Below are 144179 nucleotides of genomic sequence, written 5' to 3'. Positions count from 1 at the left end.
TGTTGTCTCCTCCATTCAACTGTAAGCTCATTTATAGCAGGCCTCTGCCTCTCTTTGTATCCCCAGCACTTAGCACATTAGCATAGCTCATTTTACAGATGAAGAACTGAGGCAAACAGGGTTAAGCGACCTTAGGGTCACACAGCTAGTGTCTAAGGCCAGATTTGAACTCAGTAAGATGAGTCTTCCTGATTCCAAGCCCAGTGCTCCACCCACTGCACCACCTAGCTGCCCTTGAAGGAAATTAGGGATTCTAAGAGACAATGGTAAGAAAGAGATATTCCAGGAATGGAGAAAAACATGTTCTAAAGGCAAAGACAGAGGAGATGACACAAGTTGAGAAACTAAAAGAAATCCATTTTGGCTAAAATGAATAAGTGAAAGGGAATAAATAACGTGTGTAAGTAGGCTAGAATGGTCAAATTGGAGCCAGCTTGTAAAAGGCTTTAAATGACAAACTTAAGGGTTTATATTTGACCCTAGAGATAACAGAGTCACTGGAGTACACTGAACAGGGGAATGATATTGATGGATTAGAGAGGGTAGAGACTTGAAGTGTGCAGGCCACTTAAACTGATATTTTAGCAGTCCAGGTGAGAGACACCAAGGACCTGAACTAGGGTACTGGTCATATGAGCTGAAAGAAGGGGACCATGCTGCAAAGGCAAAAGCCTTAAGATTTTTTCCCCGGTTTGTTCTTTTCCACTAAGTGCAGGGAGTATAGACTCTTCAATCTCATGAGTGTGACAAGTCCAGGAGTCATGGCACCCTAGCATTTTCAGATCTAGGTTACAAGTCAGACATGGTAACATCAATATCCTGAAGAGCAGAGAAATCTTTTGGTCCCAGGCCAGCAAATATGATCCTGCCTTTGGATATGAATATGGTAGAACTGATGCTACGTAAGAACTGAGCTAAATTTTAAGCCTACTCCCCTAAAGACCAAGTGGCGTAAGAAAGATCTTGGAGAGAAAAATTTGTACATTTATTCTTGCTGTATCTTTGAAGTAGATATCCATTTTTTAAAAAACTAAATATAGGTGTCTGACCCCCAGAAGCATTTCTGGCTAGCCCTCTAGCATAAATACCTAACCCCTCATATCATCTCAGCTCTTGCTGCCTCAAACCAGATGGTAAGTTATATGGTACTAACCAATCAGCAGGCCAGGATCCCAGAAGCCTATCTGAATTTCTTAAATTTCTATTCAGCTAAGCTGTGTCAACTAAAATTGACTGCATTATTTATCAACTATAAGCATACTGCTTCACATTTACAAAAAAAAAAAAAACACAACATACTGACACCTCTGACAAAAAGGCATGTCTTTGTAATTTAAATACCTATTATGGCAAAAACACTGCCTCCTAAAGCACAAGCTGTTCACTGGAACTTTATATATAATAATGGTAGGTACATATTCTCTATATCACAGCTCCCAATGACTTAAAGTAGTTATGTAAAATAATGAGAAGTGAAAAATCTGTTTTTCCTCTTTCAAATCATAATAGGAATGTCAATTTAATTCTAACTGTTCAATATAAGAACAGCTAGTTCTTAGATTTGGACCACCAAGATTTCCAGAGACTTTGCCATGGGGAAATTAATTCACAAGGCTTTGTATCTAGCACCTGAGGGCAGAACTGTCCTTATTGGTGAATAAATGAGCTCACATAGTCAATAACAGCTAGCCAACTCCAGACCAGGCCATTTGATCCAGTCATCCACTAAACTCCATGTTCGCTAGACAATCACCCTGTTGCAACTATACCATACCCCTCCAATTCCTGCTCTAAGAATAATAATCACATCAGTACTATTATTTCTACAAAAGATATGTCAACTGACTGCTCAATGATTCTACTCATCATTCCCAAAACATCTTTCTATGGTCACCACTCCCCTCTATGTATTGTTTCATCTTATTATAAGGTAAGCTTTTTGAGGGTAGAGTCTGACTCACTACTTAGCAAAGTACCTGGCACATGTTAAACTCTTAAAAACGTTTTTCTTGGGGCAGCTAGGTTGCACAGTAGATAGAGCACTGGCGCTGAAGTCAGGAGGACCTGAGTTCAAATCCGACCTCAGACACGTAACACTCACTAGCTGTATGACTCTGGGCAAGTCACTTGATGCCAATTGCCTCACATGAAAAAAAAAAATTTTATGCATTTCATTAGTTGTAAGTATCTAGCTTACTTTTTCCCTCTAAATCGAAGATAATACAGCTTTTTTTTAATTTCTTGTAGTACAATTACAAAGTATAATATATTATTGTAGAAGAAAACACTGAGAAACAGCAAAGACTCCAATTATTTTAATAATATCAATTATGTTTAAAGAAACAATAAAAAATGAAATGTTACTCATATTAAAAAGCAATTTAAGATTCAATCATCTTCTGTTACAAATGATGAATACTAGTATAGTATTAAAGCATTTTTCCTTTAGAAAAAGGTATTAAATTTATTCTAGTGACAAATTTACAAATTAATGATAACCAAATCAAGAATTTTTGCCAAGAATTTCAATTTAGCCTAAAGAACAAAATTTTGTTATTCAAAAAGATTGCCTGATAAAGTCAGAAATCCATAATAATTCTTTCCAAAATATTGTTCTAAAAAATTATGCTTTGTTATTACTTGTATAGTTTTGCTGAGTTTTTAAATCTCCAAAGATTTAAAAGAAATCTTAATGGAAAAGAAGAAAAAGAAATAGAAAAAAAAGAATGAGAGAATATGGTAGAAAATATGTGAATTCAATGCCATTAAAAGCAGACATATACAATCCCATGTATCTTGAGCCATTTGTAAAAAGGTTGTTTTATTATCAGTGTAACTAATCACAATGAAGCCATCTCTTACAACCAAAGACATTATAATGAATTTTCTTTACAGCTACAGAGAAATGGGATTTGCTGTTCCATATCAAACTAGAACAGGCTATATAAATTCTTCTTCATATTTATTGTTAAATGTAATTTTATCTATAAAATCATACATGAAATATTAAAAACTGAAACAACAGAATTTATATCCTTTACTTAATTTAGTTTAAACGGTCTATTCACTAAAAAAAAAAAAAAGAAGAAGGTAGTAAGGTTACATATGACACAGCCTTGCTTTTCTCCTTTAAGCATTTCCATTAGAAATCTTTAAAGAATTTATGACAAAGCCATTTAAAAAATCATCCAATGATGGAAGTTAGTATACTTTTCTTAAATTTCTTTTAATTTACTTGGAAGGCAACAGAAAGGGGAGGTATAAAAAGCACATTAATGAAGGAGGATGAAGAAAGAGACCATTAAAAAAGAATCAAACAGAAAAATGTTTTCAAATATTTATACAGAAAAAGCAAATCAAATATCTCCTCTACTTAGCTATATATTACTACTGGTATCCAAAGTAATTATGTATACTAATAAAGGGCATTTTGTAATTCTAAGATATTTCAGTGCAACAGGAAAGTTCATTATTTTGTAATAAAGTTATTATTCAATTTAACAGAAAGAACTGACACTAAAATTAAAAAAGTAACAAAATCTCATAAAATAAACCTCAGTGACAGTAAATCCACCATATTTGGACCCAACATCTTGGTTCTTGAGGTGTTACATGACAAAGTAGAAATGGCAACCAAGAATTGATTGTAATGAAAGCTGGATAAGATGGAGATTAGGTTAAAAAAAAAGTGACATATTATAAGCCACTAAAATATGTATTTCCAAGACAACTGAAAGAAAGCAAGATATTAAACCACCACAAAAAAAATCTTTTAATAACAAGATCGAGAGGAGCTGAGTAACTACATATGCCTTATTTCTCAAAGAATGTACTACACTAAGTATTAAGGCACAGCTTCATGAAATAAAGAAATTGGCAGGCTTTAGCAAACAATATTCTACAGTAAGACACAGGGAATACAAGACCAACTGTGTTTATTTTTTGTAATTATTTAAATTAATGAAATGTGTAAAAACATTTGACTCGAGTAAGCAAAATGGAGTCCTCAACAGATATTTTCCAACAAGGTATATCCCATGTAAATGTTAAGATATGACAAGACTCCTTAATAAATGAAACAAGACAATTTTGTTTGGAAATCCTTTTACTATTAATATCAAGGAAAGCATAAAATGAAAACATATAAGCTCAACAAAGGTATTTGTTAATGTCACATAAGATACACAGACTATAGCTCAAACGAAAGCAAGTTTGCCTGTAAAAGGCAAGATCCTTCAGATGTTCCTTTTTTAACAGATGATACATTGACTATATTAAGTCTTGGACTGAAATATATCATCCTAAATGATATCTAATTATCATCATCATCATCATCATTATCACCACCACCATCATCTTTTTCATCTCCATCAAAACTAGTATTTCTTTGTGCTGGGCACTGTGCTAAGCACTTTACAATATTATTACATTTTATACTTAAGAACCTTGTGCAGCAGGTTCTATTATTATCCCCATTTTACAGGGAGGAAACTGAGGCAAATAGAGGTTAACTAACTTGCCCAAGATCACATAGTAAATAAGTGTCTAAAGCCAGATTTTAACTCAGGTCTTCATGACTCCAGGCCTAGAACTCTATCCACTGCCCCACCTTGCTGCCTCCAGATCTATAATCACTCACTCAGAATCTGGTCCAACTATCCACACAAGAAAGAAGTGTATAAAGAATGACAACTATCTGAAGAACTGCTTTTTTCTGCATGTTTCCTTTTTATTCCTTATTCTAAGGCCTGGATAACAAAGTAAGGAAGAGAAGAGGGATATATTTAGAAATTAGAGAGATACAAAAACAAAAGATGCCAATACAAAATTAAAGATTGCCTATCCTCCCACTGGAGGACAGAAGGCTAGATTACTTTCAGTTCACTGAAAGGCACTTTACTGACCACCCCCAAGGCTTCCCATAACAACTAAGGTCTATCATCTCAATATAAACATTGGGGTTTTTTTGGAATGGCTGCATGGAAGCAAGATGGAACACTACTTCTTTTGAAGAACTAAAGATAATCATCACACAGAAATCAATCAAAAGCTTCAAGGTGGATGTGAGCAGGATACAACAACATATAACCAACGAAGAACCCTGAAAAACTGGAGTACAAGATGTTTTTTTTCCCAAAATTGTTATTTTCTTTGTGTCCTATTTGTATTGTTTTTTTGTTCCCATTATTTGTTTCTGAAACCCCATCTGACTTTTCTTCTGTAACTTCTTACATACAGAAAAATGTATTTTTTCCACCTGTTCTGTTTGTTGATATTGTTCCTTTCTGCAAAAATACAAATCAAGATCTCTCTATAATTTAACAAATTTTGTTTGAAAGTTACAGTAGCTGAAAAATTTATAACCCTGCAGTCAACCTGGTGATAGCCTTTCTAAATTTGACTAGGTGGGTCATTATATAATAACAAGAGTCTATCATTGGGCCTAAACCCTCCGTAATTGGATCAAAGCCATTATTCTATTTTCTTCTAGCTTTCTTGGTGTCCTTTAAAAAAAAAAGTTTGGATTTTTTATCCAATTGGACTTTATTAAGGTTTATGGTTTTCAGTAATAAATAGCAGAAATAGCAGAGTTCGTTGTTTCATTCCCTTTACTTCACAACAACTCATTCTCCTTCTTTGTTCTACAGAAGAAAGTAAAACCCAAAAGGATTTAATGATATGGCCAGTCTCAAAGAACTGCCCAAATGTCCACTACCTCTAGGTCTAGGACACTAAATGCAAGCAATTTTAGCTAGATCTTCTAGGAAGAATTTACAGAAAGACACAGAGAAGTCAAGGAGGAGGACAGGTGGGTGGTAGGTGAGTGGTAATCTGTTCTAATTAAGTACTAACACCAATGAGATAATGGACATAATGAAGTACAAGAATTACGTGAGATTAGGGACAAAATATGGTTGTGGTTTCTGTCATATTGCTACCCAGATTAACTAACACTCTTCCAATTTTTCTTTTCCATGCTTACTTTTCATACTCGTTGCTATTCTGTATGATTTTTGTATTTTTTCATCTAATACCAGAAAGTTTTAGTGATAGGACTAGAGGTAGAGAGAGAATCTGAACCTGTGATTTCATGGGTATCATGAAAACTCCCAAATGAGGAAACTCTCTCTAACTGATGTATCACTTTCTCTGCAACTTACAATGTTAGAAAGCTGTTTAAAGAACTAATATAGCAGGTGACTTGCCCTGGGTCATACAGTCAGCATGCATGAGAAATAGGGACTTGAACCCAGGTTTTCCTGACTGCAAGGCCAACTATGTATCTATTACACCATGCTTGCTGCCTTTGGTGGTTTTCTTTAACGTTAGCTATTTTGTAATATTCTTTAAAAACAGTGTCCAACACACACACGAAAAAGTATCTTCCCTAAAACATATCAGACCAAACTATAAGACTTTGCTTGAACTCCTCCAGTGAAGGAAACCCAACTACTTTCAAAGGCAGACTATTTCATATTTGGATAGCTCTAATCGTGAGGAAGTTTCTCCTTACACCAAGCCCCATTTTGCAACTTCTCCCCATTGCTCCTAGTTAGACTCTCTGGTATCAATCAGAAAATATTAATCCATCCTTCATCATCATCATGACCACCACAACAGTTACTGACATAGTGCTTTAAGTTTTACATATTTATAATATTATCTCATTTTATCCTCAAAACAACCCTGGGAGGCACTGCTATTTTATCACCATTTTATAGATGAGGAAATTGAGGCAAACTGAATAATGGCTTATTCAAGGTCATAGAGCTAGTAAGGGTCTGAGACTAGATTTGAACTCAGTGTCAGGTACATAATTCTATCTGATATACCACCTAGCTATTTCTTCATAACAGCACTTCAAATATTTCAGGACACGTTATCATATTTCCTATGAATATCGGGGGGAAAAAGCCTACTTTCTTCAGTCAGTCTTCATGTGAAACAAACTTAAGGTCCTTCTCCATAATAGTTGCCCTACTAGAGATATGCTCTAATTTACAGATGTCCTTCTTCAAATGTGGCACCCAAAACTAAACAGTAGTTTAAACATGTTTCAACAAAAAAAGAGTACAATGGGATTGTTGTGATTGTTTACTTGTTTCAGTTGTTTTTCTCAAGAAAAAAGCACTCAAAAGCCTTAAAAAATAAGCATATGTGTATTTCTCACTCATAATTCTATACCACTGTTGTTGTTTGGTCATTTTTCAGTCATGTCCAAGCCATCATGACCACATTTGGGGTTTTCTTGGCAAAGATATAAGACTGGTTTCCCATTTCCTTCACCAGCTCCTTTTACAGATGAGGAAACAGGGTGAAGTGGACAATGGAACTATCACCTGCCTATTCTTGGATGCTATTCTTCTCTTAAAGTAGCATAAAACCACATTAGCTTTCTCAAATGCCATAGTACGCTAATGACTCATATTAAGCTTTCCAGAACTTTTTTATCCAAATAACTATCTCTCCATGCCTTTCCCATTTTTGAAACCAAGTGTTAAGACTTTATGTTTAACCCTAATACTGCATGTCATCCTCAACTCCTCACTCTCAATCCCCATATCCAATCTATTGCCAAGTTCTGTTGCTTCTATATTTGTAATATCTCTCATTTCCACCACTCTGGTACAGGCCCTCCTTACTTTATGCCTGAACTACTGCAACAACCTGCAGTCACCTTGCCTCAAGTCTCTCTCAGGTCCATCCTCTACTCAGCTGTCAAACTGATCATCCTAAAGCACAGGTTTGACCTCCCATTCAATAAACTCCAGTGGCTCCCTGTCACCTGTATGATCAAATACAAAATCTTGTTTGGCTATCAAAGTCCTTCATAATCTGTCCTCTTCCTACTTTTCCAGTTTTACTCCTCAGCCCTCTACTCTCACATGCTCTATGATCATGGGACACTGGCCTCCTTGCTGTTCCTCACATAAAGACGCTCACATCCCTGGCTGTCCCCCATTTCTGGAACGCTCTCTCTACTCATCTCCTCCTCTTCCTGGCTTCCCACACTTCCTTCAGTTCTCAGCTAGAATCTCACCTTCTATGAAAAGCCTTTCCCCAATCCTCCCCACTACATGCAAGTGCCTTCCCTCTGCTGATTGTCTCCAATAGATCCTGTAAGTATCTTGTTTGTATAGTTGTTTGCAGGTTGTCTGCCCCATTAGACTGTGAGATCTTTGAGGGGAGACACTGCCTTTTGCTTTTCTTTGTTATCTTCAGCACTTGCACAGTGCCTAGTACATAGTAAATAACTACTTAATAAATGCTTATGGATGACTCTGGAGTGTATCTCATATCTTTAAAGTTACTGTTAAGGGTTATTTTCTCAACTTATAGATATCATTTATGAGTCTGTAGATGTTTCATGAGTTAGAAATTTCCCTAACGGTTCACATACCTTTATAATTCTCATTTTGTCTTTGTTGCTCTCTCTCTCATTCTCACTTCTCACCCACACCCAGACACAAAATCCTTAGGCAGAAGAGTATAGCATCTACAGAGAAGCTGGCAATCTCATGCTGTAGCCAAAGTGTAGTACTATGAAATAAAAGCTAGACAGGTAAGATGGAGAAAAATGGTAAAAGGCCATGAACGTGGGGCAATAGGCAAAAGAACCACTAAGATTTTGAGCACATTAGCAAAGTGACCAGATCTGTGAGTTAGGATGATTACTTAGGCAGTAGTAAAGATGGTTTAGCACTTGATTTCAATTTTAAATTCTCACCACAGAAGGCAACAACCTTTCAGAGGTGATAGGCTATTTATTCATTCTCATTTATTCTCTCTGGGTATTAATCTTAGAGGATAGCAGTCATCTAGAGGCAGTACATAAAGTGACTGTGGCTTCAATAGAAGCTCAAAAAACTGATGGTTAGGAGTAGGGTAGCATGAAACTCAGAGAAGTATGAAAGGCAGAGCTAGGCTGAACTGACAAGGTCATCTAATCCAACATATACCCAATCAATGAACACTTGTCTATTAAGTGCTTACCACATACCAAGTACCATGCTAGGAATGGGGGCACAAAAGCAAAAATCAAATAGTTACTGCTCTCAAGAAACTAATATGCTACCAGGGGTGACAACATCTAAACATATCAGTAGAAGTAATATTCTGGGTGTCCCAAAAGTCTTAGTGGCATCTTAAAGCTTACAATGTGTTTAAACTATTAAAACTGCACTAAGACATTTGGGAAATCCTGTTTGCAAAATGAATACAAAGTAGTTTTTGGAGGGAGGCACTAACAGCTGAGATAAGGAAAGGCCTCTTCTCCTGTCGGAAGTAGCATTTGGGTTGAACTTCAAAGGAAACTGGGCATTCTAAAAGGTAGAGATAGGTATGCATTCCAGGTCAAGATGGAACATTGTATTTGAGGAACAGCAAGGTCAGTTCATTGGGGATGCATGAAAGGGAGGAATGCATAATAATCAAGCTGCAAAGCTAGGTTATTAGATCCAGGTTCTACTGGGCTGTAAATGACAACAGAGAAATTGGTTTCCTCTCTTACATCCCAAATCATTCAGCCATTCAAGGTCACTTGAAGACTTACAGTAATAGTGAACTCAATCTTTGCAAGGACAGTCCATTCCATTTTAGAACATTTCTAATCATTAGAAAGTTTTCCTCAAGCTGAAATGAATCATTAGAAAGTTTTCCTCAAGCTGAACTGAAACCTACCTCCATGTAACTTTTGCCTGAGAGGAAGCAAAGTTAAGTTTAACCTCTCACAAACCAAACCTTCAAATCTGAAGACAGCTATAATGGCTCACCTAATCTTCTGTTTTCCAAGCTAAAATCCCTAGCTTCTTCAACCAACTATCCTATAACATGCTTTAAAGTCCACTCACCATCCCAGTCATTCTCCTCTGGCCAAATGCTCTACCTTAACAATAGTCATCTAGAATATAGTCACAAGAACCAGGCACCATACTCTCTGTGGTAGCTGAGCCAGGAAAGGACAAAAATATGATATAATGGAATGAGTCTTGGATTTGGAGTTGGAAGACCTGGTTTCAAATGAGGTTCTGCTATTTACTTACCATATGACACTAAGGCAATTCAGTTAACTTCTCTGGGCCTCAGTACCTCACCACTAAAATGAGGCTTCTAAGGTCTATTCTAACTCTAAATCTACAAGCCTACTATCTTGTAGTCACTGAATTTCTATGGGATTCAGCTTCCTCATCCATAAAATGTGGATAACATACTTAAAATACCTACCTCAGAGGCTTGTTTTGAAGTAAGCGCTTTGCAAACCTTAGAGTGTTATATAAATGTGAGTTGGACTAACTCATTTCTTTATCTTTAAATGAGCACATTGGATCATGATTATGTAGCTGTGCAGCTCTTAAAGAAATTACTAGTCAGCCATTTAGTAGTAATTAGTTCATATCCACATATGAGCAAGAGTCGGACACATAAGTGAAGGTAAGAACAAGAAGGAGAAAAGGGATACTGTTAAGGAAGACAGGAAGTTGCCAAAAATAAACTACCTATTTCACAATTTTTTCTAGGGCCTGCCTTGGGCAAGACATTGAAAATCATTTGGGCCCAAGTATCATGGATTGCAAACCCATGCCCTTCTGGGTTACAATAATAAAATTGGAGAACAAGTAGAAAGCATTTTATAATTAGAATTGTCACACTCACGATGCAACTGATTTGGGGTTCTAATCAAATGCATTTGATATTTCAGTGGGGAAAGACTAAAATGCCTACTATTTTTCTTTGATGATCTAATTTTCTAAGCTTTTTTTGAGAACACATTTACTTATGATAGTTTTCATTTTAATGGCCTTATAATTATTTTTTAAATTAATATGCACTCTTATAACAACTCCTCATTCTGTAATAACTGATACAATAATTATAGATCAAATTCTGATGCATGATTCACCATCAGCAGAAATCACACAACTGATACATACACTTTGAAAGAAATGGTTTATTGTTCTACATATAAAATGCAAAGTTTCCATTATATTTAATAATTGAAAGGCATGCTGTGTTATGGTTGCATTTGGTGACTGGATTAGTAGTACCCCAACTGTGTTAAACAATGCCTTTTCTTTATCAGGGTTCTGATTACCATATCAACTATTTGTTTAAGAAACAGAAGGAAAAAAACACAGCAAGGAAGAAAGAATAAAAGACATATAAGAACATCAAACACATTCAAAAACATAAAGATCCAGCACTTAGGTGATTTGGAATCAGCAAAATATAAGCCACTACAGATGAAACAGCATAGGAGAAGTATTCAAATTTTAAGTTTCGTATCTCAACAAAAATGGTACATCATATTGGCCAATGAGGAATCACTCGTAGTCGCTGCAAATCTGGGAAATATAACAAACACTCCGCACCCTCCGAGGCCATCCATTTCTTAATTGAAATATCATTTTGCTAGGAATATAAAATTATATAATTACTGATGCTGAGGAATCCTGGTGTTTGAATCATCTCAACACTTAGAATATTTAAAAGAAAAATGTCATTATTCTCTTATTCCACAGCAAATATTATCTGTTGTATGTTTTTCTAAATCTGTATTTTAATTTTTACTTGTTATTTCAGAATTTATAATACTGTGATTAAAAAAAGGACTTGTAATAAAATAAGAAAAAGCACACTTTTTCTCAAGAATAAAGCACCCAAAGGCCTTAGAAAATAAGCATATATGTATTTGTCACTCATAATTCTATATCACTGTTGTTATTTGGTCATTTTTCAGTCGTGTCTGACTCTTCATGACCCCATTTGGGGTTTTCTTGACAAAGATACTAGAGTGGTTTGCCATTTCCTTCTCCAGCTCATTTTACAGATGAGGAACTAAAGCAAACAGGATTAACTGACTTGCCCAGGGTCACATAGCTAGTAAGTATCTGAGGCCAGATTTGAAATCAGAAAGACGAGTCTTCCTGACTCCATGCCCAGAGCTCTATCCACTGAGACACCTAGCTGCACTGAGGCCACCTTGCTGTATCATTACATATGCCTCTTTGTTGCCTAATCATTTACCTAAATTACAATGTCATGTCTAATATCCCACCATATTACTGGATAATACTACTTACAGGTGAACCAATCCCTTCAAGGGATTTCCAATCAACCCTTGGTATTCAAGAGCTAGCAAGCAAACTGGATGGCTATCATGGCAAAGCAGTGACCCTGACCTCTCAAAGGCTATATGCATCAACAGGACATCTTGTCAGATCCTACAAAGCTGGAAAGACTTAAAGTATGGGTCAGGTGCCTGATGCTCTGTCATCCAAGGATCAGCCTCTTTAAATTGAAAGGATTCACCACCAGACTGGCTACAGAATGATGAATTACTTGACCATAGTCACAGACCACTACTAAATCATAAAGGGATTGTGATGGAATATATCCCAGGAGAGGGTGTATATATCTTAATGTATCTATGCTCTCATCAACATGGATGCCTCCTCTAATGGAACAGATCCCTAGCCATCCATGGGATCTCACATATCCTTTTGATTAATTATAGGACTACAAAAATGTCATCTGGCATAGGATATCATTCACCAAAATCATTCTTTCTTCATGTCTTCAACAATTAGGCCCTTCATACATGTGCAGAGTATTTTCATGAAGATTCTATACAGATGCAAAAGTAAGCAGATGGGGCAGTAGTTATTGATATTTTCTGTCACGTTTTTGGTTAAGAAGATATTCATTTTCCCCTCATGTATTTGGTATCCTCCTCTCCCTTACAGATATCTTGAGAAGTCATTCCTCCAGCACAAGCCTGCACAATTTATACTTGGTGTAACATAGCTGTTCTTCTCGTTTTTGGTATTTTGTTTTTCTATGAAGTTTTTGGTGACATTTCTATTTCCATCACGAACTGTAATGTTATAGTCCCAATGTGGTAATTCACTGAAGGAGAAAATTGTTGCAGAAATCTGACAAATCTCCAGTTTCATCCTTAAAAGCTCAGGTTTTGCTGGCTTAACTAGATCTCTCATGAATCTTTCAATAAACTTATTTTCATTCCATTGCTTCCTCTTTTTTCATAAGGCAATACTACTCATAATCTTTCACCACCCTCCACAAGATTTTAAAAATAAGCTAATATTATACACTGATGTGTCCTGGGCTACTATATACGTCCATTTGGCAAAGAGCTTTGCTTTGGAGGTTTCTAAGCTCTTATGGTCTCCTCATAAGAGTAAGGGCGAATCTGCACTGATATCTGCTTTTGCATGCATTTTTTATTTTCCAGCATCAAGTTTGTTTAAATAGGTCAGGTTGTAGTTGCCACAATTGAATTGCCATATCATCTTATATTTATTCTTTCTTATAATTTATATTTTAAGTTCTTCTCCAACAAGTTGATGGTTTGACTATAGCCATGTCAATAACCAGTTACTAGGTTTTCACTAGAGTATAATCAATTTAATTTTGGATTATATTACTTGGGACTTGCCATGCCAAGGGTCTCCTGACCGTCTTCTTGAAGAAAGTGTCCTTGACAAATAGGCATGAGGTTTTTGTAGAAACTTTTATCATCTCTCGATATGAATGAGGACCAAAGAAATCACAGTTCCCTGGAGTACTGAAGCATTTCTCCTCTCAGTCTTCCTCATCCTTCTCCTACTTTGTTTTTTTAATTTCCTGCTTGCTCTTCTCATCTCCAACTGTCACTCAGGCATACTTCTCTTAATCCCTAAAAGATTAAGTTGTTTCCTTCATCTGTCCCACTCTGATAATCTACTTCTGAGAAGTATCATTCAGGAGTAAGCTAGGGAATAAGACGACATGTGCTCCTCCACAAAGGACCACCAACACCACTGCTCCTCTGTCAAAACAAAACAAAAACAAACAAAAAAAAAAACACCTGTTTCAGGTAGACCAATTGTTCTCAATATGCACATATCTCGGGAGAGGAAACAGGCTTAAAATAAAATAGAAAAGATTTTGTCAAGACATAAGGTAGAATTTTCTGCCTGTTAGGATAACACACATTGGAACAGACTACTGTGAAAGGCTTCATCCTTGGTGATCCTAAATTTTAAAAACAGACCACCCTCTGGAAAGAATGCCAAATTTGAGTCAGATAACCAAGATTGAAATTCTGGCTCTGCCATTCGCTACGTGTTTGAACCTGTTGAAGTCATTAATTATACCCTCTGTTCCTAAATGTCCACATCTACAAAATGAGTGCATTAGACTAGATGACATTCAAGATCCCTTTGAGCTCTAAAATCTATAATACTCTCCAATCTGACTAAGAAAGACATCAGAGAAACAAAGGCAATGCTTAAACAGTATCAAATATCAGCGGAATGGTTTTGGATGTTACAAACTCTAGGCTAAGGGTTTCTAATCCAGGGTCTATGGACAGATTTTAAGGTATTTTTTGTAAGGTGTCTATGAACTTGGAAGGTGAAAAAATACATCTTTATTTCAATATAATTGTTTTCCTTTATAATCCTGTTTATTTTTATTTTATACATTTACAAACATTATCCTGAGAAGGGGGTCCATAAACTTTACCAAACTGCGAAGATGGTCCCTGCACAAAATAAATTTAAGAAAACAAAATCTGTAGATATAAAAATAGGGGCTGGGCCTGCGATTTCATTGGTATAGAGAACTCCCAAGCGAGGAAACTCCTTCTACCAATGCAATTCTGCATCTTCTCCACAACTTACGGTCTCAGAGAGTAGCCTAGAGCACTAAGAGATTAAGTGACTTGCCAAAAGTCACACAGCCATTGTATCAGAGGCAGGACGTAAAACAATATGTCTTTATGAGAAAAGCTCTCCCTCTACCACACAACTGCTTCTCTGTCTCTCTCTCTCTCTCTCTCTCTCTCTCTCTCTCTCTCTCACACACACACACACACACACACACACACACACACACACACACACACACACCCCAATGTGTATAAAAGGGCTGCACTTCTTTGGAATTTTCCTCTTTTTATTGCAACTTTTGTACATCTTGTGTGCTTTAACTGAAATGGTAAAGACTGTAATTTCCACTAAAGGGAATTAGAAGGCAATTGGGCCTGTAATTCTAAACAAAAACAAATGGGAAAGAAAAACATGTAAAAATAATTAAAATGTTAATTTAATGCATATGCTTATGTATTTGATAGAATTACTTTTTTTAAAAATAGCCTCTTAACAGCTAGTTAACTTACTTTCTTCATTTGACCAGTGAAGAAACTAAGGTCCAGACTCCTGAGACCAGACTCCTGGCCTAGTACACTTAATACTACATCATGCTCCAAAGACCATGTCCCAGAAAGCGTTTCTTCTTTTTAAAATAGCTCTTTTTAAAGGAAAATATTCAGAATACTTCAATTTTTTTTTAATTCTAAAATGGAGGCCTCTTATTTTGGGTCAAGCTATTTGTTCCCCACCCCAAACACAAAGTATATCTAAATATTCTTCAAAGGCCTAATGACTCAATAAAAATTGTTCCCAACCACCACCCCATTTCAGGTTTCAGAAACCTATTTCAGTCAGCTTTGACAGCAAAATAAGTAAATCATTATTAATTTTTTTCTCATGTTTTTACAAAATTCACCTAAAAATATAACACTCCTTTAAACAGTAAGTGAGGAAGAGTCATGATGGCAGAGTAGCAGAAAGAAAGGCAATGAATTCCCTCCATCCTCCACTCCTCCAAAGGGATGAAGAAGACACAGCCAAATTAAGCCTAATAGGGAATTCCAAGAAAAAAATAACAGTGAGTCATTTTCCCAGCCCAGTTTAGTATAGGGAGACAGAAAAAAAGGTCTATGGATACTAAAGACTGGGTGTAGCCGGAGTATGGTGCTCCACAGAGCACTCCAGCATGACTCAGGAAAGGCTATGTACTACGGCAGAAAGAGGTCCCAGAATTATACTGTGGCACTGTGAAGAGAGCAGGTACAATCCAGCATCATTGTTACCCTCTACCTAATTCTGGGTCACAGATGCAGGGTGGACCTGAGACCAGGAATGGTATTCCTGGTTAAGGTATCATCCCAAGCCCTAGTGCTATCTACTCAAAAAGGAACAAATTCAGAAGCAAATACAAGCTGAGAATAAAATTTTTTTCCAGCTTCTAGCCCAGTCTAAAGCCTACATAGAAATAACCAGGGGAGGACTTCCAGGCCAAAGGGGAGTCTGTAGTTCTGTCAGTCTGAATAAGCTGAGCTTCTCAAATGATTGATAATGGTTGAACCAGTAGTCTACCTTTGCTTAAATTCAAACTTAGGTCAGAAACATGCAGAGTTCAGACCATGGATTGGGGTAGAAGCAATGATTAGACTTTGCCCTGGATCAGATTACTTTAAGAGCACTAAAAGCTAGCAGGTGACTAGCCTAAGTCACCTCTCAGATCCTGTTATAACATGACATTCAACACCTCAAGAACACAGAAACAAGACCAGCCCAGATATTCCCTCCAGAAGCTTGCAGAGCCTAACCCAAACATTAAGTTCAAAGTTGGGAAGTAGGCTGGAAGAATGAGCAAATGAAAAAAGAATTCTAGCATTAAAAAAGCTCTTATGGAGAGAAGGGTGCTAAAGACACAAACCCAGAAAAGAATTACCCCAAAATATCTATAAGCAAAGCCTCAATAACAACAATAAAAACACAGTTTGAGCACAAATTCAACTGGAATTCCTGGTAGAGATGAAGAATTTTTTTCTAAAAAGAGTTTAAAATTATTTTATCTATGAAATGAGAATGCTAGAAAATGAGAGCTATGGAATAACGATTGGAAAGGGAAAAAACAGCTTGGCAAAGCAGGTACAAAACCCATGCCCAAGCAACAAACTCCCACATTCAAATAGACCAAATAGAAGTCAATGATTCTATGAGACAAGAAATATCAAAACAAAGTCTGAAGTCTGAAAAAATTAAAGAAAATATAACATAGCTCATTGCAAAAGCAACTAACCTTGAAAACAGATCAAGGAGAAAAAAAATTTTTAAATCACTATACTGCTTGAACACCAGAACCAAAAAAGATCCTAAACATCACATTTCAAGAAATCTTAAAAGAAAACTTCCCAGAGCTCTTAGAACCAGAGGGCAAAGCAGAAACAAAGAATCCCACTGGTCATCTCCTGAAAGAAACCCCAAAATGAAAACTCCCTGTATCATAATAACTGAAATCCAGAACTTACAAATAAAAGTCATGTACACACACACACACACACACACACACACACACACACACATGCTACAAGCAGTGAGAAAGAAAGAATTCAAATACTGAGAAGCCATAGCTAGGATCACATACAATTTTACAACTCTTCCTATAAGACAGCAGAGAGCTTGGAATACTTTATTCCAGAAAGCCATGGATATGGGCTTACAGCCAGTAATTTCTTACCCAAGAAAGTATAATCCTAGAGAGGAAAAAATAGACCATTAATGAAATAAAGGACTTCCAAGCATTCCTGATGGAAAGACCAGAGCTCTGTAGAAACTTTGACTAAATAAGGATATACTTCTTATAATTTAATATGGGGAGATATGTGTCCCCTCTGAAATCTATCACCAGGGGTCATTGAGGAAGTCTAATTCAAGAAGTCCTTAGAGTAGTTCTGTGAGAAAAACTGGAGAGGGGAAGAAAAATGTACTAGGGAGAGGGAAAGGAAAGCTACAGAAAATTATCTCACATAATCAGGATGTAAAAATAGACATCTATACAAACAAGGAGGCAGTAGGAAAGAACTCTTAACATTTGAACTCTCGGGGCAGGTAGGTGGCATAGTGGATAGAACACCAACCCTGGATTCAGGAGAACCTGAGTTCAAATCCGGCCTCAGACACATAACACACACTAGCTGTGTGACCCTGGGCAAGTCACTTAACCCCACTGCCTAACCAAAAAAAAACACACACACACATTTGAACTCTCATCTGAACTGGTCAAAGGAGGGAAAAATACACATATATGTACACACATCATTGGGTAGAGAGGGAAGAAGAGAGAATTAAAAGGACTACAGACTATAAGAAAGGGATTAGTCCCAAAAGGCAAAACAAACTCCAAGAATATACAACAATTTTTATAACTCTTTTTGAGGTAGCAAAGGATGGCAATCTGAAGGGATGTCCATAAATTGGAAAACAGCTAAACAAGTTAATAGTATATGAATATAATGGAAAACTATTATACTGCAAGAAGTAATAAGGTGATGGTTTCAGAGAAACCTGTGATGACTTGTATGAACTGATGGAGAATGAGGTAAGCAGAACCAGAACAATTTATACAATAACAACAACTGGTAAAGAAAAACAACTGTGAAAGAATTAGGAATCCTAATAAGTATAATTAACAACCACAATTTCAGAGGATTAATTATGAAACATTCTATCTATCTTTTGACAGAGAGGTGAAAGATTCATAGTGCAAAATAGAACAAATACATTTTGAAAACGTGGTTTGCTTGGCTATAAATGTTTATGACATAAGTTTTGTTTTTCTTTCATTTTCATCTGGGAGGAGGGGGGGTGGAAGGGAAAGAGTTTATTGAAGAGGGGAGAGATATGGTCAGATATGTGCTTCAAGAAAACCAATTTGATAAGAGAAGGGGGGGAGAGGTAGAAGGGAGGGCAGATTAGGAAGTGTATTCAGAATGCATGCCATCTTGGGGTTGGGGGAGGGATGGGATGGATGGAGAAAAAATCGGGAACTCAAAATCTTGTGGAAGTGAATGTTGAAAACTAAAAATAAACAAATTATTTTTTTAAAAAGATCATCTGACAACTGAGGTAGAGTGGAGAGACCTGAGGTAAGGAGATCAATCAGCAAGCTACTGCAATAGTCCAGCTACGAAGAGATGAAAGCCTGCATCAGGGTGATGAGTGTCAGAGCAAAGAAGATGAGATATGCTAGAGACATATAAAGGTAGAATCAAGAGGACTTGTCAACACATTGGACGTGGGGGGCGAGAATGGGGAATTGAGTATAACAACAGTTTGTGATCCTGAGTGACTATCTCCCCATAAGTTCAGAACTGTAATTCTAACTTCTTACTGTTGGCCTAATAACATCTTATCCCTTCCCCCAAAAAAGAGGAAGTACAAAGTATCATGAAGATGATGTACATAAAACATGTGATGTTCATCTTAGAATGAGGTATCATATTAGCACTGGATTCAAAACAAAACTAGCTAAGTCTTATAAAAATCAAGATTTTCTTAACTGCAGTTTTATAATTATGCCAGAACTCAAAGAATTCAAGGCATTTTATTTAATAGATTTCCAGTTCTACCACTTACCAGTTCTCTTATCCTACACAAACCAAGAAGCTTCTCTGGATCTCAGTTTCCCTAGCTATGAAATAAGGACACTGGGAGCAGGTAACCACTAAGTCCCTTCGAGCTCTAAAACTTCTTGGTGGGACTATTACTTCAAATAAACAAGAAAGGCTTAGCTTTTCCACAATTTTTCCATTATTTCTGTTCCTTGGATACCTTAGAATCCAAGGATGTAAGAGCTAGAAGCTACTTCAGAGGTCGTTATTATCCTTTCATCTTTCCTATATGAAACTGTATGAATCTAGAACACAGATTCAACACTGGATACTGGTTGAATGACTGAACCAAAGAGCAGTCATTAATGAGTCACTGTCAACTTGGAAACAAATCTCTATTAGAATGCCCCACACATATATCCAAGATGCTGTGGTGTCCAACATTTTATCAATAACCTGTACTGAATACACATCAAATCTTGAGATGACAAGAAGCTAGGAGGCACAGCTACCATGTTGAATGAAAGAGTTGTGATCTAAACACACCAACAAACTAGAACTGCATTGAATAAGATAAAATTTAAAGATAAATGTAAAGTTTTACACCTGCTTTAAAACAATGAACTCCACGAGTATAGGAGATATGGCTAAGCTACAGTTCCTTTGAAAAAGATGTGAAGATTTTTGTGTACTCTAGAGTCAGTGTGATGTGACAGCCAAGGAGCTCACACTATAGTAGGCTTCATGAAGAGTGACCAAGGCAAGGGAAAGAATAGCTCTCATTACATCTGCTATGGTCAGAGCATACCTTGATTAGTACTGAGTTCAGTTCTGGGCACATTTTAGGAAAAACACAGATAAGCTAGTGAGCACCCAGGAAAGGATGACAAGAATGGTGAGAAAAATAGAGAACATGTCTCAGTTCAAGGAACTGAAGATATTTGTTCTAGAGGAAAGATAACTAAAGGGAATCATAATAGTAGTCTTACACATTTTAGGGAAAAGAACATTGACTCCAGGATCAGAGGACTTGAGTTCAGATGCCTGATACTTATCTGTGTATCCTCAGGCAAGTAATTTAACTTCCAAGGTTCTCATTTTCTTTATTCAAAATACAAGGTTGAATTAGATGTCTTCTGAGGTCTCTTCTAGATGTAGATCTATGATCTCATTGGTAAGGCTATCACACAGAAGGATAACACCTGGTCTACTAGGCCCCATAGGGTCATGTTGTCGGCCCATCGGAAGGATGTTGCAGAAGCAAATTCAGCCTTCATATATGGAAAAATTTCCTAACAAACAACTGTTCCAAAATGGAATATGCTACATTGGGAGGGAGTGGGTCCTACCTCACTGGAGATCTTCAAATAGAAACTGGATGACCACTTGTTTGGAATGTTATCAAAGAGATTCCTTAGATTCAGGTTCATATTGGACAAGATAGCTTCTTAAGTCTCATCTTCCTCTAAGAATCCACTACAAATTTCTATTTTAAAATCAATAATCCAACTCTCTAACTTTCGCCTACATCCAAATTTTTCAGGGTTGCCAATGCTTACCTAAAGTGCGAAATAATTGCCAAGACACTGACTATTGAAAGATTAGAATCTTCAGTATCACATGAAGGAAGAAGAATGAATTTGGGAAATCTAAAGGTAGTTTCCAGATTATTTTATAGTTTAGAAGAATGAACATAATACATGATCTCATAGCCTATACTAGTTTTCAAGAAAGATTCTAAGCTAATAGGGTGTTCATTTTTTTTTATTTCATAATTAATTTATCTTTTTTGTTTTCAACATTCACTTCCATAAGATTTTAAGTTTTAAATTTTCTCCTCTTCCCTCTCCTCAAGACAGCATGCAATCTGATACAGGCTCTACTTATATATTCATATTAAGCATATTTTCACTTTAGTCATGATGTAAAGAAGAATTAGAACCAATGGGAGTAACCACAAGAAAGAAGAAATAAAAAAAACAACAAAAGAAAAGCACAGCAAATAGTATGTTTTCATCTGCATTCACACTCCACAGTTCTTTCTCTGGATGTGGATAGCACTTTCTATCATGAATCTTTTGGAGTTGTCTTAAAATTCTTGCATTGCTGAGAACAGATAAGTCTATCAAAGTCAGTCATCACACAATGTGGCTGTTACTGTGTACAATGATCTCCTGGTTCACACATCAGTTCATATAAATCTTTCCAGGTTTTTCTGAAGTCTGCCTGCTCATCATTTTTTATAGTACAATAGTATTCCATCATATTCATACGCCACAACATGTTTCAGCCATTCCACAATTGATGAGCATCCCCTCAGTTTCCAATTCTTTGCCACCACAAAAAGAACTGCTCCAAATATTTTTGTACACGTGGGTCCTTTTCCTATTTTTATGCTCTCTTTGGGATACAGACCTAGAAGTGGCATTGTGGGTCAAAGGGTATGCACATTTTTATAGCCCTTTGGGCACAGTTCCAAACTGCTCTCCAGAATGGTTGGATCAGTTCTAAGGGGTTCATTTTCAATCAACTGTTGAAAAATCTCTCAGATGAAAGTGGATTTTTAACCCATTTGTCAAAAAATATAAAAATGCAACACTTTCCAACAGGGAAGACGGAAATTTACTAGCTAAATTTCAATCAAAAATAACTAGTGGATGGAACTGAAAAATGAGTACCATGATTTAGGTAGACATAGCCAAAGTATTTCATTTGGTATCTTTCCAGCATATTTAGCTGTGATAGCCATTAAAATCAAGTGTCAAAAAAAAACAAACCCCAGCTTAAAACTAGATCTTCAAATTGTTGCCTCACAAAGAATTAACACAAGTTTATCAAAAATATTGATACATATTCAATTATATTGCTTTCACTAAAAATATCTTTATTAATAATATTCTGAAGAGAGTAAAGACTTTTTTATCATTAATAAAATGTTACTATAAAAATATTTCATCTTTATACAGTACCACCTGTATATAACTTAAATAAGTATGTATCTGTTGTAAGTAAATACATATATATTTGCATGCTCAAATTTTTTTTACTCATTGTTCAGGCCTGTAATCAAAAAAGTTTGAAGACTGCCAAAAGCAGCTTAAGTGGAGGGAAAAATAGCAATTGAGATACTCAAAAAACAAAATCCAAGAACAGAATCAGCAGAAAAACCCATGACTTCAAAGTCTAAATAAAAAAAGCATAAAGTTCAGCAACAAGCAAGATGAAGTACATACCCTAATACAAGCAATCAAGTTGGCACTTCATGTACCCTGAGAGTTGGTAAACTACAACATGCATGACTGGATTGAAGCTCTGGGTAGGTATAGTTTATTCAAGAGAAACAAGATATGTAAAGGACATTAGAGAGAATGGGGCATTGCACTATACACTGAGAAGTTTTAAAACTGTTAGGAAATCCAGAAACCAAAGGTAGGTCACATGGCAGAAAGCCCTTAGATGATGATGATGACGAATAGAAAGAAAAAAAAACTTTTAATTGGAGTATATGCAGATATATAGTTTACCTAGATTTAATCTAAGCATTTTACAAAGTAACTCATGCCATTTTTGTGGAAAACAGATGTGGACAAAACAATAACACAATCAGATGGATTCAGAATTGGTTGAAAGACCAGATTCAATGTTTTGATATCAGCGTGGAAGAAGGTGACCAAGGGAATGTCGCAGAGATTTGTTCAAGTCTTTTAGCAATTTACCATTGTTACAAATCACTTGAATAGAAGCATGGATGGGATGCTTATCAAATATTCAGATCAATCAATAGACAAGTATGTGTCTATTACTATTTACCAGGTATTAGGGATGCAAGTACAAAGAATGAAATGATCCCTACTCCCAATGGGCTCACATTCTAATGGAGGAGAAAAGGATATATGAAAACATAAGTAGGACAAATACAAAGTAATATACAAAGCAGTTAAATGCAAGAAAGTCTAGAAGGGAGGGCACCAGCAATTGGGGGCAATCAGGAAAGATTTCATTCAAAAAGTGATGCCTTAGTTATATCTCAAAGGAAGAAAGAAAGACTCTATGAGGCAGAAAAGTAGAGAGAATGCATTCCAGACATGAGGCATGGCTATCCAAAGTCATGGAGATGGGAGATAGCGTGTCACATGAGAGTAACTGTAATTCAGCCAAACTGGCCTTCTCTCTGAGTGCAGGAGGGAAAATAACGTCCAATGAAGTTGGAAAGATATGTTGGAATCAGATTGTACAGGGCTTTAAAAGCTACACAAAAGAATTCAATAAGAAGGCAATAAGAAGCCAGTTAGGTCGATTGAGTGGTAGAATTACACGGTCAGATCTGCCCTTTGGAAAAATTATTTTGGCAAAAGCATGAAAGATAGAATGGTATGGTGAGAGACTTGAGGCAGGGAGACCAATTAAGAGGCTGTTCCTGTAATCTAAGTAAGAGATGCTGTAGGCTAAACTAAAGTCATGGCTATGGGAGTGGAAAGCAGAGATCAAAATGCAGAAATGACAAGACTTAACAACTGATTAGATATGTGGGTTGAGAAAGAGTGAGGAGTCTAGGAAAATTTTTTTATTAATTTTGAATCTTGAAGGCTCCATTGGATCTTTCTGCATTTCCACCATTCTAATAACTCTTTGCTTACCTCCAGAATTGAAATCTACTCCTTGCTGAGATGGTGTGTACCGGATATACTGAGCTGGAGCTAGTTTATCTGCAGCTCGAACCGGCATAGCAGCAGCAGTGTTCTGAGACACAGATTTCTCTAAGGCTACCTGTATCTTTTCTGTAATCTCTTTAATGGCTTCCTCATCAGGTCTTTGCAGGTCTGGGTCATCTGCATTCATAACTTCTTTGGGAACCAGGTCAGCTTACTTGCTATAAATGACCTCGTCTTTTGATTGTCCCTATCGAGCAGTTGCATCATATTTATGTGGGTTGAGAAAGAGTGAGGAGTCTAGATTACAAACCAAGGACACTACAAGGATAGTAGTGCCTTTAACAGAAATAGAGCCATTTAGAGAGGGGTAAGCCTAAGGGGAAAGAAAATGAATTCAATTTTAGGCATGTTGTGTTTAATATATCTCTGGCACATCCTGTTTGAAATGTCCAATAAATATTTGGTACTCTGGGACTGAAGCTCAGGAGAGAGAGAAAGGCTATTTGTATTGATCTGAGCATCATCTGCATAGAAGTAATAAACTCATGAGAGCAGATAAGTTACCAAGAGCGCAAATGTAGAAGAGAAAGGGACCTAGGAATAGAACCTTGGGGATGACCAACAGATAAGGGGAACACTATGCATGATGAGCCAGGAAAGGAGATTAAGCAGACAGGCAGGAGATGAACCAGAAGAGAGCTGTGTTATGAAAAACCACAAAGGAGTATCCAGGAGGAGAGAGTATTCATTCAAGAGCATCCAAAATAGCAGATAGGTAAGGATTAGGACTGAGCCAAAAAAGCACTTTTAGTTGAGTAATGAGATCAGACACCAGATTCCAAAAGACTGAGGAATGGGTAAAAGGAGAAAGATACAGTTTAGACATCTTTTTCAAGCAGTTTAGCTCAGAAAGGGAGGAGGTATATAAGGCAATAGCTTGGGGAGATGATAGAGTCTAACGAAGTTTTACCAAGGATGGAGGAGACAAGCATATTTGAGGCAGTAAAAAAGAAATTCATTGCTAGGGAAAAGCTGAAGATTCAGGAAGACAGGGAGTGATCAGTTGTAATCAAATGAAAAGATGGCAGGGGATGGGATTAAATACACATTACAAAGGGGCTGACCTTGGCTGAGGTAGAGCCACCTGTCCTGGGTCAGAGACCAGCAGAAAGAGTTAGGAGAAGATGATATCCAGGTTTTTGAAATAAAGAGTACGGGAGAAAATAGTAGTCAAGTCATATAGCCTCAATTTTTTTGGTAACATAAGAGGTAAGCTAGGAAAAACAGCTCACACAATAGGTAGAAGAATTAGGATCCAAATGTCTCTCAACAGGCTAGAAGTTAAGCTTAAAAATAACATGAAATTTAAATAGGAGCCAACAAAATCTTGAACTTCGGTTCAAAAAACTGGACTCACAAGTACAAGATTGGTGACAAAAGTTTAAGACAGCAATTTCTCTGAAAAAATAATCTGAGAATTTTAGTAGATGGCAAATTCAAGCTAATTGTGCTCTTAGGTCTCATAGCTTCCAAAAGCGAAATAAAATTCTTGTACTTTGCCCTGGTCAGTTCAGATCTGGAATACCACGTTTGGTTTTGGGCTCCACAATTTAAGACTATTGATAAGCTAAAAAGCATCCAGAGGAGGGCAACCAGTTCAGTGAAAAAGTCTCATGTCAGAGGAGAATTATTAGAAATAATTGGCACTAATGCCTTGTTAGTGCAGTTGTGAAATGATCCAACCCTTTTGGAGAGCAATTTGGCACTATGCCCAAAGGACTACAAAAGTGTACATACCCTTTGACCAAGCAATAGCATTTCTAGGGCTATACACCAAAGAGATCATAAAAATGGGAAAAGGACCCACGTGTACAAAAATATTTGGAGCAGTTCTTTTTGTGGTGGCAAAGAATTAGAAATTGAGGGGATGCCCATCAATTGGGGAATGGCTGAATATGTTGTGGTATATGAATGTAATGATATATTATTGTGCTATAAGAAATGATGAGCAGGCAGACTTCAGAAAAACCTGGAAAAGACTTGCATGGACTGATGCTGACTGAAGTGAGCAGAACCAGGAGAATGCTGTACACAGTAACAGCCACATTGTGCGATGACTGACTTTGATAGACTTAGCCCTTCTCAGCAATGCAAAAAGCATTTAAGACATCTCCAAAAGTCTCATGATGGAAAATGCCATCCCCATCCAAAGAAAGAACTATGGAGTCTGAATGCAGATCAAAGCATACTATTTGCTCTTTTTTTCCTTCTGTTTTGTTTTGTTTCCTCTTTCTTGTGGTTCCTTCTATTACTTCTAATTCTTCCTTACAACATGACTAATGTAAAAATATGTTTAATAGGAATATATATGTATAGCCTATATCAGATTGCATGCCATCATGGGAAGCGAGGTGGGGAGGGAGGGGGGAAAAATTTAAAACTCAAAAGTTTATGGAAATGATTACTGATAAAGCAAAATAAATTAATAAAAAAAGAAAAAAATAACTGGGGATATCTAAATATAATCTAAAGAAAAGACAAGGAGGATGAGATGGTTGTCTTCAAATATTTAAAGGGCTGTTATATGGAAAAGACTTTAGACTTGTTCTATCTAGGAATGAACTGAAATTACAAACAAAATTAGACATGATGTCTCGAAAAAGAATTATAAAAATTATAAAAACTGTCCCTAAGAAGAAAGATGGTTAGTTCCACCTCACTGGAAGTTTTAAAGTAGAGGCTAGACTTTACAAGTGTATTGTAGAGGGAATTCTTTATAGGTTGGAATAAATGGCCATTAATAAACAAACTATAAAATTCTATAATTAAGCAATTTAATATTCTTTAGCAACTGTGTGGAATACTGAATGAGGAAAAAGCCTAGAAGGCCTACTGCAATAGTCCAAGTGAGAACTGATGACTGGAAAAGGTAAAGGATAGTGGAAATGATATGATGCTAGAATCAACAATACCTGGCAACAGATTGGCTATGGAGGATAAAAAAGAGGATGAAAGAAAGCTCAGATTATAAAAGTAGATGACCAGAAGGATGGTTATACCTACATAGAAATCATTAGAGAAGACAACCCTAACTGATGAATACACTGAAATACATGAATACTCATTCCATTATTTGACAATCACAACAGGAAGTGTTTCCTAATGTCTAATCTAAGTTAATTCTGGCTATTTTTTCATGGAGATAGCTTTTCCTTCTACGTTCTCAGGTCAACTGACCTGTAAGATCAGCTGAATTTTGACTGATTTGAATATACTTAAAACCTTTGGAGTTAGAAAGTAAAGCTCTAGCATTTATTCGTACTGTTGTAAATATGGAACAAGAGTGTGCAGAAAATAATCTTAGAGAAATATAGCTCAAAATATCTGCCTTTCTCCTACTCCACTGCCTTCTTTCCTTCTCTAATTGGTGATGGAGTAGTATACTAGAATCTGAAGTTAACCTTGGGGAAATAACCTTTATAATTCTACACATCTTATCTAGGAATTGATCAGCCAAGCCTAGTGACATGTTGGCACTAAGTTTTCCACATTTTTAGAAGCATCCATATTTTCAATGTACCCAAGTCCTTGTTGGATAACCCTGTTAGAAGACTCACAGGATTGGTTCTTGCCTGGAAAGAACACAATGAAAAAAAAAATACAATGACAATCAACATTAATAATTACTGGGGTTAAACAAGTAGGGAAGGATTTGATGGTATCCTAAGCATATGATGAGGTAAATTAAATTGCTCTGATTTTTTCAATAAGTGGTTTCATTTTCTAGTACCTTCACAGCTAATCAAGGTGAAGATATGTTAAGCATGAAATTCAAATTCTCTTAATGTATTCTGAGCCCTTACGTGATTTTTTAAAATTGTGTGCTTATGTTGCTATATCCTATTTAGCAATGAAATTACTGTATATTCTTGCATATTTGCACATGTCTCAACATTACCTCCTTCCCCCAGCAACTGACCATTGGCTCCATTAGAACAAGGACCATTCAATTCAACTCAAAGATTTATTAAATGTTTACTGTGTACAAGGCACTGGAGAAACAAAGACAAAAAAATTAGTCCCTGACGACAAAAAAAATAGTCCCTGCCCTCTAGGAGCTTACATTCTAGTGGGAATGTGAGGATAGGATACAGCATGTATGCACATTAAGTAAATACAAAGTAATGTGAGAGAGATCATTAAACAACTGAGAGTATCAGAAGAAGACTTCACAGAGGAGGTGGTTACCCAAATTCAGAGAAAGTATGGTTAGGATAATATGAACTAGTTGAAGAAGACAAAAAAAAACTTGAATAAAAAGATGGCTTCTGAGAGTCAGAGATGAATAGAAGGAATACATTTTGGACACAAGGAACAGCTTGTATAGATGCACAAAGGTAAGAAATGGAATGTTGAGTTCAGGGAAGCACTAAAACTCTAATTTGGCTGAAAGAGTACATGGGGGGAAAGTAATCTAAAGAATGGAAAACTAGGTTGGAGAAAGACTGAAGGGTCTTAAAAAACAAGCTCAGTTTACATCTTGTCCTTTATTTCTCAGATGTATGTGTGAATTTTGGTCTTCTATTAGTGATATACTAGCTTACTCAGCATTACTAAAATTATAATTTGTTACAGGTTTTTACTTAACATAACAAATTCCTATCTTTAACAATACAAAGGCAGATGTGAGGGGAGTCAAAATGCCTGGCTCTAGACCTGCCTCCTGCTACTAAAACTAGTTGTATGAAATTGGGTAAATAATTTACTCTGATCCTCAATATGCACATCTGCAACATGGGGATTCTTATACTCTGAAGATCAAATGAGGCACAGAAGCAATTTTTAAACTGTAAAATGTTATATTTATTATTATGGCTAAAAAAAGGATTTTATAGTTAAACATGCTAATTGTTTCTCAGTGTTTATAGACATTAACCTGTTTGAGTTTTTAACCACAGACAGTATATTCTATCATCCAAAAAATATTGTCATCCATCATGCTGGGGGAATGAGTTGCTGTGGTTAATAAAATATTCCATGTAAAGACTGCTTACCATATGTATACCACATTGGAACATTATTTCTCAAAGAATTAAGACTTCAGCATAATGCATAGGAAAACTGTTGAACATGAGTTAATCCATGATAATTCAGTTGGGATTTAAAGATCCTGCAGTGCCTCAGAATAATTATGATAACAAAGATTCATTTTATTCATCAGGTGTGGGAAGCCCTGGTTAACAAAGCTTTTTTAGAATGCCTAACAAAGGTGTAACTATATATAATGTCCAAACTGCTTTTATCTATCAAGACTGTCACAAACCAGAAGAAAAAAAATCACATTTACAGTCTTATTTGAAATCCAAGTTATCTCCTGCCACTGATGTCAAGACCAAATAGTAACAAAGGCAAGTTAACCTACATATTTGTCTTCTGAATACTAACACAAGATTTGCATGAATAATTCTATCACAAAACCTCATAAGATCATAGCCTTGAAAGCTATAAGGGGCCTTAACAGTCATCTGGTATGACTCTTCTTTTCTTTAATGAATTATGACCCAAAAAGGTTGCTTAAGGTCATACAATAAGGTGGCAGAGCTCAGAAATTTAGGTTTTGGTCACCTAATTCCCAATACTGTACTCTTTCCAGTGTTCCATGCTGATACATTTGCACCCAGGAATTTGAAGAATATACACTTACTTATGTCACACACGAACTAAAAGTATCCTCTACGTTTCAACTTTCATCCAGTTTCTAAATTCAGAGGAAGCAGAGTACAGTAGAAAGATTGCTTCAGAAGACCTGGGTTAGGAGTACTGGAGGATGACTAGGTGGTATAATGGATAAGAGTGCCAGACCTGGAGTCAGGAATATTCATCTCCAGTTCAAAGCTGGCCTCAGACGCTAAATAGCTGTGTGACCCTAGGAAAGTCACATAACGCTTGTTTGCCTCAGTTTCCTCATATGTAAAATGAGCTGGAGAAGGAAATGGCAAGCCACTCCAGTATCTTTGCAAAGAAAACCCCAAATGAGATCATGAAGAGTCTGAAAATGGCAAACTAACAGGAGTCCTGGCTCACTACATGGCCCACTTTCTGAAACTGAGTCTACTCAATCTAATTTAACCTTTTCTTGAAAACTCAATCATCGTTAATTATAATCATCCAAAATCAGGTTAGGCTATGAAAATGTAGTATCTTTTCTGTATGTTCTCCTGTTTTTGCTGTTAGCAATCACGTGTGATGTCAATGTACCAGACGTGACCTTCTAACGCAACCTCTAGGTCAGGCCTGCACACCTTCAGTCCCACACAGCCCTCGGATCACTTTTAGCATGGCCAAAGGATCTCTTCTACACACAAAAGATGTTTTCCTCTACATTTTTCACATTTTTCACTGACCACCCAAAATCCTTTAGTACGCAGCAAGCCGCCAAACAGCCATAAGCAAAGTTGTGCAGGCCTACTCTTGGTGATGCAACTTCCCTGATGTACTTAACTTTGAACACCTCCAGATACAGAATCTGCAACACCCCAAAGTAATCCATTTCATTTTTAAACAACTGTTAGGAAGTGTTTCCTTACATTGAGTAAAAATCTGTCACTTTTGCTCTGCTATATATTGTCTAAGAACTCAGATCACCATAGCTATTATAACTATGTAAATTAAAAATTATAAACTCTGAACGAAGGCCTGAGAATCTCTCCTACAAAGTAAAAGCACAAGCTTGAGTGCATAGAACCTTCAAAAACTATTTCCACAATCCAGGGACCTTACTTACTTATTCCTAAAGTCTCAATTTTGTTCAAGATTGAGATTACTGGAAATCTCGTCACCAGATAATTGGGCTGCTATTTTAATCTCAAAACACTAAATTCCACTCAGTAACTACACTTGGAGAATTCCAGAGGTAAAAGGGAAAGGGCGTGGGGGGTGGGGTAAGAGAAGGAGGAAGGGGAAAAGATTGGGAGGGAAAGAATATAATGAGAAAATTTTTATTTCTACAATGTTGTAACCTGTGACAGCCTCATGTACTAGAATCAGGAGGAGCTGCAGGCCAGTGTCTTCTCCAACTACCAAAACTGCTGAGAATGAAGCTAAAAACAGAATTGTTCTTTCATTTCTATTTTTTTATCTTCCCCCCACCCCTTCCCCAGCTAGCACCCTAAAGGTCCTGCACTAAGTCAAAATGAAAATGTATTATTTCTATCCATGAGATTTTGCAATCTTTGAGGGACGATTTTCATGCTTCTTTGCCACCTCAGCACTCAGTCCAGGACCTGGCACATAAGTAGCACTTAATAAAATTTCTGTTCACTCAACATTACCTTTTTTCCACTAAGGTCCTCAAATGATAGCATCATAGAATCACAGATTAGGGGTAAGAAGATAGTTCAGAGATCATCTACACATTTTTTGATGAAGAAACTGAGGCCCAGAAAGTTTACATGATTTACCTAAACTCACACAGGCAAAAAGACACAGAACAAAAAGCAGGATTCAAATCCAGTTCTGACTTCAAACCCAGGGCCCCTTTATCCGCATTACTCTTAATCATAAAAAAAAAGTGGAGAGGGACTTCAAAGGTCATCTGAAGCAAGTCATGCGTTCTACTTTCCATATTCTTGTCAAGTAGTCACCTAGCCTCCACTTATAACACTTCCAGTAAATTCACTGTTCCTTGAGACATGCCATTCCATTCCATTTCTGGACAGCTGCAAATAAGATGATTATCTTGAATTCAAAAAAGAAAATCTTCCATACTTATGGCAGGATGACACTGAAAATAAGAGTACTGGACTTGATATCATGTACACTAGCACATGAGGCTGTCACAGGTTCCAACATTGTAGAAATAAAATTTTTCTCATTATTTGACCTTGAGTTCAAATCTCAACCTTGATATGTATGTGAGGCAAAGTGGCATAGGAGAATAGAGCAGTGGACAATTTATTAGAGGTAGTTAGGAAGTACAGTGGACAGAGTACTGGACCTGAAGTCAGGACGATCTTAGTTCAAACCCAGCCTCAGACACTTACTAGCTGTGTGATGCTGGACAAGTTGCTTAACCTTCACTAGTTTCCTCACCTATAAAATGGGGATGATAATAGCTCCTAACTCTTAGGGTTACTGTGAGAATAAAATGAGATAATGTTCATAAAGTGATTTGCAAACCTTAAAGTGCTATATAAAGACCAGCTGCTATTATTATTATTATAATTATTATATGTCTTTTATTGGAGGCAGTATGATGTGCTAGAAAGGTCATTGGCCTTGGCGGTCAGAAGAATTAGGTTTAAGTTTGGGTCTGCCATTTACTAACTGTGTGATCTTTGGAAGATCATTTCCCTTTTCCTAGGCATCATTTTCCATATGTCAAAAACTGTGTGTGTGTGTGTGTATGTGTGTGTGTGTGTGTGTGTGTGTGTGTGTGTGTTAGGGAGTAGATGGCATATCGTTCTGTTAGAGGACCTTTGAGGTCCCAACCAGCTTCAAAAACCTCTTCATATTATTTGAAGGGACCATTTCATTCTTTTGTATTAAGTATTACCCTATTCTTCAGTCTCTTTTAAATATATGAGGATTCTTTCCTGAGATGGATACATACATGATATCTTTAATGTATTAGTGTGAATAAACTCATTCAGGCTGTTTTTCTAACATAACGGTCAACATGAGAGCACTGCAGGAAAACTGAGTAGCATCAAACACAAATAGGGGTGGGTGTGTGTGTGTGTGTGTGTGTGTGTGTGTGTGTGTGTGTAAAATTATTCTATACATGTAAAATTATTCCACATATATTTCTATAAAATGAATTTTTTAAAATTGGGGAGGAGATGCTTTGGTGGTAGTGGTGGTGATGCTGTGTGTGTGTGTGTGTGTGTGTGTGTGTGTGTGTGTGTGTGTGTGTGTGTGTGTGTGTGTGTGTGTGTGACGGGAAGAGGAAGATCAGGAAGACAAAACAGAGGATACCAAATGTAAACATGACTAATTTCACAATGTTATAGTACCAGCTTTGGTGTTAGCAGGATTAAGGTTCATTTATTCCTTCTGGATTGGTGGTGTTGGTATATATTCAGAAAGAGGGAAGAATTGCAAAGATTTTTGTCCTGGGAGTGATAGTGACTACAAGGATAAATCATGGAATAATAGAATTGCAGTTTTAGAAGGGACTTTGGGGATCATCTAGTCCAACCTATGTCCAAAGCATGAATTATTTTTATACTATCCTGATAAGTAATCATCTAGCCTCTGTTTGAAGACTTCTAGTAATGGGGAACTTGCTACCTTTTGAAGTCACAAAGCATTTATTAAACACTATGTGTCAGGTCCTGTGCTAAGCCCTGGAAATACATATAAGGGCAACAGGATCCCATTCTACTTCTTAGACAGTTCTAATTCGTAGGAAGATGGTTTTTCTTTTACTGAGTCAAAACTGAACCTCCTAAGTCACCCAGTCACCTAGTTCTGAACCCAAATAACTGAAGTATCATCCAGCCTACCTACAAGTACATTATGAGATTCTGTAAAATACTTTTCTAAAATAAAGGTATACCTATGAATGAGGGAAGAGTTCATGACCAAAGAAAAGATAGAGAGGTTCACTAGAAGTAAAATGTGTAATTTTAATTTCATAAAATTAAAATGTTTTTACACAAACAAAACCAATGCAGCCAAAATGAGAAGAAAAGCAGGAAACTCAGGGGGAAATGTTATAGCAAGTTTCTCTAACAAAGGTTTCATTTCTCAAATACATAGAGAACTAAGCTAAATTTATAAAAATAGAAGTGATTCCCCAATTGATAAATAGTCAAAGGATATGAACAGGAAATTTTCAGAGGAAGATCAAAGCTATCAATAATCATATGAAAAAATGTCCTAAATCGTAAGTAATTAGAGAAATACAAAACAACTTTGAGGTTACCACCTCACACCTATTAGACTGGCTAAGATGAGAAAAAAAATTATAAAAACTGGAGGGGATGTGAGAAAATAGGTATATTAGTGCACTATCAGTAGAGCTGTGAACTAGTCTGGCCATTCTCAAGTACAATCTGAAACTAGACCCAAAGAACTATAAAACTGTGCATACCCTTTGACCCAGAAATACCCCTACTAAGTCTATGTCCAAAGGTAATCAAATAATAAGGACCTGGATGTACAAAAATATAGCAGCTCTTTTTGTGGTGGCAAAGAATTGGAAACTGTGCAAAGGTCCATCAATGGGGAATGGTGAATGGGATAGAATGCTGTGCTGTAAAAAATGATGAAGAAAAGGATGGTTTTAGAAAAATCGGGGAAAACTTAGATGAACTAATGAAAAGTAAAATGAGCAGGACCAGAACAATCTACACATTAACAGCAATATTGTAAAGATAATCAAGTATAAAAGATGCAATAACTGATCAAAATAATGATCTACCTAACTCCAAAGGACTCATTATATAAAATGCTACACACCTCCAGAGAGATATATAGAGAACTGATGAACTCAAAGAGCAGACCAAAACATTTTTTTCTTTTCTTTTTCTTGGTTGTTTTTTTTTCCCAGACCATGGCTAAGTGCAAATGTTTTGCATGACTTCACACGTATAGTATATTATATTTCTTGCTTTCTCAATGAGCAGGGGGAGGGAGTGGAGAAAGGAACTAAAAATAAACATTAAGATAGAGGAATATGCTGCCCATGATATTCCACTGATCTGTCAGAGGATAGTAAGTTTGTCAAAAAAGAAAATAGGGTCAATCTACCACAACTTGTTCTTCACGACTCCATGCTTGTAAATTCCCTCATTTAACAGTAAAGAACTCTAAAACACACACACACACACACACACACACACACACACACACACACACACACAAATAAAAACAGTTGAGGAAACTAAAGCCCTGTAAAGCAGTAACCTGTCTGAGGTCTCAAAGCTAGTCAGGGCCAAATCTTGAAAGAGATTATATCTTCTGACATCCAATCCAGCAAGCTTCCATCATAGGTCTCACCACACACTCTCCCGTTAAAGAAGCTTTGTGCCTCCTTATTACCTCTAGGAAAAAAATACAAACTCCTGTTTGGCATTTAAAGGCCTTCAAAACCTGGTACCAACTTATCTTTTCCACATACACAACACTGTATTTCCTGTCTTCCTGCCTTTACATACATAAACTGCCCTACCATATCTGAGATCTTTACATCTTGTACTCCCTTTAAAGTACAGCCTAAGGGTCCCCTCCAAGAGGGCCTTTCTGATTCCACAACTGTTACTGCTCTTCCTCACCCTTCAATATTACTTTGTACATATATTTTTATTCACTTCTGTGCATATTATACCCCCCACCTCAGTCAAATGTAAGCTCCTTGAAGGCTTTTTTGCTACCACAGTACTAGAAACTTAACATTTGTTGAAATGAACTGAGTAATTCCATCTCTATTCCTTTATTGGGAGGTGGGGGTTTTCTTTTCCCTCTCCAATTCAGAGTGGCATAAGAGGGATGTTAGGTTTTGAAAGCTGTGCTCTAAGAATTCATACTGGGACAGATCCTCTCAGCCAGAAAGGCTTCATGTATAGGTCAAAAGAAGGCCACAAAAATCATGAAGGTCTTTATGAAGTCATACAGAAATTCTGCTCTGGATTAATGGAGAAACTACTCATGATAATGAAATCATGGATCATTAAGAAAAGTATTTTATTATATTTGACATTGAGTATGGGAAGACTTGTTTATGCATTTGTTTTTGGTCACTTTTGACTTTAGGTTAATTTATTTTCCATGGAGAAAACAACCGTACCCTAACAGTTGAAAGAAGCTGAAACCCACCTCACTTATATTCCCTTGAAAAGATAAACTACTTCCTTCCCTCCCAAAAGCAGTACAAACTTATGAGGCTGGGAACATGTTTTGTTTTGGTTTAACATCCTATAAACAACATTTCTATCAATGTCAGCAGAGGCTCATCAGTCCTGCATGAGGGAAGTAGGCTTGAAGAGCAAAAGAATTCCCATCAACTGCCAACAGGTATCTTTCTCCACTGACAGCATGTTCTAAGACAGAGGTGTCAAACTCAAAGCCCACAAAACATTCCAAGTGCTGCGAGCAAAATTAAAATATAATTAGACTTATACCAACACTTCTTGTGACAGCTGAAAATTGGAAACAAAGTAGATGCACAGCAATTGGGAAATGACTAGACAAGTTGTGTGTAATGGAATATTACTGTGCTGTAAGAAGTGATGTATGTGTGCAATGAATACAGAGAAATATGGAAAGGTCTGTATGAAGTAATGCAGAGTAAGAAAGTAGAGTCAAGAAAATAGACACAGTAACTACAATGACGTAAATGGAAAGAATGACACATCAAAAAATCAAAAGTAAATGTAACAAAATTATAAAGACCAAGCAGGATTTGAATGAAGACATATTCAAGGACACCCCCCAACCCATCCCATCATGGAGGTTGGAGGTCCACGGGTATTTCACATTGCATATGTTTTTAGACGTTTTCAACATATTCATCAATTATGCTGATTTTTTTTTCTCTCAAAAAAACAGTATTTGTCATCTGAGATGGCTCTCTGGAAGGCAGAGAGAAGGGATACTTGGGATAATTATGGTGATGTGAGAAACAGAAAATATTAATAAAAACTTATTTTTTAAAAAATTGAGAAATGTGTAACAAAAAATACAATAGAAAAATGTTAATTTGTACGTGGCCTGTAGTTTGACATTATTGTTCTAAGAGACTTCACTTCAATTTGGCACTAATTTCCATAGTTCTTTGACCTAAGCAAAGAAAATTGGTTGTTGCTACCAGGTCTGATCCACTCATGTTTCCCCTCCCCCAACATGTGGTGGGAATCTCAGTGAAAGACCCTTGGCTTCACTTCATTATCTTTTCCCCAAAAACCCAATCCTTCTCCAAACTTCCTTACTGTTGTTGTTGTTGATCATTCTTGAAGAAGACCAATGACCTAGATTCACAACTTCAATATTATCCTTTACTCTTCCCTTTCCTCATTGCATATATACCCAGTTTCCAAACCCTCACCTTTCCATCTCCACAAAATCTCACCTCTCAAATACATTCCCCTCTTCTCCACTCACACAGCCACCACCTACTTCAGGCCCTTTTCCCTGGACTACTTACTAAAAAGCCTCCTAATTGGTCTCCCTACTTCACGTCCTTCCCCTCTCCAATCATCTTCCACATAGCTACCAAAGTGATTTTCCTCATTCGCAGATCTAAATACATCACCCCCACCTTCCCCCAATAAATAACGCTCCTTATCACTCCTAGGATCAAATATAAATTTCTTTGTTTGGTATTTAAACTCTTTGCAAATTGGTCCCTTCCTATCTTTCCAATATTCTGATACATTACTCCCTATCACACATTCTGTAAAGAAGCCATTTTGGCTTACTTGCTGTTCCTCAGAATGAGGCATTTAATCTCTTCTTCCATTTCCTTTGCATTGGCTGTCCTTCCTCCCCAGAATGCTCTTCTTCCTAACTCTTAACTCCTAGAACCCTTGGCTTCCTTCAAGACTCAAATCAAGCACCACTGCCTACCAATCTTTCCAAGTCCTTGGCCTCCCACCACCCCCACCTGCTACTGTCTTCTTTTTTAAGGTTACCTTGTATCTTCTTTGTATGCCCCTTTTATATACATACATATGTATACTTGTTGTTTAGTCATTTTTCAGCCACGTCTAATGCTTTGTGACCCCTTTGGAGGTTCGCTTAGCAAAGATACTGGAGTGCTTTGCCATTTCCTTCTCTAGCTCATTTTACAGATGAAGAAGAAACTGAGACAAACAGGGTTAAGTGACTCATCTAGGGTCACAGAGCTAGAGTTTGAGGCCAGATTTGAACTCAGGTTTTCCTGACTCCAGACCCAGCACTCTATCCTCTGTGCCACGTAGTGTGTGTGCGTGCGCGCGCGTGCACACACACACACACACACACCCTACTTATGTAATGTATATGTGTATATGTCTACGCATATATGCACATGTACACAGACATATATATGCACGCATATTCGTATGCATATATATGTGTGTAAACACACATACACACACACACAAATACATGTCCCCCCATTAGACTGTAAGCTCCTTTCGGACAGAGATTGTTTCCACCTTTTCAATGTATCCCCAGATTTTAGGAAAGGCTTGTTAATTGATTGTATTATCTGACAAATCCCTTCAGCCATTGTGGAGCACAAAAAGTTCCCTTTCCCCTCCCTAAGTATTTGTACTATAGCAACTGAGAAAATCTCTACATAAACCATTTATAAACTTGTCAAGAAAAATACTATTTAGTGGATACACTACTCTCCCTTTAACTTCTCTTCTGCACCCAACCCAACACTCATCAGCCGATTCCAGCTCCAGTCAGCCTAATGGCTATAGCAGATCCAGAAAGGGAACTAAGGAGTTAAGTCAAGGGACTAAGGAGAGGGAGGAAGAAAAGAGCAATTCCAGACCAGACCATTACAGACCAGAATCTGATGAAGGTGGAACCTCAACCTGTCAAATCAATCTCAACCCAAGTCTGATCATCCTAACTCAAAAAGACCTACAAAGATGTAGACTGAAAGACCAACTCCAACCAATCCAAGTTTAACTCTGATAGATCAACGACAACTCAAACAAACCATCCTCTACTGAGACAAACAGACTAACCTTAACCCAATTTGACTCCACAACTCTGACCAGACCCATGAATAGACCCTAACCTTGACAGTAAACAAATGAGAACCAATTCTCATAATAAATGATTAAGTAACTCAAACATAATAATATGGGCAGAGAAGAGAGACAATATGGTATAATAGATATAGAAATGGATATGACATACTGCCAAAAGAGCTGGATTCAAATCCCATATCTGATACTTAATAGCTCGAGAATAAATCTAACATATATTAATCACCTACATTCCTGGCACATACTAGGCAGTGGAGATACAAAAACAAAACTAAAAAAAAAATAGGCTGTGCCCTCAAGGAGTTTACATTCTATTACAGAAATTAAATAGCCTAGGCTAGAATATATTTTTATGTGTATAACTTTAGGCAAGTCACTTAACTCCTCTGTACTTAAGTTGTCTCCTCTACAAAAATAAGGAATAACGATGCTCATAAAACACCCCCACTCCCCCCCAGCTGTGACAGAAAAGCCTTATAAACTGAAAGACATTTTTTTAAAGTATACTTTTAAGGCATATTTTTCTCAGCAAAGAAAAAAAGAGAAGGCTGTGTAGTAGGAAGCAACTAACTTATTCTGAAATTGTGCCATCTCCTCCAACCTCCCAAAAGTAACCAGAATAAAAATGAGAAAACCTTGGGTGAAAATTGAGTTTTCTCAGTGGCTGGTAGAAGGCCCCACCTTCTAGAGCACTGACCTCTCCCCTTAAAGTCTGTTACCATCAGAACAACTATATCTACCACTAAGTTCTGCTTGTAAGGACCCTTTCCTCAGGACTCAATTCCTGTGGCAGCCAGAGACTATATTACCCATGAGAGCCCTAAGAGATTCACCACCATCAGGCATCCACCTATTGCTTCCCATCAACAATGCTAATCACATCATCAGTTAAAAGACAGAAGTTATTGTCAGCACCACTTCTGATAGCAGCAGATGCTGACATGGGTAGTAGTGTAGTAAAAAATTCTACAGATCCTGAAGGTTTAGGTCTCATTTGTTAGGAGCCTAATCAGAGAACACAAATTAGCAGTCAACACAGGACAGGTATCAACAATTGCTAGGAGAGGCTAAGCGAGGTAAATTAATAGACATTTCTAGGTTGGGAAGGAGGCACCCAAATATGCAGAGGGAATTCTCCCCCTTATTGTCTTCTCTTCCCTCTTGCTACTTTCTCTATGATGCCCTGATACTTCTTCCAGACCAAAACTTATCAGTTCACCTATGATCCCCTAATGTTAGCTAGGGTATGCTACCAAAAGAAACAAAAGGAAGCTATTTAGCCAGTGCACCTAGATGGAACCCAAAAATCAGCCATGTGTTAAGTTTAAAGAACAAAGTACAGGCTACCTACCACTCCTGGCAACACTAGGATGGCCAAGCCTCTAGCCACCCTAACCCTTTCTAGAATTACTCAACCTCCACTTCCTCCTAACCCTCTCAATTTATATCACTTCTACTTAAAATAAATTGATTCAGAGGAAAACATTTGAACAGAGATATTGGTGCCAACTTTATGAAGGATCCAAAAAATTTTCCCTAAGGCACATCTCATATGTGCACATGCAGCACTATGGAGCAATAAGAAGTGGATCAAAGGGACATGTGCCACTTTGACTTAAGAGATAGCTAAGGTAACTACAAAGTTAGCAAAAAAAATTACATCGTGCCTACATGTGAGTACAAAATTCAGCCACTGTAAAATCATACATTACATTAAATCAGTACTTCTTATTGTCTATTGGCTTATTACTTGATCATAGGGCTAATTAACAGTTCTGCCCACCAAAACTCCACTATCTTGAAACTGACTGAGCCTAGAAGCTAACAAGCTAATCTTTTGCACTGATTCATCTCAGATAGTGTAACTTTACCTCCAGGAAAATGGGCAGTGACAATCCAGAAACTGACTAGAGGCCCAATACTCCAAAGTGTATATCATGATAAAAGGATGGCAAAACAGAAGTTTAAAAAGTCTGAAAGTGGAAATCAGCACAGAAAACAGCAACTGGTAGAAATTCTGAGGTAGCCACCAGATCTCCCAGTTGCCTTAATGAGATATGTAAGCATGTTCACCATGCAGCTATAACAGTTCCTGTGGTGATGTTCCTAGTTCTCAGTTCTGCCGCAGTAAGTAAAATAACCAACCATTCACCAACATCTGTTTCACCTACACAAAAAGACCCAGGTGGTAGTGCTGACAGAGGACGGTGTGTGCTGCTGCCTAATAAAAAAAAAACAGTAGCTGAAGACCTTTGTTTTAATTTTTAATCTCCAGGCTTACACAGAATTCTTTATTCAGAGGGGAATAGGGGGTAATAATCAGACTTCATATTCTGAGGTGCAGAATCGGGTGAGTACCTGTGGATGGAAGAAGGAATGGTGTCCCACACTAGGATCCCCCCCCCCCCAAAAAATTGTGTGCTGACAGACACGGCAACCCAGGAACCTGCGCCTGCACAGAAAAAACGTGTAGGTGGTTAGGGTTAGAAGGGAGGGAGAGGTAATAATCCCCATCAGACTCGACTGTGATGGGTAGTGGGAGAGAAGGGTGAAAGAAGGCTCAGGAGAATGGATAATACCTAGAAAAAAAGGCGGAGGATAGAGAGAGAAAGGGTGAGGAAGACCGAAGGAGTAAAGAGAAAAGCGAGACAAGCCACGGGGGGAGGAACAGAGAAGAGAAGAAAAAGGAAGAGAGGGAGAGATGGAAAGGAGGAGGGAGAGATGGAGAGGAGGAGGGAGAGATGGAGAGAAAAGAGAGGGAGGGGGGAGGGGGAGGGATGAAGAGGGAGAGGGAGGGGGGAAGGAAGAGGGAGCGAAAGGCCCCAGCGGAGATCCTGGCGGCGAGCTGCCCCTGCCCGCGATCCCCACGCCGCCGCTGGGGCTCAGCCCAGACGCCGGACGGTCCCCGCCCCCAACCCCCCGCCCTAGCCAGATAATAACTTACCTGTTTGCTGGCTGAATCGCTCCTGTTCTCCCCTCTGACTGACTCCTCCGGCTCACCGTCTTCCCTTCGGGGAGGAGGCGGGACTTCTTGTCCCGCAGTTGAACGACTTCCGGCGGGAGCTGGACTACCCGATCCGGGAAGGATGACCGGATACCCAGGCCAAAAAAGTAAAACCTGGTGCTGACCCGGCGAAGCCGACGTCACTGAGAGAATACCGGGTTCCACCTTCTTGTCCCAAGCGGCCGGCGGCTCAGAACACTGTCCACGATCAGGTCTTCTAGTTCCCGCCGGAAGCCACACAACTTCGGGACCGGAAGTCCCGCCCCTAAGCTGAGAAGACGGCGAGTCAAAGGAATCAATCAGAGGGGGAAGCGAGGAGCTAGAGAAAAACGTGAGGCCGCAAATTAAGGTTTTATCTGGCCGGGTCACGGGAGCTCTGAAGGCGGGACTGAGAATGCCCGCTTCAGGCCACTTAGGAAGATCGCGGGACCGGGGCCGCTGGGCATCCGGGTCCCGGCCAGGGGCGGTTTCCCTCCCGCTTTTTCCCCCACTCCACACCCCCCCCCGCCTCGGCTTCCCCCCCTCCCACTCTCTGCTCCCCGTATCCACCTCCAGCCCTGAAAACCCCCTTCCCTGCTGCCCTCGCTGCCCCTTCAGCGTGACCCCTACGGGCGGCCCGTGGACGGTGCCTGAAAAACAATCAAGTCCATGGTCAGCTTCGCAGGAACGGCCCCGGTCACGGGCCGGCCCCGGCGCGCTCTCCCTCCGCTCGCTCGCTCGCTTGTTCTCTCGGGTGGGCGCGGCGGGCGCTCTCTCAGTGCTCGGGGCGGGGTGGCGGCCAAGGACGGGTGACCCGGATGTGTTTGTCCGATGCGCCCGTGAGATCGCGGCCCGCCGCCGGTTTCCCTTCCAGGCCCGCTCCTCCGGCCCCGGAGCTGCCGCAGTCGCCGTCTGCCCCTTCCCCGACCCCGCTCCTCCGGGTCCAGGTTTGAACCGGGATTCGGTCCTTGGTCCAAGGACGCCCCTTTCGGGCTGACCCCGGGAGGGGCCTCTCTTGGGAAGCTCCTGGGGGCTCGATCAGTGACCGTTGCATCTCCTTGGGTGGAAAATGAGCCATTGAAGTGACAGCAAGTGCTGTCAGATATTTAAACTTTGCCAAGTCACGAGCTGTATTAATTTAAACAACTGCACTGTCCATTAGCATGCCCCAGTTTCTCATTTAGTGACCCAGGGCATGGAAAGTTTCCACAAGTGATGTTTATGCTCTGAGAGAATCCGGGAAGTGCTGGTGCTGGGGAAGTTGGCATTTTTAACCCCTCTTAATTCCAGTTATTTTCCCTCTTTTAATTTTTTCCTATCCATGTTGTATGTAGTTTGCTATGTATATATTTGTTTGCATGTCATTTCCCCATTCGATTGTAAGCTCCTTGAGGTCAAGGACTGTGTTATCTCCTTTTGTAGCCCCAGCTCTTAGCACAGGGCCTAGCGAAAATTACTTGGGTGGTTCCCAGCCTTGGCTCAGCTATTTAATGCCTGGGTGACCTTGGGCAGGCAGCTTAAATTAACTTCGCTGGGCCTGTTCCCTCATTTGTGAAAACGAGGGGGTAGACTCCTAAGGTCCCTTCTACCTCCAAATGAGATCCTACCACCTCAAATGTTCCTAGTCGGAGGATTAGTCCAGAGGCTAGACTCTAGCCAGATGCAAAGAGATCAATCTCTAATAACTGGTACGTAGCACTTGGAAATACAATGCTGTACAACCCCACCATGAGTTAGGCAGGCAGCTGTTGTTTTAAAAATGGGGAAAACAGGACTCAAGTTATGTCACTTCCTTATGGTTACACATTTAATCAGTCAAATTGTGTTTGAACTTGACTCCAAGTCCAGCACTTTTCCCCAAGCCACACATAACTAGGTAATGAATTATTTATTTAGTCTCCAGCACATTTGAAGAGAAAGTAGAGGGAAGGGAATAAGTATTTGTTAAATACCTCCTATTTTTCAGTTACAAATAATTTCATCTCATCCTCACAACTCTAGGAGGTAGGTGCTAATTTTTACAGTTGAGGAAACTGAGGCAAAAAGTTGACAGTTAAATGACTTGCCAGGTGTCTGAGGCCTAGATTTGAACTGGTTTTTTCAGACTCCAGGGACAAGGCTCTGTCCACTGCTGGAGCTAACTGGTTTTGCTTTTTTGTTTTTCAGTTATGTCCAACTCTTAGTGACCCCATTTGGGATTTTCTTGGCAGATATTCTTGGAGTGATTTGCCATTTCCTTCTCTAGCTCATTTTACAGAGGAGGAACTGAAGCAAACAGGAATAAATGACTTGTTCAAAGTCAGACAGCTAGTGAGTGTCTGAGGCTGTATTTGAACTTGAGAAGGTGATTCTTCCTGTTTCCACGCTTGGTACTCTATCCACTTCACCACCTATATACCACTACTAAAGTATTTCATTGCTTGTGGAGCCAATGAAATCATGAATCTTTAAACTATTCCAATTAACCTTTCAGCTCTACCACAGAACAATTGTTGCCAGAAAATGCAGCATTAGAGAAAACATTGAGTATATATTAACTTGATATCCAAGTCACTTGACCTTTTTGGTCCTCTTTCCTCATAACAACACTTTATTTGCTTGAAAATAGGGTGGAGTATCAAACTTCTCCCAAGGCCTTCTTTTTATAGAAAACAGGAACTGGACTCTAACCTCTCTCTATTTTTCATCTGCTACCCTGCCTGATTTCTGCTCCTTGGAATGAGATAACCCAAGATGAGCTCATCATTTCTTATCTCATCCAGGTTATCAGTTCTGGCCTTGATGGACACCACCTTCCTCAGCTTTCTCTCCCCTGATTGCAGGGTGGAGTACCAAACTCCTCCTTCATGCCTTCCTTTAAAGAGGGCAGCAAAAGGACTCTATTATTCAACCATTTTCAGTTGTGTCCAACACTTCCTGACCCCATTTGAAGTTTTCTTGGCAAAGATACTGGAGTGGTTTACCACTTCATTCTCCAGCTCACTTTACAGATAAGGAAACTGAGGCAAACAGGGTTAAATGACTTGCTCATGGTTATACAGCTTATTAGCAGTTTCAGGCCAAATTTGAACTCATTTCCTAACTCCAGGCCTAACACTCTGTCCACTTCACCACTTAGCTGCCTTACCTGGACTCCAAGTTTACTCCATTTTGTATTTGCTCCTTTTTCTAGTTTCAGTTCCACAAAACAAGATAATCCTGGGTTCATTTTCCTCCCCTCTCTACTTCCTGCCTATTTGTCTCCCCCACCCACCAGTAGACTGTAAACTCCTTGAGGGCAGAGATCCCCTTTGTTTAACTTTGTCTGTGGAACTAGTAAGCGATTAAGTAAATGTTTACTGAAATGAATTGACCTGGTGCTGAGCCAACTGGCCTTTCTAGGATCCTTCAAACCCAAGCTCTAAGAAAGAACCAGACTAAGAAAGAATCATCTTTGCTTTGTACAGCTTTGCATTGTAACACTGTAAAAAAGGTCTAATGGAGTATGTTTAAAAAAAAAAAAAGGAAGAATTGATTATCCTGGACAGCAGTGATAGGTTTTTCACTGTCTTCAATTATACAATTTGACACCTAATTATATTCTAGTTTATTGTTTTCTATTTCGTGCCATAGTATTCTATACCCAACTAGGTTATAAACTTTTCAAGAGCAGGCGCTGTCACATCACATTTGTATCCTCTCCCTCCAACCTCACTTCCAGTACCTAGGACTACACTGGGCATATAGTATTCATAAAGTCCTTAAGGTTTGATGTTGACTTTTTAATCCACTATGGAGATTAATTTCATATTTCCTCTTCCGCTTTTCAACAAGGGAATCAAATCTGAGTTCATTTTCTAGTTTTGCTATACATTAGGAATATTGTCGGTTTGTTGGGATTTGTTTTTTTGTTTTTAATTTTTAGCATGATCCTGCTCAAGTGGAAAAATCCCCTAGAATTTAGAATTGGAAAAGGACCTTAGAGATCTTCTTGTCCAAGCCCTTCATTTTAAAGATGAGAAAACTCTTATTAACGTGGGTAGCAGGAGCCAAACAGAGCAGGATAGAGACAGGAGAGTCAGGGCACAAACGTGTAATTTTAAAGTGAGGAAATGGTTGCAAGCAGAAGTCCTCCTAAGGAGGAGGGCTTCACATGCTGGGCAAAGGCAGTCCTTTATATACATAAGTGGGCTGGACACGGCAGTCATTTTTAGCCATTTCCATAGCAGAACAATGTAGGCATTCCTGATCAGTTTGCATGGGGGGGAACAGGAGTGCAATACCTGTGTTGAGGTTTAAGGGTGTAGGGGTGCCAGGACCCCAAAATATCGACAAGCAGGTCCTGCGTGAATGAATTTTCACCCCAAAGATAAGGTTTTTTTAAAATTCACCGTGTTGGCCAGACTCTTAAGAAATCTAAACACTTGTGATGTTCCTATTGACTAGCAGGCTAGAGTGAATCTCAGCCATTGGCTAGATTTGAAGAATCTGAGCTCTTTAATGGAGACAAGATGGACCTTATATACAGAAAGACTGTAGGAGGGATGTAGGAGTGGCCAGATAGTTTGGAGTGACTGGGAGGTAGAATGGAATCTAGATAGGATCAAGGGTGGGGGCGGGGCATTCTGAAGTAACCAAAGATGAAGGACTGGGCTGGATTAAGGATAACAGAACTGGAAGATTGGGCATAGGCACAATGAAAGGCCACTTGAGAGGATTGCTGGGATGATGGCCAAAAACTTGACAGGTGAGAGAAAACTCAAGGAGAGTTGGGGGGGGGGAGGCCTTCCCAGGGCCCGTACCCCAGCACCTGGTTTGGTTCACTTAGCTGTTACAAGAAACAGGAATTGTGAGCATGTCAAAAGGTATGATATACAACGACTCTGGGAAATAGGGGGCAGTGAACACCTGTTGCTGATCAAAACAATACATCCACAAAAGATGGTAAGATCGTCAAGAGCCTAAAGGATTGTTATGCCAAGCTCAGGCGGGACACAAACTTTTTGCTGGGCCTTAGCTCTGGTACACAGGATATCTCCAAATATCTTGACATTTCACCAGAAAGTTAAGTTACCTGTCAAAGGTCACACAGATAGTAATCCTAGGGCAGGAATTACAATGAGGTCCAGCTAATCCCGAATCCAGTGATGTTTCACTATACCACATTGACTCCCTATACGTAACCTCTAGGAACTTAGATCTTCTAATCAGTAAACTGAGAAAATTTAGATGGTCTCTGAGATAACAGCTATAAAATTCTCATGATTTTAATGGAAATAAGTCCCCAAATCATTTTAATGGTTCCAGAATATTTCTATCATTGAAGGATTTTCTTCCATTAGAGAATATATAGGACAGGAAGGAAAGCATCCTATAACCTATATAGAATTGCTTTTAGTCCATATATGTGTTTTTTTGTTAAATTTAAGAATTGTTGAGGAAGGGGGTAACTACAGGTTTTTATACTCCTAGAGATTCATTTATAACCCTGTGGTTCAGAGTCATTCTTGGAGAACAGTGTATAAATTTTCCATATATAATGTTGAAATTCTTTTTCAGTTTTCTGAAAATCACATAGCTCACAACAAATTTAAAATATTCACATTTCCGTTTATATTTTTCTCATCACTTTCATTAGGGAACATACCAAATTTTTCCTAAACAAAAATAGAAATGAGCCATGGTACTATAAGTCACTGGTTTTTATAGAAATATTTGTGGTTTTCAAGTTTATTTTCTATTACTCTAATATTCATTATTGTTATAATTACTTGTTATTTCAGTCCTTCATTGTCATACAAAAGTTAAGTGGGCTGTAGTAACTAAATATCACATTGGTCATATATAAATATAGATATACATAAACATCTTTAGTCAGATATTGCTAAATTCAAATCATAGAAAAGAATGTGCAGGCGGTCTGCAGCTTACAATTGATGCATACTTTTAAATGGTTGCGCCTACCTCAGAATCCATATTACCAACTGCCATAAAATTTCACATTTAATAAGTGTTGGAACTTAGAGGATGCGGAAGTTTAGGTAACTATGAAAAAGTACTCAGAGAAGCTGATTTCAGGAACAATCTGCCTGGTAGAATCAGCCAAACTTCTGGTTAACAACCCCGAAAAAATCCTTTCCGATAAGACCTTGGGTATTTTACTTTGACATGTTATACCACCCTGTTTCCCACTTTGTTTTATTCAAAATCACCCCCTTTTTAAAAATGAAAATATCTGTAGAAAGAATTGAGAAAAATAGAAATATTGAGAGACATGAAGATCATATTTGACTCACTGACACAATTTTAATTTGGTGCTGAACCTATTCCAGTAAAGGAATAAAAGCACTTTTGTTCCTTTTCCTTCTTCCAAACTTTATTTGTCCCTTCGTCCTCCAAATTCCCACAACTCAGACTAGTTAGTGTTATTAGTTCTATAATTCAATTATATTACAAAATAAAAAGTTATGTATTTATGTGCTAGTCCAAAAACCTGATCACCATTTATAACATTTCTTTTGTGAAGATGAACCAATTCGGAAACCCGTTTGGAAAACAATACTAGCATTTATATAACACTCTAAAATTTACAAAGTAGTTTATATAAAACTCAGTTTATTCTCACAGCTTCTACTATTCTTCCCATTTTACTGATGGGGAATTTGAGGCAAACAGGTTAAGTGACTTGCCCAAGGTCACACAGCTAGTAAGTATCTGAGACTGGACTAAAAGTCAAGTCTTCCTGATTCCAGATCACTGCCCCATGCACTTCACCAATGAGCTGCGTCCAACTTCATAAAATTTTGAAAAGTGTCTTTTGTGCCATAAATAATTACATATTTTAAATTAGCCAAGACTTTTCCTTGAGTACTGACAAATGTGAAATAAATTACCTTGGAATTTAGTATGTTCTTCATTTTTCTAAGATAAATACATATATATTTTATTAATATATTTAAATGCATAAAATAATATTTATGTGGTATTTAAGATTTGCATTGTACTTTACAAATATTTTATCATCACAACAACCCTATGAGGAAAATGAGACAGACCCATTAAGTGACTTTCTCAGCATCACACAGCTAGTGTTTGAAAAACAGATTTGAACTGAGGTAATTCTGACTTTAGGCCCCACACTCCATCCACTGTGCTATCAGCTAGAAGTACATCTTTGAAAGTTATGTGTTGAATATGTTATATGTATTATTTATCACATAAACATACACTTTAAAGGAAGAGCAAGCTATATATGTGAATATATAACACATAAATTACATTTGGGTTGAAATTATTTTTCTACCTCAAAACTGCTATGTTGTACTAAAGTCATATTACACTGAGACATATATTATATCATACCGAGACATTTGGAGGCAGCTGGTGACATGGCAGAGTGCTGAGCCTGGAATCAGGAAGATTGGAATTCAAATCCAGCCTCAAACACTTGCCAGATGATCCAGGAGCCCACACTTACAAGTTAGGCAGCTGTGGGAATGGGTAGAAAGACCTGGTAGGGGCCCTTAGAAGACATATGGGTTAACAATTGAGAGAAAACTCCTTATATTGATCCTTAAATCTGAGTTTCTGGTCAGCATGACATAGGTGCTTGGTTAAAGGCACATAGAGTTGGTCCAGTTTACCAGCGAGGCAGGGCTAGTTTCAAACAATGCAACAAAGTTTTTCTTTCAGTTCCCACAATTGCATGATACCATTAAATTAGGTAAAGATCAAACTACTTAGAGGACTCACGATGGACTAGTTTTGAGAAGGGAGATTTACATGTCACCAAGGTAACCAAGAAAACTTAAATATAAACTATGCAAAGCAATACAGTCATTATCACCAATGGTTATTAACGTCAAGACTCCTTCTATCCCAATAACCCATTCTCAATGTCCATTTAATTAGCATTTTTTTAGTTCCAGATGTCTCGTAGTCATTTGGTCCCTAGATATCTTTTCTTGGACAATAGGCTTTATTTTCAGGACAGCTCTAAAGGGGGTTCTACTTCTCTGGTTCCAATCTAAAGGTTCTAGATAATTCTGACTTAGTATAATTTAGTACAATCACTTAAATTTGGTTCTCTAATTTTGAAACTTCAGAGAATTTCAATTTACATACTATTTGCTGTTTCTATTCCTTACCTAAATCTTGTATGTGATATAATAATCTTTAAAAGTTTGAAGGTCCAACCATAAAATAAGCTCTTCTACATTTTAAAATTGTCAGATACTTTAATAATGGGAAAATAATTTCACTTTCTTTACTATTATCCATATAATTTATGTGTAAAATTCATTTTTGAGAACTTATTGCCAAAACATATTCAAAGCCTGAATTTCCATGATAAGCTTTGGAAGCTGGTCATATACATCTGTATATAGTTCTTAGAGAAAACAGTCTAATTCTGTTTTTTTTCTCAAAATTTGCTATTTCATTTAATTAAAAAAACACTTATCACATTACATATTAGTCTTATTTGTCTAATCATTTCCCCCTTAGGAGGATATCATCCCTACATTATTATTTGACTATAAATGTAGATTAAAATTATAAGATATTCATACTTGCATCCTATTATAATAACTCAAAGATGTTCCGATATCAATCTGTTATTTAATAGATTTAGTATAGTATTTACAAAACTTCTTGATTATAAAACTTTGCTATAAAAGGAAAAGGAGGGATATAGTTATTATGATGTCATACAACAGAGAGGGAAAACTTCCTTAGCTCTGTTTGATTCCAGGCATGAGTCACATTTGAGAGTCAATCATGTAGTCACAAGATGTTAAAAGCCAGGCTCAGGATTAACCAGGTGGGGATTTTACTTTTCAGAAAGGAAATAGAGTCAGGAGGATCCTACCTAAGCCAAGCAATAGTCATCCCCAAAACTTTTCCCAGGTACAGACATCTACCTTTAGCAGTTCCCTGACTACTGTTGGCTTCATGACAATTCAGACAACTATCCCTGTAATCAAAGCTGAAAGTAAATTATTGTCCCAAGAACTTTTACCTTAAATAGCAAAATTTCACTAACCACAATTAAAGGCTTGAATATCTTTCCTGATGTTTCTGTGACAGTTAACATTTCATTTATCCTTTACTTATAAATTAAAACTACCCATATTCTGAGGCTTCAGTCATAGGGCAAATTCCTGATTGTTGACTCATCATTAATATGTTTGAAGCTACATCTTTAAACCACTCTATATGCTTTCATAACAGCCAAGATTTTCAAATGAAAATTTACTGTTATAGTAAATAGTAGTAGTAGTAGTAGTAGTAGTAGTAGTAGTAATAGTAGTGTTACTTATTTGTAATTAAATATGCCTCATTAAATATTTAAAGGTTTTCAAATACGTAATAATAATTTTTATCACATCCTTTTAAAGGCCCAATTCATGTGTAACAAAATCCAGATTAAAAATTGCTTTGTCATATAATGGAATACTGTTGTGTTATAAGAAATGATGAGGGGGCGGCAAGGTGGCGCAGTAGATAGAGCACCAGCCCTGGATTCAGGAGGACCTGATTTCAGATCTGGCCTCAGATATATAATACTTGCTCTGTGACCCTGGGCAAGTCACTTAACCCAATTGCCTAAAAAAAAAAAGAAAAGAAAGGAATATGTATGTATAGCCTATATTAGATTGTGTATAGGCTGGGGGGGGGAGAAAAATTTAAAGCTCAAAAGCTTATGGAAGTGATTGTTGATAAATTAATAAGCAAAAAAAGAAAAAAATTGCATTGTCTAACACCACTTCTGTTTTACAATGGTCTCTCAAATTTACAATATAAGACAGTTTAGAAATACAATACAATTAAGAAATACAATAATAACACAAACAATAAACTTCAGATGACCCCAATTGCAGTTCCAAATTATCACACATATAAATCATTGATCTTATTACCTTTGGCATTTTAAAACCACTTAAAATTATCAGGAATAGAACAATTACAGTAAATTAGAGAAATAGTAATAATGTAATGCTTAGCATATGCCAGTCACTATGTTTAGCACTTTATAATCATTATATCATTTTGATCTCACAATAACCATTATTATTTTTCTTTTTACAAATCAGGAAACTGGGGCAAATAGATATAATAATTTGCCATAAATTACATAGCTAATATATTCCTGCAACTGGAGCAGAGAGGGGTGGGTTCACCAAGGGCAGTGGCTGGCTGGCTTCCCCATCATACTGCCAGGCTAGGCACTGCCCAGGCAGCCGCAGGGCGGGACCTGCTGAAGGCTAGCCCTGCTCTGGAGACACTGACTGACTAGGCTTTGGGGTGGCAAGGGTGTGGGGGGGGGGTATAGCAGAGGTCACTGCCTAGGATCTGGGGGAGCTGGTAGTAGGACCTTCCCATTGATGGTGAGGTTCTTGGTGGCAGGGCAAGGTGAATGCTGGTAATGGGGCCTGACCTGCTTCTGCCCACCACCCCAACTGCAGGTGCTGCTGGGTCTAGGGCCACTTGCAGCTGCTGGGGCATGATGGGAAGAATGTGCTGCACCTGGGTGATACCCCCAGGCTTGCCTAGAGGGGTGGGCTGCAGAATGCCCAGGGGTATAGGGCTATTGGGGCCACTGCCAGTGGGGTTGTGCTGTGGCTATTGTTCCCCCTCTCTCCACCAGGTGGAGAAGGGTGATTCAAGTTTCCTTACAATTCTCCAGCATTCTCCTTTTTAAATCTGATCTGAGATAAGAGGGGTAAACAGAGACATGGGCTCTTAGCAAGCTCCATAACTGAGAAATGCTCATGACCCCAAGGAAAGTGAATGAGGAAGGCAAAGGAATTATCCAAAGTCTCAGGAGTTCTTTCTTGCAATCTTAAAATAATTAATTTCCATATTCCTTAATGATTAATTTCCAAACCTCCAGAATCTACCAAGATGTTTTTAGTGGTTCTATGGCTTTGATTATCTAACTTTATTTCTATAGTTCCAACTTGGCCAGTGTTGGGGCCACCAAAAAAAAAAAAGTCTTACCAGCTTTTCCTCTTGTTTTATAACCTAATCTGCCACAGAAAGCCTAAAATGGGAGTTAGTAAAGTTGATGAATCTTTCCCAGTGTTCTCTAACTATAGCCTTTTGAAGTTTTTCTGGCTGGCCGCATTTTAAATCTTTCAAGATAACAGAATCTAGCTCACAATACAAAGACACAGACTGAGACAAATACACACAAATCTAATTTTAGAATGACAGGAAGAGGGGAAATTCAAAAAGCCTGGTGGGACTTGTTATAAGCTCCCACCACCAATAGGCTACCATTATTCTGAGGAACTGGAGTGGGGGGAGAGTTAAAGGAATTTGTAAGATTCCAAGACTGACAGGGTGGCCCTGCATTACCATGGACACCTCTCCTATTGAGAGAGGGGCAAAGAGGGACAGATGGGGACTAGATCCTGAAAACTTTCCTCAGAGTACCCCGAAGGTTGTGGGGGAGGGCCTTGGCACTCTTGGTATCCTTTATTCTATATAATCCTGAGGCACATCCTACGTTCCAATTTAAAGGGGTAGGTCCAAATGGGGTTGAGTTCCCTCCTCAGGGCTCAAGTCTTCAAAAGGAGGGGTGAGGATAGGGGATGATGAGTAGGGTGGAGGGGCAACAGGAGGGGAGAGGCCACTGGGCAAGAGGGAAGGGGGAGGATGAGCAAAAGGAAGTAGATGGGCCGAAGGGGATGAAGGTACCGAAGGGCAGTGCTGGGGCTAAGGTGGCTTCAACAGTTTTAAGGGAAGAACTTCTGCCTTAAGTTCTCACTCTACCATTTTAGCAAATCAGTGATGGAGACACTCGCACTCTGGTCTAGATGTCTTGCTGGCTTTTTAGGCTTAGTTTGTTTTTAAGATAAATCAATTTAGACTAGTCAGAGAGCCCCAAAGGGGTCAACATAATTCAAGGTTATCTTTAGTTAACTGACCCATGACACCAGTGCTGGCAGTATTTGTTATTGTCAGAATGGTTCACCCTAGTTTAAGATTCTGACTAATCCATGACTGAATTACAAAGGATATCCCTACTTTAGAAGAGATGTGCCCAATGTGGAGGTGACTTAAAAAGAAATATGGAGTGCACTAAACAGGCAGGAGTCTGAGGATAGGAGTAGGTGATTGAGAAGGGACTTATCCCACACCCCACCCCCTCAGGGCCAGAAATAATCCTGTGTAGGGCCAAGCATGGCAATGCCCTGAGTTGTGGCACCAAAATGTCAACCTTCAGAGCTGTTCAATCTAAAAAAAAAATTTTTTAAAAAGAATTAGGTTGTATGTGTGTTTATTTCTCTCAAAACAGCTGGCATCCATATGAATGCATGGGAGCTACGGTCGTAATTGAGTTCCCTTTGGAGTTAGGTTGCACAGTTTATATACCCTTCCAGCAGGGACTGATGTCACTACATTATAATTTCACCCCTGGACAGAGAAAATATCTCTATACCAGACCACTCCCAGCCTTGGGCTATCAATCAGAGGTCCCCAAAGTGGGTGATACCGTCCCTTGGGGGGCACTGAAACAATTCAGGGGAGTGGTGGTAGCCTCGGATGCAATTGGGAGGCATTGAATAAAAACAAGGGGGTGATGGAAACCTAAGGAAAGAAAAGAAGAGAAGAAAATTTTGAAAAACCATTTGTTCATGTTTCATCTGTTGTGTAACAGGGTTAAAGTCATAGTGATTACATTATTTTCCAAATAAACACACAAAATGCAAGTTATAATCAGTCAATGGTCAGGTCCACCAATAGGTGTTAACAAGCAAGTGTTAGCAGGTGAGCGGATCTGGCATTGCCAGGAAGGGCAGCATGCATTGGCAGGAATATGTGTGAGTAATGACTTGTTTACAGTATGATACTACAATGGTTACATGACACAATGTTGCATCATCAACATTTCAGTTCAGGAAAAACCCCACAAATTTGCAATAAATTATTAAATTTAAGATGTCATTTTAAAAATATTATGTATTTTTTTGAAGTGATACAGTTTTGTTTTTTAAACCATTAAAGGGTTAAAGAAAATTGATTTCCAGGGGATTGCTGAGTAATTTTTTTTTAAAGGGGGCAGTAGGCCAAGTAAGTCTGAGAATCTCTGTCTAACTAGACAAAAGAATTTGTCCCTACCCAAGCTTGAGTAGAACACAATGGGCTTCCCCTCTTTAGAATTAAATTTAGGTTAATTAATTAATTTAGATTGATTAATTTAATTAATTGATTTAGATTAAATTCCTGGCAAGCTTGGGTGGGGTCTGACCTGGATAAGGAGAGTCAATGCAATTTCATTATCAGTAATGTCCTTCAGAAGAAAAACTGCTCTTGAAGTCAGAACTTCGGAAGGGAGCGGGGGAGGCTCTGAACCTCATCAAGATATTGGTTATTAATAATCATTTTTCACACCAACAAACTGAATTCTGAAATTCAAATAAAACTGCTGAACCCAAAGTTACAGTATCCTTTGGCCTCTTTTGAACCTCATATTTCTTGACCTCTCTAGCATCTGGAAACTCTCCCCTCCCCTCTTCATAATGCTGTTCTTCTGGTTCTCAATCTGACCACTCTTCAGCTTCCATTAATGATTCATCATCTAGGTTACCATCATGTCATACTCACTGTAAGCATACTAATTTCTATCTTGGGCCCTCTTATGCTTTCTTTCTCTACTCTCTTGGTAATCCTTTCAGCTTTCATAGGTTCAATTGCCATCTTTTCATATGGCTTTCAGATTTATATGTTCTTCCCTAGGCTCTCCTGAGCTCCAGTCCCACATAGATCAATCAAGTATTAATTAAATACATATTTCTAAGTACTATGTAAGGCAGTGGGATACAAATACAATGAATGATACAATACATTCTTACAAGGAGCTTATATTCTTAACAGGGAAACAATCACTTTTCTTTCAGCCATCTAGGGTTGCAACCAGTTACCCTTGATTTTTTCACTCTCACTTGTGAGAGAAAAAAAATGTGTTCATGTAGGCTATGACATTAGAATACAAGTTTTTGATTTGTTATTGCTGTTCAGTTGTTTTTCAATCATGTCCAATTCTTCATGACCCTGTTGGGCTGGGGTGGGGGAAGTCAAAGATACTGGAGTGGTTTTCCATTTCCTTCTCCAGCTCATTTTACAGATGATGAAACTGAGGCAAACAGTTAAGCAATTTGCCCAGGATTCCATAGCTACTAAGTGTCCAAGGCCAGATTTGAACTCGTGAAGGTGAGTCTTCCTGACTCTAGGCCTGGCACTCTATTCACTGAGCCACCTAGCTGCCCCAAGAGAAATATATTCAATGTAAAAAAATTTCTATAAAAATCTGTTTTTAAAACAGAGAAATAGTTTCAGTTGAATGATGAAGACAAAAGCCAATTTGCAGAGTGATTTTTTTTAAAGAGGGGAATAAGTGGGGACAGAGTATAAATGGCTTTCTCAAGGAAATGAGAGATATAGGATGGTAGTAGAATAGTGGGAGAGGATGTCTAAATGAGATGAGATACAGAGGGCAAAGGTATAGGCAAAAATATAATTTGGTGGGGAGGGTGTGAAGTATGAGTTGAGGTCTTGACTTGAAAGAGTTGAAGAGAGAGGATGCTTTTGGAGGATTGAGGAGAAGTGAGGTTTGAAACAGACACTGTGGACAGTAGGATAGCAAATTGATTAGGGAGGAATAAAATGATTGCCTTGCTACAAAGAGGGCTCAATTTAGATTCAATAACAAATTTATAGTGAACTCAATCGAAATTCTTTTGTGATTTCTTCCAGCTCTGTTCAGACAGATGGTGGATATAATCCAGAGTTATGGCAAAGTGTGATTGGTGATAGGACAAGATGGGGAGGTGATTTGAAAGTAGAGGATAATAGAGTTCAGTTAGTTTATTTACTATAGTACTGAGATATGGAACAGATGAGAGTATATTCAGTGCAGGGATATACCCTGGGCCTAGGAAAGAAAAGATGGGTGGAGAAAATCCAGTTACCATGAGGATGAAAAGCAAGGTTAGGGGTCTTAAGGCATAGGGAAAGAGTAATCATAGGGAGAAAGGAATAAGCATGCATTTAAGTACCTGCTGTGTGAAGCACTTTACAGATATCTCATTTGATCATTAGGAGGGAGCCATGTCTAAGTGAAGGCTAGAAGATGGAAGGAGCAAGAAAGAAAAAGATTTAAGATGAAAGAAAATTTGTTCATTATGAAGCATATATTCCAGACAGCACAGTGCAAGGAGAGGGAAGATGTCAAGAGGATCATTAAGTGGATAGGTATGAGGGAGAGTGAACATGGTGTAGAAGAAGGATCTTATACATCAGAAGCTGGGAGTATAAAGAGGTAGGAGTGTGCTAACAAATAAGGAGCAAGTCCAGGCAGAGTTATCAGTATTGGAGAAGAGGGCTGTTGAGGGGAACATGAGGTTAGGCTGTTTGAGAACCTGACTTGAGATTCAGGATCATATGCCTTATGAGACCCCTGGAGGCCCTCCTCACTGAAGAAATGAGCAGACTGAGGTAAGTAGGGGAGCCTGGGGGTGGGTAATGGGTGGGGATAGATGGAGGGAGAGGGACCTTGTTTGTACTGAAGTAGGCTGTGAAGGACAGGTGATGGAAAAGATCTTGAGACTTTGATGTCCTGGCACTGGAGATGCCTCTGGGGCAGGGCAGCTTGGTCAGAGGGGTAAAATTCCCAGATCTTTTTCAAACAAACTGCTATCTAAACATTCCTCCCCCTTCTTGTTCTTGAATAGTTACATCTGGGTTTTTGAACTTCACATTTATCCTTATTAAATTTCATCTTTCCCAAAGTTGTAGCCTGTCAAGGTGTTTTTGGATGCTGACTCTGTCATCGGTTGTGTTAACTATCCCTCCTGCCCTTATGTCATCTGAAAAATTTATAAAAACATAAGTCTTTATCCAAGCTATTGAAAAAAGTTATTGAATAGCACAGGGCCAAGAGCACTCCTCCCTGAGGAGCCCTACTGGAGACCTCTTGCCAAGCTGACATGGAATCATTAATGACTACTCTTTGAGTCTAACCATTCAAAGTCTAACCTACATCTCTTCATCTTCCATAAGAATAACATGTGAGATCTTGTTACTAAATTAACCGAAGATCCATTAAGCAGCAGGGCTCATTTGGCAAGAACATAAATTTACTCTCATTTAAAAAGTTCTGATCTCATATCTACCACTTTATCTGAGCTCAGGCAAATCTTTTGCTATCCCTGAACCTCAGTTTCCTTTTCTGCAAAATGGGAAGAATAATACCTGCCTCAACTTAGAGTATTTCAAAAATATGTACATGAAAGGCCTTTATAAAAGTATAACATATTATTATCTTCATAGAAATATTTACCCAGTTGATAATAATGTTTGTCCCACAACATTAATACAGCAAAGAGATAAAAATATCAGTGCAGAAATACTATAACCTATATCTTCTGTCTTAGAGATTCCCCCAGGAGATTACGTCTTCTGGTAACTATGAACCTCCTAGCAACTAAAGCTTCATAGTCAAGAGAATACTAATTTGGAAGTATTCCAAAACGTATAGGTGTGTAACTCAAAACTTCTGTAATTATGTGTAATTTTCTAAAAACCTAGCTTACTCGAACTTTGGTGTAGGAAATTTTATTTATATAATGTGGGAAAACTGCTTTACAAACAATTATAACGAATTTAATATCATCTATAACCAAGAGGAGCAAACAATTTGTCATCTGGATGCTTATCCCAAATACCTACTCTCCTGTACCAACACACACAAAATTATTGACAATTTCCCTTTATAAAATTTATAAAACCCGTGGTTATAGATGTTTTTAAATGTTTTTCCCCAAAACAGTATGAATCCTGGGACCTTGTCATGCTACATGATCTTTTAGTCAACAATTGAAAGAATTCCTTTATTTTTATTCTTTAGAGATGAAAAGAAACAATTAGTTGGGTTCAGAACTGAGGAGGAGGTTTAGCTGGATCACATTTGGGAAACTGTAACATGTTTCAGTGATCCCAAGCTTCCTTTAACCACAAAAGCTACTTTCTTGGTACTAAGAGAACCTTGCTTATCTAGTTAAATTGTTACATGTCTTAGAAGATTATATATGAACCCACACCATGGTGGGCTCTTCATTTCTCTCCTGGCTGCACTATTCTGAGACATCTCTGACTTCCCTTTCCACCCCTTTTCTTTTTGTGCGTTATCATATTCTATTAGATTATAAACTCCTTGAGGATTAGGACTGTTTTTCTGTTTTTAGACCTAGGCACTTAATAAATATTTATCGACTATGATGACATCACCAGGTGAAGACTGTGAGTATGGATATGAGCAAGAGGGGCAGAGCTCTAGTTGGAGAGATGACCATGCACACACTGGACATAGTATGCTGAGCCCTGCCAGAGTCTAGAGAATGAGGGTGATTACCAAGCCTGAGTAAGAACTACCAGCTCCCTCCAGGAGAAATACTTCAAAAAGCAGCCTGCTTCCCACTCTAAGTTTCTACTTCTCAATCTGTAAGTGAAAAGCAACTATACTGTCATATTATGCTAGAGAGTAAGAGAGATTAAAGAAGAATTAGATTGTAACTCCTGTAGAGGCATACAAGTGTTTCATGTTTTAGTGAAATGCTTTTTCTCTACAGGATTTCTATATTTCAGATATGCCTAACAATAAAGTGACACATCTGGTTGGAGTTCAGGCCAATATTGGAATAGATCCTACTCCCCACGCCCCCCTAAAAAAACATACGGAACCAGAGATGGCTGCTACATTTTTATATCACCAATACTTTTTATTGGATAACCCATGAGCTGCCCAAGTCTTTCCCAGATAAACATTCTGATAGCTTTCCTTCCATCTGGGAAGTAGATATTCTTCATCAGTTTGGGTGTTTCCTGTCTGGAAGGTTAAGTCAAACTCTTTATAGTGGTTATAGATCTCTTCCAGGAGGCTTTGTATTATTCTAGGCCTTGATACAACCATTACATTGTCATCTGTGAATATGACTATTTGGATTTTGGAAGAGTACCATAACCTTGGAAAAATAAAAATTGGAAGTAATCCAAACAGAAATATGCATATGGGCATTTAACAGTTGCTTGTTGATTGGTAAGTTGCATCATATTACCAAAGAATATTTGCACTTGAGAAGAAGTATTAAAAGGACATCAAAGTTATGCATACTTGGAAAATAGGATTATTTAGTGAGAATGTAAGACAACACATGGATAGTGTCCGTGGTGTATCAGTACCTCTGAGGTAATATAAAAATCAGCTCATTAGGTAAATCTGTGAAATATTTATGGAAAGACATGGATTAGAATTACATAAGGTATAGAAGAGTAGCAACCTGTATTTTGAAGAAAGAACTGATGAGGGGCAGCTAGGTGGTACAGTGGATAGAGTACCAATCCTGGAGTCAGGAGGACCTGAGTTCAAATCTGTTCTCAGATACTTATCACTAGCTGTGTGACCCTAGGCAAGTCACTTAACCCCAATTGCCTCACCAAAAAAACCCCAAAAAACCTGATGGAATGAGTCATAAGATCATAAATCTAGAGCTCAAAGAACCCTTATATGCTGTATCGTCTAATCCTTTCATATTTTTGATGAGGAAACTGTGGTCCAGTGAAGTTAGTGATTTTTCCAAGGTCCCACAAATAGTAAGCAGCAAAGGCAGTATTTAGGCCGAAATCCTCTAATTCCAAAGTTGGAGCTTTTTCCATTACACCACATTACCTCCTGGTAGGGAAAGAAACACAAGCAAAATAACATACAACAAAAATCCTTCCTCTCATTTACTCCCTGTCTGACTTTGTGCAAGTCACTTAACCTCATTGTGGCCCATTTTTCTCATTTGTGAAATAAGGAGTTTGGACTAAATGGCCTCTAAGGAACCTTCCAGCCCTAAATCTATTATTTATAAAACTTCATGCTGCTATGAATACAGCTAACCAAATTGTAGCAAGCCATGTATACATACTCTGATGAAAAGATAGTCATCAAGCAAGTTCCTCTACATGTTCACTTGATCCATCATCTCCCCAGGTTGTACCCACAATAATTTACTCTAATTTTTAATGTTTCCTTATCTACTAGTTTCTTCCCTGCTACCTATAAACCTCCCAAGTCTCTGTCAACTTTAAAAACCCTCAGACCCTACTATCCCCTCCAAGTTCCTGTCTTATGTCTCTCCTCCCTTTTATCGGCAAACCTATAGAAAAAGCTTTCTGTAGTTGGTGCCTTCACTTCTTCCACTTCTCAACCCCTTGCATATGGCTTCTCGCCAAATTACTCAACTGAAATTGCTTTCCCCAAAGTTGCCAATGATCTCTTAATTGCCAAATTTGGTAGCCTTTTCTCAGTCTTGACTTCTCTGCAGTTTGGTGTTGTTGACCACCTTCTTCTTTCCACATTTTGGTGACTTTGCTCTTTTATTCTTCTATCTGACTACTCACCCCTTCTCAGTCTTCATTGCTGGCTCACCATCCATATTATGCTTCCTAATTATGGTTATACCACAAGATTCTCTCCTGAGCCCTCTTCACTCTATAGTTTTTCACTTGATGATCTCATCAGTTCTGATGGGTTTAATTAACATCTTTATAAAAATGACTCCCTGGTCTTTAGTCCCACATCCCAAACTGCCTAGCAAACATTTCTTGCCACCCCCTCACTCTTGCCAATCTCCCCCTCCTCACATCCTCATCTCACTAAGGCTAAGCACAGTGGCTTTTCAGGACCTGATTGGCACAGGAACCTTGATGTGCTCTATTTCTGACAGGGGCCAGTTCATTCATCTGAAAGTAGTCATCTTCCTTCTCCCCATACCCCAAGAGATCACCATATTGAGGCAAGATTTCATGTAGACACCCAAGTGGTATAACCTACTGCAGCTTAGAATTCTAGATCTCAAGATATGCCACCCTCAGCTTCCCTGGCGGCTGGAATTACAGGTACCACACCAAGCTACTATTTAGACATTTCAAATTGCATTTTTCATAGGCATCTCAATCTTGACATGTCCAAAATAGAACTTATTATCTTTCCCCCAAAACCAACCCCTCTTCCAAACTTTCCTTGAATGTATAGTCCATCACCAAATCTTATAATTTCTGCATCCACCATATTTCTCACATTTGCTCCTTACTCATGCTGCTACCACCCTAATTCAGGACCTTATCACCTCTTTCCTGGACTATTATAATAACCCCCTAATTGGTTACCTGTCTCTCTTTCCTCCACAATCATTGTCTACATAGCTGCCAAAGTCATTTTTTTTCCATCAATTGGGGTTAAGTGACTTGCCCAGGGTCACACAGCTAGTAAGTTTCAAGTGTTTGGTCTGAGGCTGGATTTGAACTCAGGTCCTCCTCACTTTAGGGCCAGTGCTCTATCCACTGTGCTACCTAGCTGCCCCCCAAGTCATTTTCTTAAGGGGTGAGTATGACCATTTCGTTTTCTGCCCAATTAACCCCAGTGACTGTATTTATGCTATAATCTACATAAACTCCTCTGTTTGGCATTTAAAGCCCTTCATGATGTGGCCCCAACCTACCTCTACAGCCTTTTTATGCATTATTCTCCTTCCTAACCTGCACAGTGAAATTTTCCTTCTTACTGTTCTTTACACATATCTCTCCATGCTCCACATTAGCTATATCTCATGTATATAATACCTCCCCTCCTCATTTCTGCCTCTATGAATTCCTTGTTTCTTTCAAAACTAAACTCAAAGCCTGCAATTACTAGTATCCTCCCCTATAAACTACTTTGTATTTAATTTGTATATATTTTGTATATGTTTCTATATGTGCATGTTGTCTCTGACTTTGTAAGGGTAGGTAGGCACGGCTTCATTTTTCCTTTGTGTACCCAGGACTTATCACAGCTCCTGACACATACATAGTAGATACTTAAATGCTTATCGACTGATTGATTGACACTCTCAAACTGGGATTTTAGGAATTATTTAATTTGTGCCCATATCCTTTTATGATAAAACTACAAGAGATAATAAGATTATAATGGCTAACATTTACATACTGCTTTAAGGTTTGTGAAGTGCCTGTGATCTCATTTGAATCTCATAACAATCTTGTGAAATGTTACTGTTGTCTTTATTTTACACATAAAGAACCTGAGTGTCTGTCTGAGGCAGAAGTTGAACTCAGGTCTTCCTAATGCCAAGTAACTCTATTGAATCACTCTATTGCCTCCAGATAATAATAGTAACTGATATTAATAATTTTAGTAATTTATACAGATTATTTTATTTGATCCTCACAACATCCCAATGATATAAATGCTAAGGTATTATTATTCCCATTTTACAGATTAGGAAACCAAGGTTCAGATAGATTAATGTCATACCTATGGTCATACACATCTATTAAATACCAGAGGCAGGATTCCTACCCAAGTTGCTCCTGTGTCTGAGTCCAGCACTCTTTCTATTAAACAATTGATAAATAAAGATTCTAGATGGCATTCCTTATTAGATTATAATACTTTAAAATATTATAAAGGAAGCACTAAGTCATATTTGATGACTAACCTACTTTAAATAGTGTCACTTCAAGCTCTTATTTCCTTGAAGTTAACAATTTCTGTCATTACATTTAAATTCCTATCTACAATAACAGTAAGAATATGCTATGAACACTTATCCACCCACACTAGAATTTTAAAACTGAGCTCCTTTTGAGTCCTGTCGTGGAGAATTTCAGTGTGGGAGGTGAGATGATTTAGAACTTCATATTTTCCATTATAATCAAAGGCACACTTTCTCTGACATCTTTTTTTTATTATTCTGAATAGGGAATTTCACTAGAAAACAAAAAAAAATCAGATTTTCTCCACACAATGACAATTTTTTCCTCCTCAATTCTACCCAAACTAAAATAGCTTAGAAGTGTATATTTACTTATCATAGCTGTTAAGAAATTATAGTGATTACACCTGCCATCCCCTCTCTTCCACATCATGCTGCAAATAAGGAACTCTTCATTTTGCCTTGGAGGGCCTCCCATCTTCCTGTCTTTGTATTCCGCTCCTTTAGGAGCCTGAGCAGTGCTTCCCCGTGTCTAGAACACTCCCTGCACCATCTCTACCCTCTAGGAGTTTATTTCCTGAAAAGGAAGGGATCTTCAGTCACTTGCCTTATGGGGGAGGTTTATCTTTCTTCCTTACAAAGAGAACCACCTTCTTGAGGAATCCAAAATGTGAAATTCTACTCTGTGCAAGCTCCATTCTCAGAGAGTAAAGGAGCAAGGGAGGGGGAGAAAAACATGTGCTACACAGACTTTGAGAGGTGGAAGGAATCTTAGAGACCAGGAGGCCCCTGACCAGTGTACTTCACAAGTAAGTGGTCAGCCAGCCTTTATTTGAAGATCTCACAATACCTGAAACTCCCTACTTCATGAAGCAGCCTATTTGCTTTTAGAAAGCTCTAATTGTTAGGGTTTTTTATTTCCTTTATATATAGACAACTTGCATTTGTCCCCTTAGTTTTCTCTAGATTAAACATCTCCAATTCTTTCAACCAATCCTCACATGGATCCTGCCATCCTGATTACTTTTCTTTGAACAGGCTCCTGGTGACAAATGTTTTTCTTAAAAATCGTGGTGCCCAGACCTGGACATAGTATTCTAGGTGTTGTCTTATCAGGGCACATTATTTGCTCTTGGTTTAGATCTCACTGCCCACTGAACTCTGTATGAGAGTACGATGAAAGCCAGACAGCAGTGACCAGACTGAGTTACAGAAAACAACTTTATATAGTTGTATGTGGGCAAGTGTTATTCAAAGCTCCAGTTACATTATTTAACCTTTTTTATTGGGACTTGTGATTTCATTGGTGTAGAGAACACCTGGTGAAAAAATTGCCTCTTCACTTAATACTTACTAGCTGTGTGACCCTGGGCAAGTCACTTAACCTCAATTGCCTTATAAAAAAAAAAGAAAAAAATTACCTCTTCCAGTACATACATATCTGCAACTTGCAGAATTAGCCAATTCTCTTAGGCACTAAAAGGTAAAAAGAGCTGCCCATTCAGAGCACCAATATGTGTCAAATATAGGCCTTGAACCTGTCAGTATTTAACTTACTTCCTAGGAAATCTAATACTTATATGGGAAAGTTGGGAATGGGGGAGTGAGGGAGAATGGGCCTGGGGCACGGTTACAATATATGATAGAAATTGAACATTTGGATAACATTAAATAAATTGAAAACTAATGGGTACAATTTGAAAGTAATTTGGACTTGTCACAGAGTAGATGAATCATATTCTTAGAAAAGATTTTTTTTTAAATGAGACAGTAGCTATTAATGGAATGTAAATCTTAATGCTATTTAGAAATAAAGAGACTTTAAGTTAGGTGGAAACAAGGTAAAACACAATTCTAGGGTTTTGTTGTTATTAAGAATTCTATTTTCATTCCATTCCTCCCAAGTGGTTGAAAAGCACTCAGAAGCACCCCTCACCATATCTTTAGTAAGAATCTTCCTTTCCACCTAGGTTTAATCCATTAAACAAGGTGGTCCCTATATATATACATAGTAGCCATCTATCTGGCTTTCCCATTTCTGTCAAGGATACCACCTTCCTTCTGGATACTCAGGTTCACAATCTGAGTCATCCCTGCCTCTATATCCAATCATCTGTCAGGTATTTACCTCTTCAGTATCTCTCATCTCAGTCCTCTTCTCCCAAACTGACATGACCCTACTCTTCTTCAGGCCCTTATCATCTCTGCCCTGAACTTTTGCAATAACCAGTAACCTCCTAAATTGTCTCTCTACTTCTTGACTCTCCAGTCACTTCTCCCAAAGATGCCAAAGTGATATCACTAAAGCACAAAACTAACATTCTTTCACTCAAAAGACTCTAATAGCTCTGAATGGCTTCTAAGATCTAAACCTTTCTATATTTCATTTAAAACCCTTCACAATTTAACTCAAACTTACCTTTTCAGACTCGTTCCATGTCTCTTCCCTTCACACAATGGATCAGTCAGATGGTGCAGTGAATAGAGCATGGGCCTGGAGTCAGGAAGGCCTGAGTTCAAATCCAGCCTCAGATATTAACTAGCTGCTTGACCCTGGGCAAATCACTTAGCTTCAGTTTCCTCAACTATAAAATGTGGGTAATAATAGTACTTACCTGTCAGGGGATCAAATGAGATAAAATGCCTAGTGTAGTGTCTGGCACATAGTAAGTGCTTAGTAAAATGTTTCTTTCCTTTAATCAAAGAAAAAAGGAAAGGACCTATCTGTACAAAAATATTGATAGCAGCTTTTTTGTTGTGGTGGCAAAAAATTGGAAATTGAGGGGATGCCCATGAATTGGGGAATGACTAAACAAGTTGTGACACATGATTGTGATGGAATACTCTTGTGCTCTAAGTAATGGTGAGGGGGATGGTTTCAGAAAAACATGGGAAGACTTTATATAAACTGATAGAAAGTGGAATGAGCAGAACCAGAACAGTGTGCACAATAATAGCAATACTGTTATGATGATCAACTGTGAAAGACTTAGCTACTCTGATCAAGACAACAATCCATGATAGTGCCAAAGAACTCACCATGAAAAATACTATTCACCACTAATGAATTCTGAATGCATATTGAAGCATACTTTTTTCACTTTCTTCATTTTTCTTGCCTTTTTTTTGCAACATGGCTAATATGGAAATGTTTTTCATGACTTTACATGTATAATTGATTTATTGCTTGCCTTCTTAATGGGTGGGGGAGGGAAGGTAGAGAATTTGGAACTCAAATTTTAAAAAAATGAATATCATAATAAAGTATATATGTATATATGTATGTATACATATGCCAGGTGCTTTGGGAAAATAAAGAGACTGATTAGACAGTCTTCCCCGGGAAGCAACTACTGTGGAGATACCTCCTGGCCACTGCTTCTGCAAGTGTTATGAACATAATTACTTGAAGACTAGGCAAAAAAAGTTATTGCCACCAAAGTTCTCAGTACTGTCAAATGGTTCTCCATCAAAACTGATATGATTTTATCATTGTAGATGTTATTAAAGAAGAGGCATTGCCATCTGTTTTCTTATCTTCAGCCTCAGGAACGTGGGACCTTTCTTTGTAATTTACAACTGAAACCTTCCAAATATATTGTCTCCCCTATTAGAGAATGAGCCCCAGAAGAGCAAAGAGAGTCATATTTTTCTATTTGTATCACCTTTGTTTTGGACATAGTAAGCACTTAATAAATACTGTCATTCATTCATTTGTTCCCCTGAAGAAGCTTATACCACAAGAGAGAAAAAGATAAGCACATAAAAAAATTAGAAGACAAGGCAGTATGAGATAATTCCTAGTAGAGGCCTAGGAATGAACTTCTTTCTTACTTCCTTAGAGACTCAACTGGTGACTCACCTAAGATCCTCCTACTACATGAAGCCTTCCTTGATCCTACCAACTTCCAATTGCTAGTGCCTTGGCTTCCAAAACTATCATGCATTTAACTTATATATATTTGGATATGTACATATTGTTTTCCCTCGATAAGTTTTAAGTTCCTTGAGGGCAGGAACTCTTCCATTTTTGGACTTGTATCCCGAGTGTCAGAGTTTGGGGGTTATGGGCTTTTCAGCAAGCAAAGAGACCCTCTAGGAGTTTACTTTTAATGGGTAAGGGAGAGAAAGGTTGAGGCAACATATTGAGTACACTGTAGTGTGAAACTTAAATTAGAAACAGAGACACTAATCTATACAAGGATCCCTGCAGGCCACACATGAATTTAGTTTTAAAATGTAATACTATCTATGTTTTATTGTATTTTTATTTATTTTGTTAAGTATTTTCCAATTACATTTTAATCTGTTTTAGAGACAGTGGAGATCCTGGCATATGTTCAACATTTCTGGTGTACACAGATAGGTAAATTTAGATTATATTCAATATTAAGTGATTTGGGGGAGGAGGATCCTAACATATTAGAGAATCAGAAAAAGCTTCTTGTAGGAGATAGCATCTTAACTGAATCTTGATCTCTGAAGAACTAGGAAGCTGAGCCAAGCAAGAATAAGATGAAAAGCAAAGGTAACACCTCTCCTCATTCGTCATTACCTCCCTTTTCCTCTAAAAGGGCTAGTTGGGGTCATAGATGTAACCATATGCTCCTCCAGTTCCTTTCTGGTTACTGTGTCACGGAAACAAATTCAAATCCATCTAGGCCCCCCTCCCCCAGTCTGAGATTAAATCTTGAGGTGAACTTGATACTTAGAGACTTACTATAATTCAACTTAATAGGCATTTATTAAGTGCCAACTAGGTAAAAATCATTCTGCTCCTTAAAGAACATTGCTTATAAACATAACTTTTGTTAACTTGTAAACAGTCATGTTTTTAGCATGTATATTTTCCATCATGTTTTTTATGGCAAGCACATTTTTCAGTCCTTGGGAACCCTAAAGGCCAATCAGTTTACATGAAGAAGGTCCTCAAATGCCACAAGTTTTTATATATATACAAGTTTTTTATATATATATTTTCCCTATAGCATGGAATACCATGAATATATGGATATATTTTAAATGATCATTGATGGTCTGTAGCCATATGTCATAGATATTCTGGGACACTCTCAATTTGAACTAGAAATGTATATTATATGACCACATGCCCCAATTTTTGGTTTGGTAGTATGGCCACTATGTGTATGGCTGTCGAGAAAAATGTAGTCTTCTGACCTCTCTTTCATGCTAAGCAGGGGTTAATCAGTGACAGAATTAGTCTACTAATTCAGTAATATTAAGGTCAGTCCTTATCACTTCGTCCCCTTTGCATTGGATGGAACCAGTTTGAGTCTGCCTTTTTAGAAGTCTTAAGATCAAGCCAAGGGAGGAGCAGTTGAAGGAACCAAGGATGTTTAGCTTGGAGAAGAATAGACTTAAGGAAAACAATTTCTCAAGTATTTGAAAAACTGGCATGAGGAAGAGAAATTAGACTACTCTTCTTGGTCTTGGAGGACAGAATAAGAAGCAATGGATAGAAGTAACAATGGAGCAGATTTAGATTCTAATGTCAAGAAAAGTATTCTTAATCAGAGCAGTCTAAAAGTGAGTCTGCCTAATGAGGAAAGAAACTTGTAGGGAGGCCTGTGGAAAATGAGGCTTAAGAATGAAATCCTCTTTCTTAAGGGATAACTTATAAAGCCTATATGCTCCATCAAGTCAAGTCAACAGTATTTGCTAAGCATTTACAGTGTGGCAGGCACTGTATTGAGCACTGGGGATACAAAGAAAGCCAAAATAGTCGCTGCCTTCAAAGAGCTCATATTCTTTTGGGGGGTGAGCTCATGCAATTATGTACATGCAAGATATAAACAAGGTATCCTCAAGATATCAGGAGTACTTGAGAAAGCACTGAACACGTGAGGTGGACTTCTGTTGCTAATGGGAGGACATGAACTCTGCATGTGATAGACAGGCAGGGATAGATGGATTGCAATATGGATTTTGGGAGAAAATTCCAACGTCAATGAGAACATAAATGCTTTTGAGTATTTGGGTGAACCTCTAGTGTGGGCAAGAAAAAAATAATCATTACGTGCAAGTCACCATTACAGAAACAAAATCATGAGGAAGGCATTTTGAGGGGACAAATCTAAATTTCTTTCCATTATCATGATTTCAATAACTTAACTTTAAAGGTTGAATTGATTTCTGTTTACATAGACTCAACTGTGAAAATAATTGCATTCTTTCTGTTTACACCATCAAATGCAATCAAGCCAAACTAGATGGTTAGCCAGAATGATTAATGAATGCAGCACTAGCTGAAAGCTCTAATTTCAAAATGTGTTACTATTGTCAGGGTTGATTAGTTCTCAATCTAAAACTGATGCTGTTGAAAGCCTTTAGCAATTTAGATGTGGATAGTAAAGAAGCAAAATTTACCATGGAGAAAGGTTTCTATGGGGACTCTGCTGCTTCCCAGTAAACTTACCTACAGCTTAGACAGATATTGGGAATACAACTTTTCACAAATGCTCAGTATGAGTCTGCCTTCTAGATAGACTCAGTGGAAGAGACTAAAACCTGAAGTTAATATAACAGTATGGAGGGGTGGTGGGTGGTAGTGAAGGAAGGCATTGAACTAGTAACTCAGACTGCAATAGGAATTCTTAAGTGGTTGGGGTATTAATATTGATCATTTCACGTTCAGAACTTTTCATGTAGCAGAAATAAATGAAATGGAGGTAAGAGGTTAATACTCTGCCATGCTATAGTAACTTTTCTGAAAATGAATCCATAGGGAAATCAGTGTAGTCAGTGGTGGAGACCAGCATTTTTATTAATAATATAAAAAGAAATCTTGGTTATTGTAAGTGCTTTGTAAGGACTGACTGCAGAGGAATAGAATTGTAAGGCAAAATTGTTAGGCATCATAAGTGGTTCAGGGCTAAGAAGGCCAGGCTAATTCCATACTGATCAGATTGCTAGCTGAGAAACTAATTAAAGTAATTACCCAGTTCTCAACCTATTCAAAAGGTTAAAATGGACTTAACTGGCATTTTTTTTGTAGCAGCAAGATAGAGATAAAAATTAGATTGCTGAAGGTGGTTTGACTTTAGGACCACATGACAAGTATCATTAAACATTCTCAACATCTTTGCTTACAGAGTGTTTTATTATTTGTCCAGATTTCCCAAGATAATTTAAATGAAGCAATTTAAACAAGCTCTTGGCTGGAGAGGAAAGTTTTCCTGTATTTGGATGACATCCTTGTCCAGTAGGGTCTGATAGTTTAGTAATTGTGGGGTTGGAAGCTGGAGGAAGTTATGAATGCATCTTAGCCACCTCCAAGAAAAAGGCTGCAAACAATTTGGATCCCTCTATATAGTTGTACCTAATGCAAGAAAAAAAAAACAAAGGAAAATTTTTTATTAAAAACATTCAGTATTTGTAGAGGAAAATTACAATTTTAAAACCAAGCTGATGTCTGCAACTTAGTGTTCGGAGATCACAGGGGGAAAGTCATTTTGTGTATTCAAGGTTGGTAATATTATAATTGTGAAGAGGACAGAGTCAACAAATTAGTAATTATGTGCCCTCCCTTGTCACATGACCAAGGAGGTTATGGGTCTTGCTGAGAGAAATGACCTATTTTAGTTTCTAACTACTGACATGTCAAGGCTTTTACATTTTAACATTCCTTTGTCTACCCCAGTGTGTTAAGCTTAGGAGAGTTATACAATCTGGCAACAAGCCATGCAGAATGAAGAGTCCTTTTAAATGTGTGATTGACCTATATAAGAGCAAGAGCCATTTCACAATGGTTAAGTGGCCAAAGGATATAAAGAAATATTTTTCAAAGAATTGTAGGCTATTAATAAACATATACAAGGTTGTTCCAAATCACTAGTGCCAAGAAATGCAGATTAAAACAACTCTTAATGTTTCACCACTGTCAACAAGAATTTATTAAGCCCCTACTGTGCACCCAGCACTATGCCAAGCAGTGGGGATAAAAAGAAAGGCAACAACTTAGTCCCTGGCCTCAAGAAATTCCCATTCTAATGGGCAGAGATGACAAAAGATGAAAATAACCAATTTTGGAGGGATTTCTGGAAGATAAGCACACTAATATGTAGTGGGTTTGCCATTTCCTTCTCCAATTCCTACAGATGAGGAAACTGAGGCAAATAGAGTTTAGTGAGGGTCATAGTATCTGAGTATACTATGAGTATATGAGTATATAGTATATGAGTATACTAGTATAGTATACTAGTAAGTATCTGAGGTCAACTTTAAACTTAGGTCTTCCTTACTCCAGGCCTACTGCTCTGTCCACTATGAAAAAACAACACACTGTTGGTGGAACTCTGTGAGCTAGAAAGCAACTTGGAATTAAGATTTTTTAAAAATGATTAAAATGTCCATACTTTGCCTCAGAGATCCCACTGCTGGGCAGATACTTCAAGGAGGTTGAGGACAGAAAAAAAAGTGGCATATATGTCAAAATATTCATTACAGCATCTCTTTTATGGTAGCAAAGAACTGAAAACAGTGGGCTGAACAAATTGTGGAATATGAATGTAATGGAATATTACTGTATCATAAGAAACAATAAATATTAAAGATTCAGAAAACCTGGAAAGACATAAGAACTGAAGCAGAATGAAATAAGCAGAGCCTGGAAAATAATGCGATATGACTACTAACAACGTGAATAACAACAACAACAAATGAAACTGAACACTGTAATTGTAGTGACCAAGCTTGGCAATGGAGAAGAGGTGAAAAAATGTACCTCCCTTCCTTCTTTGACTGAGTGTAGAGGACTGTATACACTACCACCACATGGCCTGTGTGTTGATTACTTTTGCTGAAATGCCTTTTTTCTTTTTTAATCTTTGTTAGAAGTGATGGCTCATTGGGTAGGAGAACAGAAGGAGATATATTAAAAAATGAAGATGACATGAAAATAAGATATCAATAAAAATTTTTTAAAATTTTTAATGTTTGGTTGTTCTTAATTAGTGGACTGAATAGGGATCATCTCTGAGAAGATACCAATGGTCAGGCAGTGAAGAGTTTCACCCCACCAAGTATTCCCGTTAACCTGTTTATTTTCTCATTCTGAGAGTGTTCTCCATCATCAACAGCTCCTAGTGGTAGCATCATCACACTCTTTTGGATAATATCCTGGAATGTTTTAGCAATTGGAATAGTTGATCCATCTCGTATCATATCAGGATCTACTCCAAACACTGAAACACGGAAAAAGAGACAGCACTGCAAATAACGGAACCACCTGAGTACATTCAGTTTCACAGTCAACTAGGCCTCACTTATGTGCTAGAAATAAGGGTAATAAGGATACACAGACAAGAGCATTCCCTGCATTCTAGACTCCTCTCTCTCTCTCTCTCTCAGTGTCTTTCTACATCTCTACATACCTACACACACAGACCATATATTGATATCTGTCTATCCATCTATATCAATAGTCTAAGACACTGTTTGCATTAACATTTCTTTTAATGGTTTGACATTTCAGAGATAGGGAAACCCTTTGGTAATCAATCCACACATATTTACCTAAATTACATTACTGCTTCTTGAATTTAATGAGAGAAGTATTTTTTCTCATAAATGGTATACATTAAGTTAACATTGTTCAAAGCAAGGCACTAGCTGCAGATAACATGTTCAATGATCAAAAGGGAAAGGATTTGGTAACCTGCTTTCTGCATAGAACTGAGAAACAACTGCTGTGGGGACCAAGCCTTTTTTTTTTTTTTGGTGACACAGTTGGGGTTAAGTGACTTGCCCATGGTCACATAGCTGGTAAGTATCAGGTGTGTGAGGCTGGATTTGAACTCAGGGCCTCCTGACTCCAAGGCTGGAGTGCTATCTACCACTTAACCTAGCTGCCCCAGGACCAAGCTTTAAATCAGAAATTTTGCATCTAAGGTAAGTACCTCAAGCTGTGTGCCCCAGGGCAAGTGGAGAGAAACCCTGGGGGTGGGGGTGGATAGCCATCACTCCATGGGAGGAGACAGGGGTTTAGGGGCACCACAATAGCAATGCCTCATAGGCAGCAGGGGCACCTGATAGCTTCTCGTTTTAATTAATTACTCTTGATTGCTGACATAGTGCTACACTTTTGGAGTCAGGAAGTTCAAAATTCAAGTCTTGCCTCTAACACAACTAGCTGCGTATAGGACCCAGCCTCTCTGTACCACCGGTGACTCACTAGGACTTCCAAGTTAAAAATGGTCTGCACTAATGGCTGTTCTGCCCTGTAAAATGGATAAAGAGAATTCTTACCAGCTGAAGAAATAAAGATCTTCTCATTTTTGCTAATTATGTGCTAAGATCAGTTGTTTCTTCTTGTTTGGCATCCAAAGAACCTAATTAGAGCTAGTATAGTGGTTAAAGCTGGAGGTGCCTTTAGAGATCATTTTGTCTAACCTGCTTTTTTACTGAGATGGCAACAAAAACCAGTGCCCGATCTTCTAACTCCTAGTCTAGTGCCCTTTCAGTCATGTTGCTAAAATTTAGACTCCCTCAAGGGCCTTCTAGACCAGTCCATTTGGCCTCATGACTCAACATATGTAGCTGAGTATGAAGAGAGGATCCTCAGTCCTTCTATGTGTACTCTGATTCCAAGGTCACCTACCACCAACACTCTGAGAGAGAGAGGAAGAGAGAGAGAGGGAGAGGGAGAGAGACAGAAAGAGAGGGGGGTGAGGGAGGGAGAAAAAGAAAGAGAGAGGATTTTGAGACCTGGGAGAGGAGGGAAAATAGATCTTAAAGGGAAGGAAAAGGTCCCTGGGGTTTAGAAAGCAGGGGTGTCTACAGATAGGCATGGCCCTTCAGGAGGACCTTTAGGACAGCATCCCTCCCCTGCCTTGCCCTCCCTAAAGTGGCCCCAGCTCCATCCCTCATTGGGTAAATCATGCTAAGAGGAAGCCCCTGAAAAGGACTTTCCCCTCAAGAACTTTGGGTGGCATTTCTCCTTTACTCTTGAAGCCTATCCCCTGAAGTACCCCTACTCTATTCAAAGGGTCCTCCTTCCTACCTCCACTCCCTAGGATTCCCTCTGAAGGAAAAGTTGAGAAGCCAAAAAGGGTAAAACATCAAGGAAAGGAGAAAGTCCCTGGGATAGAGGAGGCAGAGGTGTCCCAAGGAAGGCCCAGCCCTCTAGCAGAAGCCATGGGTCTGTCTCCACTCCATTCAATCCACCTGAAGTGTTTACCTGAACACATGGTGCTGAAAACCAGACCCTGAATGGCTCCCTCACCAAGGGATGATTTTGGGTAGGGTACTATTCACCAGCAGTCTAATGATCCTCCAGCTCCTCTTGCATCCCAGGACAGTCCATTCTACCTTCAGGCACAGAACTATTAAGGATTTCCCCCCCCCCAATAAGCCATTTCTAAACCCACCAAATATTTTGTTGTCATATGTCTCCTTTATGTCCGAAAGATTGACATGAAAGACAACTAAAATTCTCTGTTAAAAACTAGGTTAGCTATATCTATACCACTCCAGTGGTCTACCAATGTAATAAACCTGTCAAAAAGTTAATGACATTAACTTGGCAAGACCTATTTTTGATGAAGCCATCCCAGTTCTCAGTGATCACCATTTCATGATCTAGATGTTCACTAACTATCTCTTTGATAGTACCTTCCATAATTTTGGCAGGAATAGGAGACAATGGCATTGGTCTATAGTTTGTAGATGCAATTCTCTTCCTCTTTTGAAAACTGGGGAGATTTATCCTTCTCTTCCAATTCTCCATTATCTTTGAATCATTATCGCTGAAGCACTGATACTCAAAGCAGCCTAACCAGCTCCCTTAACTTGGGAGAACACCATAGTTATTTTAAATAACAACATTCTGTCTTCCTTGCACCCAAAAGACCTTTGTCAAAGGCTTCAAACATCCTCCCCGTGACCCTCCTGAGTGTGGTTTTCTAAGTGGCCTGCAGGGATCTTTATGTACAATTTCATGTCCTACAATTCTATTTGACCCTTTATGATAAGTTTTAAATGTCTTTCTGAACTTAAAAAAAAAGTCCCTTTTACTGCTCAGTACAGTTCTTTGCCATCTTCCATGTTGGGATATCAAAACTCACTAAGTGTCCCACCTGTTTTGATTGCTCTTCTCGCAGCGATGTACTGAATATCATGAATATTAGCAATCCATGGGTGGACTCCCAGCATCATGGTGACTTTCAATTTGTTGGAACTATTGCGCTGAGAGAATATATCCTCAAGGTGCTTTTTCACCTGAAAGACAACATCTGTATCAGAAATACAAACATTTTCTATTTACTCCCTCATTTTACTTACCCTATTTAACCTCCCTCATTCTCATTTTCCTCATCTGTAAAATGGGTATAATAGTAGCACCCATATCACAGGTGCTATTGTGAGATGAAATCACGTATGTCAAATTTTGCCTTGCAAAATTTATAGTGCGATGTAATTGTCTATGATATAATGCCATTTCATTATTATTTTTATTATATGCCCACCAATCATTCATAATAATATTTAGATGCTGGCGACTGGGTAAAATTCCTTTGTGACATGTCAAAGAGGTTTCTATTTTATTTCAACGTTGAGAGAATTTAGCCTAAGTTATACTAAATATTGTATCAGAGTATAGCAACTTCCAAGTATGTTGTTTGCAAGCATACTTGTTCATAAGTAGCCTGACCCCTGTGGCCAAAATCACTGAGCTTCATTTAATTATAGAGTTCAAAATCCTTGACCCATACAACATAAAAAAATTAAATTTGCAAAAAAGCCTTCTTTCTATGATGCCTACAAGGCATTACCCTACTACACGTTTTGTGACAGGAAACAGTCTAAAATGGTCCAAAACAAAGGCCTAAGTACTAGGCAAAATATTGCACCCTCCTTTCTACCCTTCTGCTCCCTTGATGCATGCCTTCTCTCAATTAATCAGATGTATTTATTCAGATTGAGAAAATAATGCTGCAACTTCTCCCAGATAACATTTATCTTTTAACTACTGCTTTCAATATTGGAATTTCACATACCAGTGAGATAGTAAGATGCTATTTCAAAACCACCTAGGCACCCTAAGCATAGGGCCGGCTTTGCCTAATTAGCTATCCTGTTTATGAAAAGTTTTTCCTGGCTCTTTAGCAATGACTGATCCTACACTCGACAACTGTCTCACAAATGAAACGCAATCCTAAAGCATAAGAATTTGTTGTCTGATATGGAGTACTGATGCAAATTACAGAAGATTTCTAGTACTTCCCTTTAATAAAAAGTGATGAATTTGCAGGATCATATAGAGCACACAGATTTTGAGCTAGAAAAAACCTTAGAGGTCATTTTAGCCTAAATCTGTAATTTTACAGATGAAGAAACTGAGGCCCAGAAAGGTCAAATGATTTGCCAAGGTCACCTTATAGTGAGTCAAAGTGAATAAGTTAATTGTTCACTTATGATGTATAATATATATATATATATGTATATGTATATATATATATGTATGTATAGTTCATAATTACACTTCCATTGATAGAATAGCAGTAAATTAGTTCATCTTTTGTTACCTGTGTCTCCACGACAGAAATATTCATATGAGGCACTAAGCGGATTGAAAATTTTCCTATTACTTGGGCGGGTATGACTGTTTTAGCCCCTGGTTCATCAAACGCTCCCTCGATCCCATGGATAGAAAGAGATGGATACCGCCAAAGGTGCATGAGGATTTCCTCCTAAGTGGAAAAAAAGTGATCCAAGGATATTTAGTGACTGAGTGAGGGATCCTGAAGTTGAATCTTAGTAGGTGGCGGCACCAGGCATAATGTATCAGAAAATAGCTGAAATGGATCTGAATAGGCCCTCATTACGGAGCTTGTTTTTCTCTGTTGAAGAACTGGGTATTCTGTCCTTAACAGATAAAGGTCTCCATTCTGAATTTTTATCTGAAGATGGGGAGGTTCCAGATTTAAGTCTATACCACCAATAATTGGGAATTCATTCAACAAACACTAAATGCCACTGTTAAGCAATGGAATTGATATAAAGCTTAGATAAGACTCAATCCTTGTCCAGATACATAGCACAATACCAATAAGATCATAGCTCTAGAGCTGGAAGAGCTTCAGAGTTCCCTCTCTTTTTATAGATGAGAAGAAAGCCATAGAGAGGTTAAATGACTTGCCCAATATCATCCAAGTAGCAAGAGGGAGAGCCAGGATTTAAATGCACAGCACATCCTGTGACTCCAAATTCACTCCTCTTTCCACCCCACCTTGATGCCTCCCCTTTTAAAAATAAAAATTAAATAGGAAATTTAAAGGGTTCTGCACACAGTACAGAAAGTATTTAATAGATATTTGTTGAAATGGAACAAAATTTGTTGAGAAGTCTTCAAAAAATTCTTTTGAATTTTGGAACAACTGTCTTCTTGCCCTGAGTCCTCCAAAGCTAATCAGAGGGAAGAAATGTTTCCCTGTTAGGAACTCTTCCTCATCTGCCTGGACTCCCAGAGAAAAGAGCCATGACTCCCAAACACCATACCATGTGAATGAACATTTCAAATAGAAAAATCTATCTTTTCCTAGTACTGACACTACTCCTGCTTAAACATCTTTACATCTACATTAGGTTCCCAAAACCCAATGCTCTGATTACAGGAAACAGGAACTTACAGAATGGTCCCTCGTGGCATGAAAGCACTATTAATTGCTCAGATTTCAAAAGTGCAAAGATTGGAACTCTGAGACTAAACTGGGCACAGGGGGAGTTGAAGTCATCTTTTCCATAACTCTCTTTCAGACTATCAATCAAGTTGTGGCTGTACCTTGGTGTCAAATAGGAATTTTTCCACTTGGCTACTATTTTGATATTCTTCTAGGTTCAAATCAATAGTTTCATACATCTTCTTTTCCTCTTCTGAAAGGGGAGTCACATTATCATAGATCCCAGGGATCAGAATATGGCCTGATGAATCTACCAGGCTTCCTACAAAAGAATGCACCAAGAAGAAAGACAATTTAATTGAATGCAATTCAACAACCATATATTAAGTGCCTACCATGTGTAGGAGGCTGGTAAATGGTTCAGTGGGTAGAACACTGAGCCTGGTGTCAGGAAGACCTGGGTTTAAATTCAGCCTCGGACACTCACCAGCTATGTGATCCTGGGCAAGTCACTTAACCTCTGTTTATCTTAATCTACTGGAGAAGGAAATGGCAAACCATTCCAATATCTTTGCCAAGAAAACCCCATGGACAGTATTGATGTGGTCAGACACAACTGAACAACATGAACAAGCTACTATGCTGGACAGCAGGGATACAAAAATAAAAGTAAAAGAATCCCTGCCTTCAGGGAGTTCACATTCTACTGGACAAAACAGCATGTGCAATGAAAATTAATAGCCATATAGAAGTAGTTGAGGGACACTAACCATTGGGAAGATTAGGAAAGGTCTCCTATGGAGGTGATGCCTGAGCTGAACCTTGAAGGAAGCTAGATATTCTGGGAGGCAGAAGTAAGGAGGAAAAACTCTCCAGGCCTGGAGGACGATCAGAAGTTTAGGGCTGTGAGCTGGTCGATGGCACGGCCTAACCTATCATTTCAGTAATCGTTATAATAGGTACTGTTTACTATTGCTAAATCTATCATGCAGCATGAGAAACAGACAGACATATAGACATGCATGTGTGTGTATATATATGTATATACTTTAAAATATTTTATTTTTTCCTCAGTTACATGTAAATACAATTTTTAACATTCATTTTTGAGAAATTTTGAGTTCCAATTTTCTCTCTCCCTCACCTCCTCCCTCCCAGTAAGCAATTTGTTATAGGTTATACATGTTCAATCATGTAAAACATTATACACACACAGACACACACAGATTTATATACATATATATTGTATGGGTGTATATATTTGGTCAAAGCAAATAAATGAGATTAACTCTCCATAGGCCAGTTATTACATGGACCTAATTTAAGTCATATTTCTTTCCATTGAAATTGCCATTTTACCCAATTTACTGATTAAAAACAAACAAACATGTTGTGCTATCACAAACTAAATCGTGCATAACTTACAAATATCACCTGGCAGCTAGCATTTTTTTTTTGCAGGAATTAGTGCTATGATCAAGAATCTTTAATTCGAACTGAATTACCTTTCAGAAATGTAATGCAGTAGGGTAATGATGATTACTGAGGTATTTATCCACAGGAGATAAACATAATCATGTCTTTGGTCTTTATTTCAAATTTTATGTTATTAACAGGGATGGAAAAATAAATCTGATTGATAAACACACAAAAATAATTTGCTATTTACCTCTTAAGAGTTTAGCTTTTTGCTCACTTCAATATAGGATTGGCAAATGTGTATTCAACCTCCTTACCTTCCTTGCAGCGATGGAGAACTAGGAATGGGGAGTATCACAAATACTTTCTGACATGGTTGATTTGTTCATTGGTTTTACTGAACTACTTTTTTCTCTTATTTTAAATTTATTTTACAAGGGATAGGGCAGAAATACAAACACAAATAATATATAAAATGTCAATAAAATTTAAAATTATATATATATATAATATATATATATATATATATGAAAATGATATAACCAGATAGTAAATTTGGAGGAAAATGATGAAAAAAAAGTTTTCTAATCAATTCATTTGAGAAATTCAGACTTACTTTTACTTGTATCTAATCAGTTAATGGAATATTCATAAAGTCAAGACCCCTTGTAAATACAAACACAATATTAAAAAAATTTAAATAAATGCCAGAAGAAGGAAAAAAATACTGCTATGCCTCAGAATCTTAAGAACTATGATGTAGGAAATTGAATCACAGAAACTTGAGTTGCAAGATACTTCATAGGTTATTTGGTCTAATTTCAGAAGAAATTGTAGCTATGATAACATGGTGCCAAGTGACCTTGGACAAATCATTTAACCTCTCTAGTACTCAGTTCTCTCATGTATAAAAAGAGGAAAAGGATGGAAGATTGGGCCAGATTATCTCTAACGTCCCTCCTTTCTCTGAATCTACTCATGACCTAGTATCACAGATTCAAACCTCCTCCATTCCTCAACTAACTGGCCTGAATGAACAAAATCAATAAATTTATTTGGTGCTATTAAGTTACACCTTAAGCAAGCTAAGGGGTCACATATAGGCAAATATGTGGCCTGGCCTGTAATAGTTTTTATTCAGAAAAGTGATCATCAAAGTTAGTCTCTATTTAAACAGACCAATGTAAAGAGATCTAACAATTGCTCAATTTGATTAATAACAAAAGTCCATTCAGATAATTTAAGTTAAAGGGAGGAGGGGAAACCATTTTGGTGGCTAAATTGTCAGGATTGACTGTCATTGGTTAAAATAACAACAAAAAACCCCAGATTATTTGCAAAATTTCCTTTTTGCATTGAGGTTGGTAGGCAATATCTTGATAGTGAAAACCATATAACTCTTTACTTGGCTTAAAAAAAAAAGGGAGGGGAGGAGATTGGGAGTAATGAATGACCAGATGATTAAAATACAGCTGGAGCTAAAATAAAAGTACTCTCAGCAGGATGTAAGGGGTATATGAAATGGAAATGAGCTGGGATATTTTCCCTGTGATTTGAGCAGGTATTGTTAGACATGGCTATAATGGTGGACATAAATTTAGTTGTCCTTAGCAAATTAGGATGTGATGTAAGAGGAAATGGCTCTTCATACACTCACTCTACTTCACCAGCAAAATTGCTCCAGCCTCAGACCTCACACTGTATTTTAAAATCATTCATTAATTCTGTTCCCACAGGGTGTAAAGAAACCTTCCCAGCTGCGAGCTCAGGACTAGTGCCATTGAATACACCCTGCCAGAAGAGAAATATTATTTGCTCATTTTCCTTTTCCTTTTAATTAACTCACAGAGAAATTTGATTAGAGAGAGCTATTGAGTATTTCTCAGTAAATTCTGCTTTAACTGAAAGACCATCACTAAGGATGGGTAATGGGAAAACATTGATATATACTCTATTCAGAAATCATTCTGTTTTACATATCCTATTTTCAGTAGTTCTCTAGTATTGAGTGAATTTGCATGAAAACAGGATGCTTAAGAGTTCATTTTCTCCCACTGCTCATTTTCCACTTGAAAACATAATCCCCTGTACGTGATATAATTTCTACAGCAACCGTCACATCCAAGAGGATCATAACCTCAGGAAATGAATGGTAGGTACTGCCTTTTCAAACTGCACATAATAAATGTAATTCTTAATCCTTAATAGTCTTCTTTGAAATTTTAACAGCTTAAATAATATCCAATATTTGATACTTATAAAAATACCTTTGCTCAATTCTCCCTTCTGCTACAATGCCTCAGGAGGACCATTCAGGGCATAGAACATCTCTACAAAAGGGAAGTATCGTAGTTAGAAAGCTGAAAGGACCATAGAGGTCACCTTAATATATCTAACCCTTTCATTTTGCAGATATGGAAACTGAGGCACAGAAATTAAATGACAGAAATTTCTAGCAATATGGCCAGAATTATAACTAAAGTTGGGCAAACTGGTGCTTTGTCCCAGGATAGTAAACTTGTGATCTGCAGGGGGTTTTTTTAGCATCTCAGAAACAACTGGACTTAACACCTAGTTAACAATAATCACTGGTTAAGATAAGAAGCTATATAGTGTTCCCTCCCAGCAGTGGTCACACTTTAGGTGAGATTCTCCAAGTCCTAGGATCCTCTTCACTCCTGTCAGCAACTGGCACACATTGTACCTCTTCCCTCCTCCCACCATCCCTTCAAAAAAAATTTGCTGGTTAAATCTCTGTGCATCTCCCAGAACGATGAGGGGAAAAACATGGTGGAATCAGAGCCTGATTCTACTTGACTTCCATATCTCTGTTGCCCTCTTTGTCATATTTCAAATATGCACAACTGGCCATTAAGCTGTGGATTCTAAATCAGTAGTGAGTAGTCCCTCCACAACATCCCACTCCTCCCCACATGGCAGAAAGAGTTATGATTGTGACTTAATAAATGCTTCATTTCAGAATGTTGGGGCAACATATATGTGAGTATATGTACAAAGCATACACAAATTCTACAAACAGCAACATTCAGAAATCACTCAATTTGTTACGAATTTCTCACTTGATTTGTTACAAAAATTAAAGAAAGTAAAACAATGTGCTTTTTATATTCCATTCATGAACCCCAAACTAGCATTCCTTAGCAATGCACTATGCATTTGCTGGACTAAATGAAATTCTATGTTTGATTTAAGCCACACATTCTAAAAAAGAATTCATGTGCTGCAATCATGCTTGGGGAAAAAATTGAAATGTACTACTGATGATTTGATGATGTGGTGTTCTTATAGAAGGGAAAATTGGTTCAGATAAAACAGAAAATGAACCTTTTTTTTTAAAGTGTTGAGCTCCATATTTTCTGAATTTGGCTGGAAACTAAATACTTGGGAAGAGAATCACTCATGATATTTTTCTATGAAACTGAAAAGTGCAGGGAATTTTGTCAGGGAGTTAGATTTCAGAAGAATTAAAGGCTGCTGTAAAATAATATTAAGAAAAACAATAATGGCTTACATTTGCACATTATTTTATGGCATACACACACATATTATCTCATTTGATACCCATATAGCAGCCCTGTAAAGTAAGCAAGGAAGGTATTATTATTATTATTATTAATCGTTCCCATTTTATAGATGAGAACACTGACTGGAAGTGACTTACCCAGTATCATACAACTATTAAGTATTGCAACCATCCCTAGAACTCAGGTCTTTTGATTCAAGATAACTTTTCATAATTGGATACAGTGTGGGATGGAGAAAAAGATGGGATTTATAGTCAGAGGACACAGGTTTGAAACCTTGCTCTTCCACTTACTGCCTGTGTAAAAATGAGCAGCTCACTTCATGCTTTTTCCTTCGTATCTTTTCTGCAGCTGTCACATCTCAGCATGCAAACATTCTCTTCTATGGGGTGGAAGGTGGAGAGGTGGGGGCTGGGAAGGCACCACAACTAAAGAGTAATTTGTGAAGCATTCAAAGGAGGCTATAAAGATGTTAAAGCATTGATACCAGGCTCCTAAAAAACACATTAATCCCACACCTGGAATAGGGAGTTGCAAGGAACTCATTAGAGATGCTGTAAAGTTTGGTACTAACTAAAACAAACCTGAAAAACATCCTCCATACCACCATTGCAACCCGTTTCACAGAGAGCTGGCTATATGGAGTTATCAGCAGTAATGATATCTTCTGTTCGTTAATCATCATGGTTCTGTTCAGGTTGCAGATGCGGGGGGCAGAATCTTAGGAAACCCTACTTCCTATGCCTCTGGAATCACTATAATGGCAAAATTGTCCAAGTGGATTGGGAGTACCTATATTAAAGGAGTAAATAATAGGCTGCTGTGTGTTACAGTGGGAAAAAATGCTAGAATTGGAGTCAGGGGACCTGAGCTTAAGCCCTAATTTTGCTTCTTCAAAGATTATAAAATCTGAGACTTGGAAGAGACCTCAGCAGTCTCCTAGTTCAACCAACACCTAAAAGGGATGTTACTGTAATATACCTGACAAATGGTCATCCAGACTGTGGAGAACCCCTCATCTCCTGAGACACCCTCTTCCACTTCTGGGCAGCTCTGAGTGTTATGATTTTTTTTCCCCTGACATCAAACTAGATTTATCACTTTCCATTTCTACTCATGGATCCTGGTTCTGGCGTGTGGAACTAAACAGAACAAGGCTAATCCCTCTGTCACATAATGATCTTTGAAATACTTGAAGACAATTATGATGTATTCTGCTCCTCTCCACCCTTAGTCTTCTTTTCTCTAAATTAAATATCCCCAGGTGTTTTTTTTTCAACCAATCCTCATGGACTCAAGGTCTTTAACTACCTATGTTGCCTTCTTCTATGTTGTCCAGCTGATCAATGTGCTTCCTAAACTATGGTGGTGTTGTTCAGTCATTTCAATTGTGTCTGACTCTTCGTGACCCCATTTAGGGTTTTCTTGGCAAGGATACCGGAGTTATTTGCCATTTCCTTCTCTAGCTCATTTTACAGATGAGGAACTGAGGCAATCAGGGTTAAGGGACTTGTCCAAGGTTACACAGATAGTAAGTGTCTGAGGCCACATTTGAATGCAGGAAGATGTCTTCCTGACTTCAAGCCTGGTACACTATCCACTGTGCCATAAACTATGGTGCCCAGAAATGCCAGATGTGGTCTGACTAGGCCAGAATCACTATCACCTCCTTATTCCTAGAAGCTGTGTCTTTCTGAAGGTAGCCCAGACTTTTTGGTTGCCATATCACACTGCTGACTCAATTTATTCATTTTGCAGTCCGTTGACCTCCATATCTTTTTCAGACAAGTACTTAACCAAAAATACCTCCTCTATTCTCTCCTTGCAAGATTGATTGTTTGAACCCAAGTAATGACTTTATCCTTATTGAATGTCATTATTTTAGTTTCAGCCCAATGCTTAACTATCAAGATCTTTTTAGATCCTGACCCTGACATCAAGTCTGTTAGTTATCCCTTCAAGCTTGGTGTCATATGTAAATGTAGTGAGAATGTCATCTGTGTTTTTATCCAAATCAGTGTTAATGGCCCAGGGCCAAGCACAGGTGCCTGAGGCATTCTACTGGAAACTCTCTGCCAAGCTGACTTTGAACCACTGAAGATAATTGAGTCAGGTCATTTGACCAGTTCTGAATCCATCTAATCAAATGATGATCATCTAGTCCATATCTTTCCATCTTCTCCATAACAATATCATGAGATACTTTTATCAAATGCTCTGCAAAAAAAAAAAACCTGGGCAAGCTCTCTCTGGAGCATTCTTCTGATGTACCAGCTTAGTACACCTGTTAAGAAAAGGAAATGAGGTAAGTCTGTCATCACCTATTCTTGATGAAGCTATGCCTGCTCTTAACTTTCTAAATGTTCTCTAGCTATGTTTGTAATGATATATTCTAGAATTTTTTAAGGAATTGAGGTGAAGTTCACTGGCTTAGAGTTTTCAGACTATTTTCTTCCTTTTTTTTTTTTGGAAAATCAGGACATTTCCCTCTCTTCAAACCTTGGTATCTTGTAACTTAAAATCTGCATGTCCTTAGACAAATCACTTAACCTCTCTGTAACTTGGTTGCCTGTAAGATGAGTGGTTCAGAATATCCTTTACAACTCTAAGTCAATAATTCTTTTGGCCCTTCTGATCTCCTGATGTCCATTCTATTGTCATCCAAGTCTGACCTGCGGTTTCCCAACTTTTTTTTTTCCCCACAAGGTTGAGAGAAAAGGAAAACAGATTTGACTAAAGTCTGAGTGAAACAATTGGGGTTATTTAGTCTGGGACTATATGTAGGAGGATTGAGGTCAATGCCTTCCCTTGTCCCTCATCTATTCTGTTTTCATTCAAAACTGTACAGGTTGTGGGGTCATCCATTATTCAGAAATTAATATCAAACTGAATTTTAGAGAATTCGTTTCTGCTTACATGATGATTAATAAATGAAATGAAACAAAGTATTACCAAGAAGGGATACCAAATCAGCCATAGGCTCATTGAGGATGCCACCAAATGTTCCTGAATGAAAATCTTGCTCCCTGCATTTCACCTGAAATAAAAGAGGCAAGTGACTTACTGTTTTTTGTTTGTTTCTTTTCTTTTTTACTGCTTTAACACTAGCTTTCCATGTTAAAAAAAGATAGAGGTCAAGCAACAATACCCATATAAGTACTTACTTTCTGAAGCTGTATAACCTTTTTTACCTTATTGAGCTATCTCCTTTTTACAGTCAAACATTGTGAATAAACTATATCCAGTTCCTCCATTTCTTTATCATCCACTCTTTCCTCAGTTCCCTATAATCTGGCTTCTATTCCCATGACTCCACTATTGGTATAGACGAAAGAACACTGGATCCAGGATCTGAATCTCTGAGTTCCATCACTGCCACTAATTGGCTTTGAGACAGTTCTTCCTTCTGAATTCACTATTTCTATTAGTAGTACTATTAGCCATCTAGTCTCCCATGTTTGACACCTTGGTATTATTTAAATACAGTTGATCTTCCTCTTCCTCTCCTCTAATACCCAATCAGTTAATAAATCCAGTTGAGTAATTCTACCACTGCAACCTCTTCTTTGTTTCTCCTGCCTGTTATGTCAGTCCAGCCTCACATTACTACCTGACAGAACTACAATAATAGCCTACCATCTAGTTCTCCAACCTCTATTTTTTCATCTCTAATCCATTTTCTATGCTGATGCCAAAATAATCTTCCATATGCATAGCTCTCACTTTTACTCAAAACCACACAAAGGATTCTAATTGTCTATTTATTAAATGAAGTTCAAATTCTGTAGCTTGTTATTCAAGTATCTTCCATAGCAGATTGCCTTTAAGCAGCTTTTTTTTTTTGTTAAGTGACTTGCCCAGGGTCACACAGCTAGTAAGTGTTATGTGTCTGAGGCCAGTTTTGAACTCAAGTCCTCCTGAATCCAGGGCTGGTGCTCTATCTACTGTGCCACCTAGCTGCCCCCTTTAAGCATCTTTATAGCTTTATGTCATACTACTTTTTTCCACATAGCCTATATTCAGGCCAAACTGGATTATTTGCCATCTTTTGTACATAACCCTACACTTCTCTGCTTCTGCGTCTTTGCAGATGCTGTTCCCTAAGTCAAGAATGCTCCTCCTTCCCAGGCTGCCTTCTTGTTGATTCCTACTTCCCTTCCCTTAAAGCCCAAGCATTTCCTTGCTGGAACACCACCCAAGACTTTGCTTTTCCACATCACAAATTATTTTGTACCATAGTTTTTTGAGTATGTGTTATATCCTCCTACTAGCTATAAGTTTCATGGAAGCAAGAATGGTGTTTTATCAAAATGTCAAAATGCCTTTTGTGCTTTACATACAGCTGATGTTTAATAGATGTTTTTTGAATGTAAGTCTTGTGGACCCTTTTTTCAAATGTCTCTTCAATCCAATCCTTTCTCTCCTTCACATTGCCATCACCATACCTAACTTCATGCCTAAGCTACCTCAAGCTTTTAATTGGTCTTTTTCTTCTCCAATTCACCCTTCATAGCACTGCCTGATTAATCTTCTTAAAACTTTCATAAGGTTCATCCCCATGTCCAAGAACTTTCTTCTTACTTAGAGAGATACAGTTTAGTAATAGCCTAAAACAATTACTTTATCTGACAAACCCCACCCAATAATATTCTGAATTCCTTGAGTATTTGTGTGGTTATTTTGTACCTTCCTCATCCTTGATCAAATATTTTCTTTAAATTGCTCTCTCAGGCTTTCTTGGAGGAAGTTAAAAATATGTTTCTATTTCCATATGTGGGAATATCATAGGAAATGAACTTTTAGATCATGTAGTTGATGAAGGCATACCCTCCTTTAGAGTAATCAATCAGAAAATGTTAAGCAGAAAGATAATGGCCTAATAGTGGTTGGAGAAGTAAAGTAATTTAGCCAGTCCTTCAGCAGATTAATGAAGAGAGGAGTGATGGGGCTGACCTCTGGGGACCTCTAGAGGGCCTGATGAGCCACAAGAGGACAAAAGCTTTAATGTCTCTCTGGTATCAAAATATTCTGAGAAAACTCCTATTTAGTGGGGAAGGATCTTAAATCATTCCCTTGACTCAGATGACCAGTACAGTGTTTTCTTTTGATGGTAGTGGTGGTAGTGTTTAATATTTTATTGATGCTTTTTATCTTTAATAACACCATCACTTCCCAATAACTGCTCCAACCTCCCTATCCCATAGAATTCTTCCCTGGAACAAAGAAAGAGAGAAGAAAATAAAACCATCAATGGAGTGGCATCAGATAGATTATGCAATATTCTTCACTTACTATCCATAAACTCTTTATGGAGAAGTTATAGTCAAGTATACAAGTATTTATTAAGCACTTGCTATGTGCTACTCACTATACTAAGGGTACAACACCCCCCCCCAAAAAAAAACCCAGCAAGTAGTCCCTGCTCTCAAGTCACAGTCTAATGGGGAGACAGCATGCAAACAAAAATGTACAAATAAGATATATGCACGATAAGTTGGAGATAGTCAACAGAGGGAAGGCACCATTTTCTAAATTACTGAAGAGGCTTTTCTCTTCATTGGAAACCCCTGTTATCTATTGCACCTCACTCCCAGGACTTCCTCGGCATTCTGGTGAAATGCCAGGAGGTAATCAGAGCAAACTGAGACATCAGCCAATTTATTTTCTGAATGAAAGTTTCTGATTTTGTCATAGGAATAAATTTTTAATTAAAAGAGAAAATAGTAAATTCTGATTATGTTTTATTATGTTTCATGCATTTTAATTAATGAAATAAGAATCAGATTTATCCATAGGATTTAGTACGCGACAATGCATACTTTCTTCAGAGTGAAAAACCTCAGTTACTTCCACAATCAGTGATGTGATGCTATTGAAATGGTAGTTATTAGCAGCGCCACTTAGGAAATAATGCCCTCAGGGCCTCTTGCTCTCTGGTTTAGTTTAATTTAGAATTTAGGATATGCAAGAATCCCAAGGAAAAATGATGTCTGGGGCAATGGATGTTCTCCCCAGCAATATATTTGGGGAAGTGGTGTTACCTATTCACACTAGAGACTTCATATTTTACATATATTTTATATTTATATATGTGTGTGTTTGTTTTCCTTTGATAGGGTGCAAGCTCCATGGGGGCTGTTTCCCTTTTGTCTTTGTATGTTTGCCTAGGGCCTATCATGGTATATACAATAGGCGCATGATAAATGCTTGTTTAAACGAAATCTTTACAACCACAATTGGTAAAATAGTACCTTAGATCTTTAAGAGACCTTGTGTGTGTGTGTGTGTATACATATATATGCATACATATGTAGTTTATAAAAGATTTAGTTAAATATTTGTATATAACCCTGTAGCAGTAATTCTGAGCCAGTCAGGTCATTCAATTAGTTCTTTCTTGTGTGATTGGTGCCATTATAACCACACTTGCTCTAGAGCAAAAGTATCCGTTTGGTTTCCTTTTGCCTTTTCCCAACTAGATATTTCTCACCCAGCTTTCTGACAGTTTTCTCAGTACCTCCACAGTGAAGTATATGTTTCCTCGGGTTCCGTAAGTGAGTGCAGGCTTCTTCTTGCTAATCCACAAGTTGTCTGAGATGACAATGTAGTCAACATTGGAGAAGAAACGGTCTTTTTCTCTTTCGACAAGCTTATCTAATGAAACTGAACCTGCTTCTTCCATTCCTTCAATGATGAATTTAATATTCACTGGGATATCCTGAATTAAAAAAGCAAAACATTTTAGCCAAGTTTTTTTTTGTTGTTGTTGTTGTTGTTTTAGGCAATGGGGTTAAGTGACTTGCCCAGGGTCACACAGCTAGTAAGTGTTATGTGTCTGGCGCTGGATTTGAACTCAGGTCCTCCTGCATCCAAGGCCGGTGCTCCATGCATTGCGCCACCTAGCTGCCCCAAAAACCAAAACATTTTAAAACTAATTATGTACCTACTCACCTTTCAAAAGTCAGGAATTGCTTATGTCTCATGCTTCTGTATTACAATTTTTTAAAATGACCTAGATCTGTGATTTTGTTGGCATAAGAACTCTTGGTAAGAAAATTCCCTCTATCAATGTAGACAGGAAACTTCTGAAATTTATAGCTTTTGAGAGTTGCCTAGGACTCTGAAAGGTTAGGGGACCTGCCCAGGGTTCCATAGCCAGTGTATGCCAGACTGGGACCTGAATTTAAGTTTTCTTAACTCAGAGGATGGTTCCCTCTGCTCTGTGGGCCATGCTGCTTCTCATTAAATGGAGACTGGCCCAGTGGGGCCAATGGACTTGACTGTTATAAGGAGATCCTAGTAAAGAAATTCCTCTACGGATGCAAGTTGGCACTTTCTTTGCCCCTGCTTGGCTTAGAGAGCTGCTCAGAACACTGACAGGTTAGGTAATTTGTCAAGTACCTATCAGAAGTAGGATTGGAATCCAGGTCTCCCTGGTTCTGAGGCTCTCTCTGTCAATTGGGGAAACTCAAATTAAATGTGCATATGTATTCTAAATACCTTGTCCTCACAAATCTGATTCATCTTATATAGCAAGTTTCCTTGAGTACAGGGACATTTCAAGTTAAATCTTGTTGTATGTCATATAGTATAGTGCATCACAACAGCTTAATGCTCTAATATTGGTGATGAAGGATCATATTCATTCACTCATTTATCACTGCAGCACTTCCATATCTATGTATAGACCACTGTGCTAGAAACAAGAGGAGTTACAAACTGCAAGCTAAGACAGGGTCTCAAGGAGCTAGGTCATAATCTATTTGGGGAAGAAGACACAAGCAAAGATTACTATAATACTGTATATAATATTTGATGACACGTGCATTAGGAAGTGGCAAAACCTAGTGGTATATGAGATCCAGCCACTTGTCAGGTATGTTATAGTGGGGATTCCTTTCATGTGTGGATTGGACTGATACCTGAGTTCCCTTCCAACTATCCAGTTCTATGATAGTGTCCAGGAGTATCATGGAGAAGGTAGCGTTGGAGCTGGGCTTCAAAGGAAAGGTAGGAATGAATAAGGTACGAGGGGAATCTAGGCACAGGGAGCAAGATGAGCAGTATGTGGAGGGCACATGATGGAGAATCTATCAGTTTTCTCTTAGGGTAGTGGGTAGAGAATCATAAAGAATCCCCTAGTCAGAAACAATTCCACTGTGTCCTGTCAGAATACTGACATTTTATTTACCCTTCTAAAAGGAAAGTTTCAAACCTGGGTCAGTCTATCTTTAAGACAATGTCCTCTTTCTTTCCGGACTCAATCATGGGCTTTGTAGTTTTTATCTTTCTCTCTATCTCTTTGTTGTAACAAACCAATAGTAGCAACAAAAATCCCACCATACGCAGAATCATAAACTAACACATCTTTCTTCAGAAGATTTTCTAATATTTGAGACTTAGGATAATTTCTATTTCAAGTATCTGTTACTTTTCAACTATCATTTCAATCTTCTTTTTAATTTTCTCAAAGGACTTTGATCTTGTGGAAAAAATGGAACTTGACTTCTCTAGTTAATATTTGAGCATGGAAGAGTGCCTTTTAAATTTTTACAGCATGTTTTTCCCTCTTTTTGCCTTTGATCTTTTGGTATCTTTGTAACTTATAACTTCAGGTCTTTGTGAGCCTCATGAGGAGAAAATAAGGTCCAAACCCTTTCCCAGAGCAGAAAGCATTGGGCTAATGCAAATGTAGAGAAAGAAATAGAAGGCCAAGTGTAAGCTTTGTATAACAGAATCACACTAATTAGTACTAATGATGAGAAGAAACTCTTAGATTAGTGAATCTTTAAAAAGGAAAAATGAGGGCTGTATTAGAAAATCAGTTAACTTTATTCATTTAGTTAGATAAGGGCAGTGTAGGTATAATGGTTTATGAAACTATATCCCATTGTATTTCTATATGTTTTAGCAAATCTTTTGAGAATACTGAAATCTTAATGATATGAGAGCTCACTATAGCAGCACTTGGTTAATAAGTAATTGCTGGGAAGTCATTGGCACCCACCAAGCTTTTTTTGGCAACCAAGGTTTGTGAGATGTGAGAATTCACAGGGCTTTATACATGAGAGCATTTTTAATGTACACACAAAAGGATATTCAGACTGCTAAAAATCTGAGGTGCTTTCTGCATTTTTCCTTTATGATTTATGATGTGGACTGGCATAGAGGAAATCCATATATTTTTAAATGTTCATAGGGCCTTTTAGGTTTTATATAAAACAATAATCCTGTCATCTGAAAAGGACAGAACACCAGACCTTCTGGACCAGACCAGACCTGCAGGTATAAGTGTTCTTGGATCCTTGCCAAGTTTACTGCAAGTTTAATAAGGGTCCTGTGGTCAAAGAGTATGTTCTGGCCATGGGAAATTGAATTACATGGGTGTTCTCAGGCTCATCTTAGGGATGCTGGACCACAGTGGACCTATGGGGTCTGAGCCCAGAGTGCAGGAGAATATAGGGAGGGGATAGCCCCTCTCCTGCTAAGTTTGACCCTGAGTGTTTTACTCAACACTGGAAGAGTCCTGGCAATATGGACTCCATTGGAATCCCTGACAGGAGCTGGAAGTACCCATGATCTTGGGAGTTATCCTGGACTTTAGACCCAACTTAGCTTGGGTTTCTCCTCAACAGCAGTGAAAGTCAGTTTTCTCATCTGTAAAATGAGGGATCTGAACTAGATGGATAATTCCTTGCAGTTCTGACATTCTATAATTTTGTCATTCTGTGCTTCTTCCAAACAGAGCTAAATCTATAAATAAACAAGATAGGCAGAGATAGGAAGAGAAAAGGGATGGGCTACAACAATGGACATTTTAAAATATTATGTTTTATGAGTGTACATATTTTTAATACCAGAGAATTCCAATTTGTATTACATTAAAAAAAAAAACAATCAACCCACAACTGTTATTTCACCAGACTAGGGAACTTCTAGGGAGGAACTCTGTCTAATAATGCATCCTAGAACCTTTTCTACAACTTACAGTTCTGGTAAGTTGACCAAGGCATAATAATAAAAAATATTATTAAAAACAACTAACATTTATTAAGTGTCTGCTATGTGCCAGGCACTGTGTTAAATGCTTTACAATTATTATCTCATTTGATCCTCACGAATAACTCTAAGAGATAGGTGTTATTATTATTCCCATTTTACACATGAGGAAATTGAGGCAGATATTAACTTACATGCTAGGGTCACATATGCTAGTAAGTTTCTGAGAATAGAGTTGAATTCAAATCTTCCTGACTCAGAGCCAATACTTTATCCACTGTATCACCTGACTCATGTCACACAGCTTATAGGTATTAGAGGCAGAAATTGAATCCAGAGCTTGCCTGATAGCAAGCTTGCCTTGGTTCCAATTCACATCTCCATTAGCGTATGTGAATTAGAGTGGAGAGAAAGGTAAGTATTGCGCTAAGAAAGAAGAATAATTAAGCTGAAGTAGCAGATACCTATAAGCATTGACTGTTCGTGATCCGTTTACTCTTAAACAAATGACATAATGCTTAAAGATTTTAAATGGCTATTTCTGTTTGTTACAATCACACTAAACAGCATTACTAATATAATAAAATAATATACAAAGAATATAAAGATATCAACTATAACTTTTGTGTCTCATTATCTGCATATCTCTTTATGAGATACAACATGGTACAGTGGAAGGGTGTTGAGTTTGGAGTCAGAGGGCTTGGGTTCAAATCTGAGTTCTTGTTAAGCCTCTTGACCTTTCTAGGCCTGTTTCTTTACAGTGAATGAGAGGTTGGATTAGATAACCTCTAAGGTCCCTTCCAGCCCTAAATCTATGATGTTCTGATCCCACAGACTAAATGATTTAGGGCAAAGGTCTTGTCTAATCTAAATTGTCTCTCCTTTAACACCTAGCAGAATGTTTGTTGAATTTCTGAGACAGAATTACCCAATCAGTGTGAGATTCAAAAACTGTATCTAAAGTCTATGGACATATAGTCAGTCTGAGAACTGTGTTTATTCTGGGAGGCATTAGTAAGATGCCAAAGTAGCAATATTATAATTTTTCATTTTAGGATTCAATTACACTGGAACGCCTTCCTGTAAATCTCTACTTCAATACCTTATTGTGATGTGGAGGTACTGACTCTGGGTTCTTTAAGGTTATACTACTACAAAGCAGGTTCTCACATGTTCTACCAAGGTAGAAAGGTGAGTACTGCCCAGTGCCCCAACGTAATTCTATGATCCAAGGACCAGTCTAATAAAGTTCAGAGAGATTCATCACCAAGTTATATGCAAGGTGATTAATTTTTTAGTCATAGTATCTCTCAAAGATTGTCTGCCAAGTGATCAGGTAGTTATAAGTCAAGAGTATACCTATAGCAATGAAATTTCAGGTCCTTTAAATATTGAATATCACCTAGCCCTGGGCAGCTAGATAGCACAGTGAATAGAGTACCCAGGCTGGTGTCAAGAAGACTCATCTTCTTGAGTTTGAATTTGGTCTCAGATACTTACTAGCTGTGTAACCCTGGACAAGTCACTTAACCCTGTTTGCCTTCATTCTTCATCTATAAAATGAGCTGAAGAAGGAAATGGCAAACCACTCCAGTATCTCAGCCAAGAAAACCCCAAATGGGGTCACAGAGTCAAACATGACTGAAAAAAAGATTGAAACCACCTACCCTATTCCCAGTAAATGACAGTAAATGACTGCTAAATAATACTCCCTGATGGCTTGAAATGATAAATAGGCCGGTGGAGACATATATATATATATATATATGTGTATATATATATATATATATATATATATATATATATGTTTATGTATGCATATATACATACATTATGTATTTATGTATCTGAGGAGTAATAAAACACAGTCCTACCTAAGAAGTATCCCACCTAAATGTGGCTTAAAAAAATTCTTCAATTTAATTTTATTTATTCAGGCATACTTCTCAGTTATCTATTGTGACTGAATGTATTATTATTTCCATAAGGCTAATGACCACTTTCTACTCATAGTTATCCTTTTAAATTCAATACCATAGGGCGTTGGTGACATACTTGGTTGAGGGCTTGGAAGGCACCCACTGCATTAATCCAAGCCAAAACAGGTCCTTTATTGTCTGTTGCTCCTCGTCCATAAAGTTTTCCTTTAAGTGGGAAAAGGAAAAAAAAAAGATCATAACAGTTTTTTTGAACTTCTGCTAAGTTTAAGAAGTTCAAAACAAATTTAACATGATGAATGATTATGTTAACAGCACATTTTCATTTTAGCTTTGAACAAATCTTGTTCTGAAATTGCGAAGTACATTTCATGAACACAAATTTCACATTCATTTGATGAGTGACCAATGTAAGACAATGTATATCACAGTGGCTTGGTAACAGGTTGACTCCATGACCATTGCTTATTGGAAGAGATCTGTATATTTGTAACTGAATATCATATAATCTGTCATTTTGAAAACTTGCAACTAAATGAAGAATGAATGAAAAATTTCCCAGTCCCTCTCAATTGTTCGTTACAATTTGTTTTTTTTTCTTCATCGTCATAAAATATAAATTATTGGTTTGGAATTTTTAAACAGGAAGACATTTCCACCATTAATTGAGAAGTCCTCTTACTGGTGAGTTAATCCATCCAGCAATTCAAGAGCTCATAGCCTCTTTGACAAATGAAAGAAAATCAGTAGCAGTAAACCAAATGATCTGATGAGGGGAAAGGATAGGCTGGAGGTGAAATAACATTTCTATTCATTATATTTGCTGAAATATCTAATAAAGACAAAAGTCATCAATAAATTTTATTTTACATAAATGAGGTCATAAATAACAAAGACTAGATTCCTTTTTGGAGGGTGGGGTAGAACCATATCATCTTTTGTAAATTCTTAGAAAGTCAAATACTTCTCTTTTTTTAATGAATTCTAAAATTCAAAAGGCAGCATGGCATAGAGGATGGTGACTTGGATGTGGATCTAGGAAGATCTGGGTTCATGTCCCATTTCTGATACATCCTGGCTATGTGACTCTGAGCAAGTCACAATTTCTCAGTGCTTTGTTGTTGTTTTTGTTCAGTAGTGTCTAACTCTTCATGAAGTCATTTGGGTTTTCCTGGCAAAGATACTGGAGTGGTTTGCCATTTCCTTCTCCAGCTCATTTTATAGATGAAGAACGAAGGCAAACAGGGTTAAGTGACTTGTCCAGAGTCACACAGCTAGTAGGTGTCTGAGGCTAGATTTGAACTCAGGTCTTCCTGACTCCAAGCCCAGCTCGCTCTATCCATTGTACCACCTAGCTGCTCCTCAATACTCTAGGCAAGTGTAAGACTAGCTTGCAGAGAAGGTGTTGACCTGAATTGGTAGAGAGAGTTCTATAAGCTGGGAATTACCTATAACAATGAAATCACAGGTCCAATTCCTATACCTATATAAACTTAATATGAAAGATCAATACAACCAATTAATCCTACTTTGCAACTATTTTCATTTAAATAAATTAATTTCAATGCATACAATATCATCACTTTTCAGTCACTCCTTTTACAATTTCCACCAGGATTCAGTCATTATTGTCCATTTTTTTTAATCCCTTTTGTGATTATGGTAAGTTTTGTATTTTTCTGGATCTGATATTTTTTGTTTTTCATTATTTCCAAAAGATCTTTGTAAATTTCTTTATATTCCTTATACTTTTTAATCTGAATTTTATTATAATATTCTTTTACATGAGTATAACAATTTATTTAACTATTCTTGTTTAGATTGCTTTCTTCCTTCCTTCCTTCCTTCCTTCCTTCCTTCCTTCCTTCCTTCCTTCCTTCCAGCCTTTCTTACTTTTTTATAATTTACAAATAACACTACTGTAAAAATCTTTAACATAATAGCTTTTTTTCTTTTGTGATAATACTGTTATGATATATATTTTGAACACTAGGATAAATGAGTCAAAGGGCATATTTATTTTTGTTACTTTTGCTGTGTGCTGCTAGAGCATTTTCTGAAAAGATTCTACTAGTTTCAAATTCTTTCAACAATTAATGAGTGTACCAGTTTGTATACCACCCCACTAGCACTGAGTTTTAATGTTTTAATTATTTTTGCCAATTTGAGGTGTTATCTCAAAGTTGTTTTAATTTGTATTCTTTTTAATTATTAAAGTTGAGCATTTTTCAACTGCTTATTAACAATTTATGTTTCCTCTTTTAAAAATTGCCCTTTTGTAGCCTTTGACCATTTATATACTTTGAACTGGATCTATGAAAATTTTAATAGTTCCTTATGTATTTTAGATGTAAAGTTTTTATATGTCATATTAGCCATAAGTATTTTTCCAGTCTGTTACTTTTATTTTTCTTTGTATTGTTTTTGTTGTACAGAAAATTTATCCTAATGTAATAAAACACATTTGTCTTGTCTTACCTAATAAGTCCCTCTGACAATAGAAATATCATTTCCCCTTCACAATTTTGATAAATGTCCCTTTCTTCTATCTTTTAAAATAGTTTCTCTTTGTATGCTTAAGTCTATTACCCAGCTAGAATTCAGTGTGGCATGGGTCTAAATCCATTTTCACCAAATTACTAAGCAACTTTTCCAAGTCCATTTATTAGTAATGAGCCATTTCCCCAGTTTTTGTCTGCTAGAGGTTTATCAAACTTTAGTATTTTATGTATATTTGGTTGGATATCTGGTATCTGTAAACTGTTCTACTGATCTTTTTTTTTTATCTAGTTCTGGATAGTTTTGAGAACTGCTTTATATGTTTTAAAGTCTGGGAGTGTATAACTACCAATATTACCTTTTTCTCCCCCTAGCCTTCCCTTTGATTTTATTGCCTATTTGTTTTTCGATATACATTTTATTATGTTTTCATCCATTTCTATAAATAAGCACTTTGCTCTTTTGATTGGTATTTCATTAAACTTGTAAGTGAATTTGGAGATTGTGGTCATTTTTACTATATTAATCTGACCCATTCTAAACATTGATTTCTAATTATTTAGGTATTCCTTTGTTTCCAAAATTGTAGCTATATTGTTGTCCTTTTATATGGCATATTTCTGGGTAGGCTGATTCCCAAATATGTTTCAGTTTATTGTTATTATAAATTGAGTTTCATATTTATGATATATTCTTTATTTTTAGTGCTGGCAAATAAAAATTCAAATGATTTTCCTGGGTTGATCTTGAATTCTGTGCCATTGCTGAGTTTGTGTATTGTTATCATTAATTTTCTGATTGAGACAGTTGGACTTTTCGCGTAGACCAATGTTACCTGAAAATAATGATATTTTGAGTAATTCCTTTCCAAAATTTTCTTCTTGTCTTATTGAAATGACTAGAATTTCCAAAACCATGTCAAATAAAAGTGATAAAAGTGGACGTCCTTGCTTTGTACCTTTTTTTGGTAGGAATACTTCTGTTTTTTCGTTGTTATGTTGTGTCGACTCTTGGCTTAAGGTAGATACTTTTATTATGTTGAGGAAAAATCCCTCCATTTCTACATGTTTTATTATTTTTATGAGCAAATATTACTAATATGATTGTAAAACTTTAAAGAATAGTTTTGTTTATATGTTGCATTATGTGATAGTTTTTCTGATGATGAACCAGATTTACATACCTTGTATAAACCCTGTTTTGTCATGTTGTATAATTTTAAAAATATATTGCTATATTGATGTTAATATTTTATTTGGCATTTCTGTACCTATATTCATTAGGGAAATTGGGCTATAATTTTTATTTTATATTGTTCTTTTTACCAGGTTTTTAAGTCAACTCTGTATTTCCTTCATAAACAGGATTGGGTAGTATCCCAGCATTCTCTGCATTTGTAAATAATGTAATGTATGTAATGTAGGGATAATTTGTTCTTGGAAAGTTTGAAAGAATTGACCTATGAATCATCTTGGCAATGTATTGTTTGTAGTATAATTCTTTGATGGCATCTTATTTCTTTCTCCGTCCTATTTGATTTGGATGATTAATTTTCTATTTTGTCAATTTTCACAATTTATAATTTTGTAGATAATAATCTATTGCCTTTAAATTGTCTATTTTTTTATACTTTAGCTATGTGCTATGTTTCCTGAATTAATACTAGTCTTTTGGTTGTTTTTTTTTAATAGTCATGTTTAGAGTATGTGATTTTAGAGTACAGTTTTATTTTTGAATTTCCCCCTCAATAATGTGCACTTATTTACTCTGCCTTATACCTTTCTCCAGCTGAAAAGAAAAGGAAAACAAAACTCTTGCAACAAATATGCATAGTTAAGCACAACATATTGTTACATGGCCGTGTTAAAAAATATTTTTCTTTCTACATCTTGAGTTCTGTTTTCTGTCAGCAGGGAATTAGCATTCTTTATCACTGGCCCTCTGGACATGTAAAATATCTTTATGTATCTTCAAAATTTGTCTTAGTTTTTAGAAAGTCTGATATTGCTGTAATTTGTATTTTAGAAGTATAATTTCATTTTTCTTTTTCAATTATTAGGGAATTTTTTCTTTGTCTTTATAACTTTGTAGTTTAACAATTATATACCTTATGGAATTTTCGTTAGGATTTCTTCGAGCTGGGATCCTCTGTACTGTTTATACCATCAATGTTGCTTTATCTTCTCCCCTCTGGAAAGTTTTCTGTAATTAGATTTTGGAATGCAGTGGCTATTTTTAAATTTGGGTATCTATGAACTCAATTGACTGATTTCTTTTACTTCTTCTTTTTCTTTTGAAACTATTACTTGCTCCTGGTTTTTTTTTTTCATTTAGTTGCTTTTTCAACTCTATTATATTATAGGTATGTTAGTTTTGTTGTTTATTGATTAGAGTAAGGAAGAAAGCCCAAGTTTTTCTTCAGGTTTTGGACAAGCATAGAAAATAAGGGGGTCAGGAGATGTCCCTCTTATCAAGTCTGATATTTTGGAAAGAGATAGAGAGAATACTCTCTGTTCTAGTAAGGTATCAAGTGTCTTCCAGAGGCCTGGATCAATCTTGTTCTAGGACCCCACCTGGAAAAGGAACTGGAGATATTGGAGACTCTCTTTAGCTCAGGCTGAGTGTTGTGATTGGGAAATTAGAATGATGTCCTAGCTTCTGCTGGTGGTAGTGGTGGAGGTGGTGGTGGTGGTGGTGGTGGTGGTGGTGGTGGTGTGTGGGTGTGTGTGTGCCTTTTTGGAGCTTACATGTGAGTAGCAACCATTCTGAGTTCATGCTTGACTGACCCGGGTCAGTATGTGTTGCAGTGGAAGGGGTGAGGAAAGGCCTCAGCAATTCATGACTCACATCTCAAAAAGTCAGAGAGATGGTAAGTTACAAATGGCTCTGTTTGGCTATTTGGCACGTCAAAGGAGGTAGTGCACCAGTAACTGGAGATGTAAGCTTCTGTACAGGCTCAAGAACTCTAGGACAGCAAGACTCTACAGGCAGTGGTGGTAATAATATTTCTCCTCCAGTAGTAAAAAGAGCATTGGAACTGCAATCAGGAGTGGCCTGGATTTCAATCCAATCTCCGATACAACAGCTGAGTGACCTTGGGCAATTCACTCAACTCCTTTCAGTCTATTTCATCTTTAAAATGGGAATAGTCATACATACATTAATCTTACACAGTTGTCAACATCAACTGAGATAATGTATGTAAAGTGATTTAAGGCTGCTGCTACTCTACTGCCCTAGTAATTTTTGCAAATTTGTTTTTGCTTTCTTCTTCTTTTTTTTTTTTGATGGAATATAGAGAAGGTTGGGCAATATTTCTAATTCTTTGAGGTGATTTAGGCACAGCTGGCTCCTGTTCTACCATCTTACATGAAATCTCATCAAATATTTCTGAGATATTTCCAAGTAGATAATTTTGGGATAGTGACCAATTCACTGGAAAGAAGCCAGTAAGATAATGAGAATTTTAATGATAATGTCAACAAAATTGAACAACACTTTAAATTATATAAACAACTAATTAGCTTTAGAAGTATAATTATGCCAAAGAAACAAAAATGAACAAAGTACTAACCATCAACTTCTACCAGGGTGAAGGGGTCTGTATGCCACCCATCCTCTTTTTTAGCAGGCTGCACATCCAAGTGACCATAAAAACACACTGTGGGTTTCTTTGGATCATTACCAAGTTCAGCTAGAAGAATGGGAGGTATTGGAAGATTCTGCCCATCAGGTAGCTGCAGAAATACAAGTGAACACATTAAAACAAGTCTTGTCATATAGCTTGCCTTCTCAATGGGTGGGGGAGGGAGAGAATTTGGAATTAAAAAATTTTTTTTCTAAGCATTAAAATAAATAAATAAATGAAGCATAATTATAAAAAGAAGGAAGAAATAGTATTAGTCTTCCAGAGAAGCTAGAAATATAGGATTGGGAGTCTCATATAATTTGAATTATTGTATAGCCGATAATTATTTCTTTGTGTCTTGGTTTTTCCATTTATTTTATTTCATTTTAATATTAAGAATAGGTCTCTCTGTCCTACCCAGGCTAGAAGCACACCTGATAAAAATAAGAGTTTTGCCCCACTCCATTTCTGACCTGGGCCAGTTTATCCTTCTTCAGAAAATCCAGGGCTTCTCTCCTTCTCCCATCTTCTCTCTTCCTGGTCTTCCTGGTCACCATATTAATGCTGAACTTAGACAGACCCTGGTTGGAATAGCTCATTGAAGCTCAAAATTCTAAAGCTCAAGAGGTCTGCCACCCTATGGCAGCTGAGATTACAGGAATATACCATTATGTCTTGCTAGTTTTTCTGTCTCTAAAATGTATATTATATGACTGATCCTCTTCATGGAAAGTTATGGGAAAACTTTATTAAAAATAAAATGTTTTCCAGGAATCTGGAACAAAGTTTTTACAGCAAGTTTCTCTGATAAAATCCTCAAATATAGAGAACTGAGTCAAATTTATAAGAGTATGAGTCGTTCCCCAACTGATAAATAGTCAAAGGATATGAACAGGCAATCTTCAGAAGAAATCAAAGCTATCAATTGTTATCTGAAAAAATGTTCTAAATCACTATTGATTAGAGAAATGCAAATTAAAACAACTCGAGGTACCACCTAATATCTAATATCTATCAGATTAGTTAATACTATCTCACACCTATCAGATTAGTTAACACAACAGAAGAGGAAAGTAACAAATGCTGGAGGGGATGTGGAAAAGCAGGGACACTAATACACTGTTCATGGAATTGTGAACTGATCCAACCATTATGAAGAACAATTTGGAACTCTGCTCAAAGAGCTACAAAACTCCATATACCCTTTGACCCAGCAATACCACTACTAGATTTGTATCTCAAAGAGATAAAAGAAAATAAATAACGACCTATTCATACAAAAATATTTATAGCAGCTCTTTTTGTGGTGGCAAAGAATTGGAAATTGAGGCAATGTCTGTGAATTGGGGAATGGCTGAACAAATTGTGGTACATGATTATGATGGAATACTAGTGTGCTATAAGAAATGACAAAGGGGATGCTTTCAGAAAAACCTGGGAAGACTCATGAATTCATGCAAAGTGAATTGAGCAGAACCAGGAGAAGAGCTTACACAGTAACAGTAATATTGTAAGGATGATCAACTGTGAAAGGCTTAGCCACTGTGATGTATAATATAAAATAATCCAAGACAAATCCAAAGGACTATGATGAAAAATGCTATCCACCTCCAGAGAGAGATAGAATTGATGAACTCTGGGTTTTTTTTTTTGGTTGTGTTTTCTTTTGTAGTATGGCTAATGTGGGAATATGTTTTGCATGACTTCACATATATAATCAATATCAAATTGCTTGCCTTCTCAAGGAAGGGGGGAAGAGGCAGGAGAGAGAGAGAGAGAATTTGGAACTCAAAATTTTAAAATGGTTGTCAAAATGTTTACATGTAATTGGGAAATATTTAATGAAATAAATAAAAATATTTTTTAAAATTTAAATAAAAGTAAAGTGTTTTCAACATACAAACAAGTAATATGCTTTTTATTCATTCCCTTCAATTAGTCTTTGAAGGTCAACTGCTCTGAGATCAATAAGAATAACTAATAATATCTAACATATATAGTGCTTACTATATGCTAAGCATTTTACAATTATTATTTCATTTGAACTTCACAACAACTTTGGGAGATAGATGATATTATTGTCCAATTTTACAGATGAGGAAACTGAGGCAAAAGAGGTTAAGTGACTTAGCCAGGGTCACACAGCTGGAGTGTTGGAGACTGGATTTGAACTCACCTTACTTCCTGCAAGTCCAGTGCTCTATCTATTGCACTACCTACCTTCCAATGATCAATAAATGTCCAGAACCCTCTTGGTCAAACTGATCCCAAAACAAAGGTTGGAATTTAAGATTTAAGATTGCCGTTTATGATTGAAACTTTTAATTCTTCTAATGACATGAAAGGTTAAAATAGTGTCTAGAATCTAGAGTAATTTACATGCATAGAATCTAGAGTAATTTACATGCATTTTAGTTCAAACAGAAGAATGACTTGAAAAGTAAAGATTTCAGGGTAGGAATGAGACTGATAGTATAAAGAATGACTATATCTAAATTGACCTAAAGACTCTAACTAACCATCCCCATTTCTCTCATAAACTCTCATAATCCTTATGTGGCTGAGGCCATAGGCAATACATGTTAGACATATGTTAGACTTGTGTCATTGATGACTTATATAAATAAGAATGGGGACAAAAGATATTATCAATGACACAAAATCATAAAGGGACAAAAAGACTAGGAGATAAGATGGACAGCTTAAGTGCTACATTAGCATCCTCAAGATATGAAAAAACAAAACAAAACACAGAGGGAGGTCTTCAGAACATTACATGGCTCCTCCACAGAGGACTAAAGGAAAACCAAAAATCTGTTCTTGGTGTGACTCTAACAGATGATGTCCAATGAGAGATCTTAGGATGAAGCCTTGGGCCTTCTCCCCTTTGAGCCCATGTGGTCCCATGAAATGGATCTGAGTTGTTGGTCTTTGTATTTGCTCTTTACTGTTTTAGGTAAAGGGACTGGAACTGCTGATCTTATTAGTTTCAAAAGGTCAGGAGTCTGAACCAATGCTGGGTTTTGCCACTAGTTCAGCATCGATGCCCCAAAGATCAAAGAATAGCCTTTGGAATTGACCTTCAGGACCCAGCCCTGAAATAAGGACATATCCAGCAGTCACACCACACCTGCATATGAACTTGGTGGGACCAAAGCTATGTAGAAACTTTGTTAAGAGTAAGCACACTCTTCCCAGAGAGTGAAGTGGTATAGAGGAGAGTGTACCTCTGAAGGATTAGGGGTAAATGTTTGTAATTTTGTTTTTCTAACATCTTTAAAGTAAATATTACTTTGTAAAAGCTTTTCTTTTTTTGAATTTTTAAAATTTTTTGGTTAGGCAATGGGGTTAAGTGACTTGCCCAGGGTCACACAGCTAGTAAGTGTTAAGTGTCTGAGGCCGAATTGGAACTCAGGTCCTCCTGAATCCAGGGCTGGTGTTCTATCCACTGTGACACCTAGCTGCCCCTAAAAGCTTTAAAAAGAAAAAAAAGAATAGAGGGATTATGATATTCTCTGGTGGAGAGACCATGCATCCTCATGAAATCATCATTTTAGCTAAGTGTCACATTCAGGGTTAGGTAGAATTCAATTTAATTAATTTTATTTTTTTTTTTTATCAGTGGGTTTCTGTTTCCATTGGCTTTGTAGCTGGAAGAGTCTACATCTTTTTTTTTTAATTATTTAATTATTTAATTTTATTTTTCTAGCATTCTTTTTTATTTTGAGTTCCAAATTCTCTCCCTCCTTCTAGCTACTCCCTTACCCTTTTATAAAGCAAGCAATATGATACCCATTATATAAGTGAAGTCATACAAAACATATTTCCATATTAGCCATGTTGCAAAAAAAAAAGGGAAGAAAAATAAAGTGGAAAAAATATACTTCAATCTGTACTCAGAGTTCATCTGTTTTGTCTTTGGAGATGGATAGCATTTTTCATCATGAGTCCTTTGGAATTGTCATGGATCACTGCATTGATCAGAGTAGCTAAGTCTTTCACAGTTGATTATACTTATAATGTTGTTACTATATATAATGGTTTTTGGTTCTGCTCACTTCATTTTGCATCCATTCATATAAGTCTTCCTAGGTTTTTCTGACACCATCCCCTTTGTCATTTTTTATAGTACAATAGTATTCCATCAATAATCAAATACCACAACTTGTTCATCCCTTCCCCAATTGATGGGCATCCCTTCAATTTCCAATTCTTTGCCACCATAAAATGAGCTGCTATAAATACTTTAGAACAAATAGGTCCTTTTCCTCTTTCTTTTTTTTTTTCTTTGATGTCTTTGGGATACAGGCTGAGTAGTGGCATTGCTGGGTAAAAGTGTAAGTACAGTTTTACAATCCTTTGAATGTAGTTCCAAATTGTTCTCCAGAATGGTTGGATTAGTTCACAACTCCATGAGCAACAATGCATTAGTGCCCCTGTTTTCCACATCCCCTCCAGCATTTGTCATTTGCCTTTTCTTTTGTGTTAGTTAATATGATAGGTGTGAGATGGTATTAGTCAGGATAATAGGATAAAGTAAACTGGAATAGGACAAATATATTGAAGGAAAAAATACTAAATACTAAATACTAAAAAGGCACATCACTACCTCCATTAGAAATTAGATAATCAACTGCAGGACAGAGAATTTCAATGGTTAATGGAAGTAAGATAAGACACATTACCTCTTGATGTCCCATGTCTATTGAATCTACAGCGGCTCCTAAGTGTCGAAGCTTGTCTGCAGCTATATCCATCATTTTGAAGATTTCTTGTCTGAAGTGAGGCAGGGGTTGAACAGAATCACTCTCAATGGCCACCCACTCCTTAAGTGACTATAAGGAAGTCAGTGATCTAGTTAGTGTAGAGAAAGGGGAAGGGGAAAGGGCAGCAATACCTAAAGAAATCTGCTCCTCAAGTATTCAGGAATATTTCAAATTTGAACTTACCAAATTACCTTCTTTTCCCTTTGTCTAAATGCAAGCAAACTATAATCACATGATAGGAAGATAAGAGAGGAACTAGCAAACTATTAGTTATTCTTGGGGTTATCCAATGAGACTATTGGCCAAAGGAAAAAAGGTGCTTAAAAGTTATTTCTGTGAGATGTACAGTTTTTATTAAGATCTTCAGGAATATGGGAGCTTTCTAATAAGGATTTGTCCTTTTATTTCATGAGATCAAAATGTCAAGGGACCACCATCACCTTCCTTTTTGTTAACATTATCAGGAATTAATCAGTTCTACATGGCCTCTGGAGTCATTACAGATTGGCCAGGGAAGAGTGAATCTTTGTTTCTTGTTTAGAGTTTTTAAGGATTTTCATGAGACCAGCTAGCCTTCCCTCTTTTGGCTTTTCCTGGCAAATGCTCATGCTGTGGCCTTATCTTTTTTCTCATCTTAATTGTATTTGGCTACAGCTGGCCCTTATGCTCCCTTGGGACATCATGGAATGTAGTACACTAGATTTGTTTAAAACAATAAGGACCCTAAAGGGATTTTTAGGCATTTTGTTTTTATTGATTTCATTGGTGTAGGAAACTTTCTAGTGTGGAAACTCCACATACACTAATATAGAGATAGTTTGTCATTTAGAATTTTAGAGAGGTGCCAAGTATACTAGGAGGTTAAGTGACTTATCCAATGGTCCCATGATCAATATCTGTTGAAGGCAGGACTTGAACCCAGATGTGTCTGTTTCCAAGGATAGCCCTACAACCACTAGGCCAGGCTACCTTTCTTTCAGTTACACATCCAGTTGTTTTGCATTGAAACTTCAATGATTCTGAATTTCTGATTTGGTATGAAATGGCCTATTAAACCTCTGGTCTTCTGCACTTTTTAACTGATATTTATGCTATGGTATTTTTTTTTCTAAATCTACATTTTTATTTAAAAGATTTTCTTAGGGGGGAAAAAAGATTGGTTTGGACTCTTGGCCTTAATATTCTACATCTTACATTCCATTCATGATCTTTCTAGATAAAATTGCTCGTGCTTTTACTGACCCACTTCTAATAGAGAGTGCAATTGCTCACTGGTGGAACAAATTCTGTTTTATACATATACTTTCTTTGACCAGAAATTCAAAGGTAGACTTTTATCCTGAATTTTTTGTGGCCTTTCTGATTTCCCTGTTTATTAACATTATTGCTGTTATCAGGTTGTTATAAGGCTGGGTGTATTTTCAACAGTAGAGAAAAATATATTTGGACTTCAAAATCCAACTTGGGACACTTTTCTGTTAATGCAATTCTATTCAGTAAATCTCCATTAAAATTTCTAACAAACAGGTCTTGCTACCAATTCAACTATCCAATGTGAAAAGAAAAATTAAGATAAGTCACTTGATTGGACTTCTAAGTCACACATTCATATTTGTGACTTAAGAGTAAAAAACGAGGTGGCTCTGTTTTACAGATAAACAGCAGTCCAGTGTCAAATACAAAAATAGTGGACTAAAAACCAGGGAGACCTGAGTTCTAGTCCTCCCTCAGACAGTTACTAGCTATGTGTTAGGTGTCCTGAGATTTTGTTTCCTCATCTGGATGGGATCCCAGATTTAGAGCTAGAAGGGACTTCAGAGACCATCTACTGTAACCCTCTTGTTTTACAGACAGAGAAATTTAGGCCCAGAGAGGAGAAATAACTTGCCTAAGGTCACAAGGATGACAGAGCCATGTTTTGAACCCAGGTCCTCTGATTCCAAATGTGTTCTTTCCAATGACACACTGCCTTTCAGAGAAAGGTGGTAAGGTATCACTGACTATGCCCCCTCTTCACATGAGGGGTAAATTCTTAAATTATGCATAAACATTTATTCCTACCTGAATAAATTCATTTTGATGAAGATCAATGTACTGGAAGATATTCTCTAGCATTCTGGAGGAGGGAGGGGAGGAAGAGGAGAACAAGCCGCCTTCAAGAAGTAGAAGCACTGTGAAGATGGAGGAGGCCTGCAAATTCAAGGTGAAAAGGTCAGTTCAAAATAAAGTCAAGAACATTTACTCTTAATCTCTCACATAATTAAAGATCTTTCTTCTCCTAGCTAAAGAAACAATTGGGCTAAAATGCAAAGTCACTGAATTAGGAATGTACTTTCATTCGTTCACAAGAAGATTTTTTTTTAGCCAAAGCAATTCATGAAGACTGTACATGGAGGAGCAGTGGGGACTGCAATGTATTTGAGTGGTATGAGTATCTACCCTGATGACAAGATCATGGTTCTAAAGGTGTAAGGGATGATGGTGATGATGGTGATAACAATAATATTATTATGACAATAAATAATTAGCATTTATATAGCACCTATTACGTGCCAGGCACTGTGCTATAACACCCATTTTACAATCCAAGAAACTGCGGCAGAGATTAGGTGCCTTGCCCAAAGTCACAGAGTTAATAAGTAAGTGTCTGAGGTCACATTTAAATGCAGATTTCCCTGCCTGCAGGCCTGGCCCTCAATCCACTGCACCACCTAGCTACCTTCAGAGGCTGTGGAATTCAACGCCTCTGGGAGGTTAAGTGATTTGCTCCAGGACACACAGATAAGCATCTGAAATTAAGGTCTGGACCAGGATCCTCAGATTGTAAAAGGGTTCTTTACCTATATAGGAGGATTCATTCAATCAATATTTATTAAGCACCTTTTAAATTCGAAGGTGGGAAGGAGGGGCAGTGAGCACTGAAAAGCAAGCTGCAGTCCTCCTGAAGTTTTCATTCTCTTCTTACATTCTTCCTTAAGCATAGCATTTAGAATGCTCCGGTATGAAATTATGACTAGAGTTATCAAACTTGTGATGAGCAGGTAAGGCAAAATCCAAAGGACAATCTCATAGGGAGGCCCACTTTATCCTTTTTCTGAAGGTCCACACACCACACACACACACACACACACACACACACACACACACACACACACATACAGTAAGCTGATGTTATTAATTACGTGTTTTAGAATCATAAGCTCATAGAAACTTGGAGTTGGCAGGAAGGAAGGAAGGAAAGAAAGAAAGTATACAGTATGTTTGTGAGTCAGAAACAGAACCCAGTTTTCTTGAGCCTACTTCCTACATCCATCTATCCATCTATCTATCCATCCAGCTATCTATCTGTTTATCTTTCTATCCATTAATTTGTCTCTATATGTTTTTCTTTATTTGTTTATTTATTTAAGTCTAGGCCTATGAAGGAAACTCCCTTTAAAGAAAATACCTCCATTAATACAAATGGAAAATTTCTGCACCTTATTGTCTAAGAGAGTTACCAGGGGGCATTAAGAAGATAAGGGGTTTATCCAGGGTCACACACAGCTGGTGTGTGTCAGGGACAGTACTTAAACCTGTGATGTCCTGACTCCAAAGCCAGCCCCTCTATTCATTAGGCAATACACCCTCTTTTGCCAAGCTGATTGAATATACTATCATAATGATGATGTTCTCTACGATCTGTCATTAGGTCATATTTTCCGAGTTATTTTTCCTGCACTAATGAAGTCTTTGACTTGACTCTGATACATTTTTGCCTAGTCCCTTTTTGACCTGTGGGACACCTTTTCAAAATGGTTGGCTATCAAAGAGGCAATGTCTTTGACCACAGAACCAAGCGCAGCTACTGCTCTGATCAAAGACTGAATCGGTCACAGCAAAATGCTCCACAGACCACCAGGCTCTAACCTTTTCCTTATCTATGCATGTTTTCTCCACCATTGCCTATCACAGTGCTCGGCACACCATAGTCACTTAATAAGTGCTTATTGCTGTTGATGATAAACTCTTTTTAACATTTGTATTTTGTAAATTACTCATGATTTTATTTCAACTTTACAAATGGGACATAGAGCTTTAGAGCTTGAAAGAGCCTTAGAGATCACTAGTCTGAATCACTCATTTTACAGAGGAGGAACTGAGGCCTGGACAGGGTAAGTGAGTTGCTTAAGGTTACACAACTGGTAACTGGGGGTAGGTCTGACACCAAGGTCCATACTGTTTACATCTTTCTTTACAGTATTGAGGGGCTTTCAAAGATTAGACTTTGAGCAGTTAATGAATTTCCTTCTGCTTGTTCTCACTCCTCCCAAAGACATCATATGTAAAATGTCTGTGGTGAATATAGCATCGATTTAGTTTATTCACTAGTGTTAAAGATGTTGAAGAAATTTATTCTCATTATTCCAAAAGTCTTACAGCACACTGGTTAAAAAGCTCTGCCCTTATCAACTGAGCTAAAGAAGCATATGGCTAGATCATTTCTATGAGCAAAACAGAAAAAGGGTAATTACCATGGTAAGAAAGGGTTATGTGACTAGACACTTTGGTTTAATTTTCAGATATTTCAAATGAGTTTACACTTACATGCAGTTGGGTATGCAACTGCCACTTCTGTTTCATTTGCAATTTCAGGGCCAATGATGTGTTCTAAATGTGTCCTAAGATATTTTCACACACATTAGATTGTAATGTTGGAAACCCACCTCTTAAGGATTGATATTAATGGAGAGAATTGCAGGCACTAAGGCAAACTGGGGTGGTGGGGAGGGCAGTGAGGATGGGTACAATGATCAGGGTCAGGGAAGCCTGATAGACCCCATAAATCACAAAAATTTAAGCAAGTAATGGCCTTATTCATGTGCAGAGCTGGAGCTAAACAGAATTTTATGTCTGAGTTCATGGCCTGACTGATGTGACTGAATCAATGGGAAAGAGGAAACCTGACCCATGACCACACCAACAAATCAGTGTAAGGAGCTGGGGTAAAAGGACCCAGAATACATTTAGTCATGAAAGGTAAAAGCTTTAGGGAGACAGATGGGCCAAACAGTTTCCTGATACTCTGTCTTGCCTCCTCAGCAGACACTGATTTTCTGGTATGAATGCAGAAGACACTGCATCCCTAGCAACCTTCTCCAGAGCTATGTACTACTCTCTGACCAGAAGGAATAGCAGACATATTCTTTGCTTCTTACTCTCACTTCCAGGTTATCCCTTTACCATTATTGCTCGGTATCCTTTCCTCCATCGAGGGTCAGTCATAGTCTTTATCATCCAGACCTAATTGCTCTTGCATTTCTACCTCTCCAATGCAGTTTCCACAAAACTGCCAAAATGATGTCCCTAAAACAATGGTTTTAGGAATGGTTCCCAACATGGGACATACAAGATCATCCACTGGGGTGCAGCAAGGAAATATTAGAACTATCTAAAAAAAAAAAAGAAATTAAACTTTACTAAGATTTAACATACAGATTGACTGTCATCTTCACTCAGTTGAGACACTATTCATCTGTACTTTCATCCAAATGTAAAAAGAAACATGCCTCTCCCATGTAATTTGTTATTAATACTTGTTTCTTTAAATCTTCAGCAGCCTTTTTACGCATCTTGCAACAATATTTGCTAACAATGGAATGCATTTTAGGTTTGTTTCCCACATTGTTTTCCCTTGAATTATTTCAACAATTTTTAGGAAGAACAAATGCTTCCCTAATAATATGTAGGGGTTTTTTTGTCTTTCTCTATCAAGTAAGAAAATGATTCCAAACATTTTTCACTGTTTAGAGAAATTTTGTTAAGTACTGGATCGAGTGTGGTTGTCATTGTTGTCACCTTGTGATATTCCTGACAAAGAGCTAGGAATCCTGGGAGTGGAAGGGGGCAACTCTGCCCCCTTTTTTCCCCTATCCAATTGTGCTCATATCATTAATATTTTCAATTCCATCTTCCTTGCTAGTATGTTTTTAAACCACTCATCCACTTTGTAAGGGCAGCTTAGGTAAAACTAGATGATATAATCCATAAATTCACTTACCTAAGCACATAAAAAAGTCCAGTTTTTGAATGTTGAAAGAGAAGAAATGGAATGTGAGAGCTCCATTGTCAATAATTACGATGTGGTACTTTCAAAAGCAAAAAATTCTACTTTCCTATCCCTGGAAAATGATGCCCAGGGGTGGTTATCACAACCTGAAATAACTGCCTCATTTCTGTGTTATTGCTCTGGATAGAAAAGGCAGATTAGTGTAGTGGAAAGAATATTTGATTGGGAATGAGGACAGCTAGTGTTTAAATCCTCTCTGCCACTTTTGTCTGTGTGATCATCATCAATAATAATAGCTGACATTTTATTATATGGTGATTTAAATATATTATCTTGGTTGATCCTCACAATAACTACTTGAGGTAGACACCAAATTCAGTGCTCTTACCACTACTATTGCCAAAGTAATCCAAATATTAATAGTTACAGACAACTCAACATGTATTTATTAAGCATCCACTTACTCTGTTCCAGGCATTGGACAAAGCCCTCAGGATACCAAAAAAAAAAGCAAAAACAGTCCATTCTCTCAAAGACTTCCCAGTCTAATGAGAGAGACAACATGCAAACAGTTAGGTACAAATGACACATACAGTATAAACTGGAGACAATCTCAATGGAAAGGAATCAGCATTCAGAAGGATCAAGGAAGACTTCTTGTAGAGGATGAAACTTTAGTTGAGTCTTGAAGGAAGTCGAGGAAGCCAGAAGGCAGAAATGAGGAGGGAAATAGTTCCAGGTATTGTGGAGAGCCAATGAAAATGCAGGGGAGTTGAGAGACAGAGTGTTTTGTGAAGGAGCAACAAGAAGACCAATGTTACTAGACTACAGAGTTTGTGGAGGGAAGTAGTGTTAAAGAAGATTGGGAAAGTAGGAGGGGGCTAAGTTATGAATGGTTTTAAAAGTCAAACAAAATATTTTATTATTTTATCCTGGAAGTAATAGGGAGGCAGAGAGCTGATACGGTCAAACCTGAGCTAGAGTGAGGAGAGATTTGAGGCAAAGGAGACCAACCAGAAAGCTATTGCAATAGTCTAGATGTGAGGTGATGAGAGTCTTCATCAGGCTTGAGACAGAGTAAGAGGAGAGAAGGAAGTATATACAAGTGATGAGAGACATTATGAAGGTAGAATCAACAACACTTGGCAATTGAGAGTGAGGAGTCAAGAATGACACATAGGTTTCGAGTCTGAGTGACTGGGAGGATGGTGGTAGACTTGGCACCGAGAAGAAAGTTAGGAAGAGGGGAGAGTTTTTAGGGAAAGATGATCAGTTCAGTTTGGGACAGCTGAGTTCAAGATGTCTACAGGACATTTGGTTCAAGGGCAGTTGGAGATGCAAGACTGGAAGTCCGCAGAGAGTTAGGACTAGAAATTAGATCTGAGAATCATTTGCATAGAGATTATAATTGAATCCATAGGAGCTGATAAGATCACCATGAGAAATAGCAGAGAGAGAAAAGAAGAGTCTCCAGGACAGAGCCTTGGAAGACATCCACAATTAGCAGGCATGTCCTGGATGAAGCTCCAGCAAAGGAAATAGAGGAGAAATCAGACAGTTCAAAGGGGAATCAGAAGAGAGTAATGCCATCCAAACCTAGAGAGAAGTCAGCATCAAGGAGAAGATGATAATTGACATTATAAAAGGCTGCAGAGAGGTCAAGGAAGATGAGGATTGAGAAAAGGTCATTAGTTTTGGCAATGAAGAAGTTAGCGGTAACTTTAGAGAAAGCAGTTTAAATTGAATGATGTGGACAGAAGTCAGAGCACTAAGACAAGAGTGAGAGGAAAGGAAAGGGAGGTACAGACTATAGGCAGACTTCTCAAGGAGTTTAATCATGAAATAGGGGAAGAAATATAGGATGATTACTGGTAGGGATATTCAGATCAAGTGAAACTTATTTGAGGATAAGGGAAGCATGTAGGCAATAGGGAAGTAGCCAGTAGACAGGGAGAGATTGAACATAAATAAGAGAGTGAGGATGATAGAGGAGGCAATCTGCTGGAGGAGATGGGATGTAGTGGGATCACTTGCGTATGTAGAGGGGTTTGTGCTGGCAAGGGGAAGGGGCATCTCTTCATATGAGATAGGAGTAAAGGAAGAGATGGTAGCAGAAGGCATCTGAATGATATGACAGGAAAAAGGGGAAAAGAGGGAGCTCTTGGTGAATAACTTCAATTTTTTTTTCAGTGAAATATGAGGCAAAGTTCTTAGTTGAGAGGATGGAAGAAGGGAATCTCAGGAGACTTAAGAAGGAATGAAATGATTTGAAAAAGCTGCTAAGACAAGTAGGATAATGAATCAATTAAGGAAATACAAAAAGATTGCCTTGCCACAGCGAAGGCCCAATTGATAATATGAATATGAATTTGTAGTAGACCTAGTCAGCAAGGTTTCATGATTTTTTTCCAGCTTCAGTCAGCAGCTTATGAGTAGGAGTGAGGGCAGCAGACAGTGGGAGTAATCCAAGGCTGAGGCTTAGCAGGACAAGATAAGCTATAGGCTAAGGGGACAAAGCACTTGAAGGAAGAGGACAATGTAAAATTGAATTGGTTCACCAAAGGGTCAAGATGGGGAAGAAAGGAGAGTGTAGCCAGTACAGGGGAGGTGGCCTGGGAAAGAACTGGGGATGGAGGGGATAGAGGTCAGAGTCAGGATGAAGAACAAAGTGAGGGGATATAAGGCAGAGGGAAAGGAGGAAGGACAAAAGATTATGATCATATAAAAGAATTTCAGAGTTCATGAATATGAAACACTAGTGGATGATGGTAAGATCAAGAGTATGACCAGAATCTCTATGTGCAGCTGAGGTAGAGTGGAGGAGTAGGTCATGGGAAGTGAGCAAGTTGAAGAACTGGGAGTTTAGGGTGTTTGGGAGAGTATATATATATATTGAAGTCCCCTAATATGAGAATAGGAATTGGGAAGTAAATAAAAACTGTAAACCAGGCACTGAACTCATTGATGAAGGAAAGAAGTGTCCTAGAGGTCTGTAGACAACAGCTACCTGGATTTTGATTGGGTGGTAGATATAGATTGAACCTCAAAGGAGGAGAGGTTATTGTGGTAAGGTAAGAACCCAGAAATGACAACAGGGAACAAAGAGCATTCCAACTCCCCCACCTCAATCAATGAATGGGGAAGATGGGTTAGGGGAAGCATGAGTGAAACTTCAACAAGTGCTAGAAAAGGTGGCCAGGGAAACTGTCATCAGGAGGGAGCCAAGTAAGAGCCAGAGGATAGGGGGAGTGAGAATGGAAAAGGAGCAGACATTCTAGAGAACACAGTGGATGGTGTGGCTAGCTTTAGACTAGGACATGGCAGGGGAGGGGAGGGAGGAAAGGAGGAGGTGAGCAGGATGGAAATGGTGGTGGTACGGTAGTTGTATTTCATTCTCAAAGAGGACCAAAATGACATCACTATGTTAGAATCAAGTTACAGTTTGTCTGACTGTGGCTGATCAGCCTAATAGGAGCTTGGAATGCTCTACCATAAGTCGCGCCATAAATAGTCCATGTGAGTATTTGGAGTGGATTCTCTAAATTGGCCCATCTCACATTTCTTTTGAGCTACTTCAATTCTGGTTTGCTCATAGAGCACAGTACCTTCTCTGATGAGGGCGCACCATGTGCCAGTGTCTCCCATATCATACAATCAATTCCAAAGTTCCTAAGAGAGACCTTGAGAGTGTCCTTGTATTGCTTTTTCTGGCCACCATGTGAGCGCTTGCCTTAGTGTGAGTTCTCCATAAAATAGTCTTTTTGGCGAGCATACATTTGGCATTTGAACAATATAGCCAGACCATTGCAGTTGCACTCTCTGCAGTAAAGTTTCAATGCTTGGCAATTTAGTTTGAGAAAGGACCTCAGTGTCTGGTATCTTATCCTGCCAGGTGATCTTCAGAATCTTCCTAAGACAATTCAGTTGGAAGTGATTCAGTTTCCTGGCATGGCATTGGTATATGGTGCAGGTTTCACAGGCATACAACAACGAGGTCAACACAACAGCTCTGGAGACCTTCAGTTCTACCTCTTCATGGTAGCAAGCAATTTAAAACTGACTAACATAACTCGTCCAGGCAGAAAGGAGAAAGAGGCACTGGTTTCTTACCCTGTACATTTCTATGTACCCCATCACTATTTCTGCAGTTCATTAATACAAACTTCTTCATGCAATCCTGCCTGCTGTCAACAGCCAGAAAGCAAGAGTTGCTACTCAGTTGTTAAAATATTGAGTAATCAAGTGTAGATGATTAGTTTAATGTCAACAAGGCTGCTTTAATCAAATTTACCCAGATGGGTAATAAGTTTGTGCTTGGAAAATCAGAATAAGGAAAGAAGTTGAAAATGAGGGTGGAGGAAGCATTCAGGATATAATCCTGAAATATAAAGTTTTATTTGAAGGAGCAAAGACGAGAGCTCAGTGTTGGCAGAATATACAGAAATAATTAGGATGTTATTAGAAAACAACAGAAATTAAAACTATGTACTTTGTAGAGGCAAGATAATTTATTGTTTGAGGGAAAATAGCAATAAAACCAACCACAGAACAAAATTTCCAATGAATATTCCTTGTAGTACTCCCTGTGAATGAAGTAGAAAGTTTAAATAATAAGTCTGTAAGGACAAAATTAAGGCAAAATAAGATATTTTCAATTCATGAGAGTAAGAAGATCAGCCAGAAGGTGGTGCTAATAAACCATTCATACTCATACTTTGCCTTTTTTTTTTTTCCCAGTGGGAACAATGACTAGACTGATTTCACACTGTAGGAGGAAGTCGCTTAGGTCAAGCTAAACCATCAAGTTACAAGATCAAGAGCCAAAAGCTGGAAAAAGGATCAAGAGGAAATTAGGTCCTTTATCTCCTGCAGCAGAGCAGGCTGAAAATTAACAACCTTGAAGGAAGAGAAGGTAGTGAGTGGGACATTTTGCAAGAGACCCATTTAACTTAATTTTTTAAATTTTCATCTGTTTTTAATTTTATTTACTGTATTAGAATCTTGAACCAATAGAATCAAAGGTTTAAAAAATTAAGCAAAATATAGACCAAAAGAAAGGAAAAATAATAACTTCAACTCAAATTAGAACATCTCAAATGCTGTTTGAGGATAAGCTCTATTGAGAGTTCCTTAATTGCGATTAAAACAAAATAAAATTAAAAAAAAAACTATACTGAGGACTGATCATTTTCAATTTACTGTTTCTGATAAAGTAGCCAGGAATAACTCACTCATTTCACTCCTTTCCCTATTTTGCACTTCATAAGATTTAAAATTGGAAGCAATCTTAAAGATCACCTAGTCTATCACTGATTTTATACAAAAGGAAACAGGCCTGCAGAGGTGGAATTATTTGCTCAAAGTCACACTGGTAGTAAGAGAGTTATATTGAATACAGGTCTTCTGAGTCCAAATCTAGAGATCTCAGGCAAGAAAAGAACAAATTTGTCATTTAAATCTACTCTAGAACTTCTTTTTGGTCAAATTTTACTGCCTTTTCATCTTTGGATTTGGTTGTTATTTCGAGGCTTCAATTGCACCACTTTTGCGATATGGGAAATGAATGAATGAATAGTAATAGCTAACATCCCTATTATTATGTACTATTATATAATAGTGTGTTAAGTTTCACCATCTACAGCAGATGCCTTCTTACTCTCTTCTTAACTCTTTATGGTCTGACTTCTGACCTCGTTGCTGAACTGAAACCTCTCTCCAAATCACCAGTGATCTTTTTTATTATTTGTGTTTTTATTGATATTTTCTGTTTCATACACACCATAGCTTTTCATGCATCCCTCCCCCTCTCCCTTGCAGAGAACCATCTCGTACGACAAATAGTATTTTTTTAGAGAGAGAGAAAGAAGTCAGCTGATACGTTGAGAAAATCTGAAAATATATGCAATGTATAACATCTGTGGACCTCCCAACTTCTAGGGGTAAGTTGGGAACATCTTCTCATACCTCCTATTCAAGTCCCGCTTGATCTTTATAATTTTGTTACATTTACTTTTGGTTTTTTGGTGTGTCATTGCTCTTTCCATTTACATTGTTGTATTTGTTGCTAGAGAAGGAAATGGTAAACCACACCAGTATCTCTGCCAAGAAAACCCCAAATAGGGTCACAGTTGGATGCAACTGAACAACAACACTTGAACATGTTTTCTTGGCTCTGCTTACTTCACTCTGCATCAATTCATAGAGATCTTTCCATGCTTCTCTGTATGTCACACCCATCATTAAAGCACAGTAATATCCCACGTACCACAATTTTGTTTTAGTCATTCCCCAATTGATGGGCATCAATTTTGCTTCTAATTCTTAGCTATCATAAAAAAGTGCTGCTATAAAAATTTTTGAGTATGTAGAGACAATTTTTTGTTATTGATAGTTTTCTTGGGATACAAGCCCATAATAGAATCTCTGGTTCAAAGAGTATAGACATTTTAATCACTTTATTTACATACTTCCAAGTTGCTTTACAAAGTGGCTATAGCATTTTACAGCCCCACCAATAATGTATTAATGTGCCTATCTTTCCACAACCCCTCCAACATTAAGTATTGCCATTTTTTTGGTCATTTTTAATGATTTGTCGGTGAGGTGAAATTTCAGGGTTGGAATATTCCTTGCTCCCCATTGCCACTTCTCCCCCTTTTTCTTTATTCAGTAACCTTTCTTCTTTGACATTCATATTACTCATATCTACCACGTAATCAAAACCCTGGTAGCAGTGGTCTGTAGACCCCCCGATAACTCTCCTTCCTTTTTCAATGAATTTGATGCCTGCTTTACAATTTTTCTTTCCTCCCCAAATCTTCCCCTCGTACTAGGGGACTTTAACATACGTATTGATTCTCTCTCAATTCTCTCTCTACCTAAACACTCAGTTGTTCAACCTACTCTCCTCCCAGGAGCTAATCCTCCACCCAACTTCAACCACGCACGTAAAGATGATCTTATCCTCAATCTACCTCTGTGTTCAAGAATTCTGAAACCTCCTTATCCAATCATAATCTATCAGTTTTTCATCTTTTTCTTTGCCTTCCTTTACATAACCCCACCATTCATTCTCACTGTGATCTCTAATCCCTTGACCCTACAACACTCTTCCAGGCCATCTCTCCTGCATGAGCCACTCTCTCCTCTTCTCTTCATCTTGATTCCTTGGTGAACCAGGAATTGAAGGAGTTGAATAACTCTACCTTGTCCTCCTCCCTAGAATCCCTAGCTTCCTTATCATATCTCTCATTACACCCACCCAAGCCTCAGCTTTGGATCACTTTCAGCATTTATCACCTTCAAGCCTACACTTGGGCTGGTGAATGAAGGTGGAGAAAATCACGCAACCATTCTGACTGGATCTACTACAAATTTATGTTACATAATGTCAACTGGGACCTCACTGCTGCTAGGCAATCCTCCCTTATTAATTCATTATCCCACTCACCACAGCAGCTCTTTTAAACCTTTCTCACCCTCCACAAACCTCCCATGGCTCCCCCTCCCCCCACTCTCTCAGCTGAGAACCTTGCCTCATATTTTACAAATAACATTGAGGCCATTCATCATGAATTCCCTCTTGTCTTCTCTTCTCATCTCCTATCACTCAGGTGCCTTCTGCCACTCCTCCTTCCCCCCATCTTACATGATGAAGTGGCCTTGCTCTATACCAAGACGAATACCTCTGGTCCAAATGATCCTGTTCTATTCTGTCTCCTCCAACAGTCTTTCCCTTTTGTCGTCTCTACTCTTTCACTAATTTTCAATCTCTCACTGTCCACTGGCTCATTTCCTACTGCCTACAAACCTGCTCACATCTCCCCTATCCTAAAAACAAAAAAAAGAAACCTCTCTTAATCTTTCCATCCCTGCTAACTAATATTCCATTTCTCTTCTGTCCTTTGTATCTAAACTTCAAAAGACCGTCTACAATAAGTGTCTCCACTTTTTCTCCTCTCACTCTCTTCTTAACCCTTTACAATCTAGCTTCCGACATTGTTCTAACAAAATTACTCTCTCCAAAGTTACCAGTGATCTCTTAGTTGCCAAATCCAATGGCCTTTTCTCAGTCTTCATTCTCCTTGACCTCTCCACAACCTTTGACACTTGATTATGCCATCCTCCTTGATATTCTCTTCTCTATAGGTTTTCAGAACACCATTCTGTCTTGGTTCTTTTCCTCCCTGATTGATCTTTTTCTGTCTCCTTTGCTGGATCCTCCTTCGGATCACAATTTCTTCTATTTTTTTTGTTTTTAATTTTTAAGCAACTGGGGTTAAGTGACTTGCTCAGGATCACCCAGCTAGTAAGCGTCAAATGTTTGGTCTGAGGCCGGATTTGAACTCATCTCTATCCACTGCACCACCTAGCTGCCCCCAGATCACAACTTCTAATCCAGGTGTCCCTCAGGTTCTATCCTGGGTCCTCATCTCTTCTCCTATACTACTACTACTTCATCTGGTGATTTCATCAGCTCTCAAGGATTTAATTACCATCTTTAATTACCATTCTCAAATCTACTTTTCCTGCCCTAGTCTCTCTATTGACCTTCATTCTCATATCTCCAACTGTTTTTCAGACATCTTAAACTGGATGTCTAGTAGACATCTTAAACTCAGTAAGACTCATTACTTTCCCCCTAAACCTTCCTACTTCTACCTTCTCTTTTACTATAGAGGGTACCATCCTGCCCTTCCCTTAGGCCTACAACCTAGGAGTCATCCTGGATTCATCACAATCTCTCACCCCCTCATAGCCAATCTCTTGCCAAGGCCCTGTAGGTTTCATCTTTGCACTATCTCCAGAATATGCCCTCTTCCCTCCTCTGACACTGCTACTACTCTCTCATCACCCCAGGCCTTGATTTACTGCAAAGATTGCTGGGGATTTGTCTGCCTCAAGTCTCTTCCCATCCCAAATCAACCAGTAAAGTGATGTATAAGCCCAATCATATCACCTTCTTTCTCATTTCCAATGCCTTCCTTTTATTTATTATTTTCCAATTTATCCTATATATATGTAGTTTGTACGTACATAGCTGTCTGCATGTAGTTTCTTGCATTATATCATGAGCTCCTTGAGGGCAGGGACTGTTTTTCTGCCTGTCTTTGTATTCCCAGGGCTTAGCACAGTGCCTGACACATAGGAAGTGCTTGATTGACTGGTCTGAGGAAATGACAGCTCTCATCTGGTCCCCCAATTTCTACTAGTAAGTCAGGTAGAGTTGTATCCCTGCCTGGGCTTTCCTGATTCTCCAAGAAGCAGTCTTTTCCATTTCCCTAGCTTCCATTCTGTCTGTTTTTCCTCTGCCTATTATTTCCTAGGATCCTAGGCACAGCCAGTACTTGGGAGAGGCACCATTTGATTATCTGTCACCCATTAGTTTTTGGCTCGATTTCTGACTTCATCAGTACAAAAACCAATAATTGAGGCAGCTAGGTGGCACAGTGAATAAAGCATCTGCCCTAGAGTCAGGAAGACCTGAGTTCAAATGCGACCTCAGACACTTGACACTTGCTAGCTGTTCCTGACCCTGGGTAAGTCACTTAACCCCATTGCCTAGCAAAAAAAAAAAAAGAGAGAGAGAGAAGAAGAAGAAGTAATCCACTCAGTGACTCATTAAAACATACCTTGACCTATTTTGAGGTTACGTTATGGAACCCCTTTCCATATTGTTTCCAATTGTCAAGATCAGTCACCCTAAAGCTTTATACATACTGACTTTTTAAAACTGAAATCTCCTCTCAGGTTACCCTAAAATATTTTTTTTCCATTCACAGTAACAACTCATATTTCAGCACTCAGATTTTAACCTCTCATAGTTTACATCGCAAACATTGACAATTTCCTACCAAGAACCTTCCGCCCCGCCATCTCTGTTCATTCTGCTTATACTCTAATAAATATGTTTTTCTCTCATTCAGGGGTAAGAAGTGACTGAAGAATTGTAGACCTGGAAAAGACCTTAAAAAAGCCAAGGTCTCCCATTTCATCCTGGGCCATCCCCAGTTGTCCTGATCTGTATCTGGCCACTGGACCCAGATGGCTCTGGAGGAGAAAGTGAGGCTGGTGACTGTGCACAGCCCTCCCTCACTCAAATCAAAGTCACTTGCAAGTCGTGTCATCATCTTCCTGACGTCATGGTCCTCTTTGAGAACAAAGGACAAACCCCAATACTGTCTTCCTCCATTAGATTGTAAATCTCCTTATGGGTAGGGACTTTCTTTTTTTTGTATTTGTATCTCCAGAGTGCCTGGCACATAATAGGTGCTTAATGAATGATTATTGATTATTAAGCTTTTAAACCTCCTGAAAAATGATCTAAGTATCTGGGCCTTTGTAACCTGAATAAAACGGAATAGTTGTCAGGTTCATTTCACTGCTTGTGATTCTTTCTACTATTCCTCCTTATCTTCTTCGTCTCACTTCTTTTGGCTCAAAGTCCTTTCACCTCTTAAAGATATGAAATTGTTGATCTGGAATACCTTAGTGATCTTCTAGTCCAACCCTCTGGTTTTACAGATAAAGAAACTGAGGCCCAGGGATTAAGTGACTTATCCAAGGTCACAAATGTAAATCATTTGCTCTGGGGCTGAGCTCAATTCAGCTAAGCAGGCAGGCCCACCCTGCCCCAGTGTAATGAAGAGATCTTTAGTTCCTTTGCTTATAATAATCAGGTCTTCCAGACTTTACAAATGAGGAAACTGAGGCCCAGGGATTAAATGACTTACCCAAGGTCACATAGCTTGAGATATATATCTATATCTATATCTATATATATATATACATATATATGTATGTATGTATGTATGTATGTATGTATATATTTAGTTATAGTAATAGCAACACATATTTCTGTAGTGCATTAAGACTTAGAAAAATGTTTTCTTCACAATAATCATGTAAACTAGATAGTGAAAGTATTATTAGTCTCAATTTACAGAAGAGGAACCTGAGACTCAGAGGGTCAATTTGACTTGCCCAAGGTCACACAGTTAAGAAGTCTCATGATCTCAGGCTTCCTGGAATCACAGATTCCTCACCAGGACCTCAGAGGCAATCTAATCTAACCCTCACATTTGAATTCAGATTCCTGCCCTCAGGTGCTAGGTTCAGACAGTTGAATATTCACTTTATCTTGCCCAGAAACAGGTCATCACATCATGATCCAGTTCTTTTCAAAATACCCCAAATTCACCATTCTGCCCCACCAACTTTTGTAATACATCTCCCACCCCACCCCTCCCTTTAGAACCTAAGTTCCTAGAGGGTAGGAACTGCCTCGGTTACTTTTTTTGTATCCCTAGGGTTTAGCAAAATGTCAGAGGGAACACCTAATAAGTGCCTTTTTATTCATTCATTCATTGATGAAGAAATCAAGGCCCTGGGAGGTTAATGATTTGTCCGAGGTCTCACAGGTAGTAAGCATCAAATTTGAATCCAGATGCTCTGACATTAGAACCTAACACTCTTCATACATAGCGTAAGCACCAAAGAAGAAGCATAAGGAGAAAAAAGTTACCATTAGACAGTTTGCTTATTTACTCTGGGAAGGCAGTTTCCTCATCTATAAAATGGGGATAATAATAGCACCTATCTCCCCGGATTGTTAAGACCACATGAGAAAGTAATTATAAAGTGCTCAGCAACAGTGATGATACATAGCACTATATAAATATTAGTAATTATTGTTATCACTGCTTCAAACCACGGGCTAGAAGAAGTTAACCTAAAACAAAGGCACCAAGATTGTCTGAATTTAAAAGATTCATTTTTGATGTTGTTCAGTCACTCACTCACGTCTTTGTGGCCCCATTTGGGGTTTTCTTGGCAGTACCAGAGTGGTTTGTCATTTCCTTCTCCAGCTCATTTTACAGATGAGGAAACTGAGGCAAGCAGGGTTATGTGACTTGTCCAGGGTCACACAGCTAGTAAGTGTCTGAGGCTATTGAATTCGGGAAGATGAGTCTTCCTGACTTCAGGCCCAGCTTGCTCTATTCACTGTACCACTTAGCTGCCCCAAATGATTCATACAACATAACCAATTGAGGGCTGGTTGTATTAGAGACTTGATTAGGCTTCTGATATTTTGACCAATGACTGCCATATCATGTCAGAAAAGTATCAGCATAAACAAAAAATATGACCAAAGAAGAGCAAGACCATCTCTAAAGCCCCAACTCCACTGCATTTTACGGTCATGCTATAGGAATTGCCCCTCCTGACTCTATTTCCCCCCCTCCCGAATATTTCTGGGCCAAGGGTACTTCCTCTAGTCTTTAATTAACACCAGATAAGTCAGTTCACACCTCTCAGGTAAGAGAAGTCTGTGCCATTGCAGATCCGAGTCATTAAGAATTGTACTCACCTATGCCTCTCAGGTTTGATCCTATTTGCTCCGGTCACAGAAGCGGCTTGGGACCTCTTGTTGGTTTGTATTTCTTATGCCACAGGCCGAGTCTTAGAGCCTAAAGGTCTCTTGGTATCCTTCTTACAAGATTATAGAACGGGCTTTGCTGGATTTTCTGAACCGACACAAAATACCTAGACTCAAGTTAGAGTGCTCATTTAGCTAGATCAAGTGAAGAAGGTGGATTGAGGACGGGCAATCACTGCACTTAAGCCTGAAATCACCAGATAAAGCCCTCTGAAGGTCCCCCAGGCTACTGGGCGGTTTCTGGAAGCATCTTCCTCAAGGAGCACAGTAATGGAAGCATTCTGCCCTACATGGGGGTAGAGTGGGCCTGCTGCTGAAGTGAGCTGAGATGAACCCCAGAGCACCTCCTTTCTGAGCCTCCAAGGCAAGCCTAATCTGAAACAACTATAGTAAACCTGGTGCCAAGTGGCTCATTCTCAGAGTCAGAATCTTTGCCAAGTGCCCGTCTGCTCTTCAATTATCTTGATTAAAGGGTATCTGGTCTTATGGAATGGGGCTGGAAAGATTAACAGGATGATAAGTAACCAGACAACTTGACCTTTAGAACTGAGGGAGGCAGGCAACCTTGCCATGTGTAAAAAAGACAAACACTCAAAAGGACTGAGATTGAATAAGGAAAACCAGGCCTGCTTCTTCCGATCATGGCATGGTTTTGAAAGCTGTGAAAAGTTGTTTAATAATTTATGTTTCATACCTCCCCAGGCCTTCTATTCCAGCAGAGGCAATGGGTGCCTGGGCCACCCAAGGAGGCTGCCTAACTGGGCTGGGAGGAGAAAGGTCCCATTGTTAATGGTTGGTGCTGGGGCAATGAGGTTGAGAACAATGTCACTTCTGAAAAGCCTCTAGTGTTTTTTGTTCTCTTGAGTCTGATTAGGAAGCTAGCCCTCCCTGGAACACCAGAGAAAGAGACAGCTCCAGCTTTACACCATTGCTGAGACCTTCAGTCACCCGGACACAAGCCAGCAGCTTTTGGTTAAAAAATGGAGAGAAAAAAGAATGACTAATTGTGCCTTTTCTTTTCTTCAGGAAGAGATCTCAGTATAGTTTGATGGTTTAAGCAATGTTCATTGTTGAGGCTATTAATAGGGACTGTGTAGACAGCTGGGAAAGGTGGCCAGATGCAAGTTAACAGAAATGACAGATAGGAGATAGTAGTACCACAAACGTAAGTGTTTGTAACGAGAATTTCCTCTCTCTTCCACCCACTTGCAACCATCCACAATGTACTTATGTGTGGAATGCCTGGTATGGTCATTGCTTCTCTGTTTCTATGTTGAAGCCTTGTTCACCTGTGTTAATAACTAGAACTAATTGTCAAGTGTGGCAATAGTGTTAGAAGGCTGGCCTTGCAGTCAGAAAGAACTGGGTCCATGTCTTACCTCTGACTGAAACTGGCTGTGAGTGAGACTAGGGGCAGATGCCTTGATCTTTTAGTGCTCCAAGTGACTCTCTTATATTGTAAATCAGAGATAAATTGATGATCTGCATTGCTGGAGGCAATTTCTTATGTAACCTAAGCTTTGTTGGGCTGCTAGGTGGTGAAATGGATAGAGCACTGGGCTTGGAATCAGGGAGATTCATCTTCAGGAGTTCAAATCCAGCTTCAGACACTTACTAGCTGTGTGACCTTGGGTAAGTCACTTACCCCTGTTTGTCTCTGTTTCCTCATCTGTAAAATGATCTGGAAAGGGAAATGGCAAACCACTCCAGTATCTTTGCCAAGAAACTCCCCACCACGACCTTCAAAATGGGGTCACAAAGAGCTGAACAAGACTGAAATGACTGAACAACAATAACAAGTTTGGTTGGGTGGTCCTCAAATTGGTGAAATCAGAGGTTAGGACCAAAAATAGGTGACAGGTAATCAATGTCGCTTCTCCCAGAAGATTGGATGTTTCCAGGATCCCAAGAAATAACAGAGAAGAAGCAGACAAAGAGTAGAAAAAACCCATCACTTAGAGGAATGAAGCTCAGACAAGAATGTCATGTTGCTCAGCCTGCATTGAGAGTAGATATTGGGGACATGTTTGTGTGTTTTGGGGGGAGGTGGTGCTAAGTGAGAAAGCTCAACCTAGATTGGAGGACAAAAGTAGGATGGAGCTAAAATGAGAATACAGACTTCCCAGAGAAACTAGGAGCTAGGCTGAGAATGGCCTGGCTTGGAGTCACTAACTGGGGATAGAAAAGAAGCATCTCCAACTAAACCATTTCCAAATGAAGACAAAGTTGAACTCTGATGCTCCTCTATGTACTGCATTTAATTGCCTACATACATATAGTTAGGGACATGAGAGAGCCCCTTGCCTATGGTAGAATTTTTATTTCCCTCAAGGACTAACCTAAGAGTTTCTACTGATCACTTCCTGTGAGGGGCACAGGAAATGAAGGTAAGGCTCAGTTCCCCAGGCCCCAGCCCTTAAGCAGGAATAGTAAGCTGGAGAGGGAACAAACTTGAGCAAATATAAAGCCAAGGAGGAACTGGAAAACAACTTCACAGGGAAGGAGGAAGTTTCTCAGCCTGTCCAAAAATAAAGCAAAACTGACAGGACCTTAGCACTCTTCTCAAAGCCCCACTACAGTGTCATAATAGTAATGATAATAGCGAGTATTTATACATGTAAGTTTGTTGCCTTACATAGCATGTTAAAGTTTGCAAAGTGCTTTACATATCTTATCTCATTTGATCTTCACAATAGCCCTATGAAGTTGGTGCTATTATTATTATTATCCTCATTTTACAGATAAAGAAACTGAGAATGAGAGCAGTTATGTGGCTTGCCTAAGGGTAAATGTCTTGAGGCAGGATTCTAATTCAGGTTTTCCTCCCTCCAAGTATAGCATTTTATCCACTGCCACCACTTATTTGCTCAACTCTGAGTGAAACAGAAAAAATGGAGTTATTTGGAAAAGTTTTAGAGTTGTGTGAGAAAGTTAGTGCCCACAAATCGAAGGAAAGCCATCATTAGCATCCATCCTAGCAGATCTAGATTGAAATTTCCCCCAAGACTGCACTCCCCACGTGTCTTCATCATGCCTCAGAAAGTTCTTCCTCTTGAAAGGTAACTTCATCCTTAGAACTCACAAAGTCCCAACTCCTAAGGACCTTCTGCCCCCATCCCCTCCCTCTGATTGGAGGGCTGGTTATTTCTTCATTCCCACTAGACTACACTCTCTGGATTTCTCCATCAATGCTCCTGGGCTGTGTACCTTCTCTCCTCCTTCCACCTCCCCCACCTTTCAGCTTCCTTTTATATGTTGTTTTCCTCATGAGATTAAATTCTGAGGGCAGGGGCTGTCTTTCTTTTTCTCTTGCATTTATATTCCCAGCACTTAGAACAGTGCTTGGAACATAGTAAGAGCTTAATAAATGTTTGCTGACTGGAAAGAGCTACCTAGAGTTTCTTTAAAATAATTCTAGCAGGCTTGCACGTAACTATTCTGTGATTGTTACTCTTCCTTTCTGAGGAATACTGGTTCCATTTATCATGATATTGAAGGGAAAATAGACCAATAAATCAAAAGCTTATTGTATACTTATTTGTAAGACCTTCCACAAAAGTCTAACTCTATACCTAATTGTGATGTGGAGGTGATCCCTAGGTTTATAAAGGTTATGCTGCTCAAGGCAAAAGCAAGAGCAGATTCAATTAAGCAGTAATGATGTCTGGGGAGAGGCCAGTGGAAGACTATGTACTAATTCTACTCAATTCAATTTAATTCTAAAAATATTTGGTAAGCATCCACTATGTTCAAGGCACTATACTAAATGCTTTCAATACCAAGAAAGAAAGAAAGAAAATGATCCCTGATTTTAAAGAGATTACTTTTTAATGGGGGACAAAATGATGTATACAATAGGTAAATACCAGCTTACTTATGGAGAATTGTTCACTAGTAACTGGGGAAGGAAGGAGGGAGGTAGTAGAGGGGGGAAGATTAAAAGAAGTTTCCCAGGAGAGGTGGCACCTGAATTGAATCTTGATCAGAGCCAAGTATTCGCTGAGGCAGAGGTGAAGAGGGAGTGCACTCTGGGCAGTGAGGAACAGCCTATTCGGTGGCACAGAAATAGAAAACGGAATGTTCAGTTTTTTTCTGAACATAGAATTCATAAAAGAGAACAAATATCTGACAAGAGAGGTTAGAACTTGATTGTGAAAGACTTTAAATACTACACTGAGGAGTTTGCATTTTATCTGAGGTCTAGCAGAGTGTCACTGAACATTTTTGAGAAGAAGACTGACATTTTCAGGCCCTAGAAAGATTATTTTGACAGCTTTGTGGAGAATGGATTGTAAAAATCTAAGGAGCTGCCTTAAGAGGCATCATACAATTAGGGAGCAGCTGAGCAAATTGTGGCATATGGATGTAATAGGATATTATTGTACCATACGAAAGGCTTTAAAAGTCAAATAGAGTTGTTTATGTTTTATTAGTGAGTAAGTAGCAGACTCAAGATCTGAAGCCATGTCCTCTGATTTCAAATCCAGCCCACCCAACATGGTACTGATCTGCCTTTCATGAGAATGTCAATATTAATGTGATTCAGCTCTTCCAATAATGTCAATTTAATGGTCATTGGGGGGGGGGAATTGCTCTTATTTAGTGTAGCAAATGTTAAGTTAATATTGACAAATGATCTTTTTTCTTAAAAACCAGCCTGAACCCCAAATCACTCTGGCTTTTATTGATTGGCCTTAATCACTGAATGGCCATTGCCTCAGTCAAACTGACACTTGTTAAGACCTTAGCTTGAAAAGGCCAAGGTCCCCCACTTCATCCTGGGCCATCTCCAGTTGTCCTGATCTATATCTGACCACTGGAACCCAGATGGCTCTGGAGGAGAGAGCGATGCTGGTGACTTTGCCCAGCCCTTCCTCACTTAAATCCAATTCACTTGCATGTCATGGCATCACTTCCCTGATGTCATGGTCCTCTTCAAGAGCAAAGGACACACAGCAGCAATAACAACAAGAAGAAATGATGAAATCGATGACTTCAGAGAATTCTGGGGTAGTGTGAACTGATGTCGAATGAAGTGAGCAGAACCAGAACAATTTCTACACTAACTATATTGTAAAGACAAACAATTTGGAAAGACTTAAGAACTCTAATCATGCAATGATCAACTGCAGTTTCAGAGTATTCATGAAAAAAACATGCTACCTGCTTCCTGACAGAGAACTGATGGACTCAAAGCATAGATTGAGGAATTTTTCTGGACATGTCCAATGTAGGAATTTGCTTTATTTGACTATACATGTTTACAACAATGGTTTTGTTTTTCTGTCTTAATGGAGAGAATAGGAGGGAGAGAAGGCAGATTTTCATTGATTGAAAAAAATTAATTTAAAAAAGTGAAGAAAAGTGTAAAAGAAAGGCTCAACTCTGATCTTAATGCAGTGGCCATCTATGTTTCCAGAGAATTTATTATGAAGCATTTTGATCCCCTCTAAGAGGGGATCTATGCAGAAACATGTTTGGACATAGCCACTGGGTGGATTAGTTTTGCCTGGCTGTGGTTATTTCTTTTATTTTTCTTTATCTCAATTTTTTATGGAGAAAGGGTTAGCAGGGATTTGGCATTAGCAATACTTATGCAAAAAAAAAGAGGAGCATTATAATATTTAAAATAAAAATTTTTTTTCAAGTAACAAGTACTTTTGAAATATTAATCTATCCCTCCCACTACCCCTATTCCATTAAGCAAATTTTTTTAAAAAGTCCCTGAATACATACCTATGCAGTCTGGCAAAATGAATCTCCACATTAGACATATTTGAATATGTATGTCTCTTTCTGCATTTTAAATTCTTTACCTCTCTGTCAGGAAGTGAATGGTATATTTCATCTTCATTCTTCTGTTTTGGAATGTTGGATACATTGAATTTGAGATGCCAACAAGACATCCAAGTAGAAATATTGATAGGGCAATTGGTGATGCACCACTGGAGTTTAGGAGAGAGATTAAGGCTGTATTTATTCATTTGGGGCTCATCAGCATAGATAATTGAACCCACAAAGGGAAAAGGGGTAGAGAAAGAACAGAACCTAAGATTTAGTCTTGGAGGACACCCATGTATGTCTAGGTGGAGGGAGAAGGGTTTTGATTCAGCAAAGGAGATAAAGAAGGATCAGTTTGTCAGGTTTGAGGAAAAGTAGAAGAGAGTAGTGTCATGAAAGCCAAGGGGAGAAGAATGATCAGAGACAGGAGATAGTGAACAGATACAAATCTGAACACAGGTCAAGTAGGATGAAGGCTAAGAAAAGTCCACCAGATTTATTGATTTTTTTTTTTTGCTCATTGGATTTAGCAGTTAAGAAATCACTGATGGGGCAACTAGGTAGCATAGTGGATAGAGCACCAGCCCTGGAGTCAGGAGGACCTGAGTTCAAATCTGACCTCAGACACATAACACTAGCTGTGTGACTCTAGGCAAGTCATTTAACCCCAATTGCCTTGCACCCCACACCCCAAAAAAAGACATAAAAAAATCACTGATAAACTTTGAGGGAGAAGTTTTGCAGAGCAAAGGGTTTTCTGTCCTCCAAGTGATCAGGCTAGCTAAGCACAAAGAGACTCAATCCAGACAATGGATACCAGGTAAGGAATTTTTAGGAGATATTAGAAAATGCATAGATTGGATGATATAATGGAAAGAGGAGTGACTTTGGAGTTAAAGGATTTGGGTTCAAATTCTAACTCTTCCACTTATCACTGTGGGAACTTATGAAAACTACTAAACCTCTGTGTCTTGTTTTTCTCTTTAGTGAATTTCCATACAATTGCAATTCACTCAGTCTAAAGTGTGCAGTGAAATCCCAAGAAACTTCAACAGCAGTAGACAAAACTTTATCTCCAAACTGACTCCTTCCATGCTGCATAGGCACTATATAATAAATAAATGTTTATTGACTGATAACCACTCATTGAGGAAACTGAATTGTAATTGTTTATAAGAGTGCTGAGTCAGCAGTTAGAGAAGATCACAGGATTTAGAGATGGAGGGGAGCCTCAAGATAATACAATCCAATTATTCGGTTTTACAGATGAGGAAATTGTGTTCCAAACTTAAGTAACTTTTCCCCCCAAGTTGGGATTCAAACCCAGGTCTCCTGTCTGAATCCTGGACTCTTTCCATTGTACCTCTTCCGGTATTAGAACAAGTACAAGAAACACCATCCCATTTGGAAGCTAATTTGGAAGCTAGGAGAGTTTGGACAAGCTAAGTAAAAGAACCTCAACTCAACTAAGTCAATATTTATTGGGTTTTTTGTTTCATTTTTGTGAGGCAGTTGGGGTTAAGTGACTTGCCCAGGATCACACAGCTAGTGAGTGTTATGTGTCTGAGGCTGGATTTGAACTTAGGTCCTCCTGACTCCAAGACTGGTGCTCTATCCACTGTGCCACCTAGCTGCCCCCTTAAGTCAATATTTGTATTTCATGAGCATCAACAGTGGCCTGGAACAGAGAACTAGCCATGGGACCTACTTCACTGGCTCATATTCTAAATTCAGATGCATTGTCAACAGGCATACCAGCTCAGCTGATTACTTCTTAAGTACTATTCCTATTACTGTTTTTGGCAAGAAGCGAAATATATTATTTCAGGCAATAGGGTTGGCCCTCAGCAAAAATGTTGTGGAGCAAAAATTTGTCTTTGATACACCATCCCCACCTTTCATGACTTCTCTTACCCAGTCTCCTCAGTCAGGCCCCTGATTTCCCAAGCACCTCCACTAGATGATCATTAAGGTCCTTTACCACTTTAAATCTGTGATCCCATGATCACTTTCCCTCTGGGTCCTGATCTATGCTAGGCGACAGGTATCTCAGCCTAGTGTGCAGTGAGCTGCTATAGTTTAATATGTGGCCATTAACCAGTAATCCATTCTTTCAGGAGAAAAAAATTACAACACAAAGAAATGATAATAATGATAGCTAATATTTATTAAGTACCTGCTAGGTTCCAGACACTATGCTAAGTGCTTTACAAATATTATCTCATTTGATCCTCACAACAACCCTGGAAGGGAGATACTATTGTTAACTCCATTTTACAGTTGAGGAAACTGAGGCACAGAGAGGCTGACTGACTTGTTGAAGGTCACACAGTCATTTAGTGTCTGAGGCCATATTTGAACTCAGGTCTTCTGACTTCAGGCCCAATGCTCTATCCACTGTGCCACCTAGTTGCCTTCTAACAGTGATTGTTACAAGTTATGACAGTAACAGTGAGAATTTTATGTATCATAGTAAACCAGTTGGGAGGTACTTTGGGGTAGATGGACCTGTTGGTGCTCATCAAGTCTTATCACAAAGGGCTGGGCTTGAAAGGGAAGGTACAGGAAGACCATGTGTTTGTTTCTTGCCTGATAAGCCAGAGTTTTCATTCTTTGCTCTATGGTTTGCTCCATTTCCTAGCCTTAATCACTGAATGGGTATTGCTTCAGTCATACTGAGACCTGTTAAAGACCTTAGCTTAAAAAGGCCAAGGTATCCCACTGCAATCCAGTGCCATCTCTACTAGGCCTGATCTATATCTTGCCACTGGACCCAGAAACCTTTGGAGGAGAAAGTGAGGCTGGTGACTTTGCACAGCCCTCCCTCACTTAAATCCAATTCACTTGCATGTCATGGCTTCGTCTCCCTGATGTCATGGTCTTCTACAAAAACAAAGGACACACAGCAACAACGAACAATAGCTAATAAGCACAGTTCTCTCACAAGATCCCCTTACATACACATAAACCCCCCAAACAGTGAAGCTCAGATAATAACATGCAGATAACACTATGAAAATGAAATATGACTCTCCTCAGATTGTTTCAATTCCAGAAACATTTGTTGAGCTCCTACAATGATCCCCTATAGTACCATGCATTGTACTAGGTACTTGGGGAGCTAGAAAAGGACATTTTTGACATGGCCTCAGGCTAGGAATTTGCAATCTAGTTGAAAAGGCAAAACATCACACAAAAATTAAATTACAATGTGAGGCAGAACATGGTAAGGGCTCAAATCTGTGATATGGGAAACAACTATTAGAGGAATTCAGATAAGAGAAAGGGCAGTATGAACTGGTCTAGTAAAGAAGGAATGCTGAAGGTGGGAAGATTGAATTCGGGCTTAAGAATGAGGAAGTTTTGGTTGAGGAGAAAGATAACGGAGGAGGGCATTCTAGGTGAGGGAAATAGCACAGGCAAAGGCCCAGAGGGAAGAATGAAGAATCCATGCTCCTAGTTAAAAGCATTTTCTCCCTCTTCCCTAGATTTCCCTAGAGTACTTTGGTTTTCTCTTTCATGCTTATCACATTCCATCTTGTCTCATGCTTGGGTAGATGAATGTATACACTCACACACATTGTTTTTAGTAGATTGTAAATTCTGTACAGGTAGGTAGGGGCTATGTTATTTTTAACTTTGTATTGTTGCCTAGCTAAAGTGCTTGCACACAACAGAAACTTAACTGTTTACGTAACTGAATTTCCAGTAAGGAAAGAGACCATGTCTGTTCCTTCCATTATATTTTCTTTCTTTTCTTTATCTTTGATCTTTGTCTTTTTTTCCCCCCCATGGCTTTTCTGCCCACTTTCTTTCCCATTCTTTTGGAGATTTCTTGTGAAATAGCACTATTATTAGAAAGGGGATGGAGGAAGGGAGGTCAAACTAGGTGATCTCCAAGACCCCTGCCAGCCCTAAATGTGTGGTCATCTATGTTGTCAGGAACTTCCTACTTGCAAAGAAACCACAACTACAGCACATTAGAACAGCAGGAACTCAAACCAAGAACTTGGCAGCAAAAAATGGCCCTTGTAAAGATATAATGGCCCTGCCCTTTACTCCTCAGAAGATGTCCCTACTTAGAATTATTGACTATTAGATCATACACAGTTCTAACAAGCTGAATTACAAGGTCCAAAAGTTCATAAAAGGTTTAAAAAAAAAGCAGCAAGTTGGATGGGAGAGAGGGGATTCACAGGGACACTAACCGCAGTGAGAAGAGACTGTTGGCAGGGATCGAAGAGACAGGAAAAAAAATGTGATAGAAAGCACAAGAATTATAGAAGCAGGGCATGGCCATTTAGGAGCCCCTAAGGCATCTGAGCACAATAACTGACATTCAAAACAATGGTTTTAAGTTGTCAAGATGAGATTTTTAAGGGAGGCAGCCTGGCATAAAGGAATGGTACTTGAATGGAAGTCAAGAGTTCTGGATTCCAATCCCAATTCTGCCACTCACTACTATGAATTAAGCAAGTCAGTTTCTCTGAGCCTCAGTTGAATGGTCAGCCCTTACTGGTTCGTGGTTAGTGACACACTTTCCTAGCTTGCTCTCTGCATTTGTCACTTAAAACTCACTGTGGGAATGCAGATGATCCAAGAAACACCTCGACTTGTCTTTCTTAGGATTCTTAGTTAACTGTCTAAAGTGGATATTTAAATTTTCCCTTGACTTGTTTTCTGTGCTACAGGCAAATGATCATTACTTTCTTTCAAATCACAGCGAAGTTTTTGATGTTTTTTGCGTTCCTGTGGTCTTAACATCCGTGACACTGGGAACAGTACTGACTTCATGAATAATTTATTTGTTCGTATGAATAGCCTACAATGGGAATAAGCTCCAGTTTAATTCAGTGGGTTTCTCTAAAGTGAAGGAAGTACAAATCTTCCTTTAACACCACTAACTTCTAACCTTTTCCTATCTGTAGAGAGGGAAACATGCTCTCACACATGACTGAAAAGAGGTTTCCCCATTAAGTGAGGTAAGTTTACTCTTTAGGAATCCTAGGAACAAGCATTTCTTTGAGAGAGTTTTGCATATTCCAGATTGTCTAGATTGCCAATCATTTTTTTTCTCTCAAGGGTAAGCAAGGATGTGATGGACAGTTTATTGGATTGTAATCTCCTTAAATCAAGAGACTTTTTTATTCTTTGTATCTTCCACAACCCTAGTAGCAGAGTGTCTTGTATTATGTTGGTGTGAAATAAGTAGTTTTGAATGAAACAAAGACCCAATCAAGCCCTGGACTTCAAATCCCACCCCTTAGAATTAAAAGGATGATGTGAAACTAAAAGATATGAAAGGAGGAGGCTGTCTTTATGAGTAGATGTGAGAAAATCATGTAATATATTTTAAAAATTAATGTTGGGCTCTGTTTAAATGTATTTTTAAACATTTAATTTAATATTTCACATAAGAACTTAGAATTAGCTTAAAGGTACAAATTGTTTCATTTATTGCATCTATATTGTATCCAGTTTCTAGCCCAGTTCCTGGCACACAGTAGGCACTTAATAAATGCTTGTTGATTGATTTAAGAATCTAGATTTCAACTCCATTATTCCTCCAGAAATTTTTAGGTGGCTATGGCTAAAAAGAAGTTAAGCTAGTCCTCAAATGACAGGCATGAAGTCTGTTCCCAGACCTACATTATTTTAGAAATACAGTTTTCCCTTCTACATTGTGACTTGCCCCATCGTAGTTTTGATATATCGAGGGTCAGCATAAGAAATTAAATGGGCTTTTTTTTTTTGGTAGAAGTTGCAGACAACACACAAAGGCCTTCAAGCCTTCAGATGACACAGAGCCTATGACCAAACACTTAACTCAAATTTTACAATAAGGTACTGTAAACACCCCATAAAAGAAAAAGAAAAAATTCAGACTTCTTTTCTAGTATGAAGGGAGGGCCAAAAAATTTTACTCAGATTTTCCAGATTATGGGGGTGCCCACCCCTAACCCCTATGATATGGGAGGGACAACTGTAGATATATATTTAAATGTATATGCCAATAACAACATTTGTATGCAAGTGTATACAGAAATAAATGCATTTTAAAATATATTTCCTGAAGAAGGGCTATGACTTGTTAGAAGAAGGCTAGAAGAGTTGGGAGTCAGCTAGAACTATTTATAAAGGTGCCAACAATACACAGATGCAGATAATTAATCAATCAAATGCATGTTGGAAGGGGAAAAGCCCTCTTTGAGGGGATAAATTATCTTTTTCTTATTGGAAAAATGGCATTATGGAAGTTTCATGTTGCTGGCCCTGATGCATAGAGGGATGACAATATCTCTTTTGGAGTTTTCTAAACCTTTGGAGCAGAATCCATTTTCTCCTTTGTGCAAAGGACTGCTTAGATAGATAATGAAAATGAAGCACTGGCCACTAAATGAGAAAGCTCACGTTAAGCAAAATGGCTCATAGTTAAAGCCTCGAGCAGAAGAAATACTGGAAAAGCTTTTTAATAGATCTGACTACAGATCTCAGAGGAAGTCATTCTCTTCAAACACAAAGACAGAATGAGATTTAGGTAAAGCAATGATTTTTTAACCCCTAAAGTTTACTAGAAAAGGCAGCAGGGTAGGCTGGGAGAATGTCCACACATTTTTTGTTTTAATTTTTTTAAAAAATCATAATTGAATGAAAAAACATATATCTTCTCAATTGACCAATTTGTGATAAAACTAGTCATTTGAAACAAGAGCATAGCACCAGCACCAAGATTGTTGGGAGCTTACCTATATCACAGGCGTATTTTCTAAGGGGAAATTACAGTCACATAGGCTAGCTTTGCAAAGTGAAAATTATTTACTAACGGCAAAGCTCTTAGGATGGACTTAAGATGGAAATCTGGGACCTCATGTTATTTGAACTAGACTAGAGTTAAGAGATGAGCAGTTAGGTGGCTAAGCAAATAGAGCAACAGGCCTGGAGTCATCTTCATGAGTTCAAATCTGGCCTCAGACGCTTACTAGCTATGTGACCCTGGGCAAGTCACTTAACCCTATTTGCCTCAGTTTCCTCATCTGTAAAATGAGCTGGAGAAAGAAATGGGAAACTACTCCAGTATCTTTGCCAAGAAAATCCCAAATGGGGTCACAAAGAGTAGGCTATGGCTAAAATGACTGAACAAGAGTTAAAATGATACATTATAATGACTGGCAGAAATTTGATCCTTGATGCATATACCGTATTAAAAGAAAGTGTTGGGATAATCTTGGGTTCAATTTGTCATGATATTTCAGTGTTTTCCTTGGCTGAAGAAAAGACAATGAAAATGAGCTGGCAAAAAAGAAAAGATAGCAGAGCTCAATAACATGTATTTTTTATTTTGGTAACCTTTCATCTAGAGCAGGGTTTCTTGAAGTGTTCTTAACAACTGTTGGTCTTCAGACTGTTTTCCTATCAATTTAATGTTTATAACATTAGAACATATACATTTCAGGAAGAATTTACTTTTGTTATCTCTTGAGAGGGTTAGCCTGGAATACTAGATAGAGACCTGGCAAAGTAGTCAGGTTAACCTGGATTGAAGTCTTGACACTGATACCCACTGGCTGTATGAAGCTGGGCAAGTCATTTGATTTCTCACTGTCTCAGGGCAGTCATGAATACCATAAATTACTGAACAATTCCCCTCTGCATTATTTAAAAAAAAAAGTTTCCTAACTGGGGAAGTCCCTATATTAGTGAAATCACAGGACTGGTTCAAAAATAAAATCTCTTCTTAATATGTTCTCAGAATTAATCCAATCTTTTTTTTTATTAAGCATGAGTAGTTTCTGGTTTTAGTTGTAGGAGGAAGAGGATTTGCAGGAGCAAGTAAATGAGTAGGTGAGGTAAATGTTCCCTTTGGATTGCTGCCTGCCAAAGTGTGGACTGTGAACTGAGGCAAGCATTGGAAATTAGAGGGAAGAGTTGTAGACATGCATTAAAACAAGGGGAAAAAAGACCTTGTCTGAATTTTATTTCTAATAACAAAAATTATCATAATAACTAGTCTTTATAAAGTGCTTTAAGGTTTGGAAAGAACTTGACAAATATTACCTCATTTTATTCTCACAACGACGTTTATTATCCCCATTTTATGGATGAGGAAACTGAGGCAGATAGACATTAAGTGACTTGTCCACAGTCACACAGCTACAGCAAATAAGTGCCTGAGATTGAATTTGAACTAAGATCTTCCTGACTCCAGTGTTATATCCAGTGTACCACCTAATTGCCTTCTTTTTTTTTTGTCTGCAGATGATGAACACTCTATGTTTCTCTTTTAGTCACCTGGGCTTCAGAAACAACTAGCTTTTTCTTGCTTAATTTCATTAAGACTTCATTTGCTCAGGAACAAAACTGTGACATCCATTTCTGAACCCCAACAGAGGCCCTCACAGCATGAGACAAAATGTGTATTTTGTGGAAAGAGAACCAGGTGGGCCAAAACAAGGAATTTAAATGCTGGTCCCTCTACTTCTAGCTTTATTTTAAAGCGATGAAGACAGTTAAGAAAATGTTAGATTGTGCTGAAAAGATGATGATTTTTTCGGAGAGGTGGGGCTGGAAGATAGATAAGTCTGCCTTAAATTCTAGATTGGGAACTTAGATGACACATGTTCTACTCTTTTAGTTCTTATGGCCTAGCAAGAAATATAGTATGACTGGTACTTTAAAGAAAGAGAGAAAATGAAGGCAACTGTAATCTCATCTTCAGCAAAGTGCTGATTCACAAGTTTTACTTTCTCCCACTTGCCCCCCTACAAGGGACTTGGTATTCTATGAACGTCTATCATCTAAACTGTGATCACAGCAGATACTGAGCAATGATCGCTCTGCTAACCCCAACTTGCACTAGCAAAGGATCAAGGGACCTTTAGGGTCTATGACACAATCAGACTGTCTCTCCACTATTTCTCCCCCATAGGACAACATTCACTGTGATTCTTTCTTGATTCTGCTAATTGAATTCCAAATGCTGTTATATCAGGCCTTCTCCCCTTCTTGGCTTATGGACTGTATCCATTTACAGGTTTATGCCTATATGGTCCACTCTTCACTGGTTTTTCATCAGAAATATGGACCTATATTTCCTCCAAACTTTAGACTGTTTCCTAAGGGGTTCCCTAATTCACCTGAGACTGTTCAGAAACAAAGCAGGGAGGGAGCTGGGGAAAGAGGGCTTGGAGTTACTAAATTTGACAAACATCTTTGTACTTCAGTATCACTCATCTTCCTCTGTAGCATATAACCTCTTTCCATTTTTGATGTATCTGCTTCACAATGATAAAACACCACATCAATTATTTTTTGCCTCTGCTCTTACACATTCCATAGTGAAGAGGCTGTCTGGCACTGATTTGAGTAGTGATCACTTGAGAATAAATAACTAATAAAACCAATAAAACTTTGATGAGCAAGAATCCTAACCACACCCTAGTTAATAATGTAGCATTTATACAAACCAATCCCAGTATCAACCTTACCAGTAAGAGAAAAATGAGAGGGGGAAAAAACCCACCTCTTTGGATTAATTAGGTGAAATTCTGAACTCCTAAAAAGGTTAAATTTTCTAAAGTTTTAGAAGAAATACTATTTTATTCCTTTTGAGCACATATAGGAATCAAAACTGTTAATAAAGTATTTCTACAGAGAGGTATTTCAGAACCTGACTTAATACATCGATAAGACCCATTTGAACTGACAGTATCTGCTCTACTCGTAACCGAAAGAAGCTAAACCTCTGCAATCTTGTCAACTCTGCAGATTCATTCTTTTCTCTAGCCTGAATCAAATGATCTCCAGTCTCAATCAGCAGTCAGGATGGAGATGCCTTCTCTGTACTCACCATTTTTTTTAGTTTGGGATCCATTTGGAAGCTGGTCTGAACCCTGTAACAGTGACCTTGGGGGCCAAATGGAAAAGAAGGAAGAATGAAAACAGAAAGCATGGAGCCAGTCCCATTTAATAGTGGTACAAGTGCCCCGTCAATTCATGCCCCCTCTCAAAAGGAAGATGAGGGTCACATGATGGAGCTATTCCTATTATGAAAACAAAGATGCTTCAGAGAAACCCTGTCAGTTCTACAGTTGAGAAAGAAACAATGTGTCCCATACTAACAACAATGGGATGAGGTAGTGGTCTGAAGGTCATCAGATGCTATTGATAACCAACTAGCTCAGGGACCTTCTCTGGTCACTGACCAGGATATAAAACAAGGGGTGAGAATCTTTAGAATGGCCACTTATTGATTCCAGGTGTTAAGAGGGGTGAATTAATGTATTCAGTCTAGTAAGAATGCCTTTAAGTGCTCAGTGACCATGGGACATAAGTAAACTCTTTCCCCTGAATGCTCTTCTTCCTAACTATAGGAAGTCTCATCCTCCTATAGGCACCCAAGCTCCAAACCTAGGTGCCGTCCTTGACTCCTCACTCTCTCCCCTGCTCTCCCCCAAATCGATCAGTTGCCAAGGCCTGTAGGTTTTACCTTTCCAAATATCTCTCAAGTATGCCCTTTCTCTCATCTGACACTGTCACCATCCTGGTGCAGGCCCTCATCACCTCATGTTTGGATTATTGCGATAGCCTGTTGTTTGGTCTGCCTGCCATATCAGTCCAGCCTTCACGCTGTCAAAGTGATCTCCCTAGAGCACAGGTCTGACCATATTACCTCTCCCTCATCCCCTAGTCCCCCTACATACAAACGTACACACTCAATGAACTCCAGTGGCTCCCTATCACTTCTAGAAGCAAATATGAAATTTTTTGTTTGGTGTTTAAAGCCCTTTAAAACCTGCCCTTCCCTGCCCCCAACCTTTCCATCTTCTTACACTTTACACCTCGGCAGTCCAGTGACACTGGCCTCCTTGATGTTCCTTGCACAAGACACTCCATCTCCTGACTCTGGCCATGTTCATTGCCTGTCCTTTATGTCTGGAATGACCTCCCCTCTTCATCTCTGTTTCCTGGTTCTTTTGGCTTCCTTCAAATACCACTTAAAAGGCAGCTAGGTGGTGCAGTGGATGGAGCACAGGCCCCGGAGTCAGGAGGACCTGAATTCAAATATGGCCTCAGACCAAACACTTGACACTAGCTGTATGATCCTGGGCAAGTCACTTAACCCCAATTGACTAAAAACAAACAAACAAATACCACCTAAAATCCTCCCTTCTACAGAAAGCCTTTTCCTCTCATTCTAGTACCTTCCTGCTATTGGTTATTTCCATTTTATCCTATATGTGGCTTCTTTGTACATAGTTGTTTGTATGTTATCTCCCTCATTGAGCTCCGTGAGAGCAGAGATATTCTTTTACCTTTCTTTGCATCCTCAGCAATGTGTACCAGACAGAATAGTGCCTGGTACATAAGCAGGTGCTTAATAAATGTTTATTGACTGACTGAAATTAGAGAATGTTACATGGTTCCCTAGCCCTTAAAGAGCTATAGCATAGAATAGGGCTTCTTAAAGTGACATCTGTAAACTTTAAGGAAAAATTTGATAATTTTATTTTAATAAAAGTGTTTTTTGTCATCCTATGTATTTTATTTTTACGCATTTAAAAGACATTATTCTGAGAAGGGATCCATAATATTCACCAGGTTACCAAAGGGATCTGCAACATAAAAAAAGATTGCTTCTCAAAAAACAGTGCTTTTCAAAGTATGGTCTGGGAGGTCCTTAAGATCCTTTGAGGGGCTCCTCAAAGTGAAAAATCTTTTCATAATATTACTGACACTTTAATTTCTAATATGGCAAATATTGATGACTATAACCCACATGAAAAAACACTTGTTGGGGGCCTCAATGTATCTTAAGAGTACAGAGGGGTAAGGGGTAAGAGTAGGAGCTGAGGAACCATTACTTTAGAACCTACTTCTGTGCACTTTCCATAGAACTTTAAAGTTTGACGAGAACTTAGATTACGTGCCAGAATCCCTTACTTTTACAAATGAGGAAATAAAAGTACAGAAAGGCTAAGTAATTTGATGAAGTCACATGGCAGCTAGTTTGTGGCTAAAGGTCAGGGCTTGAACTCAGGTTTCTTCACTTCTAGTGCAGTCCTCCTTCACCACACTGACTCACTCCACTTTAACTTCTAAGTATTTAGGGAGAATGAGGTATGGTAATAGGTTACTGGTAATGCTTCCTGTATGCTAGCTTTGGTTTATTTTCTTTAAATTCGCTCAGTTTTCCAGAGACACTGGTTAGGCATTAGCAGTATCGAAGGAACTTAGAGAGTGCTCTTATGTTGGTCTTCCACTCTCAATGAAACATCAGGAAAGGAAAATTAAGATGAATAACTAAAAGATGAGCAACTCCCAATCTCCGTTCTTGTCCTTAGTGTCTGCCTTACTTGGCATTGCTCCCTAAAAAGGAGAAGAATTCAAAAGAAATTTCTGAGAGATGATAAAAATTTTCCAAATTCTGGGGCTGACTTGGTATGAATGGCTAACTCTCAGAAACAGAGGATCTGTTCAGCTAGAGTACTTAGTGTGTGGCATTTCTGAGTCCCATAAAGACAGGGCATTCTCTCACATATCACACAATTCTATTTGAAAGAATGAAGATGATCAATTTGGAGGATGTTCTGCGTTGGAAATGGATTTGCTCAAAATTATGACTGCTGGCAGATAGCATTATAAGAGTGAACTAAAATTGATTTTATGTTAATGAATTATTTGAGCAACTGTAAGAGAAAATTAAAATCTGATTTTACGTTATTGAATTAAGAGGGAAATGTGGATTTCAGTGCAGTTTGTGTGAAGGTGTTACATGTTTATGGTTGTCGATTTGAAAAATTTGCGGAGATGTCCAAGTTAGCAAGAATAGATAAAAATATTCACAGAAAAACAAAATAACTAAGAGACTGTAGTAAGCACACCAAAGATGTGCCAGTGAGGTCCAAGTATTACCATGAACTGGATTGTTTAAGGAAGAAGGATGCATGGAACCCAGCCAGAACCAGATGTACCAGGCACAACTGGACCAAGTTGAAAAGAAAGCCCTGAGAGAGACCAGGACATATTTCACCCTTAGAGTCTGGGGCAGCCCCTTCAATTCCCTTGGGGGGCTTAGCAACCCCTTTCATGCTACTTCGTGGTAATTATATATGGATTGTGTATGAAGAATCCAAGAAAACATGAATAATTTAATGGGTGTGTGGATCTGTGTGCCTATGTGGGTGGACATTTATATATATATGTATATATACATATATATATACATATATATACATATATATATACATATATATACATACATATATATACATACATATATATACACATATATATACATGTATATATCTATATATATATCTATATATCTATATATATCTATATATATATGTCCATGTTTTAGAGTTGATGAAACTTCTTATTCGATAAATCTTTGGAAATTGAAATTCTGTGTCTTTTGGTGGTTTGTCCTGATCTCTCTCTGCTCCAGGGTATCCTGGGAATGTTGACTTCTTGCAGGCATTTCTAATCTGACAGCATCACATCACTGCTACCAACATTCATGTGATTGTAGCCTCTCCTGCTCCCACTGGTGCCAACTTTGAGCTGTACCAGCTACTAGATGGACTTTTGGCTTCTGTCCTGTAATGAGAGGAGAAGATGTTTCTCCCCCCCTCCAATAAACCCCATACGGGATCAGATTTTAATATTCCTTCTGTCCTTCCCTTCCCCTGTTCCCTGTCCCTCTCTTCACCTAAAATATTGAACCAAAACCAGAAGGAGAAAAAAAAACAAACAAAAGCATTTATATTTAACAATAACCTTTGCTGGGACCAAGAGGCTGGGGGGCTGCATCCTTTCCATCTCCCTTGAAGGGCCCTTCTGCTCTGGATGGAGCATTTTTTTTGATTTGGTTCCAATTTGGGAGAGTCTGACCTCCAAAAAGAGGGGGTAGTTTCTTTTGTCTCATTTCTTTGGCTCTTTACATTCCCACTCAGGAACCTTGGGGGAAATTACTTAAAGCTTAGGTTTGGTTCAATTCTAGCGTCTAGGGTCACCCTTCAAGAGGTATTCAAAGTATAATGTAGATCCAGCATATTTATTTTCCCCATATCAGGGAAATACTAACCACACAAGACTCACAAACATGCACTGAGAGAACTTAAAGAAACAACAGTGATAACTTATAGCTACTATTATACTCCTCCAGTAGGCTGATACTCATAACATCAAGATATGAGGCAGTTTGCAGGACTGCTGAACAAGCATTTTATATTTCGACTGCATCTACACTGCTCAAACAGTTCCTTCCAGGTCTGTGTTTTCTGGCAAACCAGGCCTGAGCTTGGGCTCGTCCTCTGTCTGTAGTACTCTTGTACTAACGAGGCAGGATTTCCTGGCA

At 38.1% G+C, this 144179-nt stretch overlaps 2 protein-coding genes across 3 annotated transcripts in view; both read right to left on the bottom strand.

The window, feature by feature from the left end:
- The window catches only part of ZNF407 (zinc finger protein 407), a 611846-nt gene extending 570208 nt beyond the window's left edge, over window positions 1–41638 (bottom strand). The window contains exon 1 of the mRNA XM_020997614.2: window positions 41551–41638. The gene's annotated coding sequence lies outside the window, so the exon portion shown is untranslated. The remainder of the gene's footprint in view (window positions 1–41550) is intronic.
- Window positions 41639–70370: 28732 nt separating this feature from the next.
- On the bottom strand, window positions 70371–139786 carry CNDP1 (carnosine dipeptidase 1). Of its 2 annotated transcripts, none has more exons than XM_020997633.2 (12): window positions 139668–139786; window positions 107613–107741; window positions 105471–105620; window positions 100732–100894; window positions 94777–94865; window positions 89237–89437; window positions 85672–85756; window positions 77917–78077; window positions 76661–76825; window positions 75212–75353; window positions 72172–72319; window positions 70371–70455 (listed from the first exon to the last, which is right to left on the bottom strand). In XM_020997633.2, the coding sequence occupies exons 1-12, from the start codon at window positions 139767–139769 to the stop codon at window positions 70386–70388; spliced, it is 1605 nt and encodes a 534-aa protein (XP_020853292.1). In that variant the 5' UTR covers window positions 139770–139786; the 3' UTR covers window positions 70371–70385. The 2 variants fall into 2 exon arrangements, with proteins under 2 accessions (XP_020853292.1, XP_020853298.1); XM_020997639.2 differs by lacking the exon at window positions 139668–139786 and adding an exon at window positions 123971–124453.
- Between the last annotated feature and the right edge of the window lie 4393 nt (window positions 139787–144179).

The sequence above is a fragment of the Phascolarctos cinereus genome, unplaced genomic scaffold (assembly GCF_003287225.1).
Source record: "Phascolarctos cinereus isolate Bilbo 61053 unplaced genomic scaffold, phaCin_HiC Scaffold_4;HRSCAF=312, whole genome shotgun sequence".
In the NCBI taxonomy this organism is placed as follows: Eukaryota; Metazoa; Chordata; class Mammalia; order Diprotodontia; family Phascolarctidae; genus Phascolarctos; species Phascolarctos cinereus.
Note: the sequence above shows the minus strand (reverse complement) of the source record. Positions and strands in the feature narration are given on the sequence as shown.

Excerpts from the sequence above, each read along its gene's own strand:
- CNDP1 (XM_020997633.2), bottom strand. The coding sequence starts at position 139,769 with ATGCTTTCTGTTTTCATTCTTCCTTCTTTTCCATTTGGCCCCCAAGGT. Across the intron at positions 85,757-89,236 it reads ACATATACTTCACTGTGGAG|GTGAAATGCAGGGAGCAAGA; the intron begins GTACTGAGAAAA and ends CTTTTATTTCAG. Across the intron at positions 76,826-77,916 it reads AATTCCTATTTGACACCAAG|GAGGAAATCCTCATGCACCT; the intron begins GTACAGCCACAA and ends TTTTCCACTTAG.